Raw genomic sequence first — 137,482 nt, 5'->3', positions numbered from 1 at the left:
GGCAGCCAGGCGTCGTGGTACATGCTTGCAGTCCCAGCTACTTGGGAGGCTGAGGCAGGAGAATTGCTTGAACCCAGGAGGCGGAGGTTGCAGTGAGCTAAGATAAAGCCAGTGCCCTCCAGTCTGGGTGACAGAGCAAGACTCCATCTTAAAAAAAAAAAAAAAAAAAAAGAAAAAAAAAAAGAAAATTAAGAAAAACACACACACAGTAGTATAGCCTATAGAATTTAAATACCTAGTAAAGAGTTTATTTATTTATTTTTTTTTTGAGATGGAGTTTCGCTGTTGTTACCCAGACTGGAGTGCAATGGCACGATCTCGGCTCACCGCAACCTCCGCCTTCTGGGTTCAAGCAATTCTCCTGCCTCAGCCTCCCGAGGAGCTGGGACTACAGGCATGCGCCACCATGCCCAGCTAATTTTTGTATTTTTAGCAGAGACGGGGTTTCACCATGTTGACCAGGATGGTCTCGATTTCTTGACCTCGTGATCCACCCGCCTCGGCCTCCCAAAGTGCTGGGATTATAGGCGTGAGCCACCACGCCCGGCCAAGAGTTTTAAAAAGAGTTAAAATAAGGCTGGGCATGGTGGCTCATGCCTGTAATTCTAGCACTTTGGGAGGCCAAGGAGGGTGGATCATCTGAGGTCAGGAGTTCAAGACCAGCCTGGCCAACATGGTGAAACCCTGTCTCTACTAAAATACAAAAATTAGCTGGGCATAATGGGGGGCACCTGTAGTCTCAGCTACTCGAGAGGCTGAGGCAGGAGAATCACTTGAACCCGGGAAGCAGAGGTTGCGGTGAGCCGACATCATGCCACTGCACTCCAGCCTGGGCGACAGAGCAAAACTCCATCTCAAAAAAAAAAAAAAAAGGAAAATGTTAAATGGACAGAAAGAGACTTTATAAAAACAGTGTTTATTCACAAGAATCATTTGTTTAATTGTTCCACTACTAATTAGTACTAATTGCCTCTTTTAACTAGTCCTCTTGCTGTTTTGTTTAAATAACAATATTTATGGACCAGAAAAGTAAATAATAGAGAAAAACATAGAATTTCAAATAAGCACCTATGTTCATATTTTTACATTAAAGTAATAAAATGTGTATATATGACATACAATATTATTATGTTTCTTTTTTCTTTTCTTTTTTTTTCTTTTTTTGAGATGGAATTTTACTCTTGTTGCCCAGGCTGGAGTGCAATGGCACGATCTCAGCTCACTCCAACCTCTGCCTCCCGGATTCAGGTGATTCTCCTGCCTCAGTCTCCCAAGTAGCTGGGACTACAGGCATGCGCCACCACATCCAGCCAGTTTTTTTTTTTTTTTTTGTACTTTTAGTAGAGATGGGGTTTCGCCATGTTGGCCAGGCTGGTCTTGAACTCCTGACCTCAGGTGAACCTCCCCCCTCGGCCTCCCAAAGTGCTGGGATTATAGTTGTGAGCCATCGGGCCCAGATATTATTTTGCTTTTCATGTTGTGTTTGGTATAGCTGTGTCCCACATTGGCATTCCAAAAAGTTGGTCGCCAGATGGTGAAGGGACTCACTGCCTCTGCCAGCCTGGGCCAGGGTAGAGCTCACTTTGAAGAGCTCAAACAGTGTCACCACGTCCACACTGTCTCTACGGGCCCTTGGATCCCCCTCCCAGCCTGTGTTTGTATTATCCTCACCCACCAAGCCTAGTGATGAAAGCACTTCTGTCCCCGGTATAGCCTTGAGATAGTCTCACTGGGTGCCTTTGGGTCACACACCTGTCTCCAAACTACTTGGTGTCTTCAAAGGGAGTGGCAGAGTCTGGACCGTATGGGATCATTGCTCCCAGTGTGGGAGGAAGGCTGGGAGGAGCCAGCCTCCTCATACCCATTCAGAGAGTGGAGAAGTGGTTCTCTGCTGGGAAACCGAGATGCCCTTCTCAGAAGAGGGAAGACAGGCTGGGCAGGCACCAGCATCATGGCTGGCCATTTCGCCTTTGGCAGGGAGACAAAATGCTTTCTGCTAAATCATTTTTGGCCAAATTCCAGGAGCCACACAAGCATGCCTCCACTTTCTCACTTGCTGTATTCTGTGGAAATGATTTCTTGACGTGCCTCACTTGCCGACCGGACTTGCCGACCGGACAGTAAGCTCTGAAGGACAGGGACAGCATCTGGCTCCTGCTCTGTCCTCAGCCAGGCTCCTAACAGGTGCCCCAAGATATCCTTGGGTTCCCCTTCTGTCTCTGTCTCAGCTCTCAGTTCACATGTTCCTTGCACAATCTCTCCACTCTGACGCCTTCACATCTGTAGCTCAGCCTTTCCGATGAGTCCCGAGCTGAGCGTCCTGCTGTCTTCAGGACTCTAACTTGACATCCCACACGTGGAGTATGAGGAAATTGTACTTGCTGTCTTCACCCTATTCCCCTCCTCCACTGCCCCCCTTCTCAGTGACAGCCCTATTGTTTATTCAACCAACTAGGCTCTCATCCTCCACAGTTGGTCAATGCCCAGGTATCATTGGTCCTGCCTCTCATATATCTTTCAAATCTTCCCTCCATCCCCATCCTCTGCATTCCACTGCCCTGCCCTGCCCTGCCCTAGGCCTCAGCCTCTCTCCCCTGATGGCACGCAGGCATCCTGTGCCAGAATCTGCTCCCCTAGAGCAGTGATACAAGGCCCCAGCCTGAAGCCCCTTGGTGCCTCCCGTTAACTTCATGCTCAAACCAGCAGCACGTCAGCCCTGCAGCCTCCAGCCCCACAGTTCTGCCCTGTTCTGGGGGTCCAGTCCTGCCAGGACCCTTGAATTTCCCTGGGAGTGCATGCCTCCCTGTCTGGTCCCTTTCTTCAGGTGGCTAACTCCCTTTCGTCCTGGGAGACCAGCCTTACTACCAAGAAGCCCCATAATACATCTCCTAGCCCCTCACACTGAGAGCCCTGCCTCAGGGCTCCTGTAGCCCTCTGTGCTTTTCTCTTCCCTGCCTTTAACACATTGCATTCATTCATTCATCTTTTCAGTGGTGCATTGGATTGTGTGGCCACTGTTATACTCAACAACAATTTGACTTACGTGATAAAGCCCCTGTGGTTAGACAGATACCGCGTACTTACCAGTCTCTCCCTCTGGAGTGTAAGGACCAAGAGGGCAGGGGTGACATCCCTTATCTCCATGACTCCAGCCAGGGTTACCCTGGACCTGGCACCTAGTAGGTGCCATCAATTGTTCAATGAATGAATCACCAGAACAGCTACAGCAGAGATGAGCAAACTTTGTAAAAGGCCAGAGAGAAATTATTTTAGACTTTGCAGGCCATGTGATCTGTCTCAACAAGAAAGCCACCATAGATAGTACATAAATACAATTTTGTCTACAAAAGCTGGATTTCACTTGTGGATTGTAGTTTGCTGATCTTTGAACTACAGGAATGAACTTCCAGCAGCACTTGGGAGCAACTCCCCATCCTCCTCCCAGTGAGACCTGCTCCTGCTTTCTCCCCTTCTCAGCCCAGCCCCCATGGCCCTTCCTCCCACCCTCCTATCTTACTTCTGGCCCTGCCCCCCATTCCCAGAGCACTGTCCTTTGAGTGTCTCCTTTTCAGACTCACAGCTCCTTGTGGACAAGAATGTAGTGGCTTTTCCCTGACCTCCTCCAACCCAGCCACCTGGACTCTCTCCATCACTCCCACACTCCCACGATGACCAGCCCTATGGACAAAGCAACAACCAGGAGATATTTACCATGAATAGTACTTCCTTAGCTGAACAGTTGGAAAGCACATTTTTCTGCGTTATTTCACTCCTTTGTCAGCCCCTTTCTCTCCTGCCTTTCCCTGGGATCCCTGAGGCCTTTCCCCTCGAGGCTCGGCCCTCCTCCCTACTTCCCCGGTTAATGCATGGGGCATCTATCACAGCCTTGTTCCCTGGATGATGGTGGGTACTTGCTGGAGTTAGTTGCTGTGATGAACTATATATGTATTGTTCTCCTGCCTCGGCCTCCCTAAGTGCTGGGATTACAGGTGCATGCCACCACTCCCAGCTAATTTTTGTATTTTTAGTAGAAACAGTTTTAGCATGTTGGCCAAACTGGTCTCCCCAACTCCTGACCTCAGGTGATTCACCTGCCTTAGCCTCCCAAAGTGCTGGGATTATGTGGGTGCCACCATACCCAGCTGTGATGCTTATATTTTATGTGTCAACCAGACTGGGCCACACGGTCTCCAGATAGAGCAGGGGAGAAAGAGTTACGTGGAGATGGGTCTGTAATCATTCATGGGCTTCCCCTTTGAGGACCTGGAGGCTCCCGCTGCCCCACATGAAAGTGGGGTTCTAGAACAAGGAAAGGGAATGGATGTCAGGGATAGGCAACCAGCGAAATCACCACACCTGGGATGCTCCCTTATAGGGACAGAAAGCACAGGGACACCTGAAAGCCACCATATGTTCTGCAGCTGGCCCTCAGGCTATAGAGCAGGACAAGGGGACGTGAAGACACCTGTGAAACCCGGACCTGTGGAAAGGAGGGAAGGAACGCTATGGATATCAGCCAGACATGGAAAGGCAGAGCCATGGAATGCCAGAGCCAGAGTCATCCCCAGTTACACAGATGGGGAAACTGTGGCCCAGAGGGGGCGTGCGACCTGCTCAAAGCCACACAGTACCATCTCCCGTCTCCAGGTCAGGGTATTTCCCTGTATGGGAGCTGCTGCCTTCACTGCCTGCCATGGTGGGTGCTCACTGCTGTCCTGCTCTGAATGGCAGAGTGTGGCTCTGAGCCCTGGGCGCCCAAGGGGACTGTCTGGAGACAGCAGGCCAAGTGTCTTCACATGAATTGAGAGGCAGGAGTGAATGAGCCACCCTGGGACAACCAACCGACTTAACATATTTAGAAGTTGGGGGAGAGACAGGGAGGGACAGACAGAATTCCTGCTGGTTGGGTCCATGGTCTAACTCCTCCCCAGCTGACCTTCCTGTCCAGGTGAGGGGAGGAAGCCTCTCATGCTCTTTCTGCCTGGAGGGCAAGAGAGAACCAGAGGAAAACAAAGGTCAGAGCATAGGTAGGACTTTCCAAGGGGCACAGGTGAGGCAGGAATCTCTTATCTAGGAGAGTTTTCAGACATAACAGAAAATTGCCCGAGTGTGCTGGGAAATAAGGCAGCATGGATGGGAGGCAGAAGGAGAAGCAGGGTGACCGGGGGATCCGCCTCGGTGGCAGCCCAGGCTGCTTTTGCAGCTTGGGGACCGGTGACACTGGCCCTGACCGTGGCTGCAGTTAGCTCAGTCACCACCAGGTGGCAGGCACACCCATTTCTAAAGGCCCGGCTGCTGGAACTCGGATACCTGGTTGGTTGATGGATTTGTTTATCCATCCATCATTTATTTATTCACTCGTTATTCAGTCATAATTTTGATTCCCCAAGCATCTTTGAATCATATGTGCCAGTGGGCATTGTGCTAGGTGTGAGTAGGAACCAAAATTGGCCCAGAAGAGGTGGCTGTTGTGGGCACCTCATAGGGCTTTCCCTGCTCAGCAGCCCCGCGGGGGTGCCGGGACCACTGTGGGTCATGGCCGCCAGATGTCTGAATCAGGCCTGCAGCTGGCAGAGCCTGCTGCCTGGATTGGATCCCACGGCAGCCATGAGGGATGGCGCCCCTTGCTCTCCGTTCTGCAGCGGAGCCAGCGGGCAGTGGGGCCTGAGAGATCTGGCTGGCCTCCCGCGCTGGGCTCAGGCCGCCCGCAGTGAGGCTCAGGTGCAGCCGCACAGTGGTCCCTGGGGCTGAGGCTTTCTCCATCTCTGTTCTTCCTCCAACCAGGCTCAACCTCAAACCACGAGTCCACCCCTCTGCCCCCCTTCCTCCCTTCCCTATGATATGTTCTGCAGCGTTTCTCAGACACGCACAGCTTCAGGGCAGAAAGTGGATCCCAGGGACAGGACTGGGTCCCGGGCCTCAGGGTCACTGGACCCCTTCTGCTTTCCTCAAGGCTTGCTCCTGCCCCTTCCCTCCTTCCTGCTCCCAGGCCAGCATTCAGCCAGAAGTACCCATGTCTTGGCTATTGGCTCAGTCCCCACCTGACACATGGCCCCAGGAGGGCAGGGACCTCAGCTGATTGACTGTTCAAGCCCCAGGACCTTGCACAGTGCCTGCCACAGCCTCAGCAAAGGTGGGCTGCATCACTCAAGGAAGGGGAGTGAATGCAGCTGTGGAAAGAGGAGGGCCACACGCGTCTGCGGGAGGGAGGGGCAAGCGTGGATGCCACAGGACGCATAACAGCGTCCCCATTAGCCCTGAGACTTCTCTGCATTGAATCAGAGGAGCCCCGGGGCCCGCTGCAGTGAGGACCACAGGAGCCCTAGTCTGCTCTGTGGGACTTTAAATCCAGCAGGGGCTGAGTCATTCTTTGGGGCCCCCAGAGGACTTCCTTGCCCAGCAACCGCAGTGCCCAGTCCTCCAGGAGAGTGCCAGCTGCCACTCTGTATTGCTTCCCTCTTCTCCTCCTGCTGCCCCAGCTTCCCTGGCAACTGGGAACACGACCCCCACCCCCCACAACTACCAACCCAGGCCCCGTGCCTTCTGACTCACAGCAGCTCAGCAAGAAAGCATCTGGCCATGCCCACAGCCCTGGCATCTGGCCCACATCATGGGCACCCCTCCCCTGATCCTCCACACAGTTTCTATATTAGGGTTATATCCATTGAAATCTTCCCCACCCCACCCCCAAGAAAACCCCCTGTGATACGTGGGGGTGGTATAGCGTTCCACCGTGCACCACCGTGCCAGGTGGAGTGGGAGTCAGGATCCTACCAGCTCATCACATTCCACACATTCCCAGTGGGCAGGGTGGGGGAGGGGCTGGCCAGGGAGGAAGAATGCTGCTTGCCTCTGACATCCTGGATCTGGGTTTGTTCCCACCCTTCCCACCCTCCCCACCCTGGGCTCAGCTCCCCTCCATGTCCCTCCTGGGCCCTCACACCTCCGATCCCCTGTCTAGCTCCCACTGCCCAGGACTGTCTTCCCTTTCCTGACCTGTCCTTCCTCTCTATTTCCTCCTCCCTGCCTCAGCACTTTCCTCTCTGTCATCCTGGAGTTTGTGGTGAGAAGTGGGGAGACCAGGCTGGGTTCTACACAAGGCCACTGTCCCTGTCCTTCTGGACAGCCAAGCATGCTGGGTTTGGTGTGGGAGCAGCTCTGCGCCATCTCCTTATGTGTCCAGGACTTGCCCTCTCTGGCCATGGGCTCCTCCTGGGTGCACTGGGCTCTCTATAGTCCTCTCAAGGGCCTTAGTCGGGACAGAGCAAACCCTGATGCTCTAGGTCTCCATGCTGCCCTGGGGAGATGTCTCCCCAAATCCTCCTTTCAAATGGCACAGGACTAGATTTGAGGGCCAGCTGCTCACCTGCCTCCCACCCACCTGGACCCTGCTTCTCTCCTGCTGAAGGAGGGGCTGTCCACTTACCCTTTTTTTTTGAGACCGAGTCTCACTTTGTTACCCAGGCTGGAGTGCAGTGTCGTGATCTCAGCTCGTTGCAACCTCCATCTCCCAGGATAAAGTGATTCTCCTCTCTCAGCCTCCCAAGTAGCTGGGACTACAGGCATGTGACACCACACCCAGCTAATTTTTTGTGTTTTTAGTAGAGACAGCGTTTCACCATGTTGTCAGGATGGTCTTGATCTCCTGACCTTGTGATCTGCCTGCCTTGGCCTCCCAAAGTGCTGGGATCACAGGATGAACCACCATGCCCGGCCCCACCTACCTTGTTTATGCACATTTGTGGGCCCTGGGTCCAGTACCTGGACAGAGTTGTCCCATTCCTGAAATACTCACATGCCTCTGCCTCTGCCCTCTGGCCACCTCCCAGCTCTTGACCTCAGTGCAGTGGCTAAAGTGGAGCTGGGCTCCAGGAGCCTCAAGTTCCATGGCTCTGCCACTCACTTGCTGTGGGACCCAAGCTAGTCACCACCCTGCTCAGAGCCTCAGCTCTTGGAGGAGTCGCAGGAATGGACTGGCGCAGCCTTGTGCTCCAGAGCCAAAGGGGACACCCAGCAGCCCCAGACCAGACAGACGTCCTTAGCAGGTTTTGTTGGAGGACATAGAGGGAGTCGTCAGAGAGGTGTTCCCCTTTGGAGACAACTCCATTTTGTTTTTTTCTTTCTTTATTTTTGAGATGGAGTCTCGCTCTGTCACTCAGGCTGGAATGCAGTGGTGCCATCATAGCTGACTGTAGCCCTGAACTACTGGGCTCCAGTGATCCTCCCACTTCGGCCTCCCAAAGTGCTGGGATTACAGGCAGCATCCAGTTCCTGCTTTGCTTTTTTTTTTTTTTAAAATAGAGTCTTGTTCTGTTGCCCAGGCTAGAGTGCAGTCACGTGATCTCACTGCAACCTCCGCCTCCCAGGCTCAAGTGATTCTCCTGCCTCAGCCTCTGGAGTAGCTGGGACTACAAAAATACACAATTAGCAAGGCATGGTGGCACAAGCTTGTAATCCCAGCTACTTGGGAAGCTGAGGCAGGAGAATCATTTGAACCCAGGAGGCGGAGCTTGCAGTGAGCCGAGATTTTCCATTACACTCCAACCTGGGCAACAAGGGCGAAACTCCATCTGCGACAAAACAAAAAAAAAGAAACCAATCAAATATTTTTCTACCAATATACAATTAGGGAAAGGAATTAAAAGGACATCATTTATACACCATAAAAATATCAAATACCGAAAAATAAATCTAACCCAAACAGTGAAAGCTCCCTCGCTACACAGAAAACTACAAAACATCTTTGATAAATACTTTATAATATCTAGCCAGGCATGGTCGCTCATGCCTGTAATCCTAATACTTTGGGAGGCCGAGGCAGACAGATCACTTGAGCCCAGGAGTTTGAGACCAGCCTGCACAACATATCTAAATCCCGTCTCTACAAGAAATACAAAATTTAGTCTGGTGTGGTGTTGTGTGCCTGTAGGAGGCTGAGGTGGGAGGATCAGTTGAGTGCAGGAGGGGAGGCTGCAGTGAGCCATGATTGTGCCACTATAGTCCAGCCTGGGTGACAGAGTAAGACCATGCCTCAAAAAAAATAAATACATTTCAAGGTAATCTAAATCAATGTTCATCGATTGGAAGGCTCCATCTTGTAAATCCTCCCCAAATCAATCTATAGATTCAACGCAATGCCAATCAGAATCCTGGCAGGAATGTGCGTGCGTGTGTGCGTACACGTGCAGAAATCGGTAACTTGATTCTAAAATTGGTATGGCAATGGAAAGCACCAAAAATAGCCAAGACGTTCTTCCAGAAGAGCACAGCTGTGAGACTTCCAGTACTAGATAGTAAGACAACGTGATATTGGTGCAAGGATAGACCAGAGAGCCTGCGGGACAGAATAGAGGGTCCTAAAGTGAATCCCCGCAGGTGATTTGATTTCTGACAAAGGCGATACTGCTAAGCTATACGGGGAAAGAATAGTCTTTTTTTTTTTTTTGAGATGGAGTTTTGCTCTTGTTGCCCAGGCTGGAGTGCAATGGTGTGATCTCGGCTCACCACAACCTCCACCTCCTGGGTTCAAGCAATTCTCCTGCCTCAGCCTCCCAAGTAGCTGGGATTACAGGCATGCTCCATTACACCCAGCTAATTTTGTATTTTCAGTAAAGATGGGGTTTCTCCATGTTGGTCAGTCTGGTCTCGAACTCCCAACTTCAGTTGATCTGCCTGCCTCAGCCTCCCAAAGTGCTGAGATTATAGCGAGAGCCACCGCGCCCAGCCCACAATGCTCTTTTCAATAAATGGTGCTGGACAATTGGATATTCACGTGGAAAAAAGGTATCTTGTTCCTTATGTCACATCATAAATAAATATAAAATTCTAGATGGATTATAGCTCTAAATGTAAAAAGTAAAACAACTAGAAAAAACAGCATGTCTTCATGACCTTGGGTGGGCAAAGTTCTGTTACTGTCGTTGTCATTTGTTTGTCTTTTGAGACAGGGTCTCGCTCTGTCACCCAGGCTGGAGTGCAGTAGTGTTACCCTAGCTCACTGCACCGTCAACCTCCCGGGCTCAAGCAATCCATCTACCTCCACCTCAGCCTCCTGAGTAAGCTGAGACTAAGCCACATGCCACCATGCCGGGCTAATTTTTGTATTTTTTTGTAGAGACTGTGTTTCACCACATTATCCAGGTTTGTCTCAAACTCCTGGGCTCAAGTGATCCTCCTGCCTCAGCCTCCTGGGTAGCTGGGACCATAGCCACATGCTACCATGCCAGGCTAATTTTTGTAGAGACTGGGTTTCACCATGTTGCCCAGGCTGGCCTCGAACTCCTGGGCTCAAGTGATCCTTCTGCTTCAGCCTCCTGGGGAGCTAAATTTCCTAAACAGGACACAAAAAGTTCTAGCCATAAAGAAAAAAAACTTGATAAATTGTTCTCCATGAAAATTAGAACTTCGGCTGGGTGTGGTGGCTCACGCCTGTAATCCCAACACTTTGGGAGGCCAAGGTGGGTGGATCACGAGGTCAGGAGTTCAAGATCAGACTGATCAACATGGTGAAACCTCATCTCTACTAAAAATACAAAATTAGCTGGGCATGGTGGCACATGCCTGTAATCCCAGCTGCTTGGGAGGCTGAGGCAGGACTTCCTTGAACCCAGGAGGCAGAGGTTTTAGTGAGCCGAGATCATGCCATTGCACTCCAGCCTGGGCAACAGAGCGAAACTCTGTTTCAAAAAAATAAAAAGAAAGTAAAAAGGAAAGCTTCAGAGTTGGAGAAGAAATTTGTAACACAAAAGGCTTGTATCTCAAGCATATAAAGAACACTAAGAGATCAATAGGAAAGAGACAGATAACTCAGTAGAAATGGGCACTGCCCCCACAAGCCTTTCCAAATGCCCTGGAATCATATGGAAAGATGCTCAATACCATAAGTCACGAGGGAAATGCAAAACGTACAGTGAGCTAAAAGAAAAACGACTGATTCTGAAGATTGGCCGGGGTGGGTAGCAAGTAACACTCTTGTACCAGCCAGTGGGAGTGTGGCTTGGCACCACCCCTCTGAAAAACTTCACAACAGCATCAACTAAAGCTGAGCATATGCAGCCTCTATGACCAGCAATTCCATATCTGGGCATGGATCCAACAGAAAAGTATTCATTGTGCCCCAAAAAAACATGCACAAGAATGTTCAACACAGCACTATCGTCAACAGCCCTAAACTGAAAAACTCCAGATGTCCATCAGCAGTAGGATGAATAAATAAACGGCGGCGTGTTCATATGAGGGCATGCGGCAATGTGAAGGAAGAAACTGTAACTACAGGAAACAAGATGTTGAGCCAAAACCGCCAGACACAAGAGAACGCAGATTCTGTGGTTCTGCTGATCAAAAGTTCAAGAACCAGCAAAACTACCTCTACGGTGGTACAGGTCAAGATGATTGCTGCCTTCTAGGAAGGAAGAAACTGGGAGGAGGTACAAAAGGGCTTGGGGGATGCTGGAAAGATTATATTTCTCAACCTACACAGGGTTCGGACTACACAGGTGTGTCCATTTGGTGAAAATTTATCTGCTTTTCTATCTGCATTACACTTCAATAAAACATTTCCATTAAAATCAAATCAAATCAAATCGTGGCCCAGAGTCACGCAGTTCTTACACAGGAAGTTAAAAGTCTTTGATTCTTATTCCTTCTTCATTCCTCACTCTGTAAGGTCCTGGGCAAGTGACCTCTTCTGGGTTCACTTTCCCTAACTGTGTGGAATAGAAACACACACACACACACACACACACACACACACACACAATTGCAAAAGCTGGCAGCAGAACTAGGAAATACCATGCTGGGCTCTCTTGGGATGTGAGAGAGAGAGAGATAGAGACAGAGACAGAGAGACAGAGAGAGAGGATCTAGCTAATAACCTGGGAGAACTCTGGGTTTCAGGAGAGAATTCCTGAGGATAGATGTGGAGAAAGAGACAGAGAGATGGACAGAGACACAGAGAGACTGAAAACCAAGAAAATAAGGTGGAAGGTAATCAGAGCAAGGTGGAAACACGGCCTTGGAGTTGAGTATTCGGTGATGGGTGGAAAGCAGGTCCCTTCCTCCTTCATCCCCCTCTCCCTCAGGAATCATCCCCCACCCTCACTGCCTTGGGTGATGAATATTTAGGGAGGAATTAAAGGAAAGGGGGGCTGCATTCCACACCTGGGCTGACTGTTCAGAGTGAACAGCCCACAGGTGAGAGGCAGAGGGCAGATCAGGGAGGCCGGGGTGAAGGCAACACTCAAGCCGCGCGCACGCAAGAAAAAGAGAGAGACTCTGTGTGTGTGTGTGTGTGTGTGTGTGTGTGTGTTTGAGACGGGGTCACTCTGTCACCCAGTCTGGAGTGCTGTGGTGTGATCTTGGCTCACTGAAAACTCTGCCTCCCTTGTTTAAGCGATTCTCCTGCCTCAGCCTCCTGAGTAGCTGGGACTACCAGTGTGCGCCACCACACCTGGCTAATTTTTGTATTTTTAGTAGAGATGGGGTTTCACCATGTTGGCCAGGCTGGTCTTGAACTCCTGACCTCAAGTGATCCACCCACCTCTGCCTCCCAAAGTGCTGAGGTTACAGGTGAGAGCTCCTGCGCCTGGCCTGGGTATGTCTTCTAAATGTGAGAACTGAAGGAGAGCCTGAGGCTTGGTGGACTCAGGTACCCAGGTGATGGAGCCTTGGTTTTCACATAAAAGTGGCAGGGGAAATTTAGATGTGGTTTAGGGCCAATCCAGCCTAGCCACTTTTCTACAAGCTCCTGCCCACACTAGCTAAGGCTGTAGAAGGTCAGTCTCGCTGGCCAGACATGAATGCATACCTGGTGATGGCGATTCTCCTCACTGACATCTGGAGGCTTGAAGGAGAGCTCTCCCCACCCCACCCATTCCCCTCCTGGACCTGTCCTTGGATGGAAGGATTCCAGGCAGGTCCCAGTCCCCAAGGAAAGAATCAACTGGCCCTGATCAGCTAGAAACAAGTGGCCTGCTGATTGCAACCAGTCAAGGGGCAGCTGATACCACAGGCCAGGGAGGTGAGGGGGGAGAAAGAGGTTAACCCATAATATCATCTGCCTCTCACTATTCGGAGGCTACAAAGATTCTGAAGCCTTTGATCAGGCTGGGGCTCACCCCTGACTGAGCTGTCACCGGCATGACCACAGTCCACCAGCAGGAAAACCGCAGGAGGTGGCGCTTTAGTGTCTGCAGTGCACAGAATAGGCCTGGAGAGGCCCCACCACATACCCACAGGTGCATAGCTGGGAGATCATGGTGGGGGAGAGGCCAGCACCCTGGGGAGTTGGCAGGAGTGCTAGGAGCTGCTTTGCTCCTGGTGGTGGAGGAGGCTCCAGGTTGGTGTGGGGTTGGGGAGTGAACAGTGGTGAACTGAGCCCCTAAGAGAGATGGGAGACTGCTTTGATGGAACCCTCCTCATCAAGGCTTATCTCCAAATGCCACCTCCTCCAGGCAGCCTTCCCAGATGTCCTCATCAAAGAGGCTATCTCCTTACTCATCCCCATCCCAACCCCTCAGCGCACAGACCATACCGAATCCTGTCTCCCAACTTGAGTTGGGCCCTGCCCTGCCTGTCTCCCCCAGCACTGACTGGCATCTGAGTGGCAGGGGTGGATGGGCTTCTCGGGCTCTCCTCCAGGGAGCCCCACGTGGACTTTGTGCAGGGTAGCTGCTCACCAGCACCCTGGCCAACTAGAGAGGAGCTCCATGCACCCCTGGCCAGCCCAAGCTCCCTTTGGGAAAGCTCCATGACAGGTGAGGTCTGGCCCTAGCCAAGGTTTTAGAGTCTCTGCAGTCTCCAAATGGTGAGAGGCAAATGAGAGCTGTGGGTAAACTTCTCCCCGGCCCACAGTATCAGCTCCCCAGCCTGCTGCCTCCTAGACTTCCTGAGGGAGGGAGGGTGGCAGAGAGTAGGAGCCAGGGAGAGACAGAGGATCTTTGGAAGTTGGGGGAGGAAAAGGAGAGCTGGGGCTGGGCAGGGGTGTTTAGAGCTCCCATGAAGGCTGCACTGGCCCCCAAAGACCTGAAGCCAGGGTGGATCTGTCCTTGCTGCCCCGGCTTAGTATTTGCAAAAGGTGTGGAAGAACCAGCCAGTTTCCCCATCCTGGATGGGCAGGAATTGGGGACCCCTCCCACCTCCCCGCTCCCACCTCTCCCCTGTGGTCCAGTCCTGGCCTGGAAAGTCCTGTCTGGGAGGAGAGGTGGTGGATGGGTAGATCCCGTCCTTTGCCCCAGGCGACTAGAGTCTCTGGGGCTGACAGCCCCTCCTGGACTGACCAGGAGACAGAATGAGGGCTCCCCAGGGGGCAAATGAGACAGCTCCCCCATTGTCCTTAGGTGCTGATGGGGCCAGGGAGCAGGTGATTACCCACTCAGGAGAGGCCTGGTTGAAATCCAGCTTTATCTCCTTAAACCTCATCCAGTGTGAGAGGGAGACTGTTTGTTCCTATGTTTCCACCCCAAACCTCCCAGGGCAGGGGTGGGCGCCTGAAAAGGACAGGGAAGGCTGAGGGTCTAGGCCCTTGACACGCCCAGGACATTGGCCACTGCTTCGCCTGGCCTGGTTCCCCTCCTCCCACCAAACCTCTTTTGAGCAAGCGGCACCTGGATTCCTGTCCCAGCCTGTCTGTGCAGACAGGACAGATGAAGAGAGAGGGGGACAGAGAGAGGGAGAGGGAGACAGGAATAGGAGCAGGAGGTGGGTCACAGAGGCAGAGCATGTGGAGCAGGAGAGACTCCCAGAGGGGCATGGGCAGGGCCTGGAGTGGGGCCCGGCTGTGCAGCTTGGGAGGGGTGGCACAGGGCTGATTTTCGGGGGCCTACTGCAGCCTCCCCAGACCCTTCAGTAGTTTGGGTGTGGGATGTGGCCATGTGCCCTAGGAAGTAGCCGGTGGGCCCAGGGCCATGTCCCCACTCTTGTCAAGCTCCTTGAGTATTTTTTCCTGTCGGCTCTGCCTCTAGGGACCGCTTTCCACCCAGGATGTAAGGCAGGCAGCAGCTTGTCTGACCCAGCCTGGCCCTGGGGGAGCCCCCATTCTTGGGGGCTGGATCATCTGAGCCAGGGAGATGAGAGAGACTGCTCCCACCCCTATCTTGGGAGCCTGGAAGAACAAGACAAGAGAGACTACTCCTGGCGCTCACTTCTCTACCTCTCCTTGGGGAGCAGGCCATGAGCATCTAGGGTGCAGCCAGAATTCCCGACAGGCGGGTGGGCTGGGGGAGGGATCGAGGCAGGCAGTGGGCTACTGTACTCCTGTGCCACCTCCCCCAGGCAGGACGAGCCAGGCGCCTGCCTCCTCTGGCCTCCCCTCCCTGTGTCCAAGGCCTGCTTGCCTGAGTGAGACATGAGTAATGGACACAGCACAGGGCCTGACCAAGGACCTTGGCTGCAGGCCCAGCACTAGGAACACTGTAAATATTTGGGAGAATTAATGATGCTCCTTCTCCCCAGCCAACTCTCTCCTGCAACCCAGAAGGCTTGCGGGAGGGGCCACAGTGTCCAGCCCTCTGCCTCTGAGCTGAGACAACATCAAGGACCTGGGGGTCCAGACTGCAGGGTCCTTGACTGGGTTTGGCCACAGACAGGAGAACCGTCTTCGTCTCGAAGGGGCTACACCCTCTCGGCCATCCCCCTACCTCCAGCCCAGCCAGCATCTCCTCCAGCCTGGACACCCCAAGCCTTCCCTCTCAGGCACAGAACCCCTTGTTAATGAATGTTCTTTCTGAAATGTAGCTTCTGCCCTTCCAGGACCCCCTTCCATGGTTCTGGGATGGCAATGAATGGGTCTGCCCTTTGGGACATTAACGGTGCTCCTCACCCCACTCTGCTGCACCCTCTCCTGGAGAGCGTCTGCCTGCTGTCACCCTGTCCAAGGGCTCAATCCTGGTGGATTTCCCTAAACTCCTTGGGGTCCCCTTCCCTGTCCTAGTAGAAGCCTGGAGCGGGCCCAGCCTCTCGACCTTTCCTGACATTTACTCTCCTGTGGCCTCGATCAAGAGAAGGATGTCTTTTGGAAGAAGTCTCTGACCACTTACCATACCAGGCAGCTGGGAACGTTGAGGTCGTCTCAGGGTGTTCCCGGGCTCCACTCCGAGGGCCCTGGGAGAGGCTGTGGATGTGGGGCTGCGCTGGGCTGGGCTGTGGATCAGGAGAGCTGGAAGAAGGCAGCCGTATGTGCTTTTCCAATCTTCCTCCCTTGTCCAGACCTCGATTTCTAATCTAGTTTCATGAGGCTCCTTTGGCCCACTTCCTTGGATAATACTGAGCAAGCTATTGAAATCCTCTAAGGCTCATTTTCCTCCTCTGTCAAATGGGGAAACGAGGATTTTTTTAAGCATAGGATGAGATATGCATGCAAAGCACTTAGCACAAGGTAGTGTATGTAGTAAGTACTCAATAAATGATAACCAGGATGACTAAGACTTTTTTTTTCTTTTTTGAGACGGAGTTTCACTCTCATTACCCAGGCTGGAGTGCAATGGCGTGATCTCAGCTCACCACAGCCTCCACCTCCTGGGTTCAAGCAATTCTCCTGCCTCAGCCTCCCGAGTAGCTGGTATTACAGGCTACTCAGGATTTTGTATTTTTAGTAGAGACGGGGTTTCACCATGTTTACCAGGATGGTCTCAATCTCTTGACCTCGTGATCCACCCACCTCAGCCTCCCAAAGTGCTGGGATTATAGGCGTGAGCCACCGTGCCTGGCTGACTAAGACTTTTAAGACTTAAAGGCTAGGCTGGGCACAGTGGCTCACAGCTGTAATCCCAGCACTTTGAGAGGTCGAGGTGGGTAGATCATAAGGTCAGGAGATCGAGATCATCCTGGCCAATATGGTGGAACTCCACCTCTACTAAAATACAAAAACTTAGCCGGGTGTGGTGGCGAGCATCTGTAATCCCAGCTACTCAAGAGGCTGAAGCTGGAGAATCGCTTGAACTCAGGAGGCAGAGATTGCACTGAGCCGAGATTGCACCACTGCACTCCAGCCTGATGACAGAATGAGACTCTGTCTCAAAAAAAAAAAAAAAAAAGAGACTTAAAGGCCAATTTTCCTTCTCCAAGTTCCCTCAGCTCCACTGAGGGCATGTTTCTCATGGCCTGAGAGAAAGAAAGCTGTTCTAGAAGAAGGCACCTTGGGACAGGACAAGACACTGCTCCAGCCCGACTGGCCTCGATGGGGCCAACCTGCCTCACCCACTGTTGCCCCCACTGCCAGGATTATCATAGGCCCCCAGATCCGATGCCTTCCTACCACACCCACTAGCCTGACCAGTCTGGTGCCCATCCCACTTCCAGGAAGAGGGAGATAAACACAGCTGGAGTGGACAAGGGCCCCCAGCATCCTCTCCGGAAGCAATGAAGCAGTCAGGGGCTCCAGGATGGATCAGGGAATTCCTAAGACTCGGGTCAGGGAGTGCAGGGAGAGAAAAAGCCCCCCTTCCTAGAGCTGAGATGAGAAGTGGCAGGGTAGTCCCCTCTGAACACCATGTTCGAAGCCCTACCACCCCTGCCTCCACACCTGGTGGGTGTGAAGTGGTATCTCAGTATGGTTTGAATCACATTTCCTTGATGACTAATGATATTGAGCATCTTTTTGTATGCCTCTTGGCCATCTGTATATCTTCTTTGGAGAAATGTCTATTCAGATCCTTTTTAACCACCTCACTGGCACAAAGCCACTAGGCTGTCCTCCTGCTTTTGTGTCCCTACCACAGCCTGGTTTCCCTCTCGGTGCAGCTCTACCAGGCCCTTTCCCTGCTTGAACCTTCAATGGCTCCCCCCTGCTTGCAGCCAAACTTGCTGAATTGTGCTCTGTGAAAAGCATTTTGTGAGAGGTTAGGAGGGGTTCCTCAGTTGAACCAGGGTCAAAGTTTTGGAAAATGATGTATACCTAACCTGCTCCAGGACTTTGCCAATGCACATTAGCACATACAAGGCTCAGAGAAATCCCAAAGCAAACAATACCCTCTTTGTTTTCTTGTTTATAGACAGGGTCTTGCTATATCGCTAACATGATGCTGGATTCAAACTCCAGGGCTCAAGGGATCCTCCTGCCACGGCCTCCTGAGCGGCTGGGACTACAGTCACGTGGGAATGCCTAGCAACAACCTCTTCTTAGCATTTCCCAAGGAGTTTGATGATAGATGCATACCCCTTGCTTGTGTTTATTTTGACAGCCTTATGGAAATACAATTCACATATTATACAAGTCACTCATTTAAAGTGTACAGTTTGGCTAGGCATGGTGGCTCACGCCTGTAAGCCTAGCACTTTGAGAGGCCAAGGCAGAAGAATCACTTGTGACCAGGAGTTCAAGACCAGCCTGGGCAAAATAATGAGATGCTGTCTCTATAAAAAAAAAAAGTATTTAGTTTTATTTTAAGCTCTGAGGTACGTGTGCAGGATGTGCAGGTTTGTTACACAGGTGAACATGTGCCCATGGTGCTTTGCTGCACCTATCAACCCATCACCTAAGTATTAAGCCCAGCATGCATTAGTTACCTTTCCTCATGCTCTCCCTCCCCTGTCAAGCCCCAGTATGTGTCGTCTTCCTTCTTGTGTCCGTGTGTTCTCGTCGTTCAGCTCCCACTTATGAGTGAGAACATGCAGTGTTTGGTTTCCTGTTCCAGTGTTAGTTTGCTGAGAATAATGGCTTCCAGCTCCATCCGTGTCCCTGCAAAGGACATGATCTCATTCCTTTTCATGGCTGCATAATATTCTGTGGTGTATATGTACCACATTTTCTTTATCCATTCCATCATCGATGGGCATTTGGGTTGATTCCATGTATTTGCTATTGTGAATAGTGCTGCGGTGAACATACGTGTGCATGTATCTTTATAATAGAATGATTTGTATTCCTTTGGGTATATACCCAGTAATGGGATTACTGGGTCAAATGATATTTCTGGTTCTAGGTCTTCGAGGAATCGCCCCACTATCTTCCACAATGGTTGAACTAATTTACATTCCCACCCACAGTGTAAAAGTTCATATCTCTCTGCGGCCTCACCAGCATCTGTTGTTTCTCGACGTTTTATTAATTGCCATTCTGCCTAGCATGAGATAGTATCTCACTGTGGTCTTGTTTTGCATTTCTCTAATGATCAGTGGTGTCGGGCTTTTTTTGTTTGTTGGCTGCATAAATGACTTCTTTTGAGAAGTGTCTGTTTGTATGCTTTGTCCGCTTTTTAATGAGGTTGTTTGTTTTTTTCCTGTAAATTTGTTTAAGTTCCTTGCAGACTCTGGATGTTAGACCTCTCTCTGTTGGACAGATTGCAAAACTTTTCTCCCATTCTGTAGGTTGTCGGTTCGGTCTGATGATAGTTTCTTTTGCTGTGCAGAAGCTCTTAAGTTCAATTCCCATTTGCCAATATTTGCTTTTGCTGCAATTGCTTTTGATGTTTTTGTCATGAAATCTTCACCCATGTTTGTGTCCTAAATGGCACTGTCTAGATTTTCTCCTAGGGATTTTTTTTTTTTTGAGTCTATAAGTTTATTGAGTAAAAACAAAATCAATGTCAGACACATATTGATTGGGTTCAAATTTGGCTTATGTCCAAATGCAACAGAGAAGAACAGAGGGGAGGAGGGGACATGGTGTTGCTGGCAAGAGGACACTGAACGAAACAGCTTTCCTTTCATTGTAAAAGCCGACATCACACAGCCGATGTGAGTCAATTAACCAAGGCAGGGGACTCCGCATTTCACGAGCAGGGGGAAAACCAAAGTAAGCAGAGAACCTTCCATAGAGGAGAGGGACAGAACGCCGAGAGAAAAAGCTGCAGCAGAGGCCTGCTGGGGAACAGTGGTCCGATCTGCTGGGTCACTTGGGGAACACGGTGACCACTTCCTAGTCCTGGGGTGGTGTGACTTGCTCCCAGGCATGCTTCTCAGGGTAGATTTGATCCTCCACAAAGAAATGGCCCTTCTGTTTCAGCTCAGTGCCACAGTCCGTGCATACGTAACACTCGGGGTAGCAGTACCGGTCCCGCAGCTTCACAAACACACAACAATCCCATCGCCCACATCTGTCACACGTAGGCATTTCCAATCGACCCAGCCACTTTAGTGACAGGAGCTCTAACCTTTCCGAATCCTGACGCTTCTTGGGATCCCCTTTTTACTCAGATTCCAGGATTTCCTGCAAAACCAAGGAAGACGTGGACTGTTTCAGAGGCTCATTCAACTGCCGTTTCTCCTGAAGCATCTTGTAAACTTCAGATTCTTTGTCGATGACAAAGCTGCTTGGAGGCTGGGCATGGTCTAAGGGTCTGGCTGTTCACCTCCACCTCGCTGGCAGCAACAGTCTTTGACTCCAGGGCCTTGTTGAAGTTGGAGATACTTTCGGAAGAGTAGAGGCCAGCTGGGTTGTTGTACTGGTTTGTGATGCCCTTGGAGGTAGTGTTGGAGGTGGGCGAGGCGGTAAAGGGCATAGCACTTGGGTTGTGGGCGCTTCCTGTGTGCAGGACCTCCGGGGTTCAGAGGCTAAATTCATTTTGCATGGATGCACTTCCTGTCCCCCGTCACCAGAGAAGACCAGACTTTATGTTTGGATCTGGCTAAATGACAGTCATGTCGTCTGTGCAGCCTTTGATTCTGTTCTGAGCTTCCAAGCGCGTCATATTGCTGGTATTTTCCAAATCAATGGCTGTGATTACATTTCTGATACAGAAATTAGCTAGAGCCACCTTGCTTCCAGGAGTGACCCAGGAAACGGCAAGAGGCCGTTCAAAGGGCTTGCCGCCCACGAGGTGGAAGCCCCATGGGCCCAGGCCCTAGAGGACGATCTGCTGGGTGGTCATGGCATGGCTGTGGCTGGCGATGACTCTCGGGGACAGACGGGCAGGATGTGGCATGAGCTCCCCTGGCAGCTGTCGGAAAAAGGAGCCCCTCTAGGGTTTTTATAGTTTTGGGTTTTACATTTAAGTCTTTAACCCAAGTGGTTGGGCGAAGTGGCTCATGCCTGTAATCTCAGCACTTTGGGAGGCTGAGGCAGGTGGATCACTTGAGGTTAGGAGTTCGAGGCCAGCCTGGCCAACGTGGTGAAACCCTGTCTCTACTAAAAATACAAAAATTAACGGGGTGTGGTGGTGGGCACCTGTAATCCCAGCTACAGAAGAGGCTGACGCAGGAGAACCGTTTGAACCCAGGAGGCGGAGATTACAGTGAGCCAAGATCTTGCTACTGTACTCCAGCCTGGGTGACAGAGCAAGACTCCATCTCAAGAAGAAAAAAAAAAGAAGGAAAAGAAAAGAAAAACCTTTTGAGTTATTTTTGTATAAGGTGTAAGGAAGGGGTCCAGTTTTAATTTTCTGCATGTGGCTAGCCAGTTCTCCCAGCACCATTTCTTAAATAGAGAACACTTCCTCATTGGTTGTTTTTGTCAGGTTTGTTGAAGGTCAGATGGTTGTAAATGTGTGGTCTTATTTCTGAGTTCTCTATTCTGTTCCATTGTTCTATGTGTCTGTTTTTGTACCATTACCATGCTGTTTTGGTTACTGTAGCCTTGTAGTATAGTTTGATGTAGGGTAGCATGATACCTCCAGCTTTGTTCTTTTTTGCTTAGGATTGTCTTGGCTCTATAAGCTCTTTTTTGGTTCCATATGAATTTTAAAATCCTTTTTTCTAATTCTGTGAAGAATGTCAATGGTAGTTTGATGGGAATAGGATTAAACCTATAAAGTACTTTTGTCAGTATGGCCATTTTTATGATATTGATTTTTCCTATCCATAACCTGGAATGTTTTTCCATTTGTTTCTGTCCTCTCTGATTTCCTAGAGCGAGTTTGGTGGCACAGAACTGTAGTCCCAGCTACTCAGGAGGCAGGAGGATTGCTTGAGCCTGGGAGTTGGAGGCTGCGATCACACACATGGAGCTATGATCACACCATTGCACTCCAGCCTGGGTGACAGAGTGAGAACCTGTCTCGAAAAAAAAAATAAAGTGCACAACTTGATAGTTTTTAGAATATTCACAGATATGTGCAACTATCATTACAATCAATTTTAGAACATTTTCATTACCCTGAAAAGAAACCCTACGCACTTTAGCTGTCACCCAGAATCAACACCCTCTTTTCCCTGCTGTCAACCCTAGGCAACTACTAAGCTGCTTTCTTGTCTCTGTATTTGCCTGTTCTGAAGAGTTTACATAAATGAAGTCATACTATATGTGGCCTTTTGGACCTGGCTTCTCAAACTCAGCATCATGTTTTCAAGATTCATTCATACTGTAGCGTGTGTCAATGTGCTGTGCCACATGCTGCTTCTCCGTCCTTCAGTTGATAGGTACTTAGGTTGTTTTCTCTTGGGGGCTATTATAAACAATGTGCTGTATTCATTCACGTACAGGATTTCTGTCGTTGTTTTATGACATGCAGTCTCACTCTGTCACCCAGGCTGGAGTGCAGCGGCACAATCTCAGCTCACGGTAACCACTGCCTCCTGGGTTCCAGGTTCCAGTGTCTCCTGTCAGCCTCCTGAGTAACTGGAATTACAGGTGTGTGCCACCACATTCAGTTAATTTTTATATTTTTAGTAGAGACAGGGCTCTGACTGTGTTGGTCAGGCTGGTTTCGAACTCCTGATCTCAGGTAATCCACCTGTCTAGGCCTCCCAAAGTGCTGGGATTACAGGCATGAGCCACCGCACCCAGCCCGCATGTACTGGTTTTAGTGTAGACACGTTTTCATTTTTCTTGTGTATATCCTATGAGTGAAATTGCTGGGTCAGATGATCACTCTATTTGAGGAAATGCCAGACTATGTTCTGAAGGAATTGCGCCATTCTACGAGGGTTCCAATTTCTCCACATCTTCACTAACACTTTTTTTTTCTTTTTTTTTTTTGAGATGGAGTGTTGCTCTGTCACCCAGGCTGGAATGCAACCTTCTGAGTAGCCGGGACTATGGGCAAGCGCCACCACACCTGGCTAATTTTTGTATTTTCAGTCAAGACAGGGTTTTGCCATGTTAGCCAGGCTGGTCTTGAACTCCTGGCCTCAGGTGATCTGCCCACCTCAGCCTCACTAATTGCTGGGATTACAGGCAGGAGTCACCACACCTGGCCATTGCTAACACCCTTTATCTAACTTTTTGGTTCTAGCCATCCTTGCAAGTATGAGGTTGTATCTTATTATAGTTTTGTTTTGCATTTCCCTGATGACTAATGGTGTTGAACATTTTTTTAATGTGCCTATTGGCAATTTCTGTATTTTCTCTGGAGAAAGATTGGTCTATTCAGATCCTTTGCCCATTTTTAAATTGGGTCATCTTTCTATTACTGAGTTATAGGAGTTCTTTATATATGCTAGATACAAATCCCTGATCAGATATTCATCTTACAAATATTTTACTCCATCTCTGGGTATCTATTTTGATAGAGTTCAGTTTATCTATCTTTTTCCTTTGTTTCTTGTACTTTTGCCTCTATTATAGCTAAGAAGCCATTACCAAATCCAAAATCACAAAGATTTACTCCAATTTTTTTTTTTTAAGAATTTTATAGGTTTAGGGCCTGGCATGGTGGCTCATGCCTGAAATCTCAGCACTTTGGGAGGCTGAAGTGGGCGGATCACTTGAGGTCAGTAGTTCAAGACCAGCCTGGCCAACTTGGGGAAACCCCTACTAAAAATACACAAACGAGCTGGGTATGGTGGTGTGTGCCTGTAATCCCAGCTACATAGGAGGCTGAGGCAAGAGAATTGCATGAAACCGGGAGGAGGTTGTGGTTAGCTGAGATGGTGCCACCACACTCCAGACTGGGCAACAGAGCAAGACTCCGTCTCAAAAAAAAAAAACAAAAGAATTTTATAGATTGAGCACTTTTATTTGGGGCTTTGATCCATTTTGAGTTAACTTTTGTATGTGGCCTGAGGTTGTGATCCACCTCATTCTCTTGCTTGTTGATACCCTCCTTGTATCTTTACAAAACATCCAACAGGATCTTATGGGACTCTGGTGCTCCAGGAAACGCTAACTGGAAAATGTTGATGAGGTCCAAGCTTCTTAGTCTGGCACAAGGCATCTCACCGTCTGCTCCCAACGTGCCTTTTCCCAGTTTCTCTGGACTGGCCTCGTACTGTTCTCTAGACTTGTACTGGGTTTTCCTGTCTCCGTGCCTTAGTGTGTGCTGTTCTGGCGGTCACCCCCACCTCATGCACACATCTTTGCCTGCTGAAATTCCTTCATCCCGGTTCCTCCCCATGCAGGGCCATCCCTGGGGCCTCAGCCTAGCTTTCTCCATTCCCTTGGAGGGAGCATTGGAAATGAGAGGCAGCAGGCAGCCAGGGGCACAGGGTGGGCCGGGCGGAAGGGCTCCAGGTCAGTTCATTTAATAATAGCCAACATTTATTGAGTGCTCAACATGCACCTGAGATTTTTCTAAGAATATTATTTGTGTTATCTTATTTAATTCTTGCAGTGACCCTATGAGGAATATTCTCCTTTATACCCATTTTACAGATGAGGAAATCGGTACCCAAGGTGGTCAGGTTACTTGCTTGTGGTTATGCAATTGGCAAGTGATGGGGGAGGAACTTGAACCCAGACCATCTGACTTGAGAGTCCCTGCTTTTAATGAGTCACTACCGTCCTATCAGTCTTTGCTTACCACTGCAAGTCTGTCCACTTTATTTGTACTAAAGTCTGTTTACTGAGCTTCACCCTGTATTCCACTGAAATAACGAGTGAGTGAGTGAAAGAATGAATAGAACTGCATTGTCAGAGTTGGAGGGGACCCGAGTAGTGGTATCCATTCTACAATGACCCGACGTGGTGGGTGGGGAGGTTTCTGCAACTCCTCCAGGGTCACAAGGTAGGGACAGAGGCTGAATCAGGATCCAGGTCTCTGCCCCTTCTACCAGGCAGTTTTGACACCGTGCTGGTGCCCCCATGCAATACATCACTCGAGTATCTCCTCTGATTCAGGCTCCAATCTGAGCTCAGACGGAGGCAAACAGGACAAGACCCCTGGGACCCTAGCCTGTCTCCCTCCTCCAGGGAGGCGGGGTTAGGCCTGGCAGAGTTGCTCCTGGGCAACTCTGGTTCCTGGTTCCTGAAGGCCCCATGCAGGGCCATCCCTGGGGCCTCAGCCTAGCTTTCTCCGTTCCCTTGGAGGGAGCATTGGGAATGAGAGGCGGCAGGCAGCCAGGGGCGCAGGGCGGGCCAGGCGGAAGGGCCCGGGTCAGTTCATTTCCTGGCAGCGTTGTTTGCTGCGTGCCCCTGGTTTCTGGTGGCTGTTTCCGCCACTCCCACAGTGTCCCTCCCTGGCTGAGTGGGCAGCTGGCCTGGGCTGGAATTCTCCCACATCCTCGGCCTCCGTTGTCTCTTTGCTGGGCCCACTCTCGGAACCCAGGAGATCTCGGGGAAAGTTCTGCTCCTCACACTGTGGGTGACCTTGGGCATGTCACTTTGCCAGTCTGGTCCTTTGTTTCCTCTTCTGGAAAAGGGGAAAACGTGACTGATCTCACAGGCTTGTCATAAAGAATCAAGTATAATATACATGAAGGGGCAGCACAGTGACATTCCCAAGAAAAACAACTATCCCAGCCGGGCCCAGTGGCTCACACCTGTAGTCCCAGCACTTTGGGAGGCCGAGGCAGGCAGATCACGATGTCAAGAGATCGAGACCATCCCAACCAACATGGAGAAATCACGTCTCTACTAAAAAAATACAAAAATTAGCTGGGCGTGGTGGTGGGTGCCTGCAGTCCCAGCTACTTGGGAGACCGAGGCAGGAGAATTGCTTGAACCCGGGAGGCGGAGGTTGCGGTGAGCCGAGATTGTGCCACTGCACTCCAGCCTGGGGACAGAGCGAGACTCCATCGCAATAAACAAACAAACAAACAACAAAGAAACCCGCCTATCCCTTTTTCTCTGCCTACCTCTCCCCATTTCCCCCAGTCTTCCAGGATGCCCCCTCCCCCATAGTCCCCATCCCTGTGTTGCAGTCTCAGTCTGAGCCCTGGGTAGAGCCTTTTTTGGGGTCCTCTGTGATAAGGACACCTTCCTCAGGTACTGATGCCTCTGTTAGCTCCTGGGTGTCCATAGAAACACCCATGCCCCCAGCGATGGGATCTGAGGGGACCTATGTGGACATTGCAAATGTTTCAATGGACCAGAGGAGGTTCAACTTGACCACACCATAATCTCTGTCCAGGCAGAGCACTGTCGTAGCAGCCATTGGCAGGATGGAGAAAGAGGGTCTGAGCTGGTTTTCCTAGAGGTCTGGGCTCTTGGCAGAGAGACAGCCACTGCCATCCCCTGCCACCATGGCCGCCATCATCCCAGTAGAAAATAACATTTATTTTCTATTTATTTTACTATGTGATGGGCACTATGTGAGTCTTCATTTACTCTCCACACGGGTTCTATGATTGGGGTGTAATGATTAACTCCATTTTACAGGTAGAGAAACTGAGGCACAGAGAGCTGAAGCAACTTCACCCAAGCTAATAGGTGACCCAATGTGGTGCATGCTCTATCAGAGGGAGACACAGAGCTATGCTGCACTGGAAAGCATCTGTCAAGACTTGGGAAGCCTGGAAGATGGTGAATTTCAGTTGGCCTTGAAGGAGGGGAGCTGTCAGCAAGCGAGAAGAAGCTAGAATGTGGTAGGCACAGAGCCAGCCAAGCGAAGGCCGGGAGAAAGCAGCAAGCAGGTGTTTGGGGCATGAAGACCTGCCTCACAGGCTGGGGCTGTGTGGAGAGTGGAGGACAAGGGCCGAAGGTGAGCAGGGTGATTTGCAAAGGACCTCAAACTCCGGGCTGGGGAGCTGGGCTTTGGGCTTGGTTCCGCAAGCTATCCAGGGTTGGGTTTTGAGTGGGGTCAGATCAGAGAATAAGATGGCCTCCTGGAGCCAGGTGACGATTGACTTTAAGGGAAAGGAAGGGAAGGGCACTGTGTGCTGGGCCCAATGCCAGGTGCTTCCCACGGATGGCTCAGTTAACCCTCTCCTCAGCCCTGAGAGTTGGGCGTGGCTATTTTTACCTCTTTGCAAAAAAAAAAAAAAAAACCAAAAAAAACCTGAGGCTCAGAGATGACCAGAGGCCAATTAGAGGTCACCTCAACGTGCGTTGTTGGGGGGCACCCCACAGCCCGGGGTGGGGCCAGGATGCAGGCCACGATTGCACACTGGCAGGGACGGTGGGTGTGCAGTGCCATGAAGCCTTCTCAGGGCATCTGCAGGTGCAGAGAGGAGGGAGGGGCTCTCAGGGATTGAATGAAGTAGAGACCCATGGAGCTGCAGCCAGTGTCACCAAGAAGCTAGAGTGAAAAGAGGGTTGGAAGGGAGAGCAGAGCTGAGGAGCTAGAGCCCAGGGTGCAGGTGGTGAGAGGCCTATAGAAACTGGGGATTAGGGCCAGGTGCGGTGGCTTACGCCTGTTATCCCAGCACTTTGGGAGGTTGAGGTCAGCAGTTTGAGACCAGTCTGGCCAATATGGTTAAACCCCGTCTCTACTAAAAAAATACAAAAATTAACCAGTTGTGGTGGTGGGCACCTATAATCCCAGCTACTCAGGAGGCCAAAGCAGGAGAATCACTTGAACCCAGGAGGTGGAGGTTGCAGGGAGCCAAGATTGCACCACTGCACTCCAGCCTAGGGGACACAGTGTCTGTCAAAAAAAAAAAAAAAAGAAAGAAAAGGAATTGGGGATTAGGAGGGTTATCTTGGGTGAGCTTTCTGTGGGCTCAGCCTGACCACACAAAGCCAGGCTGGCACAGTCAACATGAAAGCCAAGGCCCCAGGGAAAGGCCTCTAAGAATTGTCCTCTGTTTATGGGTTTGGGGTGGACCACCTTGTGGTCCCTCTGGGCTCTGGTCCCTTGTCTAGCTCCAACCCTACCCTACGGGCTTTGGCAAATTGCCAGCTCCACCTAGCAGGCACTAGAGGTGCTGTTGACTTACTGGCTGTCCTTGTTGCTACCTTCTTCCCATGTCCCCTATATCCCAGCTGCCACCAGCTCCTGCTCAGCCCATCCCCTAAACGTCCCTCAAGCCTATGTATATCTCCACAGCCCTTTGCCTCTTACCATTTTCACCCCCACATTAGCCCCCAGATGGATCTCCTTGACTCCCGATCAGAGGGAGCTTTGGACCCACAAAGGCTGTCGGCTCATTCTGTCATGTGAATCCATCAGCTCTCCTTCAGTTCCAAGGCCAGCAAGCTGAAGGCTAAACTCGGGCAGACAGCAGTGTTTCCCTGAGCACATTTCTATGTCCCTCATGTGGCTGAGCCGTGGTTTCTGCCCCGCTGCCCTGCTCCTGTTGCATCTGGCTCCCCTCCGTTCTCTTTGTCGTGCAGTGAGCTGGGCTCTCACTCTGCCTCTGGGCCACACCTGCCAGAGACGCTGCCCAGGGCGGTTCTGCCATTGAAGATGTGGCCCTGACATCCCCCAAGCCCCATCTAACTCCTCCACTCAGAGGGGTCCCTGACGTGTATGACAAGGTGGGGAAGGGGTCCTCCACAGGGAGAAGGCCAAGGCCCTGGGGGATTGTTTTCTGAGGACATGAAAGCTCCTTCATGATTGCCCCCATCCTGCTAACAGTTATCCAGAGAAGCAGGTGCCACAGGCCCAGCTGGAACCCCTGCCCACCCCACTTGCCCCCACTAAATCATTCCTTATCCCAGCTCTTCCTCGTGCTCTGGCCTTCCTGACCCCTGACCACCTTCATAATTGCCTGACTCATTTGTATCCTGGAGCCATAGTCTCTGTGGGCAATGCCATCACATCCTGCCCCTCCCTGCCAGGGAGCAGCCAGGGGTACTCTGCCAGGTAGGGCTCCTGTATTTAAACAGGAGCTTTCGGGAGGCAAGAGGCCCAAACCCATAGGAGGGCCGCCTAATAGTGAGCATGTCTGTGAACCTGGCAGGAAAGGAGAGAGCCACTGTGAGGATGGGGAACGTTTGCTGCCTCCTAGATCAAACTCCCTAAGGGCGCCTTGCCCGGACATCAGACTTGGGGTCCCAAGAACAGGGCATGTGTCTCCCCTCAGTCTGCCCTAGGGAAGCTAATTCCGTAGCTTGCCTGACACTTGCAGGCAGGTTTCAAACCAGCAGTAACTGGTCCCACAGGGGTGAGGTCAGCAGTGAGGGGCTTGCGGGAGCTGCGATGAGGGGTGAGAGCTGCGAGGTTTCAGGGCCTGACTTACTCAGGGCCTCGGTCAGTCCAGAGCAGGCAGGGAGGAGGAAGTGAGTCAGTGGGCACAGCCATTCATGCCTCAGAATTCTGACTTTCCTTTTCAACCCACTGAGCCAAGATGTTTGTCCTAACAGGATCCTAGGGTCGGGGAGGGGACAGGAGCCAAGGGAGGGGTGTGTGTGTGTGTGTGTGTGTGTGTGTGTGTGTGTACATATATATATATATATATATATATTATTTTTTTTTTTTTGGTGAGATGGAGTCTTGCTCTGTCACCCAGGCTGGAGTGCAGTGGCATAATCTCAGCTCACTGTAGCCTCTGCCTCCCAGGTTCCAGCGATCCAGCGATTTTCCCACCTCAACCTCCTGGGTAGCTGGAATTACAGGCATGTGCCACCATGCCCAGGTAATTTTTGTATTTTTAGTAGAGACGATTTTTCGCCATTTTGGCCAGGTTGATCTCAAACTCCTGACCTCAGGTGATCTGCCCACCTCGGCCTCCCGAAGTGCTGGGATTACAGGCATGAGCCACCGTGCCTGGCTGAGCCAATGGACATTAAAGAGACAGGGCTGACCTTTTATTCTCCTGCACTGGGCTCCTGTTTCAGTGCCACAGAGAACGTGGTGATTTATCTCAGCTGTACACACCGTGGCTGAAGACCTTCCATGTGATGATGAAGCTGCCATGGGGGCTGGGAAATGCAGCTGCCAACACTGAGCTTAACCACCATGACTTAGGAGCAAGTGGCTGACTTCTGGTCCCCAGTTCTGTTTCAACAAACTCGTAAATGTGTATCTTTATGTCCAATGTATAGATGAGGAAGCAGGTGGAGGGACCAGTCCGAGGCCGCAGTCCCATCGGTCTGTCATCATGCCACAAGCCCGAGCAAGAAGCCAGAGCAAGTCCTGGACAACTCAAGAGGGACTGTGGGTGGGCAAAGGCTTTCCTGAGAAAGTAGAGGCGCATGAAAGATTCTGAAGAACAAGTGGGTATTTTCCAACTGAACAAGTGGGTAAAGGGCATTCCAACCAGAGGCACTGGCATGAGCAAAGGATGGTGGCATGGACTGGCTTGGTGCTGGTGTGCCGGACCTCTACTGACTTTGGCGGCAATGGCACCAGGTTCAAGAAGCCGAAGAAGAGACCCAGAGTCAGGGAATGAGATATAGGATTTATGGGGAACTTTCACGCTGAGACAGTCCAGTGGCAGTGGGCCAGACAGGAAAACCGCAACCACTTGAAAAACACATGCCGTTTATAGAGCATTTTCACTTAGTCTCCTGCCCCAGCAACCTCTACATGGCAACCTACCTTTAACCCAAAAGGCCTCAATCCCCCATCCCCTCCATGGCTCGAATTCCATGAGAGATGTTCCTCATAGATAAGGCATGAGCCTCTGAGTTGGCCATCCCCAGATGCCTTCGCTCCAAATTCTGAATGCAGATTCTTCTTAAGTTATTGCTGTCAGGTGCATCTGCCATGCAGGTGTGTTTGTGGAATCCTGTGGGGGGTGGGGACCAGGCACCCAGACAGAGGCTGTTACAGGAGGAGTCCCTTGTGGGGGAAGACGGAAGATGCTAAGTCCTTCTGGATACACGGAGTCCAAGGAGCCTGTAGCAGCTGGCTGGAGGTGTTGACAAGAATTACACATCGAGGCTGGAGCCTGGCAGGTGTCATCAGCATGGAGGAGAATTTTTTTTTTTTTTGAGACGGAGTTTCACTCTTGTTACCCAGGCTGGAGTATAATGGTGCGATCTCGGCTCACCGCAACCTCCGCCTCCTGGGTTCAGGCAATTCTCTTGCCTCAGCCTCTTGAGTAGCTGGGATTACAGGCACGCGCCACCATGCCCAGCTAATTTTTTGTATTTTTAGTAGAGACGGGGTTTCACCATGTTGACCAGGATGGTCTTGATCTCTTGACCTCATGATCCACCCGTCTTGGCCTCCCAAAGTGCTGGGATTACAGGTGTGAGCCACCGCCCCGGTCGAATTTTTTTTTTTTTTTTTGAGATGGAGTCTCACTTTGTCACCCTGGATGGAGTGCAGTGGCATGATCTTGGCTCACTGTAACCTCCACCTCCCAGGTTCAAGCGATTCTCCTGCCTCAGCCTCCCAAGTAGCTGGGATTACAGGTGCGCACTACCATCCCTGGCTAATTTTTTGTATTTTTAGTAGAGATGGGGTTTCACCGTCTTGGCCAGGCTGGTCTCAAACTCCTGACCTCATGATCTATCTGCCTGCCTTGGCCTCCCAAGTGCTGGGATTACTGGCATGAGCCACCGTGCCCAGCCTTTCATGGAGGAGAATGTTAACGCACAAGGGGTCGGCTGGGAGAGAAAAGAGATGAAGACACAAACAGAGGCCTAGAGTGGGCTGAGGAGTCCTGCAAGGGGGAGAGAATTCTAGGAAGGAGAGGAGAGAGACGAGTTTAAATAAAGTACAGATGGAGAGGGCAGCAGGTCGCTGCTGCCACCCTAGAGAGGTCAGAGGGCAAGGGGCCAAAGACGACCATAGGATTTGCCCATCAGAAGAGCCTGGCACCTGAGGAGCGAAGGAGGCTCCACTGAGATGGAGGGAGCTGAAGGCAGATGCGGGAGGTGGAAAAGGGTCACGATAAACCCAAGGGCAGGATCCCTACTGCAGGGGAGGGCAGACAGGTGACTCCACTCAGAGGATGTGACTTCAAGGTTGCTACCTTCTGGAAGAATAGAGGGTAGCCCAGATGACTGGGGGTAGAGGAACAGAAAAATGCTGGAGGCAAGAGGAAGGTCAACTCCATCGAGGAACTGCAAGGTGCTCTGTGGCCTGGGTGAGCAATTAGAAGAGGCAAGGGGCAGTGGGGGATGGAAAGATGAGCCGTCTTAGGGCTGTCTCAGGGATAGTGTCCTATCCTGAGGACAGCAGGGAACCATCAGTCATACCAACTAGGAAAGAGACTAGGGTAGATTTGTAGGGACCCTGCTCTACATGGCCGCCATGCAGGTGGTATGGAGAGTAGAGGCAGGGAGGGCAGCAGGAAGCACTGGCAGTCATCCAGGGAGAAGAGACAGAAGAGCAGACACTGGCAAGACAGCAAGGAGGCAGAATCGGGGGACACAGTGATTGGCTGAGCTGGGTGACAACAAGGAGGAGCAGACATTCAAGCTTCTAGCGGGGATGAGCCCCAGAGCAGAGCAGACCCGGGAATTGAACAGCTGTGTGTCACTTTGGGGTGCCCCAAGTGATGGTGCTTGAGGAACTTCCAATCAGAAACTTGGATTCAGCAACTGGACCCACGGGGCCAGAACTTGGGAGGGTGCTGATTTGGGAGTTATCACCCTGTGGTCTGAGTTATTAAAAACTAGTAAGATGGGCCAGGCATAGTGGTTCACGCCTGTAATCCCAGCACTTTGGGAGGCTGAGGAGGGAGTTCCAGACAAGCCTGGCCAACATGGTGAAACCCCATCTCCACTAAAAATGCAAAAAGCAGTCGGGTGTGATGGCACATGCCTGTAATCCCAGCTACTCAGGAGGCTGACACAGGACAATTGCCTGAATCTGGGCGGCAGAGTTTGCAGTGAGCCAAGATTGTGCCACTGTACTCCAACCTGGGTGACAGAGTAACATTCCATCTCAAAGAAAAAAAAGTCGATAATTTTTACCCAAATATCAGTAAGACACAATGGAGAGGATTTCCCACTTTGGTATGTTAGTCTTCATTTCTACCTGAGCAAATAACCACACTTCATCTAGTGTATGGGAGATACATTCCTACGTCCATTAGTATTGCATTATGAAGAGGGCAACAAAACTCAACGTTGATGAGCCCTAAGGACGATGGCCCCTAATAGGGCAGGTCTGGATTGGCCAGCCACATGGATTGACCCAACCAGAAGTATGCGCCATGTGCAAGGTGGACACTACTGTCGTCCGTTCACCCAGCTACTCCCAAGGGCCTTACTGACCCTGTTTCCAATCACAGCCACTGGTGGAAGGATAAATACAGACACACACACTTCTCACTCCCGCCCCTGAGGAGCCCGCTCTGGAGAAAGCCCATCATTGTGGAGTGAGAGAACTCTGGGGGTGTTACCAGCCACACTGGGGAGGTATTCATACCTCTTACACCTTGGGCATGTCAGGATTTTCAACCATAGCCTGGGAGGCATCTATACTTCCTAGGTTATTAGAAAGTAACATACATAAAAGGCTGAGCACATAGTATGTGCTCAATAAATATTCATTCCCTTTCTATATTCAATATACATGAAACATTCGGACACGCAGTTGCGTAGGCAAACACCTGTGAATGCATAAGGGCCCATGTGCACAGACACATTTTGATCAGCATACATGTAGGAACCCTCTACCCCCAGTGGAGTGTCTAGGGAATTGGTGGGTGAAAGTAGATAAAGCCCCACCCCCAACCTCCCCAGATTTCCCACCTGAGCACAGAACCCTGCCAGTAAAAAGGCTTCTCCACAGGAAATGGCAAGGCCCCTGGGGGATGGTGACTCAGCCCTGACTCAGCCATGTGGCCTCCTGGCCTCCAAAGGGTCACTTTGACTTGAGGTTGAGAAAGCTGCAGGCACAGCAGTCCTAATCTCACAGCCAGGAGAGAAGGGGACTCTGGGAGCCAGGGCAGGGCAGTGCAGCAGGGCCAGGCCTTGAGCAGTAAGAGAGGAAGAGAGGAACAGAGAGGGCTGGCAGGCAGGGAAGTCCCCGATGTTTGGGGCCTACATACCACGCCCCCATGGGGGTCATTGCCTACGCATCCCCAGAAAGCCTCTGTGCTTTCCCTCCTCCACTCCCAGCATCCCTCTCACCCCACACCTGTCCCTGAAGTTCCCGTCAAATCAGTGCCCTGGGCCTTTCTTACTCACTCCCTCTCTCTACCTCAGCCCCTTCCCCTGCTCAGCCCACCCCTTGGTCAAATTATTACAGCAGCTGCCTTCTACCCCAAACCAGTCTCTCCCAGCAAATTCAGCTTCATGTGGCAGCCAGAATGTTCTGACAGCCTCCCCTTTTTTTCTTGAGACAGAATTTTGTTCTTGTCGCCCAGGCTGGAGTGCAGTGGCACGATCTCCGCTCATTGCAACCTTTGCCTCCCAGGTTCAAGCAATTCTCCTGCCTCAGCCTACCAAGTAGCTGGGACTACAGGCAACTGCCACCACGCCAGGCTAACTCTGTGTGTGTGTGTGTGTGTGTGTGTGTGTGTCTGTGTGTGTGTGTAGTAGAGGCAGGGCCAGGCTGGTCTCGAACTCCTGACCTCAGGTGATCCGCCGAGGCCTCCCAAAGTGCTGGGCCTCTGACAGCTCTCTTTGTCCCGCAAATACCACCAGTAAAATACAATGCAAAGTGGGTTTAGCCTGTTTAAATTTGAGAGTGTCCAGAACCTGAGGCCACACCCTGGTCTCCTCTAAGACACCCCCCGGGGTGGGACTCAGCCCAGGGCTGGTACACAGTAGGCTGTCAATGATTGCTTGAGCCTGACAGATTCTGAGCCAGAGGAATCACCTGGACGAGACCTGCATCTGGGCCACAGGAGAAGGAAATCTGATAAGCCCATTCAGGCTTCAGCACTCCTACCTCCCTCCCCTCCTCTTCAGTAATTTGCATTTTCAAGTTTGAGACAGAGGCCTGAGTCTCGGTCCAATAGCTGAGATTTGGTACACTTTGTTGAACAGACATTAGAAGGCTTGGGACACAATGAAGGCAGATTTGGGAGTAGTGAGGGATTTCTCTCCAGCCCTTTCATTTCACACATGGGGAAACTGAGGCCTGGAACAGGAAGGTAACTTGCCCAAGGTGAGGAGGCAGAAGAGAGTTTGCACTCAACTGAGGGGCACATCATTGCAGTTCCTTGTTACCTTTCCAGTAACTGCCCGTGTGCATCACCCTCCGCGCTGATCTGCCCCTGAGAGGTGAGTGTGTCAACCGGTGTGCTCTGAAGCTCTAGGAGGGTGAGATGAGGGCTGGGAAGAGGGCAGGTAGAGGAAGACTCATGGGAACACAGCTAGGGCTAAATAAACAGGTCACCTTTATAGAATATTGACATTGTCATTGTTCCAGCTGGGAAAACTTCACCTGAACCAGGACCCAATTTGTCTGCCTTTCTTCTCCCGCTCCTTTCTTTCCCTGTTGTCCAGATACTCCTCCTCCATGAAGCTTCCTTGACCCTCCAGCAGAACCCACCATTTGCAGGCTATGATCGCCTGCAGAGGCAGATGGACCCTATCCAAGGTTTGGTTTGAATGTTAAGACTGATGACACCACCCAAACACCAAGAGAGTATGGTTTATTATTTATATAATGGAGGTGTCCACGGGGAGCAGGGTTGGCCTTTCAAGGAGGTCCCAAATGCCTTGGGAAAGCCAGGAAGGAGACTGGCTGGGGTTTTTGTTTGTTTGTTTGTTTTTTGAGACAGAATTTAGCTCTTGTTGCCCAGGCTGAAGTGCAATGGTGCCATCTCGGCTCACCACAACCTCCGACTCCCGGGTTCAAGCGATTCTCCTGCCTCAGCCTCCCAAGTAGCTGGGATCAGAGGCATGCGCCACCATGCCCAGCTAATTATGTATTTTTTTTTTTTTTTTAGTAGAGATGAGGTTTCTCCATGTTGGTCAGGCTGGTCTCAAAGTCCCGACCTCAGGTGATCCACCCACCTCGGCCTCCCAAAGTGCTGGGATTACAGGCCGTGAGCCCCCAGCTGGCCTGAGTTTTTATTGTGGTTAAGGAGTGAGGGTTCCCTCGGGAAGGGGCTTGTGACTATTCCCCCCTCAAACACCAAAAAAGGGTGCATCCAGGCTTTCTTATCAACTTGTCCAGGTGTGGGGCACAGGGAAGATGGAAGGGTGAGGTTTAAAAGCTGTCAGCGAACATCATAGAATGGACTTAGACTCCCCATTATGCGTATTATTCCTGGGGCCTTGTTTCTCTGTTTCTAGGTGGGTCTTTTCTCCATGGGGAAGGTTGACAAAGAGTTGACATGATAAAATCAGTTGAGGGATGAGATGATGCTACAGATGGCGGTGCCACTGAAACTAAAGGACCTGGAGATTTCTTTCTCCATCTCCCCAGCTGAGATCCTTCTAGTCTCCATCTCCCCAGACTGGTCTGACACTCCCCCACATTCTTTAGCTCAGGCCCTCCCCCTACCAGTCACCCCTGCTCTGCTCCACATTCCCTCTGGACACTCCCCTGGAGTGGAAAAGCCATCCCTCATCCCTTTCCGGCTCCCAGTCCCAGGATCGGACATGCTGGTAATTCCTGTTTGGGATGTCCGAAGAGATAAGGCCTGGCATGGGGCCGATCTGTCATTGCAGAACTCTGTTCCAGGCAGGATCCTCACCCACACCGAGTGTCCACCCTAAGCCCCTGCCTTCTTGCCCTGGCTGGCTCCCCTTATCCAGGAACATGGTGGAGGACTCAGGAGCCAGCCAGAGAGCAAAGATCACTGTTCAACTTCCATCCAGGTCAGCTTCCTGTTCCTTGACACCATACGTCTTCTAATCCCTGGAGGTTCTGGGCCACAAGGCAGACCATGAGAGAGGGTGGGTGGTTCTGGAAGTCACAGGTCAAGAACAAATCCTGTTCTAAGGGCTGTCACAGACAAGTGTCTTCTCCCCAAACTTTATTTATTCCCATGGCCTTGTTTCTCTGTCTATGTTTCTAGGTGGGTATTTCCCACAGAGAAAGCTGTTATCGCAGCTGATTTGTTTAGGCATGTCTAGCTGTCTGACCACCATCTGCCTGGAGTTTGTCTCTTAAAGACACAGCTGTGGTCAGAGGCTTCCAGTCCTGGCTCTGCCTCCCATAAGCTTCAGATCTTGGACATGCAGGTAACCTCCTGAGGCTCTGCTTTCTCCTAAGTCAAATGAAGATGACAATCCTCACCTCACAGGGAGGCTGGGAGGGTAAAATGAGCTTTCCTGCGAAATGAGTCGTAAACTGTAAAGCTAGGCTGGGACCCTTTCCTAGGCTCTGAATCTAATTTTGTACTCATAATTCTTTTCTGTGTGTGTGAGACGGAATCTCTCTCTGTTGCCCAGGCTGGAGTGCAGTGGCGCGGTCTCGGTTCACTGCAACCTCTGCCTCCCAAGTTCAAGTGATTCTCCTGCCTCAGGCTCCCAGGTGGCTGGGACTACAGGCATGTGCCACCACACCCAGCTGATTTTTGTATTTTAGTAGAGACAAAGTTTCGTCATGTTGGCCTGGCTGATCTCAAACTCCTGACGTCAGATGCCGCCTGCCTTGGCCTCCCAAAGTGCTGGGATTACAGGCGTGAGCCACTGCGCCCGGCCCTGTACTCATAATTCTTACGGGTACATAAAAATTTTATTCTTAAAGAGAGCCCCAAATTGCACAAGCTTCAGACCCCACCAAACTTAAAGGTGCCAGAAGTAGTGTACAAATGTTAATTATTAGCAGAAGTAGTTAAGGGCTCCAGGGTCAGATAACACAGGATGAAAATCCTAGTTATGTGACCTCTGCCAAATTGCCTAACCTCCCAGAGCTCACTTGTCTTATTTTAAAACAGAGATAACACTCCAAAGATTGTTGTGAGGATTTAACATTTGTGAAGCATTTAGCATAGTTCCTGCTGCATATATGCCTAATACATGGTGTTTTTTTCTTTTTTTGAGACCGAGTCTTGCTCTGTAGCCAGGCTGGAGTGCAGTGGCACAATCTCGGTTCACTGCAGCCTCCGCCTCCTGGGTTCAAGTGATTCTTCTGCCTCAGCCTCCCGAGTAGCTAATTTTTTTGTATTTTTAATAGAGACAGGGTTTCACCTTGTTGGCCAGGATGGTCTCGATCTCTTGACCTCGTGATCCGCCCACCTCGGCCTCCCAAAGTGCTGGGATTACAGGCGTGAGCCACCGAGCCTGGCCCACATGGTGTTTTTTTCTTATGATTTTAAGAATAGATGGAGAAAAAAATGCTCAGGGGAAATAGGTCTTTGAGCTTCAATAAGAGAAATGTGAGTTAGACCCCCCAAAATCCGTAGTAACCTCTTGAAGTTCCCTTTCAATTTGATTCCTTGGCGGAGATCTTTAGGCCCCGCCCACCTACCGCCAACTGGCGCTAGCCACAAAAACACCTGGTGGGGACTGACCTCCCCCAAGCCCAGTCTCCAAACACTGTTCGAACCTGGGTGGGAAGAGGGAGCCTTTGGGATTCTGCTGGGCTGGGCCCTGAAGGCAGGAGTGGATGAGAAATGGGTACAGTCTAGGCCCAGCTCCCTGGCTACACAGTGCGTTCTAGGAAGAAGGAACTCTTTGCCACATTGACAGTCTTTTCGTATTTTTAGTAGAGACGGGTTTTGGTCATGTTGGCCTGGCTGATCTCAAACTCCTGACGTCAGATGCCGCCTGCCTTGGCCTCCCAAAGTGCTGGGATTAAGGTGCAGCCCTTAGCGGGGGAAAATGCTTTTTGCTAATTACAATGAGCAACATTTGGTTGTGACCACTGCTAAATATGGTCTGGCTTTGCTGAGGCGCCAATCTCAGCTCGGATCAGGGTGAGTGGGCAGGAGAACTAAATCTCGACAAAGACAGCGAGGGGCCTGGGTGAGACGAAGAACGCCCAGAGAACGCCAGCCACCTCTTGGGGGCTCACAGCGCTGCCGCCAAGTGAGTCCAGCATTCCAGCCAGCCGCGCGGACCGCAGTTTCCAGATGTGCCAACGCCAGGTCTCTCCAGCCGCGCTGGCCTTTCCAGCAGCAGCAGCCGCCGCAGCAAAGCGACAAATCCCACCCCCGGCCCCGCCCGTCCGATCCATCTTGCTCCCGAGGCTGTGCTTTCCCGGAGAAGCGAGGGGCGGGGAGGGGAAATCCAAGTCTTTGGGGGCTGCCGACAGGTGTTTGGGGGAGAAGGCGGGGCTGGGATAGGCAGGATGAGGAGGGAGGGGCGGTGCTGCCCCTTTAAGAGGCGGTGGCCAGCCGGGACCTTTTTCTCTTTCCCCGGAAGGAAAGCGCAGCCCGGGCGGTGCGCGCAAGGTGGGGAGGTGCGGGACTGGGCGTGGGGAGGCGGGGCGCGCGCTGAGGGACCCCTCCCTCCTGTCCTCCTTGCGGTCGACCGGTGAGCTTGCCAGATCCGCCGCGGAGCCGGGATCAGAGGCGACACTGGGGCCAAGGGGGCGCGGCCGGGACCAGCTGGGGGCCGGTTGCCCGGGTCAGGGGCGGCGGTGACCCGGACTCTGGGGAGGCGGGAAGATAGACCCACGGACCTTACTTAGGAGGGCATCCGAGAGCGCAGACCCTGGGCAGCTGTGAAACTGGCTGGGGCTGGGGGTACGAAACCGATCGGCACTACGGAGCGCAGTGGCCGGCGGGTTCCAGCGTCCTCCGGCGGCGCGGGGAGCAGGTGAACAGGTCCTCACGCCCAGCGCCGCGCCCTCACGCGCTCTAGCCCGGACCCCGCGCCTGCTCCTAGCCATGGGCCCCCGCCCCAGCCGCGCGCCTCGCGCCCCACGCCTGATGCTCTGCGTGCTCGCCTTGATGGTGGCCGCCGGCGGCCGCGTCGTCTCCGCCTTCAACCTGGATACCCGATTCCTGGTAGTGAAGGAGGCCGAGAACCCGGGCAGCCTCTTCGGCTACTCGGTCGCCCTCCATCGGCAGACTGAGCGGCAGCAGCGCTACCTGTAAGTGAAGCTGGCGGGGTAGGGTGGGAGCGAGAGTGTGCGTGCGAGGGGTGCGGGTTCAGAGCCGAGTCGGAGCCCCGGGCGGCTGGCCCTTGAGAACCAGGGTTAAGGGGGCGAGTACCCAGGCGGCCCTCAGGCTGCTGTGGCTTGGCGGGAAGTGGAGGATTGGGCGTGGGGTCGGGCAGTAATCATTGGCAAGTGCTGACGGGGCCAGAACCTGTCTAGACCCCACCCCTCCGCCCTTTAGATCTCTCCTGCGAGCGGAAGTGGGGTCCCGGTGACTGAGTCCTCTCCCACTCTGTGAACTGAGTACCCTGCGCTAGCCTCTTCTCTGCAGGACTGGGAGCTGGGGTAAACTGCCAGATAAACACCCAGCAGACCCCCCTTCCCCTACGCTTGGGGGGAAAATGAGCATATGCATTTAAGCACCTCGCTGTGTGCTTAAATGTGTCTGCGGCCACGCCAGCCACACCCTCTGCAGAGCCAGTCTGGATGGCCTTCTCAATCGCTGGCTTGGCCGATGGAGGGTGAGGTGATGGGTGAGTCTTGGCGTTTGGAGCTGTCCAGACGCTCTACGCCTTGAGGATAGGGGCAGTGGAAGAGAGAGGAGGAGTTGTCCCAACTCTGGCTGCGTCTCCTCTTGCCCACCCCCAAGCAGTGGCACTCTCCCCCCAGACATCTTCCCTGCATTCCACAGATTCATATTGGATCTTCAACCCTGAGTGTGTTTGTTTTGGTTTGAAGAGGGAAACTGTTTTTCTCTTTCTTCTGTTCTCCTTCCCCAGCAGCTGCAAGGAGGAGGGGAAGAGCTGTGCACAGGGAGGAAGGAGGAGGAGGTTGCACCCAGCTGCCTGGGTCCTCCTCACTCCAGCAGACTCACTCATGCCCAGGAGCATGTCCAGGCTTCAGAGATCTCTCCGCCATGGCCTCAGAGCGGGCTGAGGTCTGCGGTTGGGGGAGGTGAGGCTGCCCATAGAGGGACCGGGGTTAGGACAGGTTAGACAGGTCCCATCCACCTCTTTGGGCTGGGCGATCTTCCAGGCATCTGCCCCCACCTGGTCTCTGATCCCACCTGGCCTCTGACCCCACTGAACAAGAAGATGTGATCACATTTAGGGTACACTGAAATCTCTTCCTGCTCTGGCTAGGGCCTGCAGAGCTTGAGGAAGTTTAGAATGTCCAAAGTCCAAACTCTGCCCTGGCCTTGGTTCTGCCCTCCTGGCCCAGCCTACCTACCGGGACTTGACCTCAACTTTGTCTCGCTCTTGTGGAGGCTAGAGCTACCACACCTTTCCCAGCTGGCCCCAGAAGCTGCCACCTGGCCTTAGCCAACCCTCTATCTTTTGGAGATCCTGAGTCACCATTAGCACAAGTTTATCAGCACTCTTTCAGCCCTAACCTAGAAAAAGATTTTCAGACTTTCTTTCTTTCCTTTTCTTTTTTTCAGTGAGAGTCTCGCGCTCTCACCCAGGCAGGAGTGCAGTGGTGCAATCTCAGCTCACTGCAGCCTCCACCTCCCAGATTCAAGTGATTCTCCTGCCTCAGCCTCCTGAGTAGCTGGGATTACAGGCACCCACCACCACACCCAGCTACTTTTTGGTATTTTTAGTAGAGATGGGGTTTAACTGTTAGCTAGGCTGATCTTGAACTCCTGACCTCGTAATCCACCCACCTCGGCCTCCGAAAGTACTGGGATTACAGGTGTGAGCCACCTTGCCCAGTGATCTTCAGATTTTCAATGTCAAATCTGCATAATATAAAGTAACATAGGCAAGAGATCAGACTGGAAGGAGAGTCAATAGTGATTCTATAGCCCCTCTCCCTTTTGCTTGGTGAGTTTGAGCAAGATATTTCCCCTCCCTGGACCAGGTTTCCCCCAAAAGGGGTTGGACCTGGATCTAGATGCTCTTTCCCACCGTTGCTGGTCTGTGAGAAGCAACTTGATATGGTAGAGGGGGAAGCGGCCTGGAGGTCCCATTGCCAGGGTCCTGTCTCAGATCTGTTACCAAAACCTGAACCTGAATTTCCTTACATGTTGGAGGGAGGGGAACAGCATGCCTCCTTCTGGGACATTAGCGGGGCTGTAACGAGATAAAGTTTGTAAAATGCTCTGCACACATGCCTTTCTCCAAGGAGCACCTGAAGGCTCTTGTGCTGACGCTAGAACCTAGATGCAGCCTCATTTTCTGTGGGCCTCGCCCAAGGTGGCTGAGCAAAGGGGTTCTACTTTTCTATCTGGGAAACTAGACCTGGCATTCAGCCTGCCAAGAGCCCAGAAGGTTCTAAAGCTAATGAACCTCGGAGGGGCAGGAGTTCTCTCCCTTGAGTATCCTCAGTCTTTCCTAAGGGTGGTTCTGTGTCTTTGCCCTTTTCTTCATCTCACTGAATTCGACCCCTTGGCCCTTTGAGAGAGCCAGCTGGGCTTAGCTGCAGCCAGCTGTGTAGCCAGATGCAAACAGCTGCCTGAGTGCACAGCTCGGAGGAACTAACTAGTCAGACAAGCTGCAGCCTCATATTCTGTTAGCCTGAAAGTCTCTTTGGAAAAGCGGGACGGTTCATGGTCCTAGACAGCCTCTTAAACTGGGGTTTATAGAAGGTTTTCAGGAGATGCAGGGACTCCCTGAAAATGTACCCCAAATCTGCTGGGTGTGGTGGCTCACATTTGTAATCCCAGAACTTTGGAAGGCTGAGGTGGGCGGATCACGAGGTTAGGAGTTCGAGACCAGCCTGACCAACAGGGTGAAACCCCGTTGCTACTAAAAATACAAAAATTAGTTGGGTGTGGTGCTGTGCACCTGTAATCCCAGCTGTTTGGGAGGCTGAAGCAGGAGAATTGCTTGAACCCAGGAGGCGGAGGTTGCAGTGAGCTGAGAGTGCACCGTTGCACTCCAGCCTGGGCGATAGAGCAAGACTGTGTCTCAAAGGAAGAAAGGAAGGAAGGAAGGAAGGAAGGAAGGAAGGAAGGAAGGAAGGAAGGAGGGAGGGAGGGAGGGAGGGAGGGAGGGAGGGAGGGAGGGAGGGAGGGGAGGGGAGGGGAGGGGAGGGGAGGGGAGGGGAGGGGAGGGGAGGGGAGGGGAGGGAGGGAGGAAGGGAAGGGAAGGGAAGGGAAGGGAGGGTATCCAAAATTGTGCTATTTCTTCACTGTCCTGACGGTGAGAGGAGGGGAGAGCTCAGCTTTCATGTTCTCCAAGAAGGTCTCAGAGATGGTTAGAAACCCAGGGGTGGGATCCTCTTTGCTCCCCCATCACCTTCACTGGAAGGTGAAGTTCTCTGGATTCGGGTTTGTGGCCCACATCATAGGGGGCTAACTCCAACCCAAGGCCCAATCTCCTAGTCTGTGGAAATGAGGGTCGAGGAGCAGGCAGAGGACCAAGGTGCTCTGGGTTTCTTGGCAAGATGCACGAGGGGTCCCATGGATGGAGAGGGACTGTCCTCTGGGAGGTGTTACTGACACCCTCCCTGCTCCAGTACCTGCACTGACCTTCCTTCCTGGGAATCCAGGGATCCTGGTCTGGCCTGACCCTGTGGGCCATGGGGGATACCTCCAGTCCTTCTCTGTCTTTCACATTTGCTTGGAAATGATGGTATCTGGGAAGCCCAGGGCGGGGTAGCTCCTAGGAATGAGGTCATGCCTGAGGTAGGCAGGAGCCAGGCTCACCTGCTATGCCCTCTACCAACATCATGTTCCCCTGGGCAGGGCGGGTGCCTGGCAGCCTCCAAGGCTCGTGCCAGCAGAAATGGGCACAGCAGCTGTGGCTGGAGGCAGGAGACCTGCACACGAAGTACCTTTTTCCTCTGGCTCTCCCCAGTGAGCAGTCTAGGCCAAGAGGCTTTCAACTGGGTGGCGGTGGAGCTGGAGGAGGCTGATTTGTAGAAAAAGAAGCAGCGAAAGGGGCTTGGTCAGAACTAAACCAAAGAGGAAGAGGATCCCCTTTGCAGTAAGAGGGATTGAGGTTAGATGACACGGAGAATGCCCTTGGGGGTCAAATATAGGAAAAATACTGAAGAGCCAGGGAAAGGGAGAAGAACTGAGCAAAGCAGCCTTGTTCTTTTTTATCTGAGGCATCGCCAAGCTTCTTGTTCCTGTCCCCTCTCATTCTCTCTCTCCCTCCAGCTTGTTGCCCTTGTTCTAGGGCTGAGTCACCAGTTGAGAGAGGGGGCTGGATGGGCAGCAAAGGAAGAGTAGGGAAGGACAGGGAGGGCTGCAGTTTCAGCTACCATAGGAGCAGCCCCTGGGGAGATGGCTAATTCGGGCAGCAAGGCTGGCACAGAGCTGGGATCCAGGCATCCCAGAGCTCCCCCCGCCCCTACTCTGGGACTCAGGGGTAGAGCGGGCGCCCTCCCCACCTGCCTCCTGGCCTGGGGTGGGAGGAGAACACAGGAGGCTAGGTACCCAAGGAGTGAGGCCCTGCCATGTTGGCCTGATACCTGATCCTCTGGCTCCCTCTGAAATCCCCCCACGGAGCCACCAAGTGCCTCCCCGAGGTGAGGGAATCTGGGAAGGTGAATCTTCCAGGCTGCTTCTCTGAGCATGACCCCACTCCAGTGACCTGAGGGCCTTCTCCTCTTTAGGGTGAGCCAACCTGGTACCCTGAATTCTCCTGGGTATTGTGCCCCGCCCTTCTTTGATTTTCCTGGTTTCTCCTTGGCTGTTCCATTAGCTTTGCACTACCCCAAGGGGAGTGATAGGGCAGGGGTAAGGAAGGGCTTTTTCGGAACTTGGAGCTCAAGGGATTCCGCAGAGGCCAAGAGGGCTGTTTGCCTGGAGCCAATGGGAAGGTGAGGAGGCAGCTGTGGAAAGCCCGTGAGTAGTCATCCCACTCCATCTGGGGGGCTGGGGCTCTCTGCTCTCCCCAGTCCAGCTTGACTCCAGGAGAGGGGCAGTCGCATCTCCTATCTTCCTTGCTCTAAGAGCTCCATCTAGGCATCCCTCCACTTAGTCTCCCTCCTGGCTGCAGCTGAGAGGATGGGCTCCGTACTGTTCTGGAAGGGGTCAGCTTTTAGATTTGGTGATCTGGACCAGACCCCAAAATAGGTGACTAGCAGAAGCACTCATTTGCATAATATTTTACATTTCATTTGCATACCAGTAAGGTCCCTCCCACTTTCCAGATTCTCCAACCCCCACCGCACACACCTGGCTGTGTGTGGCTGGAGGAAGCTGGAACCACCCTCTGCACACCTACCTTCCCCCTCCATGCACAGGCCTCTGGCTGTAGACCCATTGGAGCCTGGGCTGGGAGCCAGAGGGCCTTAAAGGGCCTCTGAGTGGGCCAAGTGGAAGCTAAAAATACTCTGGGGGGGTGAAGGGGGGGCTCCCTCTGGAATCTCTGAGGAGGGAGGGAGGGGCCTGGGATGTGGGGCTGAGATTAGGGCACTGGCCCTCCCCCGCCCTCTATCAGTAGGCATAAGGCTGGTTCCAGGCCATGGGCAAAACGGTATAGGTGGTAAGGGGAAGTATTTCAATCTAATTGACATGTGTACCCAGCTCTGCCTGCTCAGTACTTCAGGAAGTTCAGAGGAGGGGGTCCTTTTGCCCCTTCCTGGCTGAGTTGAAGGGGCTGGAAGGGCATGGAGACCCTTCTGCTTAGCCACCTCCTGTATGAGAATGTGCACAGGGCAGCAGCAATAAGGGGGCAACACTTCCGTTGCAGGCATGCCCAAGGCCCGCCACCTACTGAGGCCTGGACCCCTTCAATGTCACTGTAGAAAATCCCCCACTTCCACCTCCAGCCAGATCTGAGCTCCCACCACAGACTGACTCTAGCAGCCACTACTCCCACCCCCACCCCAGTGATCACCTGGTATCCTCAAGCCATGGAAGTCTTCCTGTGTCTGTCCCCTGCTCTCTCTAAACCACCAAAGGAGTCTCTTCTTTTCCCTCTGCTCCAGGTTCCCTAACATGCCAAGGCAGAAATTCCTGGGTCCAGCTGGGCACAGTGGCTCTTGCTTGCAATCCCAGTATTTTGGGAGGCCAAAGCAAGTGGATCACCTGAGGTCAGGAATTCGAGACTAGCCTGGCCAACATGGCAAAACCCTATCTCTACTAAAATTACAAAAATTAACTGGGTGTGGCGGCGCACACCTGTAATCCCAGCTACTTGGGAGGCTGAGTCAGGAGAATCACTTGAACCCGGGAGATGGAGGTTGCAGTGAGCTGAGATAGTCCCACTGCACTCTAGCCTGGGTGACAGAGCAAGACCCTGTCTCAAAAAAAAAAAAAAAAAAAAATCCTGGGTCCCTGGTCCCTGGAGGAAGGGCTGGCATCATGCTAGGGCCAGTCCTGATGTCACAACAAATCAGAACCACAGTGCTCACGTTAGCCATGGCTTCATATCAGAATACCCTTTTGCAGAATAGACCCATTTATTCCTCCAGCAATCCTGGAGGTCAGCAGGAGAAGGGCTGTCCGCATTCTACAGACAAGGCACTCAGGGCTCAGAGAAGGAAAGGACATTGCCCCTTCAGGCAGAACAAACCCTAGACCCAGGTCCCTGGGCTCTCAGGCTGAGATGCTCCCTTCCCACAGGCTACAGCTTCCTTCTCTCATCTGTCAGGCACGCCAGAGAGCGGATGTCCATGGGTGGTCAGGCAGTGGACTCATCGAGGCCTTCCCAGCCCAGACAGAAGTGACTCTCCAAGCCTGGCTGCCAGCCTGGCCCCCTGCCAGCCTCCCTGGCCAGGAAGCATCACCCCTTCTCCCAGGAACACTCCCCAGGGTGAGGTCTGAGCTGTAGTCTTGAGGTACAGGCAAGGTCCACCCCCCTTCCCAGCACCCGCAGGCAGTACATTCCTGACTTCCAGTGGGTGGAGACGTCCTAGGCCCCAGCACGCCCAGGCCCTGCCCTGCCCCCTCCCTGCAGCCCACACTCACAGGTTCCAGGCAGGAGCTACAGGCGTGGCTGTTGCTTGGCACTTCCAGGCTGGCAGGAGGCCCAGAGCCCAGGTTCTGAGCTTCGAGCTATGAATCGATAGAATTGCTGGGGCCAAATGCTGGGGCACCTGGGAGGTGCCTGCCACCCGAGAAGGCCGGGGCCATCAGCATTGAGGAGGGGCTCCTGGCAGAACATTTAGCAGCTGTTCTGCTAAATTAGTGGTGATGTGGGGAGAAGAAAGTCAGATAAAATGTTCTCAAACTGGGGTGCCCAGATTCCACCAGATGGTATGGTGTGGGCAGGGGAATCTACCTATTTAATAAAGATTCCCAGGGTTTCTGATGGTCCAAGGCCTGTCCTCTGAGATGCTATTTCAGGGCCAGTCCCTGCCTTTCTCTGCTCCAGCCACCCTTCTGCTATGGGACAGTCTGCCAGGGTCCTAAGCATCCTTGTAGGAACTTGCTGTCGATACCCCCAAAGATGGATTCTGGGCAGGCTAGGGGCAAGGCAAGAGTTTTTCTACACCCCACGTGCCGACTGCCCACCGGGAACTCTGTTCTGGGGCCACATTGTCCATAGTGTCAGGTGCTTATCCCACCCCCTTCCTGTGTGTCTGTCTTAAGGTCACTGGGGAAGGATGTTGGATATCACCCAGGTCACTTAGGGGCCCAGGTATCCAAAATCTGAGTCCCCAAATGGCTTCAGGAGGAAGAACCCAGGTTCTGACAACCCAACCCCCTAAGTCCTCCCTGCTGACCCCCAGAATTTGAACTGTCCGCCCGGATTCCTCCAATCTTGCTCTTTTCTGGTCTGCCTTCATCTCAAAGGCCAAAGCATTCCTTCCAAAACTCATATCTGACCATGTGGTTCCCCAAGGCCCTTCCCAGCCTCCCTGGAGGCTCCTGGACTCCAGCTATGCTGAGGGTCTCGCAGGTCTCTGAATCACCCGCTGGCTCTTGCTTCCTGGCCCTGCACATGTGTGCCTTTGCCCAAGTGCCCTTCCTCCCCTTATCACCTGGGGAACCCTGGTCATGGTCCTCAGACTCAGATTAGGTCACCTCTTCTGCTGGCCTCCATGATGGACCCCTCAGCCCTGAGCCTGGGCTGCTGTGCTCCTGCTTCTCACTCCGAGGGCACTTCCTTCTGGTGTCCTTGTCTGGCGTCCCCTATGCTGAGCACTTCTGGAAGGCAGGAGCTGGGGGGGGGTCTCCTGACCTCCAACCTGTATGTTGAATAAATAGCAAGTGGTTTAAAGTGGGGCTTGGGGAGTCTGAACCTGGACCCACCTCCCTCCCTATCCCCAGGCTGCTGGCTGGTGCCCCCCGGGAGCTCGCTGTGCCTGACGGCTACACCAACCGGACTGGTGCTGTGTACCTGTGTCCACTCACTGCCCACAAGGACGACTGTGAGCGGATGGACATCACAGTGAAAAGTGAGGTGAAGGGGCTGGGGAGGGGTGCTGGGTCAGAGGTCTGGCAGAGGGGTAGTGCAGAGAGAATGGCCTGGAGGAGATAGAAGGTTTGCTCACACAGTTTCTAGTCGCTTCTTGTCCAGCTGGGAAGAGGGTGCCCTAGAGGGGAGTGGGGCTGAATGGGACCGGTGGAGCTCAGAATAATGACGAGCTGGAGAAGGGGAGTGGGGAGGGCGGCCCTGTGGGTGGAGGGCCCAAGAGGGACCCATCTCTGGTCTCTGGAGGCTTTGGGCACTGAAGTCTGGGTGAGGCGCTCTGGTTCATGATCCCTCCTGTGCCCACAGGTGACCCTGGCCATCACATTATTGAGGACATGTGGCTTGGAGTGACTGTGGCCAGCCAGGGTCCTGCAGGCAGAGTCCTGGTAAGTGGGTGCTCAGCGTCAGCGCCTCCACCCCTCCCTGGCTCTCCCCTTCATCTCCCAGAGCTGGAGGAAAGCAGAGGGCAGCAGGGGGGTCCTCTGCACGTGTGTGCTGGCGCCAGCACGTGTGTCCCTTCCTGCGGCTGTGTGTCCCTCGCTCCCTGCAATCCTGGGGAGGGGACGAGTATCCTGTGCTCTGCCAAAGCCAAGCACGGCCGGAGTCCTCTGACTCATCTGCTTCCTCCCCATACCCATGCTGGGTGCTCAGCCTTCGTGGGAACAAGTCGAGGGAGCTGAGGGAACTACGAGGAAGAGAAAGGGCAGAGAGGGCCCCAGGCGGCTCAGTGCTGGCTGGCACTCCTTCCCGGGAGGCTGACTGCCGGAAGAGGCCCAGCCCTGCTGACCCCAGCTCACCCAGCTCTGGTCTGGGGGCTAATCAAATGTGTCACTTCCTGTCCACATTCTATAGTGCCAGCCCCTGAGTTCTCAATTTCTGAGTCCCAGGTAGACATTTTCCCCCCATTTTTTTTTCTCTTTTCTTTTGTTTGTTTGTTTCTTTGAGACAGAGCCTTGCTCTGTAGCCCAGGCTGGAGTGCAGTGGTGCGATCTCAGCTCACTGCAACCTCCGCCTCTCGGGTCACAATTCAAGCAATTCTCCTGCCTCAGCCTCCCTCCCAAGTAGCTAGGATTACAGGCACACACCACCATGTCCAGCTAATTTTTGTATTTTTAGTAGAGACAGGGTTTCACCATGTTGGCCAGGCTGGTCTTTAACTCCTGACCTCGTGATCCACCCACCTTGGCCTCCTAAAGTGCTGGGATTACAGGTGTGAGCCACTGTGCCAGGCCTCCTTTTCTTTTCCTTTTCTTTCTTTCAAGATGGAAGACTCACAGCCAGGCACCGAGGCTCATACCTGTAATCCAAGCATTCTGGGAGGCCTATGCAGGTGGATCACGAGGTCAGGAGTTTGAGACCAGTCTGGACAATATGGTGAAACCTCGTCTTCAACTAAAAACATAAAAAATTAGCTAGGAGCAGTGGCCCATGCCTGTTGTCCCAGTTACTCAGGAGGCTGAGGCAGGAGAATTGCTTGAACCCGGGAGGTCGAGGTTTCAGTGAGCTGAGATCATGCTACTATGCTCCAGCCTGGGCAAGAGCAAGAGTCCATCTCAAAAGAAAAAAAAAGAAAAGAAGACTCCCTCTGTCAACCAGGCTGGAGTGTAGTGGTGCCATCTCAGCAGCCTTGACTTCCCAGACTCAAGCAGCCACCAGCCTTAGTCTCCCAAGCTAATTTAAAAAGTTTTTATAGAGACAGTGTCCGACTATGTTGCTCAGGCTGGTCTCAAACTCCTGGGCTCAGGTGATCCTCCTGCCTTGGCCTCCCAAAGTGCTATGCTTTCAGGTGTGAGCCACCATACCTGGCCCCATTTCTTTCTCCCTCCCTCCCTCCCTCCCTCCCTCCCTCCCTCCCTCCCTCCCTTCCTTCCTTTTTGCCTTTCTTTTAGAGATGAGGTCTCTTGCTCTGTAACCTAGGCTGGAGTACAGCCCCATGATCATAGCTCATTGTAGCCTTGAACTCCTGGGCTCAAGTGATCCTTCTGCCTCAGCCTCCCAAGTAGCTGGGATTGTAGGCAAGAGCCCCTATGTCTAGCTTTTTTCTCATTTTAAAAATTGATGTGGCCAGGCTCAGTGGGTCACTCCTGTAATCCCAACACTTTGGGAGACTGAGGCAGGAGGATCACTTGAGCCCAGGAGTTTGTGACCAACCTGGGCAGCATGGCATAATTCTGTCTCTCCAAAAAATAGAAAAATTATCCCAGCATGGTGGCGTGCACCTGTAATCCCAACTACCTGGGAGGCTGAGGTGGGAGGATTGCTTGAACCCCGGAGAGAGAGGTTGCAGTGAACCCAGGTCATGCCACTGAACTCCAGCCTGGGCGACAGAGTGAGACCCTGTCTCAAAAAAAAAATTGATGTAATATTTATATACAGTGAAATGTACAGGTTTTAAACTTCAGTGAATTTTTACAAATGTATGTAACTGTGTAACCAAAGATATATCTTAAAATCACTCCAGAAGGTGCCCTTGTAACTCCTTCTAATCATTTGCCACCCGGAAGCCATCACTGCTGTGGTTTCTGTCACCTTTGAACACTGTTTTAAGCTCCAGGTTGGCTTCAGTCACTGAAATGCCTTTTTGAGACCCCTGTTACAGACGGCTGTGGTCTAGGAGCCCATTTAAAGTGATTCTACACCCTGAATCCTGTAGCAGTTATTTACTCACCGTCCATTCAGCAAATATTTAGTGAGCCCCTACTGTGTACCAAACACTGTGCTATTCCGAGAAGCTTGGCAGTGATTAAGACAGGCTCGCTCACAGCTAGAAGGGGCCAAAGAGAGCAAGTAAACAAGAACCAGGGTCTACTTCTGGATTTTGCCTGCCTCCAGGCTATTTTAAATCACCCTAGCCAGGCGTGGTGGCTCACTCCTGTAATCCCAGCACTTTGGGAAGCTGAGGCCGGCAGATCATGAGGTCAGGAGTTCCAGACCAGCCTGGCCAGCATGGTGAAACCCCATCTCTACTAAAAATACAAAAATTAGCTGGGCGTGGTGGCATGTGCCTGTAGTCCCAGCTACTCAGGAGGCTGAGGCAGGAGAATCGCTTGAACTCAGGAGGCAGAAGTTGTAGTGAGCCAAGATGGTGCCACTGCACTCTACCTTGGTGACAGAGCAAGACTTCATCTAAAGAAAAAAGTCACCCTATTCTGGTCCATCAATTTCCCCAATAAATATATACTGAACACCTAAAGTGCACCCAGAGAAGCTGTCATAGATTCTCCCCACTGTGAGGCAGCCCAGCACGTGCTAAAGAGCTCAGATTTTAGAAGCAGACAGCCTTGGTTTGAATATTCTCTGCCTCTCTCTAGATATGAGATCTTAAGCAGGTAACTGAGCTCTCCATGCCTCAGTTTATCTAAAGTGGGAAAAATAATCATTCCTATGCCATAGGGTCAGTAGCAGGCTTAACACAACATGGGAGGAGCTTAAATTGTGCCTGACATGTAGGAAGCACTCAGGAAGTGTTAGCTGCTGCTATTACTATTACTGTCATTGTAATTATCACTTTAATAGTGGTCCTTTCATTAAGAGGACGGGTCATCTGGAGATGGCAGAGAAGCAAGTTCCTTAATCTCTCTGTTACTAACTCCTTCTAGACCAAGAGCCTGAACCCCACAGTCTCTCATCCTGCCCTGCTTTCCCTTTGCTGAGGTCTTGAAGCCACTCTCAAATCCACACTTTACAGCTTTCCAAAAAGTGTTCCTGACCCTCAGAGCAGATATCTGAATTCTGGAAAGGAGATGCAGGTTTAAGTATCACTGGGAGAAGAAGGAGGAGCCAGGGGATCTCCTTTGACTCCCGTTCGGCAAAGCCAGAGGCTTACAGGGTAAAAGAGACAGCTGACCTGGGTCCCCAGGCCTGACTAAGGCTGCATGTGTTGGGGGGGGTCCCCAGGTCTGTGCCCACCGCTACACACAGGTGCTGTGGTCAGGGTCAGAAGACCAGCGGCGCATGGTGGGCAAGTGCTTCGTGCGAGGCAATGACCTACAGCTGGACCCCAGCGATGACTGGCAGACCTACCACAACGAGATGTGCAACAGCAACACTGACTACCTGGAGACGGGCATGTGCCAGCTGGGCACCAGCGGTGGCTTCACCCAGAACACCGTGTACTTCGGTGCCCCTGGTGCCTACAACTGGAAAGGTAGGGACCATGGGGCTCTGTGGGAAGGAAGGAAGAGTAGAGACCACCCACCCCTAGTTAGCGACTGGGACAGCCGGCCTAGGCCGTCCACACTAGAGACAGGACCTCATGCCAGTATCAGCAACCACCATGACTCCTACTGTTTTAAAGCACTTACTATGTGCCAGGGGCCTTCCACATATTATGTCAGTCAATCTTTTTTTCTTTCTTTCTTTTTTTGAAACAGAGTCTCGTTCTGTCACCCAGGCTGGAGTGCAGTGGCACTACCTCGGCTAACTGCAACCTCAGTCTCCCGAGTAGCTGGGACTAAAGGTGCCCACCACCACACCTGGCTAAATTTCGTATTTTTAGTAGAGATGGGGTTTCACTATATTGGCCAGTATGGTCTTGTACTCCTGACCTCATGATCCACCTGCACTGGCTCCCAAAGTGCTGGGATTACAGGCATGAGCCACCACGCCCGGCCTTTTTATCTTTTTTCAACATAGGGTCTCACTTCGCCCAGGCTGGAGTGCAGTGACATACTCATGGCTCACTGCAGCCTCGACCTCCCCAGGCTCAGGTGATCCTTCCACCTCAGCTTCTTGAGTAGCTAGGACTACAGGCGTGTGCCACTACGTCCAGCTAATTTCTGTATTTTTTGTAGAGATGGGTTTCACCAAGTTGCTCAGGCTAGTCTCGAACTCCTGGGCTCAAGCAACAAACTTATGAAACCTGGACTAGAATACAGGTCCACATGACTTCAGTTTAACCATTTACAAACTAATTTAAAAAATAAAACATGTTCGTGGTATAAATACTACATAGACCCCTCTTCCCTTACTGAACCTTTATTGTTACAGAATCAGCAGGCAGAGGAGCCTTGAATCTCCGCCTCTTGACCAACCTGTAGCTGCAGGCATAGTTCCAGCTCTGGGCTCACCGAAGGCTGAGGCCTTCACCCCCTCTTCTGGTCCTGCCTCCCACCCCCGGTCATGTGGCACCTTGGCAGGGTCACAGATACCCTCCAGCAGCAGCCCTGGGTGCAGGGGCCAGCTAGGTAGCCCAAGTTTGGGATCAGGACCAGAAGGAGATAATAATGTGGAGTCTGACCTCAGTGTCTAGAGAGTGGGGAAAGCCATCTAGCATTTAATATCCAGGAGCTTGGGTGATTAGGTTCTAGCCATGGCTCTACATCCGCTCCCCATGGGACTATGAGCAAGTCAGCTTCCCTCCTGAGCCTCACCTTTCTCATCTGCAAAATGGGTGTCATAATTCCACCTCAAAGAATTGTTAAAATAGGCTGGGTGCAGTGGCTCATGCCTGTAATCCCAGCACTTTGGGAGGCCAAGGAAGATGGATCACTTGAGGCCAGGAGTTCGAGACCAGCCTGACCCACATGGTGAAACCCTGTCTCTACTAAAAATACAAAAATTAGTCAGATGTGGTGGCAGATGCTTGTAATCCCAGCTACTTGGGAGGCTGAGGCAGGAGATTCGCTTGAATCCAATGGGTGGAGGTTGCAGTGAGCCAAGATGGCACCATTGTACTCCAGCCTGGGTTACAAGAGCGAAACTCCATTTCAAGAAAAAGAAAAAAGAATTGTTAAAGAAGATGTGATTTACAAATGGCAAAGTGCTCACAAATATAAGGGGCTATTATTCTTATTTGGGGATGGGGGTGGGCTGGACACGGCAGAGGAAAGCAGTGGTGACTTATACTCCCCTACTCTCCCTCCCTGAATCCCTGTGAAGGAAACAGCTACATGATTCAGCGTAAGGACTGGGACTTATCTGAATATAGTTACAAGGACCCAGAGGACCAAGGAAATCTCTATATTGGTGAGTACAGTAGTGGTAGCCCATTGGGTGATAGAGGGGATGGGGGCTTAGTCCCTGGCGGAAAGGTGAGGCCAGAGTGTTGTTATGACTAATGGCATTTAGTTAAAGTAGCACACATGGATTAACCAGCACCTGTATGCCAGGCCCTGTTCCAAGCTCTCAAGATGCGAAGTTCTTGCCTTCAGGGCACTCACAGTCCAGTGTCCAGGCAGGAACGGGGCTGGGATGGGGCAAGGCTACTGGCCATCTGGAGTCTACCTACTTGCCCTACTTAGAAGAGTAGGATAGAACATCATGGTGGGGGTCAGTGGAGGGGATAGGGTGCTGGTCCAGAGTAGAAAGGGACAAAATTGACTGGGACCTTGGTTCAGTATCTTCCCTCTATCCCAGGGTACACGGTGCAGGTAGGCAGCGCCATCCTGCACCCCACAGACATCACCATTGTGACAGGTGCCCCACGGCACCGACATATGGGCGCAGTCTTCTTGCTGAGCCGGGAAGCTGGCGGAGACCTGCGGAGGAGGCAGCTGCTGGAGGGCTCACAGGTGGGCGCCTACTTTGGCAGCGCCATTGCCCTAGCAGACCTGAACAATGATGGGTAAGAATCCAGGGACATCCTCTGGGGCCAGGGAGAGCGACGGGTGGGGAAGGCTTACCTAAGCCAGGCCAGGGGAGTGGAGGATTTGCCATTGTGTGTCTGTTCACATGTTGTTTGCAGGGGTTTGCATCAGCCTGTATGGGAGTCTGGGCGTTTGCATATGGCGTTTGTGTGACCCATGCGTTTGCTTGTTTCTGCTTGTCATTTGTATGGCTCCAGGGGTGTGGGTTGTTTGGGTGTGATCTGTGCCTGCATGGCTTCTCCATGACATATGTCTCCTATTTGGTGGGTCATGTTGGCATTTCCATCTCCTTCTCACCCATGACCTATGGCTAGAAGAGCCATTTGCAGAGCGCTGTGCCCTGGCACAGTCACGCCTGTCAAACAAGAACTACGCTGCATATTGGAGGCCGACCTCACACTCCCATTTCCCTCTCCTTCTCTCCTGTGCAGGTGGCAGGACCTTCTGGTGGGTGCCCCCCACTACTTTGAGAGGAAAGAGGAGGTAGGGGGTGCTATCTATGTCTTCATGAACCAGGCGGGAACCTCCTTCCCTGCTCACCCCTCCCTCCTTCTTCATGGCCCCAGTGGCTCTGCCTTCGGCTTCTCCGTGGCCAGTATTGGTGACATCAACCAGGATGGATTTCAGGGTATGAGCCAGCACCCCTCCCCCAGCCCCCCTACTGACCGAGTGCCAGCTGCATACCAGGCTTGACAGGGCCCGCAAATGAGGCAAGATGGGACCACACCTGGGGAGCTTGCAGCAGCCCTAGAGACAGGATGTGCAGATGTGCAGAGGGAGCAACAGAGGCAAGCTCGGTGGGCCTCCAGGAGGAGCTCACATGCTGCTGTGCAGCCAAGGCTGGGCTGAGAGTGCACAGTAGAGTACTGATGAGGCACAACATGGGCACGGAAACTGGCCTGGTGTGCCCAGATCTAGCGGGTGTGGAGTGTTCCCACCAGAGGGTAGGCTGGAGAGGGAGTGGGGTGGATGCTTTGAAAGCCAGGCGGAGTAGCTTAGGGATTTATATTTGGGTAATGGTGGCGGTGGGGTGGTGGGGCATCCAGAGAAAGTTTTAGAGCAGGGAAGTGGTAAAATAACTTCGTACCTTGATGGATGATTCTGGAAGAAGTATGGGATGAGCGAGTGCAAGGGTGGAGCGAGGCCAGGGGAGTTAAGATCGAGAATGTAGTGTCAGGTGGGAGCCCTGGACATAGGGGTCCTCATAAGTATTCTGCAGGACGTGGGGACCAATCAGACCTGGGATATCAGGGACAGCGGCAGATCCAGGGCTGGAGTCAGTGCCATAAGGGCACCTGGCTTATCTGAAAGTCACTTCTCTGACAACCTGAGTTTCCCAGGACATAGCTGAGAACCAAGAGGAAGGCAAAGGAGCCTCTGCAGACCCAAAATAGGTGCCAGAAAGTTCAGTCATCAGAGGCCAACCGTGCACTGTGGAAGTCATTGGGTTTCTGCCCAGGACCTGCTTCCGCTTCCTTTACAGGCCTTACTAACAAGCTTGGCTTGCTAATTCCTTGGGCCTTATCCGATCAAAAGCTGCAAACTGGAAAGAGTTCAGCTTTAGAAGATAACCATACTTGGGGTTTATTTGTGGAGATAATGATTAGGATTTTAAAAGCCTTGACGCTTTCAGTAAAGTCCACTGTAGTTCAAGTCCCAGCCCCCGGAGTGAGACAGACGGGCTCGTTTCCTCTTCTCAACACTGATTAGTTGTGAAACTCTCGGTTATTGGAGTGTATCCTCATCTATAAAGTGGGGAACAATAGTAGCCACCCCACAGCTCTCTCATGAGAATTAAATGAAATGAATAGCTGGGCATCATGGTGTACGCTGTCCCAGCTACTTGGGAGGCTGAGGTGGGAGGATCGCTTGAGTCCAGAAGGTTGAGGCTGCAGTGAGCTGTGACCATGCCACTGCACTCCAGCCTGGGTGACAGAGCAAGACACTGACACACACACACACACACACACACACACTCTAAATGCTTGACAAGGACCTGGTAGAGACACCAAGTCACCTCCATCTCCTGAAGCTACTTTCCCACCCCTGCTAGGAGGAAGCTGGGCTCCAGATGGTCCCAGTCTTCATCCTGAGCTGCAGAGCTCTGCTCTGTCCCTGGTACTCTGAGCGCTGCCCATCAGGGTAAGATCAATTCTGTGCTGGGCTCTATGGCCTGGAGCACAGAGTTAGGGAGATGTGGGGCCCAGAGTAGCTGGGTGACCTTGTCCTGCCTGTCTTCTGCAGATATTGCCGTGGGAGCCCCGTTTGAAGGCTTGGGCAAAGTGTACATCTACCACAGTAGCTCCTGGGGACTCCTCAGACAGCCCCAGCAGGTACAGAGACAGAGATGGGTCTGCTGCCCCCACCAGCCGAGATGGGCCTTCCTTGCTTTCCTTCACCTACCCCTTCCCTGTAGCCCCTTGGGCCCTGCTCCCCAGAGCCCGTCCCCACCACTTTCCCCTGCCCCCAGGTAATCCACGGAGAGAAACTGGGACTGCCTGGCTTGGCCACCTTCGGCTACTCCCTCAGTGGGCAGATGGATGTGGATGAGAACTCCTACCCAGACCTTCTAGTGGGAAGCCTGTCAGACCGTATTGTGCTGCTGCGGTGAGCTAGGAGGCCAGTGAACAGGGGTCGTTGTCTTCTTCATCTCTGTCCATGTTTGCTTCAGCTCCTTGGAAGCCTGGGCCCCAACTCTGGCCTGATCAGGCAGGAGGCACTGACATCTGTCTGGCTCTGTTGTCTCTGCAGGGCCCGGCCCGTCATCAACATCGTCTACAAGACCTTAGTGGCCAGGCCAGCTGTGCTGGACCCTGCAGTTTGCACACCCACCTCCTGGTGAGATTGCTCTGCCTACCTACTCCTCATTCCAGCAGTCCAGGAGGGGCCCCAGCTCCCAAACCCCTCCCCTGGCCTCCTGTCATCCCACCTTTAGAAATTTGATTCTTGGGACCAGCATTTGCCCTCCCTACCCAACCTCATTAAAAAGCAAAATTCCTTGCAAGAAGTAATGGATGAATTAGGGGTCAGTAGAGTATAGTGGTTCAAAGTGGGAGCTCTGGACTGCCTGGTTCAAATCCCAGCTATGCCAGTGCAGGGGTAGGCTCTGGGGAGTGAAGTCCCAGAGGAAGAGGAAAAGGGACGCATTTAAGTGGATGGATATGGAGGAGAGTCTCCTCGGGCAAATTATTAATCCCTCTGAGGCTCAGATTTCTTGCTTGTAAAACAGAATTGATAATAACCAATTCACAGGGTTGTGATAATTAAATGAGATAATAGACAAAAAGTCCTTAGCACAGCACTGTGTATACCCTAAGTGCTCAAAACATGTTAGTTGCTAAGAAAGTGACAGTACTGATGGTGATAACTTCAAGGTCTTTATGTGAATGAGGATTTTGGATCAGAAGGCAAAGGCAGACAGAGCAGGGAAACGGGGTGAGTGATGCAGGGAGATCTGGACTGGGGATTGCTGCCTGGGGTCAGGACTGGGCTGGGCCACCAACTGACTGAGGACTTCAGACAAGTCCTTCTGGGCCCTGGGCCTCAGTTTCCGCATTGGTGACCTCTAACCCTATTTTCTTTGACTCTAAGGGGAGTGGAAGGGAAGGGGCCAGGGGCACCACAGACCCACTTTGTGGACTCCCCAGTTTTGTCCCTGCCTCTCTCCAGAAGGGCTTCGGTTTCCTTTTGCCCAGTACGGAGGCGAGAGCTAGGGCCTGGATGTGTGTGTCCCCCTGTGACCCGGCCCTCCCGTACATCCCTCCAACAGTGTGCAAGTGGAGCTGTGCTTTGCCTATAACCAGAGTGCTGGGAACCCCAACTACAGGCGAAACATCAGTGAGTGCTGGGGTGCAGGGTGAAAGGGGTATGCTTCCCTGGCCCCTTGCTGACCACCCTGTCTACCTGTAGCCCTGGCGTACACTCTGGAGGCCGACAGGGACCGCCGCCCACCCCGCCTCCGTTTTGCCGGCAGTGAGTCTGCTGTCTTCCATGGCTTCTTCTCCATGCCAGAGATGCGCTGCCAGAAGCTGGAGCTGCTCCTGATGGTGAGGGAGGAGCAAGGGGCAGAATGAGGGCTCCTGGGCTCCTGGAGGAGGTGACCAGTGTCCCCCTAGATCAAGGGTGAGGGACAGGGGTCTCCCCAGAGACACGTTGGGGGCATTGGTTTGGAAAGCTATCGGTCTTTAGGGGTACAGTGCACAGTGCCCACACATGAGGAAAGATGGAGACCCTTGGGGTGGATGGCACCAAAGGGCTTATTACCTCCAAGAAGAGTGAGGGGTATGGGAGCTCATGGCTCAGCCCATCTCTGGGAAAAGGGGTCCCTGAGTGGAGGTAAGCTCAGTCCCTCTCTGGGACATCAGGGTAGAAGGAGCTCAGCCTGGGGACCCTGTGGATGAGGAGGTGAAGGGTCCTTTGAGGAGGAGAAGCCCTTTCTTTCCTCTTGAAGGGTCAGGAGGGTAGGAAGTTGCAATATGGCGATTGGACTAGAGGGAGTTCAGCCTGTCAGGTTTTCAGGGTGGAGGGGGCCCCAGCTCTTCTCTGGGGTTCAGGGTGGTGTGAAGACTCAGCTGGGGCAGGGAGCAGTGCAGGGCGGGGCTTAGCTCACCCTCTCTCCCCAGGACAACCTCCGTGACAAACTCCGGCCCATCATCATCTCCATGAACTACTCTTTACCTTTGCGGATGCCCGATCGTCCTCGACTGGGGCTGCGGTCCCTGGACGCCTATCCCATCCTCAACGAGGCACAGTCTCTGGAGAACCACACTGAGGTGGGTGGGGCCTGGAAGACCAGGGACCAGGAGGGCGGTGGGGCAAGAGGGCACTGGGTGTGGTGTGACCCTCACACCTCCGGCCACCCCCAGATCCAGTTCCAGAAGGAGTGCGGGCCTGACAACAAGTGTGAGAGTAATTTGCAAATGCGGGCAGCCTTCGTGTCGGAGCAGCTGCAGAAGCTGAGCAGGTAGCCAAGGATGGGGCGGGGCTTCCTTGACTGGCAGGGTGTGGGCGGAGCTTCATGCCAAGGCAGGCCTGAGGGGCGGGGCTTTAGCGGGACAGATGGGATGGTCAGAAAAGGGGCTTTCTTCTCCAGGTTAGACTAGGGGGCGGGGTCTGGCTGTCCTGAGAACGGGCTTTTCTCACCTAGGAGACCCCAGGGGCGGGACCTAGTTGATCCTGGAGGGCCCTGGGGCCGGGGCTTTTGGCTGAGTCCTGGGCTCCTGCTCTCAGGCTCCAGTATAGCAGAGACGTCCGGAAACTGCTCCTGAGCATCAACGTGACGAACCCCCGGACCTCGGATCGCATCGGGGAGGATGCCCACGAGGCGCTGCTCACCCTGGTGGTGCCTCCCGCCCTGCTGCTGTCCTCAGTGCGCCCTGTGAGTGCCCGCCGGCCGGCTCAGAGCCCAAGCAGGGCTCCACCGCGGCTTTGCATCCCCATATGCATGTCCTCTGCAGGTGTTATCATCTGCCACCTGTCCCCCTCCTCTGGTCTGGGCCTCCTCGGGGGCCTTAGCGTCTTTACTGCTTGGAGAACCCGGTTCTCAAGCTCTAGGGCTTCTGACCCTGCACCACAGAGGAGGGAGGACAAGCCCTACTTTGACCCCACCCTGACCTAATTATTCTCCTTCTTTCCTCAGTCCGGGGCCTGCCAAGATAATGAGACCATCTTTTGTGAGCTGGGGAACCCTTTCAAACGGAACCAGAGGGTGAGCACTGGCCACATCTTCCCAGCCCTCCTGGGTCCCCTCTGATGAGCTCCTTGTCCTTCTAGCTTCTGCCTGCCTGCTTCCCGGGCTCCCTCGAAGTGGAGAGCCGCAGTGAGGGAGGGGAGACCCACTAGAGGGTGAGAAGAGGCCCAGAAACTAAGACAAATGGGGCTGCTAGGGGGCTGTGTGCAAAGCTAGAGCAGGTGAGTGGGAGGAAACCAGTTTTACCAAGCATCAACTGTGCGCCAGCCCCTGAGCCCAGCACGGCACTTCTTTGATACCATTCTCACAGCCTTCTGCGGAGGCAGATGCTCTTTTACCGAAGAGGAAACACACACTTAGAAAGTTTCAGTGACCTGCTCAAGGCTGTGTAGCTCAAAAGTAGCAGAGCTGTGACCCCCCATGGAGGAAAAGGGGAAAGGGAGACAGAGGTGAGATAGGGAGGTGGAGACCCCTCACCCAGAACAGGAGGAGAAGGCCAGAAAGCCAACTAGAATAGTGTGCAGGATCCCTCCTTTCCCATGATATCACCCCCACCGGGCCCCAAATGCCACTCTCTGCCTCCCCTACTCTTTTGGCAGATGGAGCTGCTCATCGCCTTTGAGGTCACTGGGGTGACCCTGCACACAAGGGACCTTCAGGTGCAGCTGCAGCTCTCCACGTGAGTGATCTCGAGAAGCCAGTCTGGGTCAGGGCTGAGGTATCCTGGATCACCTTCCTACTCCCTGCATTTCCTTCCAAGGTCAAGTCACCAGGACAACCTGCAGCCCATGACCCTGACTCTGCTGGTGGACTATACACTCCAGACCTCGCTCAGCATGTGGGTACCACTCTCCACACCACCCCCCCCACCCCAGCCTGCTGTGCCTGAGCTAGGGGTTCCCTATCCCCAAGGTACTTTCCAAGCTCCTCTGACACCTCTCTTGGCCCAGTGTCCTCAGGCCTCTACCTTCCCTGGGTCATCCTTTCCTTAACACCACCAGTCACTATTATTATTGTTACTATGATTATCCCCCCTCTAAGCGGACAGAAGTGGAGGAATCAGCAACCTGGGGGCTGAGGTGTTGTCCCTCCCATTTTATAAGAGCTTATTGCGTTAAGGGTTTTATATACATCGTCTCAATGACTTCTCACAGCAGCCCTATGGTACAACAGCTATAATTAAGTCCATTTTACAGATGAGGAGACTGAGGCTCAGGGAGGATAAATAGCTTGCTCGAGTCCATACAGCTGGTAAATGGCAGAGCTGGGGTTTCTAATGAGGTGTCTGATGTCAGAGGGGCCGTAGTTAACCAGCTTTCATGCCCACCCCTTCTGCCAGGGCCCTGGTCTCCTGTCCCCCATGACTCTAGCATTCTTCTTACCCTTAGGGTAAATCACCGGCTACAAAGCTTCTTTGGGGGGACAGTGATGGGCGAGTCTGGCATGAAAACTGTGGAGGATGTGGGAAGCCCCCTCAAGTATGAATTCCAGGTAAGGGGCTCTCTGAGGTCCTGGGCTGGGGACTCATAGGAAGGATAGTTTTTATTTTTTCTGAGGTCTGAAGGTGGGAGGGTTGGGTTGGTAAGATGGAGATGGTTTTCCAGGGGAGAATGACCATGACACATCTTGTACCCACAGGTGGGCCCAATGGGGGAGGGGCTGGTGGGCCTGGGGACCCTGGTCCTAGGTCTGGAGTGGCCCTATGAAGTCAGCAATGGCAAGTGGCTGCTGTACCCCACGGAGATCACTGTGCATGGCAATGGGTCCTGGCCCTGCCAACCACCTGGAGACCTTGTCAACCCTCTCAACCTCACCCTTTCTGTAAGGACACCATCAGGGATATTTCATTTGCATCTCATTTGCATGCTGCAGGGCAGAAGGGGCCAGTGTCTTTCCCCTCCCTCCCCTCATACCCCTTTGGCAACCTGTCTCTCCCCCACTTTCCCCTCTGGCAACCCTTCTCCCGATTCGTCCTCTGCCCTGCCAGCAAATCTCCTCTTTCCTCTCCAGGACCCTGGGGATAGGCCATCATCCCCACAGCGCAGGCGGCGACAGCTGGATCCAGGGGGAGGCCAGGGCCCCCCACCTGTCACTCTGGCTGCTGCCAAAAAAGCCAAGTCTGAGACTGTGCTGGTGAGTGGCCAGGGTGGGGTTGGAAGGGATTGCACCCATCACATCACAGGCTGCCTGGGCACCAGGGGCACACAAAGCAAGGGAGACCTCAGTGTGATGAGGCCCCTGCCCTTGGGAGCCTCCACACACAGCAGGGAGCCTCACCTCCTGTCCTCGGAGGGTGCTTCACTCTGATGGAGAAGCATCGAAGACAAGGAACCAAAGGAGGAGACCCTGGCTAAGGAGCCCCAGCCTGTTGGGGACGATAGAGCTGCTCAGAGCCTTGGTGGCAGGAGGCAGTGTGGGGCAGGGCTTGTGGGTGGTGTGCACGCCCTCTGCGGGTAGGGAGAGGAGAGCTGGCCTGGCAAGGAGGTTGGAGCCCAGCTGGGTAGAGAGTGGGGAGTGGGGTCCCAGGGACAGGGACTGGCAGGGAAGTGGGTGTAGGAGGTTGGGCCCTGTTTACATGAGCAGAGGCCAGATTTCATGTTATCCATCTGCCTGGCATTGTATGAGCTTTGCCCAAAGAATGTGTCTGAAAAGCATAACTGTGAGGTGGGGGGTATGTGTGTGAGTGAAAGGATGTCAGGCCCCTTCAAGTCACCCAGGGGTGAGGCAAAGCCTGGGAGGGCGGAAGGTAAGGAGCACAGCATGAGGAATCTGGAGGCCCAGACTGTGTCACATCTTGTGTTCCCTGCCCTCCTCAGACCTGTGCCACTGGCCGCGCCCGCTGTGTGTGGCTGGAGTGCCCCATCCCTGACGCCCCTATTGTCACCAATGTGACCGTGAAGGCACGAGTGTGGAACAGCACCTTCATCGAGGTCAGTGCCTGGGTCTGAAGGTCTCCCCACCACCCATCCCGGTGGAGAGGACCAGGGTCATAGCAGAGTTGTGTGTGAGAGCAGGGCTGCATGGATGTGTACGTGTTTGTCTCCAGCCAAAATGACCTCTCTTGTGTCCATTTTGTATCCATTACTTCCTACCTCTGTGCCTTTCCCCAGGCTATTCCTTCACCCTGGAATGCCTGTTTCCCCTCTGTCATCTCTGCATGTAAACTCCTACTTAGTTTTCAAGGTCTCTATCAGATGCTTCCCATCAGTGAGGTCTCTGTCAGATGCTTCCCATTACTGAGGTCTTTTCTGGCTCTTCCAGCTGAAAATGACCTCTCTTCCAGAGGACACCCACCTAACTTTCTCAGAAGCCACATGTGCCTTTATCACACTCGACTCTGGGTTGCAATGACTCACGTGCCAACTTTCTCATGCCATCTACACCAAACTTTTTCTCTGCGTGACTAGATTAGAAATCTTCAGCTTTGCAGGCCATAGAGTTTCTGTTGCCACTACTCAGTTCTGCCATTGCAGCACAAAAACAGCCATTCAAATGAATGGGCATGGCTGTGTGCCAAAAACACTTCATTCACAAAAGCAGGTGCCGGGCCAGATTCAGCCCTCGGGCCTGACCTAGACCATGACCTTCATTGTCTCGGCTGTCCCCAGCATCCAGCACAGGACCTGACGCACAAATAAATGAATAATGTGCATTTGTATGTGGAGGGAAGGCCTGGCTGACAGATCCTTTGCAATGCTGTTTAAGGATGCCGCATGGTGGGAGGGTGAGGGGGAAGGGGTGCTTAGGGTTGGAGGGAGGCTCAGAGTAGTGTCAAATGTTCACCTTGACCCACCCCCTCCCCATCCAGGATTACAGAGACTTTGACCGAGTCCGAGTAAATGGCGGAGCTACCCTGTTCCTCCGAACCAGCGTCCCCACCATCAACATGGAGAACAAGACCACGTGGGTGAGTGACATGTTCACTAGGACAGCAGTCTCCAGCCAGAGCTTGGGAGAGCCAGGCATCTTTTAAGAGCACATTGACACACTTCAGCCCTGCGGTTCTCAATCTTGGCAGCACGATAAGAATCATCTGGAGGAGTTCTGCTGTCTGGACCGCACCCAGAGCAATTAAACCCAAGTCCCTGGGAGTGGATTCCGGTATTGCTGTGTTTAAAGTCCCCCAAGTGATGCTAATGTGCAACGAGGGCTGAGAACCACTGTATTCACTTCTGTGATCTGCGCAGTGTCTTGGTGAAGAGTAGGACGGGATCACCTCTCTATTTTATGGCTGAGAAACTGAGGCCTAGAGAGATGCGAGTGGCCTCCCCAAAGTGGCACAGCTTGTCTGGGGCTGGAACGTGGGCCTCCTGATTATCTCACCATTGTCACATCCACCATGGACATGTGAGCTTCTGGCCACAGGCAATATATATATAGAGAGAAAGGCAGGATAACAAGGCAGAACGGAGGTTCAGCTGTGAGAACCTGTTCAGTATTGGCAGACGATGTCCTCGTCTACGTGACAGAAAAGAGAAGCCATGGAAAAGCTATTATTTTATTTTATTTTGCTTCAGAGACAGGGTGTCACTCTGTTGCCCCAGCTGGAATGCAGTGGTGTGATCATGGGTCACTGCAGCCCTGAGCTCCTGGGCTCAAGAAAGCTCCCACCTCAGCCTCCTGAGTGGCTAAGACCACAGCCATGTGCCACGATGCCCAGCTAATTTTTTATTTTTAGTAGAAATGAAGTCTCACTGTGTTGGTCAGGCTGGTCTTAAACTCCTGGTCTCAAGTAGTCCTCCCACCTCAGCCTCCCAAAGCACTGAGATTACAGGTATTAGCTACCACACCTGGCCCAAAAAGCTACTAGACCCAATAAGAGAATTCAGGAAGTCCAAGAGGTCAAAACAAGATCAAAATGCCCAACCCCCTCGATTTCCTACATGCTAGCAATAACCAGTCATATAGTTGCAAAGATCCCCTGCGAATTCGCCAGAAAAGTGATAGAGCATCCAGTAATCAATATAACAAGAAATGTGCAACAAAACCTTGAGTAATGGTTAGAAAAAAGTCAATATTATCAAGTTGTCAGATCTTCCCACCCACATTATGAGTCTCAGTAGGATTCAGGAAGCTTGAAAAAGAAGTTCCCAGACTTGATTCTCAGTTGCCTCTAGAAGAATGCATATGATAAAATTGCTAATAATTTCTTGTGAAAGGAGGTGAGTGAAGCTATGTGGGAGATACGTATAGGGGGCCGAATGCAGGGTTGGTTATATATGTTATTGTACATTTCCTAAGACAAATTAATGTAGTGTAGAAGAGGTAAAAGGGCCAGAAAGATCGGTGGAACGAAATGGAATTTTATGAAACAGATGACCTTTTTAATCCGTGGAGAAAGGTAGATTATTAAGTAGTGTTGGGAGAACACATTTGGAAAATAAAGACAAACCTCTACCTCACACGGTAAACAGAAATAGAGCTAGATTAAACATTTAAATGTAGCAATTCAAATGAATATGCCAGAATATAATATAAGATTTTTAACAGTCATTTTTAATTATGGGAAGAGTGAGTTATAAAGCCAGAAGTCACAAAGAAAAAAATAGATAAATTAGACTCTGTGAAAATTTAAATCTGTACATAGCAAAAGAGTAAAGAAACTAAACGAGGCTGAGCCTCGTGGCTACTGCTTGAAATCCCTGAACTTTGGAGACTGAGGCAGGCAGATTGCTTGAGCCCAGCCTTATCTCTGCAAATAAATACAAAAATTAGCTGGGTGTGGTGGTGCACACCTATAGTCCCAGCTACTTGGGAGGCTAAGGCAGAATAATCGCTTGAGCTCAGGAGGCTGAGGCTGCAGTGAGCTGTGATTGTGCCACTGCACTCCAGCCTGGGTGACAGAGCGAGACCTTGCTACAAAACAAAAACAAAAACTAAAGGGGCAAATGATATACTGCATTTTAAAAATGTTGACAGCATATATGACAAAATAGTGATATGTATTTTTAATATATAAAGGATATTAATAGGCAATAGGGTGAAATATAAATGTTCATCTTGCTCATAAAAAAATAGAAATCATAGCAACAAGATTTTTCTTGCCATCACTATTATAAAAATAATAATGCTGGCCAGGTGCAGTGGCTCACATCTGTAATCCCAGCACTTTGGGAGGCCAAGGCGGGCGGATGATATGAGGTCAGTTTGAGACTAAGCCTGGGCAATGTAGCAAAACATCCTTCTATTACAAACACAAAAATTAGCTGGACATGGTGGTAAATGCCTATAATCCTAGCTACTGAGGAGACCGAGGCAGGAGAATTGCTAGAACCTAGGAGACGGATATTGTAGTGAGCCTAGATCGTGCCACTGCACTCCAGCCTGGGCAATAGAGTACAACTCTGTCTCAAAAAAACCAAAAATTATAATGCTGTCTAATGCTGATGAGGCAGAGAGAAATGCTATTGATTTGGATGATAAATTGGTAGATTCTTTTAGGAGATGAAGTTTTCAATATGTATTAAATTTTAGAGTGCCCATTTCCTCAGATCCAGCACATGAGAATATATTGTAAGGAGCTAACAGGACAAGTGTACAAAGACAAATGTACGGGGATTTCAAGAATTATTTATAAGGGCAGAAAATTGGAAACAATCTAAAAGCCCTTCAGTAGGAGATCAGGTCAATAAATTATGGTACATTTCCTTCAATGCCTGTGCAGTCCTCAGGAGAAATTAAGTTGATCTTTATCAATTGACATGGAAAGGTTGCTGCCTGAGCATGGTGGCTCATGCCTATAACCCTAATACTTTGGGAGGCCGGGGTAGGAGGATCGATTGAGCTTAGGAGTTTGAGGCTATCCCGGGCAAAAAATGAGACCCATCTTTAAAAAAAAAAAAAAATCAAGAAATTATCTGGATGTAGTGGCACATGGTCCCAGCTACACTGGAGGCTGAGGCAGGAGAATCGCTTGAGCCCAGGAGGTGGGGTCTCCAGGGACATGTTTGTGTCACTGCACTCAAGGCTGAGCAACAGAGTGAGACCCTGTCTTGAAAAGAAACAGGTTGCTGAAGGGTGTATGTGGCATGATCCCATTTATATAGACCATATTAATATTCCATATTAAAAAATATGGAAAGAGACTTACCAGAGATTACAGAGATAGTAATTTCTAGAGATTAAAATTACTGGGAACCAGCTGGGAGTGGTGGCTCACGACTGTAATCCTAGCACTTTGGAAGGCCAGGGTGGGTAGATGACTTGAGGTTGGGAGTTCAAGACCAGCCTGGTCAACATGCAGAAACCCCCATCTCTAGTAAAAATACAAAAATTAGCCGGGTGTGGTGCTGAGCACCTGTAATCTTAGCTACTCAGGAGGCTGAGGCAGGAAAATTGCTTGAGCCCAGGAGGTGGAGGTTGCAGTGAGCCAAAATTGTGCCACTGCACTCCAACCTGGGCAACAGAATGGAACTCCATCTCAAAAATATACGTATATATATTACTGGGAATGTTTAGTTTTCTTTATATCATCTGTATTTTTTAAAAAATCATCAAAATAATTTTAAAAGAAGTGAAAATCATGTATAGTCAGAAAAAACACGGCTGGGCACAGTGGCTCCCACCTGTAATCCCAGCACTTTGGAAGGCCAAGACAAGTGGATCACCTGAGGTTAGCAGTTCAAGACCAGCCTGGCCAATATGGTGAAATCCCATCTCTACTAAAAATACAAAAATTAGCCGGGCATGGTGGTGCATCCCTGTAATTCTAGCTACTTAGAAGGCTGTGGTAGGAGAATTGCTTGAACCCAGGAGGCAGTGGTTGCAGTAAGCTGAGATCTCGCCACTGCACTCCAGCCTGGGTGACAGAGCAAAACTCTGTTTCAAAAAAAGAACCCAAAAAACAAAACTCAACACACACACATCCATATTTATCTCTACTGTAGGGGAAGAAAAAGAGTGGGACTATTGGCCAGGCACGGTGGCTCACACCTGTAGTCCCAGCATTTTGGGAGGCTGAGGTCGGGAGTTCAAGACCAGCCTGGCCGGCATGGAGAACCCCGTCTACTAAAAAATAGAAAATTAGCTGGGCATGGTAGTACATGCCTGTAATCCTAGCTACTCGGGAGGCTGAGGCAGGAGAATCACTTGGGCCCATGAGGTGGAGGTTGTAGTGAACCGAGATCATGCCATTGCATTCCAACCTGGGTGACAGAGTGAGACTCCATCTCAAAAAAAAAAAAGGGACTATATACCATAAATTCTTTGTGGTTTTTTTTGTGTGAATATTTATGGAGTGCTTGCTGTGTGGCAGGTGTTGCTCTAAGCAGTTTTCTTATATTAAACACACTTAATTCTCCCCAGCAACCTATGAGACAGGTATTATTCTCATTTTACAGATGAACAACAGAGAGGTTAAGTAACTTGCCAAGGCCACACAGCTAGTGAATAGCAAAGCTGGGTTGGAACCCAGGTAGTCCGGCTCCAGAACCCCTGCTTTTGGCTGTTGTGCTATTCTGTGAGGTAGGGCCCCATTGGAAAGCAGAAAGCATGAGATTCAGAGGGGTGCAATTACTTGTCCATGGTCACACAGCTCGTCAAGGATGGAGCTGGTACCCAGGCCCAGATGCGTCGGTCACAGACCCAGACTCCAGGCCACCTCCCGGATCTGAGGCTGCTCCTCTGGAGCCAGGTCTTTGCCTAGGAGAAGCAGGAAGGACCCCTGGACTCAGTGGGGCCGGCAGGGGCTTTTTCCAGTCCCAGACTGCCCCCTCCTGGCAGCAGGACAAACGGCAGGTGCCCTGGCCTAGCTGGCGATAGGAAGTGTGAGGAAGGGCCGAAGTGGGCAGACACAGGGCTGAGTCCTCCTCTCCCCGCTCCAGTTCTCCGTGGACATTGACTCAGAGCTGGTGGAGGAGCTGCCGGCTGAGATCGAGCTGTGGCTGGTGCTGGTGGCCGTGGGTGCGGGGCTGCTGCTGCTGGGGCTGATTATCCTCCTGCTGTGGAAGGTTAGGAGCCCAGCCCCTCAACTCCCACTCCCAGACCTCTACCAGCACACTCACCAGCCCTTCCTCCAGCCCACGCCTCCCCATCCTGGTCCTCCCTTCCATCGCACTGCAGCCCTTCCTCCCTTTCCTCTCCACCTTCTCCCCCAGCTTTTCAGGCTCACCCCTGAGCCAGGGTTAGTGGGGGGAGCTGCAAGCTGGAAAGGGGGACCCAGGAGCTCTGGCCTCTGACCACATCACCAAGCTGGGACTGAGCTCCAGCCCCAGGCTCCCCAGCCCTCAGCCCTGGTCCACGCATGCTGGTGAGGACAGCCCAGCGCCCCCTGATGGCCCGTCCCCACCTCCTCCCCTCCTCAGTGCGGCTTCTTCAAGCGAGCCCGCACTCGCGCCCTGTATGAAGCTAAGAGGCAGAAAGCGGAGATGAAGAGCCAACCGTCAGAGACAGAGAGGCTGACCGACGACTACTGAGGGGGCAGCCCCTGCCCCCAGCCCACCCGGGTAACGGCCTCCGGGCCCCTTCCCCGAGCCCCACAGCTGGCCAGGCCTCTGACTCTGTCCTATCTGCTCCTCTTCCTTTATGGGGCTGCTCTGACCTCATTCTGTCCACACCACCACCTCAAAGATCAGGCCACTCTGACTCCCATCCAGCCCTCTGGTCTGGCTTTTATCAGCCTCCCCCTGAGCCTCTCGGTGACTTGGGACCCCATGAGGGAGCCATAAAACCCTCTCCGTGATGACTTTGCTTTCTGGGGATTGGAACAAGGTCAAGAACAAGGCCAGGCCCATCTCTGTAAACCACAGGCATGTCCAGAATAATTCTTCCCTCCATTTCTATCCCTAGGGAAGGAGGGGAGCAGTAGAGACCCTCCTCCTGGGAACTAGCACATTTCCTCCTGAGCAGCCCTTCCAGGATAGCAGTGGACCCACTCCCAACGGTGTGGTCAGGGTAGACTGCCCTGTCTTCCTGGCCATTCTGCCCACTGTCTCTGCAGCTGCCCTTGGTCTCCATCTGCCTCTTCCTCTTCTCTCTGCCTCCCTCAGCTCCTCCTTCCTCTTGGGCCTGGGGTGGGGAAACTCATCCTCCATCTCTCAGTGCAGGGAGATGGGATGTGTTTCAGTGAAGAGTTCTGGCTTTGAGGACCTCTGTGGGGAAGAGGGAGAGGCCAGGCACTCCCACCCGGCGGCCTCAAACTCTGGATGCTGATGTTCTTTCTCTTCTCCCTCCAACTCCAGTGTGACTTCTTTAAGCGGACCCGCTATTACCAGATCATGCCCAAGTACTACGCGGTGCGGATCCGTGAGGAGGAGCGCTACCCGCCTCCAGGGAGCACCCTGCCCACCAAGAAGCACTGGGTGACCAGCTGGCAGACTCGGGACCTTTACTACTGATGTCTTCCCTGATCCCAGCCCCTCCCACCTCAGTGTCTTTTTTTTTTTTTTTTTTTTTGAGACAGTCTCACCCTGTCACCCAGGCAGGAGTGCAATGGCACTATCTCAGCTCACTGCAATCTCTGCCTCCTGGGTTCAAGCGATTCTCCTGCCTCAGCCTCCCAAGTAGCTGGGATTACAGATGCTCGCCACCACACCCAGCTAACTTTTTTGTATCTTGAGCAGAGACAAGATTTCACCATTTTGACCAGGCTGATCTTGAACTCCTGACCTCGTGATCCGCCCATCTCAGCCTCCCAAAGTGCTGGGATTACAGGTGTGAGCCACCGCGCCCAGCCCCAGTGTCTGCTTTCTTCCTATTTATCCTAAGTTGTGCCTCTGACAGTCCACAGGGGCCACCGCTGCCTTTGGCTGGCACCAGCAGGCTCAGGCATATCCACCTCGTCAGCGCAGGCACATGCTGTCTGGCCACGGGCATCTCCCCGAAGCGGGGCCAGCACTATGGACCTTACAACGCCAAGCACGCTGCAGTCCTGTGCCCTAGACGCACATGGGCCCCACTGCTCATGGACCGTGCTGGTGCATCACTGATGGTGCATGGGCTCACCATGTCCCAGCCTCTGCCTGCTCCAAAACCGAGCCAAAACCAAGCCAAAGGGCCTCAGCCAGAGCCGGGAGGAAAAGGCCCCCCAGCATGGTGACACCTCCCCTTTCACACTGGATCCATCTTGAGACACAGTCACCAGATTGACTTTGCTGTCAAAACCACTGACAGGGTGGAGCCCCCTGGACCCCCAGTTGGTGGCTCCCCGAACACCCAGGCCAGAGAGCTGGGGTCCTGCCTAAGGTTGCCCATGGGGGCATTTGTAGGACCTGGCATGCTCAGACCTAAGAGCAAGGAACTACAAAGGAGTTGTAGAACAGCTTTCTTTCCTGCATCTCCGTGAAGTCTCTGTCCTCGGCCACAGACTGAACTCGCAGGGAATGCAGCCGGAAGGAACAAAGACAGGCAAACTGCAAGGCAGCCTGGACCTCGCGCCCTGGGGAGCATGGTGGGAACCTCCACAGAGAGGAGGGGACGGATTCTGGGCTAACAGATGTTGGAAGGCGACAGAGGAGATGCCACTTCTGACTCACCACTACCAGCCAGCCTCTGAAGGGCCCAGAGAGACCCTACAAGACCACGGAGGGAATGATACTTGAATGTAGAACAGGCAGGGGGCCCTACTGTGCCCAGCCAGCCAGACCCCATGCTGCCCCCACTGACCATGCGTTGGGGGCCTAGAGGTGGACTTCTCAGCTGTCCTTGGCTTTCAGAGCCAGCCTGGCTCTGCTCCCTCCCCCATGGGCCGTGTCCTAATGCCCATTCCAGAAGCTGAGGCTAGTTCCAGAAAACCTCTCCTGACCCCTGCCTGTTGGCAGCACGCTCCTCAGCCCCAGCCCCTTCCATGGTACTGTAGCAGGGGATGTCCTCCCCGCCTCGTGCCTTCTTTGTATATTGGCTTCTCACGGCAACCAATAAACAGTTCCCAGTTTGTATGCATCTGCCTCCACCCACCCCCCAGCCCTGGTCAATGAATGATACATCATCCAGCCAACACCTCGGTAGATGAAGCCAGGGCTAGGGGCTTGTAGGTTTGAGGGTAAAGATTGATGAAGGCAGCCAGGTACAGTGGCTTCCACCTTTAATCCCAGCACTTTGGGAGACTGAGGCAGGCAGATCACCTGAGGTCAGGACAAGCCTGGCCAATGTGGAGAAACTCCATCTCTACTAAAAATACAAAAATTAGCTGGGTGCAGTGGTGCACACCTGTAATCTCAGCTACTTGGGAGGCTGAAGCAGGAGAATCATTTGAACCTGGGAGGCAGAGGTTGCACCACTGCACTCCAGCCTGGGCGACAGAGCGAGACTGTCTCAAAGAAAAAAAAAGAGACTGATGAAGGTGACTGCTCCCAGGAATCCTCCCATCTAAGAGTCGGACATAGAGTTCCAGAACAGAAGATGAGGATTGAGTCCTGGGGGGCCTGGGTGAAATCCAGAACACCTTCCTGGAGGACAGTGTGCTGACCCTGGGGAGGGACAGGCAGGCTGAGGCGGCAGCGTGCAGGGTCAGGAAGAGACAGAGGCTTCTTAGCTGTAGGAACAGGCGGTCCTGGCAGGCTGTGGAGGGAGGCTGGGTGCAAGGGTGGAGAGAGGAGAGCCCCCGCGGTCGGGCTGAATTCAGATAAGCGCCTGCTGGTTTCCCCACAACCCCCAGCAGAGGCCATAAAGAGATCAGAAGGTAAACTACTGATCCGAGGCTGCAGAGACTCAAAGGTCACAGTGTCCAGCCTCGAGGAGCTGAGTGGGAGTGTTTGAGTGCCTGGCTTATGCGGCCACAGCGCGTGGATCAAGCCAGAGCTTTGCTTCCTGCCTTGTCCTGGGCTCCCAGAGCAGCTTCCTCCTCTGCCCTCGGTGCGTCCCCTCCACACAGGCCTGGGGAAGGGAGCAAGGCTGTTCCCCCTGTGACCTCTGTGACCTGGAGTGTGACCTAGGTCCTTCTGTTAATTTTCCTCATAGTGGTGAACTTTGGCAAGACTTCACTGAAGGCTGGAAATTGCTACCCAGAGAAGCCCAGAGGTGGAAGCCAGTCTGATATGCTCAGAGCTCACAGACCTGGCTGTTCTGGCAGACCCACCTGCTGCCTGGGTGCCTCCCAGCCTCCTCGTGATGGCAGCTGTCTGCCCCACCTCCCTCCACTGGGGCTCAGCTCACAACGGGGTTCTGGGCCCAATGCATGCCCCTTTCCCCCCTCCTCATTTTCTGTGCGGCGATTTGTCCCTTCCCAGGGTAACTGACAATGGAATGCCCGCTTTCCCCAGGAAAACCCTAACCCCTACCCGGAGCTGCCAAGCTCTCAGAACCCGGTGCGTGGAGACCACACTTTGTTTTCTAGAATCTGGGATCCACTTCTTTGGAAGTCACACATGTGAGTTGTCAAAGCTCCGCCCAGTCTTGTCCTTTCAGCTACTTCCTGCTTAAGGCAGGGGCGTTGACACATCCCTCTCTGGCCAGTTTCATAGACACCCCCCTCCAAGTCTCCCGTGAGCCACCGCTCGAAGAACATACACACACACATACACATACACACACACACATACACATACACCCACATACACATATACACACACATACAAACACATGCGCATATATATACACACATACACACGAGGATAAGTCATTTTCAGAATTAGTGTAAGCTACATATCATGAAAGAAACAACTGGCAGAGATGTAGCATACCCACTGCAAAAGAACCCTTGGCAAAAGTTCCGTGGAGAGTCCCCCCACCAACCACATATAGCAGGAGATTTGGGAATTGGGGGGTTAATCTCGGCATCACCTAACCAAACTTGACTACGATGTACCGATGTACCGTGTCACAGCACTGCTGTTAGCACCCTGCGGCAGGCTCTGCAGAAGGAATTCTCCAAGCACAGAGCCCACATTATGGAATTCCAGCCTAAGGCGAAGGTCGTGGGAAATCTTTCCCTCCCCTCCACCTAGCCTTAGAGACCACGGCCTTTTCAGGGTTACTTCAGTTTTGACAATAACAGCAATAGCTACCATTTATTGCTAGGCACAGAGCTAGACCTTTTTTTTTTTTTTTTTTTTTTGAGACAGGGTCTTACTCTGTCACCCAGATTGGAGTGTCATGGCACAATCACGGTTTTGGCTCACTGGAGCCTTGACCTCCAGGGCTCAAGCAGTCCTCCTACTTCAGCCTCCCAAGTAGCTGGGACTATAGGTACATGCCACTGTGCTTGGCTAATTTTATATTTTTTGTAAAGACAAGATCTTGCTATGCTGCCCAGGCTGGTCTCAAACTCCTGGGCTCAAGCAATTCTCCCACCTCAGCCTCTGAAAGTGAGGACCAGGCTTTTTGTACTTAATATGCTATATATTCTTCTGTGAACTTGAGAACTGCAGTCACCAGCATCATCATTCACGTCCTAATTGCCAGCCCCGTAGGTATTTGGTGGTTCTCTGTAATATCTCTCTGGCATGCTCCCCAACTCGCCCTGTCTTCTTTTTCACCCTGTCCTCCCTACCACGTGCTGAGCACTGCCTGATGCTGAAGATAGAGCAGTGAATAAGACAGATACAATCCCTGCTCTGCCTTCATGGAGCTTAAAGTCTAGCAGGAAAACAGATCAGGTGGCAAACAATTATCACTCAATTGATAAGAGCTACTACCAGCTCCTTTTAACCCCTCCTTCCTGGATTTGTCCAGGTAGCTTTCAGCCAATCCCTTTCCTCCCAAAGGTACCTGTTTTCACATGTCCTGATCTTTCCCTGTCCTCCCTTAAAGGGTCTTGTGGGTTCCCAGTCTGGATGACAGTGACCCAGACTGAATATTTGCTAAGATCAGGAGATTTAAGGAGCCCTCGAAGGGAGCCTAGAACTGAGCTTGGTAGGATCAGGGAAGGCTTCCAGGAGGAAGGGATGACTAAGCAGCTGAGACCTGAAGAATGGGCAGAAAGAATGATCCAGACAGAAGAGATGCATTTGCAGCAGCTGGTTCAAGGCAGCAGACAGCTGGGAGCTGTGGGGGGAATGCAGAGAGTCTGGAGAATCAAGTCAGAGTAGATCGTGTGACAACTGGAAAGGCTCCAGGAAAAAGTAGAGAGCCATTGATGGCTGAGCACGGTGGCTCACGCCTATAATCCCAGCACTTTGGGAGGCTGAGGCGGGCAGATCACTTGAAGTCAGGAGTTCAGGCCCAGCCTGGCCAACATGGTGAAACCCATCTCTACTAAAAATACAAAAATTAGCCGGGTGTGGTGCAAGCCTGCAATCCCAACTATGTGGGAAGCTGAGACAGGAGAATTGCTTGAACCTGGGAGGAGGAGGTTGCAGTGAGCCAAGATTGTGCCACTGTACTCCAGCCTGGGCAACAGAGTGAGACTCCATCTCAAAAAAAGAAAAATCGCCATTGGAAGACTGTAAGCAAGGAAGTAATAAGGTCAGATCTGCAGTTGAAAATGATCCCTGAGTCTCAATTTTCTTATCTATAAAATGAGCTAAGAATAGTAAAACCAGGGAATTAAATGATAAAATGTCTGCAAACAGTGCCTGGCATATAGCTTATTACTCATGCAGCTAAGAAGCCCTTCCATTTTCGAGGCCTTGCTCTGTGAGGGCTGTTTGGCAATCACATTCAGTTATAGCTAACTATTTACTTATGTAGCTCTCTCTGAAACTTAGAAATGAAATCATAGAGGAAAAAGGTCGTGTCTTGATCCTGTCTGTGTTCCCTGTTCCCAGCATAAAGCCTAACATATTAGGCTAACGTCACCGAGTAAAGAAAGCATCAAAGTGGCGAGTCGGGCCCCAAGCCCACGATGGGAGATACCATATTTGGCCACAAGAGGGCGCGTCGCGTTTTCTCCAAGAGAAGCGGGGCTGCCGGGGAAGGACGGGCTCCGGGCCCCCCAGGACATTTCACCTCCCGGGACTTTGCTCTAAGGAAGCTCAGTGCGAAGGAGGTGGCTTTCCCAGGTGGTCGCGCTAGGTAGCCAAGGCTTTATGTTCAGTCAGATGAGCTATATAATAAAAGTGTTCACAGGCACGTTGTATAACTGCTGCCTCCACCACTAGTCGTGACGGCTTTACTCTGGATGTTTTTCAATTGGAAAAGCAAACTCCGCCTTTTCCTGAGACTCTTGGATCTTTGTGGAAGCGGGTGGGCTGCACATATATGGGACGGATTTGTATAGGCTTGCACCCTGGTTCCGAATTTTGCAAATATTCGCAGTCTGGGTCACTGTCACCCGGACTGGGAATCCACAAAACCCGTTAAGGGCGGACAGGTAAAGATCATGACAGGTGAAACAGGTACCTTTGGGTTGCAGGAAATAAATCGGTTGAAAGCTACCTAGACAATTCCGGAAAGGAAGGGTTAAGAGGAACCCGCAGGTGAAGGAGATTCGAGGGAGAAGCGAGGGAGAGGCAGCGTGGAAGAGGAAGCGAAAGGGCTATCGGGGCTCTGGGAAGGAAGGGGTTGATTCGGGCTTCGCCCCGGGGAGGAAAGGGAGGAATGAACCCAGCGGAGGTGGGGATCTCGGCGCGGCCTCCCCAAAACAACAGGCCCTCCCGGCAAAGGGTGAGTTAAGGGGGCGGACCCGGAGGGAAGCCACGTGCCGAGACAGAAGACTATTGGCTCTCCCGGAGTTGTTTGTGAGTGGCCATTGGCGACGTCGAGGCGCCGCGACGAGCCGATTGGCTGGGTCTTGGAGTGCCCGCCAGGACAAGGGTAGGGAGGAGGCGGCCGAACCGCGCTGCTGGGCCGGGCCGGGCCGAACGGAGCGCAGACGCAGCCCGCGCGGGGACCACAACCCGAGCCCTTGCCGCGGCCGCCGCAGCCATGCGCTGGGTCTGCGCGCTGCTGAAGAATGCGTCTCTGGCAGGGGCGCCCAAGTACATCGAGCACTTCAGCAAGTTCTCCCCGTCCCCGCTGTCCATGAAGCAGTTTCTGGACTTCGGTACGGCGTGGGCGGGAGGCGGCGGGCAGCGGAGCCCCCCGGGGCGCTGGGAGGGGCAGTCGGGGGCTAGGGGGACGGAGAAGAAGGGAGCCCTCGAGTGACAGAGAAGGGTTGTTTGGAAGGGTACAGGCAGGAAAGCGTTAACGGGGAAGCAGGGACTGGCCGAGACCTCTCGACTGGGCTGTTGATGGGAATGGGGGGCACTCTCAACTTGGGTCCCGAGGTTTCTTCCTGGGCTTCATGAGGGGTCTTGAAGAGTAAGGGGCAGTAAAGCTGTGATGTTACTGCAGGAAGGGAGTAGGGTGTTATCCAGACGCGGAAGGGTTAATGGGAGTTGTCCTTGATGACTGGAGGGGTAGGGGCCCCTCCTCCCACCAGAGGAAACCCGGGGTCTGCCATTGGGAGTGTGGAGGCAGAGTTCAGAGGTGCAGCCATCTGTAAAGAGACCTGAACTGGGCATGAAGGGTCAGGCACCCCTGGGCAGAGGGTGAGATAAAGCCAGGGGCAGTTGGGGAAGGGGGCTCTTTCAGAAGAAGATGCCAGTGAGAGAGAGTGCCCTGACTGGTAGACATCCACACGGAAGGAGCTGGACCCAGCTGCCCCAGTGGACAAGGACACTTGAAGATCAAATCTGTTCCGGCCTGGCAGTCTGTCCCCATTCGGACAAGGGCCCCACACACCGTGACGTGGATTCAAGCCACCTGTACCTCCCTTGGCTGCCCCAGGGCTGCTAGGTCAGGATCGCCCACCACCAGCATTCTGGGGGTGGCCCTGGGGCAAGAGGGAGGCTGTGCCAACCTGGCGGCTGAAATGGGCAATGTGTGGGCCCTGTGTGTCTACGCGGTATTTCCATGGTGCCAGCTGGGGACTGAGGATTGGGGGGGAAGTCTCTAAAGAGTTGAGTCGATAGTGCCTGGCTTGGATTGCAGCTGCGTCAGGGAGAGCAGAGAGGTGGAGCTGAGACATAGGGCACCTGTTCCTCAGGATTCGTCTGCCTGCACCCCTGCCCTGTCTGAGTCTTGAGCCTCCCCCATGTAGGAAAGCCTCTTGGGCCCACTCCTAGCTCCCAACAGCTGTCCCCACAAAGTGCACCCTAATTACAGAAACGTCACAGCTGTGGGGGGCTTACAGTAGAGTTTGGTCAACTTGTAGTACCATGGGGGAAACGGAGACCTTCAAAATGATGATGACATGCCCTGGGTGACAGTCAGAAGCAGAGCCTGGATGGACTGGAACCCTGGTCCCCTGACCCTGGGCCAAGGCCTTATTCTGTCCCTCACCCTCTCCATCTGGATGCCAGACAAGGGCCGAGGCATTTGGACTCCTGTTCTCGGGCCCCATTTGCCTCACAGATGGGCATTAAGACAAAGTGGCCCCACGTGGGCATTCAGACCAGGCTGGGTGAGGTGGGCTGGCCAGAGACAATGTTGGGACCCTGCCGTGGTAGTCCTGCCATAGCTCCCTCAGCCAGAACCCAGCTCTAGGTAGGGATAGGTTTCCCAGGCTCCTCTGCCCACTGGGGTCAGCCCCCAAAGTGAGGGAGGAGAGGAAAGAGAAGTGAGGTGACTGAGGCCAGAGGCAGCTCCTAATGGGCCCAGGAGTGGCCTTGTCCACTGTGGTTAAGGCAAGCAGGGTTCAGCTGGGGGTCAGGAGAACATGCGACCCCTTGCAGTGTCAGGCAGGGGGTTTAGGTGTTTGAGCCCTGCTGTGTGCCTGTGGGCAGGTCACTTCCTCTCTGAACCCCTAGTAATGAAGGGTGTAGCTGAGCTGGCCGAGACATCCTTTGGCTTTCGTGGCTTGTGGCTCTGTGGCTCACCCCTCTTTCTCCTGCCAGGATCCAGCAATGCCTGTGAGAAAACCTCCTTCACCTTCCTCAGGCAGGAGTTGCCTGTGCGCCTGGCTAACATCATGAAAGAGATCAACCTGCTTCCCGACCGGGTGCTCAGCACACCCTCTGTGCAGCTGGTGCAGAGCTGGTGAGACCCCTGCTCAGTCCCTGCACCTCCCTCTCCATCACCAATGTCCCTGGGCTTGGGGGTAGAATCTCCAAGCTTCTGGCAGCCTTGAGGGTGGGGTGGGGACAGGCAGGAGACACCGAAGCCCCAGGAGGTTTGGAGTTGCTTAGGGTCCCATGGGAATCCGAGGCCACAGCAGGGACTGAGGTCAAGCTCCTAGTCTCCTCTGTGTCTAGCCCTCTTCTTACCACCCTTCTTTCTCTGGCAACCCAGGATCCACCTGGGAAAAAAGCATGGTTTTCACAGCCAAAACCCCAAGTCAGGCTGATGTCAGCATTAGCCACCAGCCCAGTCCTGGAACTCCAGCAGCTGCTAGGGAATATTTATTTGGGATAACTTTTTGGGAAACAGAAACAAGAAGCAAGTTTTCAAATAAATTATATAACCCAAGCTGTGAGACAGACTGTTTTGGATGTTGGAAAATACTCAAGATACACACAGGATGGCACAGTACCTTCCCGAAGAGCTTTGGAGGGGCAAAGACCAAAAGTTTATTGCGCATTGCAGCTGGAACAGAGGGAAAGGCTCACCAGAGTTCACTCAAAAACTCAAGTTAAGTAACTGGATAATATTAGCCAAAGGCCAGTCACATGAAAAATAAACAAGGGTGTCCCCTGTCACTGGGCATGTAAGTGGCTAATCCTCACTGACTTTGGTAGCACCTGTATGGAAATTTTCTGCTAGTTCTTCTGGACTTGCAGTATGATATGGCTGAGGTTTCCTTGGAGACTCAGAAGCAGGTGCCCACATGTACTCTGGGCCCAAAGCCATGGGAAATCACAGCACCTGCCCTCAGGGAGCATGTGATCTTGAAGGGCTCGCCTAGGCAGGGTGAACTGAGCACAGCATAGTACTAGAAGCAGGGAGCTGCCCAAGAATTGTTTTATTTAAATTAAGAATCCAAACTGGTTTTTTTTTTTTTTTTTGAGACGAAGTGTCGCTCTGTCGCCAGGCGGGAGTGCAGTGGCACAATCTCGGCTCACTGCAACCTCTACCTCCTGGGTTCAAATAATTCTCCTGCCTCAGCCTCCTGGGTAGCTGGGACTACAGGCACGCACCACCATGCCCAGCTGATTTTTGTATTTTAGTAGAGATGGGGTTTCACCATGTTGGTCAAGGATCATTTCGATCTCTTGACCTCGTGATCTGCTCTCCTCAGCCTCCCAAAGTGCTGGGATTACAGGTGTGAGCCACTGTTCCTGGCCCCAAACATTATTTTAAAAGAACATTGGGTATTTTTCTTCCCTCATTGTGGGAGTATAACAGGTTCATTTGACACTTGGAAAACGCAAAATAGTAGACAGAAGAAAATGCCAACCACTGCCCTCCACCCCTAACCGAACCCAGTTCAGGTTTTATCAGATGTGTTGGTGCCTTTCCAGCATTGCCTTCTTTGCAGAGAACTGTGTATATGGAGCGTATTCTAATTAAATGAGGTACGGTGAGGGGCAGTGTTGTACACACAGGGCCAGGGGTGTACTGGGTACACAATGAATGGTGGTTGAATGACAAGTTGTGGGCCGTTGCCATGGACTTGCAGAGGACGTGACTTGTCACTGGATTTTACAGGGTACCAAGGCAAGCTCAGAACTAGAAGGAAGGGAAGTGCATTCAAGGCTAAAGGAATACTTGGGCAAAGGTGTGGAGACAGGAAGGGACCTGACTAGGGTGGCTGAGAACTTACTTTCTGGAGATTGTGCTGTGAGTGTGGGTTGTGAAAAGGGGTGGAGGAGTGAGTCACAGAGCCCGATATTCATGTAGCCCAACCAGGTCACCCCTTCCTGTGCCCAGCCTCTCAGAGGTCCAGGACCTCTGAGCCAACCAACACTTCTTACCGTGGGTGGTGTGGAGTGGTGGGAAGGAGACAGAAGGCGCCATCTGTTCTCCCTGGCCCTCCTCCGGCTCTTTCCGGCCGCCTGACCTGGCTGCCTCTCCACCTGCTCCCTGACTCCAGGACAGGACTTCTCAGACACCTCCCTGGACACCGTGTTCCTGGGAGAGCTGAGGGATGCAGCAAGAGGGCACAGGGCTACTGAGCTTCCCATGACTCTCACAGGGGTCCCTGCAGAGTCCCTTCCTGAAAATCAGTGACACAGATAAGGGGTTGGCCTGACTTATTCTTCCACAAAGCTTGCAAGTAATGTCAAGTACCAGTGGGAGGGAATGAAGTTAGACAAGAGAGATCACTTCCTCAATGAAAGATTCAGGTTAGAGGAGAGCAGGCCACGGGATTGCTAAAGCATCCCAACACCCTGAAGAGATGGCCTGCCAAGAATGTTTCCAGAGGGAATGGGTATTGGCTGCAGCAAGAGAAACTGAAGTGTGAGGACAAGAAGGACTTCCCAACTGGATTGAGGTGGCTGCCTGTGAGAGAGTGGAGATCTCTTTCTCCAGGAGAAACAGCCTGCCAGCTGGAATGATGGAGGTGGTAGAGGTGGGCAGGATTTAGGTGCATGAGAGGAGGGAGAGATGTTACCAGGGAGCTTGGCAAGAGGGCTTTTAGCCTGAGTCTGATGAGTAAGGAGCAAACCCTCCTTTCTGGAAAACACAAGAGCCCTGGGCAGAAGCAGTTACTAGCAGTCATGGTTCATATGTGGTCATAGAAATGGAGTTTCTACTCAGCTAGGGAGAGGTTGTAGGCAGAGTCACTGTGGGCAAGCTGAGACTGCCTGGTTATAAATAAACCTGATGCATTATTTCACCTGGACAGACTTGCGATGGAGGGCCCTGTTTTGGTGGAGACTGGCCTTGGAGGGAAAGCCCCCGGTTTGGCCTCAGCATGAGTGACTTTGAAGCTTCATCCTGGGCAAGCCACGTGGCATCTCTGAGCCTCAGCTTCCTCATCTGTAAAACGGGGACCCATTGTGTTTGTAAGGGTCAAGCAAGGGCCAGTGCTAGATGTGAAAAGCATGCAGAACTCTACTAACACAAGCCATGTCCCCAAGCCATGTCCCCAGGCCATGTTCCCAAGCTGCGGGCCAGCAGCACCTCCAGCCCACAGATGATGTCATTGTGGTGTGGTTTCTTAGGCAAGGTAGTAATAAATCATGATGGTGATAAAAGCAAACACCCCCAAAGGCTTGCTGTGTCCCAGAAGCTGTCCTGAGCATCTCTGCGCATTAACTCATTCAATCTTTACAACCTTATGAGGTAGTCCTTGCTATCACTCCCATTTTCTAGATGAAAAATTGAGGTTCAGAGAGGTAAAGAAACTTGTCTGAGACCACTCAGGAAGTAGGTGGTGGAGTTGGAATTGGAACCCACCTGTTGGCTTTGGAGACTGGATTCTTGAAGGGAAAGGAGGGAGCCTGCACCCTGGGTAGCCATGTGGAGTCAGAGGTTTAAGTTCACGGTGCAAGTCTGTGGGAGAGCAGAACTCACTTTACAAAATTGTGGACAGCCAGTGTTGTTGTGGACAGAAAGGGACAACCTGGGCTCCTCTCAAAAACACAGGATTAAGCAGGAGCCTCAGAGTAGAATCAGATGACAGTGAGTCACAGTGTCACTAACAGGGTCTTTGTGGGGGCTGCAGGTGGGAGGTGAATGGCCGCACTTTCCCACAAACCTCCCTCGCCTGTCAGCAAGGTATGCGGACCCCAAGCCCTGCCTGTGGGAAATCCTCACCCCCAACCTGTGAGCCAGTCCGTGCCCTTGAGAAGAATAGCAACCACAGAGGGTGTGGCTTGGGTGCTCAGGACCTGCGATGACTCAGTCAGCCGCTCCTTGCATGACCGGTGCAGAACTGAGCACTTACTGCACATGTGCTCGAGGGACCCTCTCCTTTGCTGTGCACCCAGGCCCACAAGGTGCTTACTCCTGTGAACCCCATTTGCAGATGGGGACTTGAGGGACTCGGTGGCCTCTTTAGGGTACAATCAGCAGCAGAGCCCAAGCCTGCCTGGCTCAGAGACTTCGGATGCAGGACACCATCCCCTCTCCGCCAGTTGCAGCAAGCACCCCTCCTCCCCAGCCTTTGCCTTGTTCACACCCTGCTCCCCAGCAGCTGTGGATACCAGCGCATGGTGCACACACACCCACAGGCCTGCACATGCCACATGCACACTTACACACACAGCCCCTGCTGGCTCGGCACCCACTCTGCTCCCACACAGCCCTGCAGGGCCCTCCTCCCACACTCGCTTACCCTCTCCTCCCATTCCCTCTGCCCATTCTCAACCCCACACTCTGAGCAAGCCCCCTCACTTCTGCCTGCCTCCTCGCTTCCTCCCTCCCAAGCCTGGGCTCTGGACTGGCTCCGGAGCCCTGGAAAGCAGGGTTTGGGTGGACTTCCACGTTACCTTGGGCTGGGCTTGGGAGCTCCAGATCTCATCAAGGGAGTCCTGGGGCCTTGATTACTGCAGAGATCAGCACGCCCAGAGATGCCAGCCTCCCCCCAGTTCACTGGGAGGAGTGGGGCAATGCCTGTCCCACCCCTCGGTGCCTGCCTGCCATTGCTCCACTACTTACAGCCTCCCTTCTAAGCCCAGTTCTCTCTCTGGCCTGCAAGGGGTGGGCAGCCCAGAGGCAGTGCCACTCGGCTCCAATCTCTCTTCTTAGGACCAACAACTGACCCAAGGGTGACATTTGGTGCCGGAACCCTGAGGGGCTTCAGGGCAAGGCCAGGGCCCTCTGGGAAAATCCTCCTCCTCTCCCCTCCATTCCAAGTGTACCCTGGGCCCCTGCCCTGGAGGAACCCTAACCCTGTGAGGAAGGCTGGCAGGCACTGCCCACAGTCACTCCATGCCGGTACCCTTTGCTCCACTTCAGTGGCCACGTGACCAGGCCCCACTTCTGCCCTCTAGGGTTGTTGAGCAGCCGCAAAAGGGGTGTTGCCAGCCGCTGGGGCACTCTCCCTACTTGAGACTGGGACTTTGACCCTGCCCACCCCTACCCAGCATAGTCAGGAAGTGGCTGAGCATCCCAGCTCCCACCCACTCCATCCTCACCTGTCCACTGGGTCTTGGAAAGGGGTCCCAGGCCCTACTCTGCAGTGGGTCTCCTTCCCTTCCTCTCCCCACCTGCTGCAGCCCTGCCTGCTTACAGGCTTTCTCTCCTCTAAGAACTGGATAAGCATGAAGGTCTATCCTGGGTCTGTTTAGGGAGCAAGGGATTTGGAGCCACATAGGCTTGGGAGAGAGAATCTCAGCTCTGCGTGTTAACGTCCTCATCTGTAAAATGGGTCCACCAGTAGCACCCACTCGTAGAGTTCTTGTGGAGGTAAAAGTGATGCAGGAGGGAGGCACAGGGTGGAGCCCTGGCCATTGGTACCCAGTAAATGCCACCATCAGCAGCGGCATCACTGTCAGGGCCAGTGTCGGTGGTTTTCCACATGATATAGACTTGAAGTCTGAGAGAAATGGGTTTGAATCCTCGCCTGCTGCTGACTCTGTGGCCTGGGGCATATCACCTGTCCTCTCAGTGCTGATCTCGTTGTCTGCAAAAAGAGGGAGATACCTTATGTTTATCAAGGCTGTTGGCAGATGAGAGACGCTGTGCGGGAGTTGGCACAGGTGAGCGTTAGTGGTCAATACGTTATTCTCCAGGGAGACAGGTGAGGTCTCAGGAGTGCTACCCTGTTGTCTGCTGGGGCAGCAGGGAGAGCGATGGGATCTGAGAGGAAGGCCGATTTTTTCTGCTGTCTGGGCCCCCAGCCCAGTCGGCAGCCACAGCCCCTCCTATCTGGCTCTGTGCAGAGCCCTGGGGTAGGGAGGGTGGTGGGAGGCTCTGGGCCTGAGCAGAATCCCCATTCCTGTGGGAGGGGGCAGTTCCCCAGGGCACAGGGGACACAAACATGCTGTGGTTCAGAGCCTACAAGCAGTGGGCGAGTGTCAGATGCCACCTGGCGGCTCAGAGGATGCACTCAGCTGTTAATGATGTTTGAGCCACCAGCTATAATAAGAGCAAGCATTTAGAGAGAGCTCGCTACCTGCTAGGCACTGTGCTGATCATCACATGGAATCTTGCCACAGAGCAGTAATAGGTAAGTATAACACTCCCCATTTTACCCAATGAGCAAACTCGGGTGCAGAGAGGTTCCGCGACTTACCCAGGGCCACACAGCTCCAAGTCCTTGAAGAGCCAGATCTGGATCCAGAGCTCATTCTTTCACTTTCTCTGTCAGGCAAAAGAGGGAAGAGCAGCTTCACTAGGTGTAAGGGGAAGGGCATTCCTGGCAGAGGGCACTGTGAACAGAAGCGTGGAGGTGAGAGTCAAGCAGAATCAACACCCTGGAGTGGCAAGAGCTCTGGAGACTCGGAGGGCTTCATCATCCCACTTACCAGCTGTGGAGCTGTTCTCGCCTCCCTGGGGAGGCTGTGCGTGTGGCGGATTCCTGCCTGTCGTACCTGTTACAGGTTACAGCGAAGATCAGAGTACTGTGGACGTGGGAATGAGTCCTTGTGTGGTGGGGCTTTTTCTAAAAACACTGTTGGGCCCCAGGGCCCTTACCACTGCCAGGCTCTAGGCAGCCCCCACTGCCTCCTGGTTATAAGTGTTTCTGCCAGAGAGAGGCTCAGCTCTTCCTGCCTTCCCCAGAGGAACAAGCCACAGACTGGGCATGTTAGCAGGGAAACAGGTCATGCCTCCCCAGGGTGTGGGGCACAGTAGCTCCAGCTTGGTACCATCTGCCACCACAGGTGGGCCTTTCTTGCAGAAGCTGGCCTGCTCCTGTCCCTGAGTTCAGGGCTGCTGCTGCTTTTTTTTTTTTTTTTTTTTGAGACAGTCTGGCTCTGTCCCTAGGCTGGAGTGCAGTAGAGCGATCTCAGCTCACTGCAACCTTTGCCTCCGGAGTTCAAGCGATTCTCCTGCCTCAGCCTCCAGAGTAGCTGGGATTACAGGTGTGCACCATCACACCCGACTAATTTTTGTATTTTTATTAGAGACAGAGTTCCACCATATTGACCAGGCTGGTCTTGAACTCTTGACCTTAGGTGATCCACCCGCCTTGGCCTCCCAAAGTGCTGGGATTACAGGCGTGAACCACCATGCCCAGCCAAGTTCAGGGCTTCTTGATGCTCCTATTAGAGCATCAAGCTCTTCTCGAAGTCCAGGGAAAACTGGCCTCCCCACCAGGCCTGTGGATGGGAGGGGGGCGGGGGGGCACCCACTCCTACCTGGCCTTTCGGAGTGCAGTGAGCATCTCTGGACTCTCCATGGGCCCCAGCCCCACCTGAGGACAGAGCCAGGCATGCCCACCTCACTTTGGGTCCTTCCCACCTGCCATTTTAGAATATAATTGCCTATGCAGGTGCCTGGCCCAGACCACCCCAGCTTGGGAGTCACTCTGGGAGACCCTGTCCCCTCTGTCGGGGTCACTCTGGGAGGCCCTGTGCTGTCCCCTCTGTCGGGGTCACTCTGGGAGGCCCTGTGCTGGCCCCTCTGTCGGGGTCACTCTGGGAGGCCCTGTGCTGGCCCCTCTGTCGGGGTCACTCTGGGAGGCCCTGTGCTGGCCCCTCTGTCGGGGTCACTCTGGGAGGCCCTGTGCTGTCCCCTCTGTCGGGGTCACTCTGGGAGGCCCTGTGCTGGCCCCTCTGTCGGGGTCACTCTGGGAGGCCCTGTGCTGGCCTCTCTGTCGGGGTCACTCTGGGAGGCCCTGTGCTGGCCTCTCTGTCGGGGTCACTCTGAGAGGCCCTGTGCTGGCTTCTCTGTCGGGGTCACTCTGGGAGGCCCTGTGCTGGCCTCTCTGTCGGGGTCACTCTGGGAGGCCCTGTGCTGGCCTCTCTGTTGGGGTCACTCTGGGAAGTGCTGTGCTGGCCCCTCTGGCAGTTGTGCCCTACCGGTTGCAACAGCACCCTTGGGGAAGAAACATCAGCTGTTTCCACGCTGGGGCTCAGAAAAGTTCATACACCTCCCTGCCTTCTCCCACCGCGGGCACTAGGTCCAGTCTCCCCACCCCCCGTTTCAGCCTCCGTCTCCTGATCTGTGAGGCCTCTTGGATGGGAGCATCTCCAAGCCCCTTCCAAGAGGACTATTCTAGGATTCCAAAGCAAAGGTGCTAAACGGGGGACCAGCAATTTGAGTTTTCCTTGCATAACTGACTGGGTTGTCAGGGAGACTTATATACAAATGAAATGGGTGGAGAAAAATAGTGAGGCGGCTTGTCGGCAACTGTGTGGGGCCCGCGTGGGAGCAGGACAAGATCGAGGCCCAGCCGAAGTGGGTGGGGAGGGTCTGGCCACCTGAGCTGAGGCTGTGTCCCTCCCACCCCCCACACAGGTATGTCCAGAGCCTCCTGGACATCATGGAGTTCCTGGACAAGGACCCTGAGGACCATCGCACCCTGAATCAGTAAGTGGGGGCCATGGGTGGGGCAAGAAGGCAGGTGTCTGCCAGGGGCATCTGGGGTTGCAGCCCCTGGGTTAGGAGTACAGCAGGATGGAAGAAAAGACCCCTGCCTTCAGGAACATCCAGTCTGAGGGGGGAGACAGACTGCTTCAGGGAGCCCCAAGTTTGATGGGAGAGACGTGGGCTTTATTCTCACTGTTCCCTAAGCCCGGTGGGCAAGACCCAGGCCCTGCCCTGGGGAGGATGAGAACTCTGGCCTTTCAAGTGGGAAGCCTGCCAGGCAGGCAGCTAGGAGATCAGAGTGGGCTTTGGGAGGAGCAGGGAGGGTATCGATAGTCCATGGGATTGGAAAGGGTAGAGAGGGTGAGGACACCATGGAGAGGGGCATCAGAAGTGGGGGAGAGTCTGGGGGTGTCCCCATGTGAACACCTGCCCTGCCTTACAGGTTCACGGACGCCCTGGTCACCATCCGGAACCGGCACAATGACGTGGTACCCACCATGGCACAAGGTGTGCTTGAGTACAAGGACACTTACGGCGATGACCCCGTCTCCAACCAGAACATCCAGTACTTCCTGGACCGCTTCTACCTCAGCCGTATCTCCATCCGCATGCTCATCAACCAGCACAGTGGGTGCTGGCTGCAGGGGGGTGTGGCGGTGTGGGGGGTACAGGGGGTGTGTGGGGGCTGAGGGGGGTGTGGGGACTGAGGGGGGTGTGGGGGCTGCAGGGGGTACAGGGGTTCAGGGGGTGCAGGGGTTCGGGGGGTGCAGGGGCTGCAGGGGGGGTGCAGGGGGTGTGGGGGCTGCAGGGGGGTGAGGGGGTGTGGGGGCTGCAGGGGGTGCAGGTGGGGTGCAGGGGCTGCGGGGGGGTGCGGGGGCTGCGGTGGGGGCATGGGGGGTGCAGGGGGTGTGGGGGTGCATAGTGCTGGGCCCCATGGCCGGGCTGTTGAGGGGACCTAGGCTGCTATTCAGAACCCCACAAAAGGAGTCTTTGAATAGTTACTCAAGTAACTTTGGAGTTACTGGCTCCAAAATGGAAAAATAGAATGTTTCTTTTTCACTCATTTCCATTTCAAAAACATTTTTGTTTTTAATGTTTGCAAAATGTGAAGTTATGTCACATCTTTTAAAAAATGTTTAATTTAGTTTTCATAAACACTCTCGTTACGTTCAAAAACGGTTTAGAGTGTCTTATTCCAGGAAGATTCACTGATTGTTGAGAAGTCGTAGCCAGTCGTAAATTAAACAAGCTCCTCATGCTCAAATAATTTTGAAAGGAAGGTGGTAGGAGTTATCTTATAATGTTATAGGCAAAGAAAAGAATAAATCTAATGTGGAGATGTGATGTGGGGAGAGGCCTCTGAAAACATGTATGTTTCAGGCTTGCAAGAGTCCAAGCAAAGGTTTAGAAACAGCCTGACCCGGGGTGGAGGGGTCAGGGCCCAGGGAAGAGAGAAGCAGGTGAGTGAGGCAGCTTTAGGACTGGAGCCTACAGAGGCATCCCAGGTGGAAGTAGAGAGAGGAGGAGAGCCCCAGGGAAGAGGGAGCGCTGGGGCAGGCTGCCACCCAGCCAATAGCACCCTCTTTTCCCGCTTGCAGCCCTCATCTTTGATGGCAGCACCAACCCAGCCCACCCCAAACACATCGGCAGCATCGACCCCAACTGCAACGTCTCTGAGGTAATCAAAGGTGAGCCATTCCCATGGTGCCTGGCCCGCAGAGGAGCCCCAGGGACCCCTCCAAGTTTATCTGACCAGAGGGTGACTTGTTCCTCAGTGAGGGGTGCCAGGGTTTAGTGCTAGTGGTGCCCAGTGTCATTGTCAAGAGGACTGCCTGCTGGGTAGGCCACTCATGCCCTGAATGGCCCCATCTTCTCTCAGATGCCTATGACATGGCTAAGCTCCTGTGTGACAAGTATTACATGGCCTCACCTAACCTGGAGATCGAGGAGCTCAATGGTGAGTGACCTGGGCTGTGTGTGTGTGTCTGTCTGGGGGCTGGGGGGATGGCAGGGCAAGGTGAGATGGGGAGTCAGGAGATGACGGTTTTCTAGACTGGGGAGAAGCAGAGTTTTGATTATATTATTAATTCATTTGATAAATATTTGGGCTGGGCACAGTGGCTCACCCCTGTAATTTCAGCACTTTGGGAGGACAAGGCAGGCCAGTCACTTGAGGTCAGGAGTTCGAGACCAGCCTGGCAAACGTGTTGAAACCCTGTCTCTACTAAAAATACAAAAATTAGCTGGTTATGATGGCACGTGCCTATAATCCCAGCTACTTGGGAGGCTGAGACAGGAGAATCACTTGAACCCAGGAAGCTGAGGCTGCATGAGATCATACCACTGCACTCTAGCCTGGGTGACAGAGTGAGACTTCATCTTAAAAAAAAATGAATGAATGAATGAGTAAACAGTAAACAAGGTTCCCGTTCTCATGGAGCTTACATTTTTGGTGCTAGGGAGATTGGGGAATGGAGCCTTTAGCCAATTAACAAGTAAATAAACAAGACCATTTCAGATCATGACAGTGACAGGAAGGAAATAAAATGGGGTAACTCAGCAGGGATGGGGGAGGGGCATATCAGCTTGGCTGCTTTCCTAGAACCCCAATACCAGTGGCTTACTTAAGAGGGAGGTTTCTGGCCAGGCACGGTGGCTCATGCCTGTAATCCCAGCACTTTCGGAGGCCAAGGTGGGTGGATCACGAGGTCAGGAGTTCAAGATTAGCCTGGCCAACTCGGTGAAACCCTCTCTCTAATAAAAATAGAAAAATTAGCCAGGCATGGTGGTATGTGCCTGTCATCCCAGCTACCTGGGAGGCCGAGGCAGAAGAATCGCTTGAACCTGGGAGGTAGAGGTCACAGTGAGCCGAGATCATGCCACTGTACTCCAGCCTGGGTGACAGAGCGAGACTCCATCTCAAAGAAAAAAAAAAAAAAGGAAGGTTTTCCTCTTGCCAGCCTCTGGCTGGGGAGGTCAGGGCTGGCTCCCTACCCCCGTCTCAGTTCTAGCCTGAAGGAAGTGAACAAGGGTATGGAAAGCAGGGCCCAAAATTAGCTGGGCATGGTGGCGGGTGCCTGTAATCCCAGCTACTCCGAAGGCTGAGGCAGGAGAATAGCTTGAACCTCGGAGGCGGAGGTTGCAGTGAGCTGAGATCACACCACTGCACTCCAGCCTGGGCAAAAAGAGTGAAACTCTGTCTCAAAAAAAAAAAAAAAAATGTTAAACACATCACTTCTATGAGTCACCAGCTACCCCAGCTCCAGGGAGGCCTGGGGATTTAGTCTCTCACTGGACAGCCATGTACCCAGTTAGAACTCTGGGGGAGGGTGTGCCTCGTTTGGGTAAGGTGGTTGAGTGGGGACCTCCTGACAGTTTCCTGCCCCTCAGCCTTGACTTTCCCTGCAGCAGCCAACTCCAAACAGCCGATTCACATGGTCTACGTCCCCTCTCACCTCTACCACATGCTCTTTGAGCTCTTCAAGGTGAGGAGGCTGGGAGCCACGCTTGGCGGGGAGCGTGGGTTTGGCTGGCTCCGCCCATGCATCTCTTACCTCTGCTCCTCCACAGAATGCTATGCGGGCGACTGTGGAAAGCCATGAGTCCAGCCTTGTTCTCCCACCCATCAAGGTCATGGTGGCCTTGGGCGAGGAAGATCTGTCCATCAAGGTATGTGGCCCTGGACCTTGGGGACCAGGGAGCAGTAGTGGGGGCTTCCCTCCTGCCAAGAGACAGGCTCTCCTTCTCTCCTACGTGGTGGGCAGATCCTGGGGGCGGGGAAAACCATGAGAAGGTCACGGGTATTGGGCAGGGTGGGGAAACTGAGCTGTAGAGAATCTCTGACACGCCCCATCTCTCCCAGATGAGTGACCGAGGTGGGGGTGTTCCCTTGAGGAAGATCGAGCGACTCTTCAGCTATATGTACTCCACAGCACCCACCCCCCAGCCTGGCACTGGGGGGACCCCGTTGGTGAGATGGCTGTACCCCAACCCCTCCCACCTCCTGAGAGGCCTCACTCACTTCCTTATCTCCAGGCTCACTCAGCCCCAGTGTGGCCGTTTGTGACAGTCACCTGTCTTGAGTCTGGGCCCCACGCCTCCCGCATCTCCCGTCTGCACACATCTCACCTGTCGGATGTCTCTCTATCACCTTTCCCCACTCTTCCCTCTCCCCTGTAGCCCCAACCCCCAATTTCTACCTTTCTCTTGGTGTTGTCCAACTTGTCAGCACCCCCTGCTAGAGAACTTGAGACTCTAAGGAGCTGTTGGGCCTGCACCAACCTCCTGGCCCCGGAGTGGAACTCCTCTCCCTGCTGAAGCCTCCTTCCTGCATTCAAGATTCCCTCATTCATCCCACACCCATTTCTTACCTCAGTGTCCCCTCCTGCATGTCCTCTCTCTTCTCCAGCTCTGAGACTCCCCCCACCCACCCACTATGTGCCCCAGCCCCACACCCTTCCCTCCCTGCATCAGTCCCTGAAGCTCCAGGAGGCCCCTGCCAGCCTCCTCATCCTCTCTGCTTTCCTGCCCCACTGCAGGCTGGCTTTGGCTACGGGCTCCCCATTTCCCGCCTCTACGCCAAGTATTTCCAGGGAGACCTGCAGCTCTTCTCCATGGAAGGCTTTGGGACCGACGCTGTCATCTATCTCAAGGTGAGGGCCCGGCCTGTAGAGCCCAGCTGGAGAAGAGGTTTGCTGATAGGAACTGGGCAGGCTTGGCCGGCTGTGAGCTTTCCTCCCCATCCTTCCGGTCCTTTCCCAGCCGCAGACCCTGGGATTCCAAGCAAAGCTACAGTCCCTCAACCCCCAGACACACACAGCTTTAGGGGAGTCTGTGGTCCATGATTAAGACCCCTGTGCTGGGGACCCTCAACTTGTTAGACCCAGAAGGAAGGGGACACCCTAGGTCTTGTCATTCAGCTCAGAGGAGAAGACTGAGGCCCAGAGTCGGTGACTTTCTCAGGGTCACACAGCCCAGCCTCCTCCCCTTCTCCCTCCCTTCGAGGGAGCTGCTTTCTGGAATGTGCAGGGGTGGGACACAGGAGGGACCACCTTTCATGGATCTTTCCAGGCCCCCAGGTCTGGCAACTGGGCTGCTGCTGAGCTGGGGGCGGGGAGGGTGGTCTGCTGGGGAGGGGGCTGACCCTGGCAATCCCCAGGCCCTGTCCACCGACTCAGTGGAGCGCCTGCCCGTCTACAACAAGTCAGCCTGGCGCCACTACCAGACCATCCAGGAGGCCGGTGACTGGTGTGTGCCCAGCACCGAACCTAAGAACACATCCACATACCGCGTCAGCTAAGGGCCACGTGCATCTGCACCTGAGAGGATGGACCAGCCACCGTGGTGCCCCTCCCCATCTTCCTGGGGTAGCAGGGGGTGGGTTCTCCCTGATGACCAGGCTCTGTCTCTATGGAAGTCACTGTGGTGATATCTGTGATGGTCCCTAAGTGCCAGTCCATCTCCGTGGAGACCCCTCAGTGGCTTCCCCATCTCTGTGGGTGATGCCTGAGGGTTGGGGATGTCTCCACCCTGATGGGGTATCCCAGAGACATTTTCCCATGGCAGTCCTCCTCTCTGAGGTCAGGGCTGTCACTTTCTGCCAGGGGTCCACACCCTCTGCAGCCCAGGCCTTCCAAGTGGATGCCCTGTTGGCCTTACTCCCCCAGCCCACAGAGGCACCGTGGCCTTGGCCTGTTGAAGTGTTAGGAAGAGGCAGGGTGCCCTCCAGACCTGGGGACTGAGTGGGGAATGAGGCTTGTCCTGCAGCCTCTCACTCCACTTGGGGCTTTAAGGTCAAGGTTGGTGGGGGAGGGGTGGTTCTAACAGGGTCCACCCCTAAAGTGGACGGACCTTGTTAGACCCAGAGGTTGCCACCCAGAAGTTGCTCGAGGCCCTGCAGCGGCCTTGGCAATGTTTGTGCCACCTCCCAAGCCCTCCCAGCATGTCCTCACATCCTCCTGCCCACCCACCCTCCGAAAGCCCAGTCCGTCCTGCCTGAGCCCTAGCCGCCAGCCCCCACTGTGCCCAGACACATGTGCTCAGGGTGGCTTTCTCCCTAGGACCTCTGTGTGTATAGCTAGTTTTATAACCCTGAATGCCCCCACCCTTCCCCTTAGCACACGGGGGTTAAAGCTGTGTGTTATGTCCCTCCCAGTGGCTGTGGCAGTGACACCCACACCCCCAGTAAAGAGGAAACTGACTAAGACTGGCCTGGCTACATCCCTGGGGGAGAGGGCCCCACACATGCACACACACACACACACACATGCACTGCAGTGCCCTGTGACCATGACACAATGCACTTGGGATGTCCGGCTCAGCTCAGGACCGTGAGTAAAACACTGGGCAAAGCCATCCATTCAGAACGCCGGATGGTCCAGCACCTGGTGACAGACCTGTTGTCTCACCACACTCAGGGCCTAGCAGTCAGGCCAACCCAACAACTGGAGCAGATAGAAATTCTGGTCACTGGCACATCATAAGTATTTATTGAAGTAAATTGAGAACTGCCTCCCCTTCACATGCAGGTGGGCACCCACTATAGCTGCTGATGGCTTTAAGGACGTGGGTGCCTCCCAACCTCCCATGGCCCCGCCACCAGGCCCAGATGGTGCCAGTGTCCTCGTATCTGTTTCCCTCTGAAGCCCCTCTCCCAGCACAGATCGCAGAGTGGGGATAAGGGCTGAGTCCCAGGTACAGGGCGCTGGCTGTCAGCCTCGGCCCCTGGCAGGAATGAGGGAGCCAGCATGCATTGGTGCCATCTGCTGCTCTGGGCAGATGGGAGGAGCTGGAGGGGGTTCTAACCAGGAGCCCCCTGGCCCCACCGGTAACTCTGACGAGTGTCCTGGAAGCAGGGCTAGCTGCTGACCAGCGCCACACATGGACACTTCCTCCAAGGACATTTCCTAAAAAGGACACATGCTGTCCCCAGCCTGCTGGTAGACTCCACCCCCATCCAGGGAGCTGGCCCCAGCCCTCAGTGTGACCCAGCGAAGCAGAGCTTACATCGCCTGCTGGTTCTGAGCCCACTGATGCCCTGACAATGCCGGGGGCAGATAGGGGAGGGCTGATGAACCTTTCCAATCTGGCAGCTGCCAGGGACCCCCAGGTTTTGCCTCTCTGCCTGGCTGGGGTGAGGGTTGACCAGGTTGGCAGCTCCTAGGCCTTGGCTGGTGGGAGTGGTATCCTCTGTCCCCATCAGCTCCTGTTCACTCAGCTCCCAAAGAGGGCTCAGGTGCCCTCTGAGGAAGCAGCAGGAAGCGAAGGGGGTCCTGGCTTGGAGAATGGGTCAAAGACTGGGTCTTGAGTGGACTCTGAGAGGCAGACCTGTGTGGATATCATCTCACTCCTGGGAGCCATAGGACAGAGGAGGGGAGAGGGAGAAGGGGGTATGCATCCTCCCTCCTTGAGTCCTGGCAAAGACTGCGCTGATCCCAGGCCGCTTTCTCTGCTTTCCTGTTGGAGTTTGGCTGAGGATCTACCCTGAGTGCGACTTGCTGCAGCGCCCACTGGCCTCTCTGAGTTCTCCCACCACACAGCTGCCTGGGAGACTGGAGAGGAGCAGCCCCAATTCCTGCTCCTGCCGAAACGCCCAGCCTAGCTCTGGGCCTTGGGGCCCGGCCATTGTCTCAGGGCCTCTGGCAGGCAAGCAGGCAGGCCGGCCTCCTAGCTCCCCTCCACCCCTGCCCCATGGTGGCCTGAGGGCAGTGGGACAGCCTGACCCAGGCTCCCAGACTTGCCTCAGCCCTGGCCTCTCTGCCCTCTCCCCTTCATCTGCTCCTCCCCCAGGAACTCTGTGCCAAACAAGTCCTCAAAGTGGGATTTATTACTAGCCCCTCTCCCTGTGGTCTCCCTTTCTGGGGGCTCTTGGTCCAGACCAAGTGACAGGGTGAGAGAGGGTGTATCCCCCCGAGAGCATGGGACCAGGCTAGCCCAAGCGCGGCGCCCAGGCCCAGCCTCCCTGGTAAGGCCTGTGCCCGCCGAGCCAGCGGCTGCCCCTGCCGGGCACCAGCGCCTGTGCACTCTCCCCTAGCTCTTTTTGGCCTCCTGCTCTCTGCGCCGTAGCTTCTCCCGCTGCCGCGCAGCCTTCTCCTGGGCCTTGCGCTCCTTCTCAGCAGCCGCTGCCAGCTCCTTCAACTTCCGTTTCACCAGTGCCCGGTCATGCGAGTTGCTGAGCCCCAGGCTCTGGGGAGGAGTCTGGGGTGAGGGAGAGAGTCCCGGAACCCTCCCCTGGTCCTGGCCCCACACCCAGGCTCCTTTTGCCCCAGGTGTACTCTGTGGAGCTCTGAATCCTGAAGTGGAGCCTCCTCCTCCCACACCATGACCTGCCTGTGGATCGGATCCCCCAGAGCAAGAATTTGGAATGAGTGTGCTTGGGAGAGATGAGGGTTGAGGGTATTGGGTGCTTTGCCCTCCCCCAACCATTCCTCCACTCAGGATTTCAGCCTTGGCCTGGCCCTGCCCAACCTCCTGAGTCCCAGAGATGGAAAGTCACTTGCCCAAGGTCACACAGCTAGTCAGTGGCCAAAGACCCTCCTCATTTCCAGAGACTTCCTGGGGGCTTTTCTCACCATCCCTGCCGCAAGCAACTCAATAGAGAGCAGGAGACAGGCCAGGAACCTCCCAGCATAGAGGTCAGAGGCCACCCAGCCACTTCCCGCTTCCTCCCCCTGCCTACCACTACCACTAGCCTCTGAGACAGAATCAGGCCAAGCTGACAGGGAGATGCATGGCTTCCCATGGTACTAGGAAACTCATGTGCATCAAAGGTCATCCTAGAGGGCAAGGTCAGCCCGGAGACCAGGGCTGGAGCTTGAAGGTCACACTCAAGCCATGGGCTTGAGTTTCAAGTCAAACTACAACACAAAGGTTAGACCAAGGACCTTGCCTAGCGGTCAGAGGTCAGGGTAGTGGCCACAGATGGAGTGAAAAGGTCAGCCCAGGAGGCTGGGCTGAGGGTCAGAGGTCAGAAGGAGGGGCTTCCAATCCCTGAAAGTCGCCTCAAGTAACTAACTGGGCTGGGTCATGGCCCTTCGGCTCTTACCCACCTTCAGTTTGCTTCCATCCAGCTGCAGTAGCTGCGGCCCATCTACCTGCCGGGCAGCAAACTCGGTGGCATACTGCTCCAGGTTGAGGCTCTGCAGCCACTGGCCCACCTGCTGGCTGGTCCAATGGTGGACGGGGGGGAGGGGCTCATCCAGGAACTGGGCAGAGACCAAGGAGTGAGGGGGAGGCTTGGCCTGTGACCTGAGTACTTTGCAGAGTCAGAGGTCAGGACTCCATGGGCGCCCTGGGCCAGCCTTGCTCACCTCATCCGAAGACTGAGACAGCGTGTGGTAGGGGTAAGAACATTTGGCCTCCTGCCGGGACCCACTTGGGATCTTGGGGCTGCTGCTGGGGGGCGTGGAGTCATCACTCAGGGTGGATTCCTAGACAGAATCGGGTGCATATGACTGAGGACAGAGTTCACCCCCAACCCACCATACCTATCTGGGTGGAGCTGAAGTCCTGGACTAGGCACCAGGAGTTGCTCAGTGCCCTGTGTGCATGAACCAGGAGCTGGGCCTGCACACATGGTAACTCATGTCAGGTATCAGAACCTGAAGCCTCTGGGAAGGCAGGCAGCCATCTGGAGGACATGGGGCTTGAACCAAGCCAGCTTAGTAGGAATGGAGGTCTCAGGCAAGGTGTCACTTCCTACAGGCAGCCCACTAGGAATCCCCCAGGTTGGGTCAGGCGTCTCTGCTATGTGCCTCCTGCCTGGCCTCTAGCACCCCAGCTAATAAGTGCTTGATTAGAGGTCTTTATCCTCATTGGACTGTGAGCTCTAGGAGGCCCTGGGGTGTATCTTGTTCACCATGGTGTTAGTGCTCAGCATAAGGGAAGGAAGGGAGGGAGGGAGGGAGGGAGGGAGGGAGGGAGGAAAGAAGGAAGTTCCAGGTCCGAAGGGATTCTTTCTCTCCCGAATTCCCAGCTTCTGATTTTCTCCTCTGACCAGCTGTACGTAAGAAACAGAACCACAGAACAAGCACTAGGCTGGGGGTCATAGAGCTTGGCACCTAAATCTGTGCCAGTCTGTGAACAAGCCCCTTCTCTCTGGGCTGTCCTTTGCTCATCTGTGCAATGTTGATGAGTGTGCCTTTCCTCCCTACTTCACTGAGCCTCTGTGAGAGTAAAGCAGAATGGGGCTTTGTAAACTGCAGAGGGCTCTCTGAACATAGGCAGATGCTCATCATTGCTTCTCTCACGTCACACAGGGTTGTAAGCTTTCAGAGTACTAGGTTAGGGTCCTGTTTGTCTCTATATCCCCCAAGCCTCACCCTACCAAGCAGGTGGCCCAGCTCCTCACACAGGAGTGGGCTTAGAGCTGAGCCAGGCAGAAGAGTTAGCAGGAATGAAGGAAGTCTCCGGCTGGGTGAACAGTAGGGAATCATGTGTTCAGTGATTTTTTGAATGCATAAAGCAGTGACTGCATCAAGGAATGAACCACTCAGAATATGAAGGAGTGGATGAGTGAATGAATGCATTCAGAGAATGCGTGAAGTAATGGATCACCTCGTGGCTCCATGGATGGACAAATCGATTCCAGGAATGTCTGAATCCTAGCCTGAGCCAGGGTGAAGTATGCCCTCATGTCACCTGAGACTGGGGGTCAGTCTGGGGACAAGAAAGGCATGGACTTACCTGGGAAGCTGACTTCTTAGGGCTGAAGCCCTCGTGTTTAGGGGAGCAGGCGGGGGAGGTGGTGCTACCCGAGGATGCTGACCCCTTGCCACTGTCTGTGAACCAGGAAAAAGGCAGGAACGGGGAGCCCCCTGATCTGCCGGATCCCTCCACTGATTCCCTGAAGAGAGAGTGTCCAGCATGGGTGTGAGTACAGAGGGGAGGACTGGGGCACACAGGGAGCCAGGGGTGGGAGCTGTGGGTGGGCCACTGTGGGCACCTCTCACCGGCTGCCCATGGACAGGCGGTTGCTGCCTTTCTCCTTCCGGCTCTTGCCCGTGGATGCTCGGCGCAGGGTGACCCTGTGGGGAGGCAGCGAGGAGTGGGGCAGGGCTGCCCACTGTGCCATCCCTTAACGCAGCAGCTCCAAGTCCTGCGATCTAGCCCCGCCTCCACTCACCCCAGGTCCAGGAACTTTCGCCGAGTCTTCTTATCCAGGCCGATGGTGGGGCTGGCAGGCTCGGGAGGACTGGCATCACGGCTGTCATCTTTCCAGGGAGAGAAGAAAGGAAATCGCCTGTTTGGTGGCCTACCTGCCTCCTTCAACTGCCGTTGTGGGGTGGTGGAAATTCTCTTGACTTAGAATCAGGCAGCGTGGCTCTGGTGCCCTTCACTAGTGGGTGTCCTAGGACAGCACACTTTACCTCTCTGGGCTTCCTCCATTTAAATACGGAATAATAACATCTGCCTACTTAACGGGACCTAAAGGGATGCTTACGACAGTCTTTTACAAACTATAAAATGTTCCAAATAGGTAGGGACCACTACTATTTACTCAATTTGATCCTAGCCAACTTCTAGCCAGCCTTCCAGTCTTGGCTCAAATGTCATTTCCAGGATGTTCCCAGCCAGGCCAGGCATCCTGGTGTATGCCCTCCCGCCACACTGCCACACACTTCCCAAATAGCACTTATTACAGTTGTAACTACACATTCAGTTAAAGGATGATTTGATTGGGGTTTTGTTTTGTTTCTGAGGCAAGGAGTGATCATAGTTCACTGGAGCTCAGAACTCCCAGGTTCAAGCTATCCTCCCACCTTAGCCTCTGGTGTAGCTGGTTCTACAGGTGCACACCATGCGGGGTTAATTTTTAATTTTTTTCTGGAGACAGGGTCTTGCCATGTTGCCCAGGCTGGTCTCCAACTCCTGGGCTCAAGCGATCCTCCCACCTCGGCCTCCCAAGGTGCTGGGATTACAGGCGTGAGCTGCAGAGCCAGGCCTGATTTGACATTTGACGGTTTCTCCCCTAAACTATGATGATAAAGACTGCATATGTTTGCTCACCTGGGTGTCTCAGAGCCCACAGGGTCTGGGACTTAGTGGGCGCTGGGTAAAGAACGGCTGAGCCGCGAGGTTTACTTTCCACCTCCCCCAGCCACCCTGCCCAGCTGCTCTACCCGGCTTCCTTGTGCGCTGGAACCAGGAGGGCCACTGCTACCGGGAGCGACCAGCAGGGGGTGCGGCGCCGGCCGCAACTCACCTTCACTGTGCGGCTCTGCGCGCGGGTGGTGGCGCACGAAGCTGGGGGAGCTGTCGGAGGAGGGTGCGGAGCGCGGCGGCGAGCTGGAGGCCGCGGCCAGGCCCTCGTGTGAGGCAGCGTTGTGCAGGGGCCGGTAGCGCGTGAGCGGCGAGGGCGGCGGCTCGTCCTCGTCCAGGCTGCGCCGCAGCCCGGGAGGATCCAGGCAGAAAGAGCCCCCTGCCGGGGACCCCGGGCCTGCGTGCAAAGGCGAGCGCAGCCGGTGCAGGGGGCTCCCGCAGCCGTCGGTCACCTGCAAGAGAGGGCAACCGCTCATCCGAGAATCCTCCTCCTCCATTCCTGGAGGAGCTGGGGGGCTTTCACCCCAGAAACTGAGGGCCCCCGAGGGTCCTTCCGGGGCCTAGAGGGAGGGTTTCCTCAAGCCTTAGGCAGCTGGGTGGCTGGACAGTGAGAGGTGGGAAACAGGAACTCTGAGTCACAGGGATGGGGGTGAATTCCCCCTCCTCCACTTACTGTGACTTTGCTACAGGACCTCTCAGGGCCTCAGTTTCCTCAGCTGTAAGATGGGGCTAATAATCTTCTTTACAAAGGATTAAATGAGCCAGAGGCGAACTGCAGCTAACATTTAGCATGACTAGGTCAGAAGTCTGTGGGTGTGGCTTCCCTAGAACAGCACTTTGAAGAGATTACCCAGGGGCCATCGGAATGGGAGGGTCGCGAGGGTGTAGGCGTATTTTCCTAACTTGCCCCAACCTTGCCTCCAGGCCCATCGGAGCCTTCACCATCCTCCGCGGAGCTGGCACTGTCCCGAAGCCTGGAGCGGGACGGCCGGTGTCTCCGGCCCTTGGCCAACAGCTGGGCCCGGGCCTTGTGTAAACTGCTGTCCAGTCTGGCGGTCTCTGGCACAGCCAAGTCCAGGTCTGCGAACCGGGGGAAGGGAGCAGAGACCAGACACATGAGAGGTGACCACAAGCCCAGAGGCCCACCTCAAGGGGCCACCTGCCCCCACACCCCAGGCATTCAACCAGTGTTCCCAAGTGCTGGGAGTACAGACAGATGAAAAACAGGGTGTCTCCGTCTCAGGTGGGAGTGGGCGGGTGTGCTGGTGAAGCAGAGATGCCAGCACTTAAATACAGTGCCGTGTGATGAACCCTCATGTAGACACAGAGGACCGGGCAGCCCTGTCTGGATACATCAGAGGAGGAAACACCAGAGCTGGGTTTTAAGGTCTGGGTAGGAGTTTGTAAGTGATGAGGTGGGCAAAACAGGTATATGCAATGCTAGCAAGTAGGGAAGCAAGGGTGGTACCTCCTGGGACAGTTGGAGGGTAGCTTTGTGGAGAGAAGGGTTGGGGATGAGGCTGGAGAGATGATGGAAATAATGGCTACCATTTAAGAAGCGCGTACTATGCACCAGGTAATGTACACACATCATCTCTCAAGCCAAGCAACCCAGTGGGGTTAGGACAGTTCCTATGCATACTTGACAGCTGAGCAAACTAAAACTCAAAGAGGTTAAGTCACTTGACTAAAGCCACCAGCTAGCAATGGTCCGGGATTTGGGCCTGGCTAGTCTGGCTCTAGAGACTGGCCCTACTGGGGACACTGGCTGGCTGTGCCATACACAGGGTCTCACTCAGAGATAGCACTGCTGAGCATGAAGAGGGCATGCAGTTGGAGTGGAGCAAAGGCCCCCCCCCCCAAGAATCCAGTGGCAGTGACAGGAAGGAAAGCCCCATAGGCCCCTGAAACCTCTTTCCTGTCCTGGGTCTGTGGCCAGGCTTAGGTCTAGCATGAGGACATGGAGGAAGAGTAGGCAAACCCAATTCGTCAAGCACAAAAATCCTTATTGCCCATAGCGCCACTTTTCAAGTGCTGCACCTCGGGATGAAGCCGTCATGCTGTACTAGTCCTGAGCTTGGCACTGGGGTCTCCAGACAGAAAGGGTCTTCCCAGGCTTCGAGATGGGTCAAGACCTTTTTTCCCACTCCACCCGCCGTGCTCTGCGCCCTCCTCTGACAGCTCCCCCAGCTTCATGCGCCGCCACCCGCATGCAGAGCCGCACAGCGAAGGTGAGTTGCAGCCGGCTCCGCACCGCCTGAGAGCATGATCTCAGGGACCCTGTTCCATCATTCATGCCCACCTGCCTTGCCTGCTCCTCTTTCCCGTCTTCAGACAACCCCTAAGCCACCCCAGTTGCTCTCCTGGCTTAACTACTGCTTATTTGTATTTCCAGCCTTGACCTCCTCCCCTGAATTCTAAGCATGGGCACTCAGGCACCAGGGAAGTTACCACGTCAAAGGCTCCAGGGCATCTCAAGCTCAACTCACCAAAATGAATCTATCATGTGGCTTCAAACCAACTTCTCCACTCTTCCTTGACTCAGTGAAAAGCCCCCTTGTCCACCCAAGTTACCCAAGTCAGACAGCCCTAAGCCTTCTCTCTCAGCCCCAGACCCAGTTGGTAATTCATGTGTCCAACTGTCTAATGACACTTCCACTTTGAATGTCCACCAGGGGTCTTCAACCTGCATGTGCTGCAACCTCCTCATCTCTCCCACCCCAGAGCTCTTCCTCCCAGTCCTGGTGAACAGCAGCTCCATCCTTCTAGTTGCTTGGCTGAACCCCTGGAGTCGTTCTCGACTGCTTCCTCTACCATCCTACAAACAGATTCATTCACAATCCCATTAGCTCTACTTTCAAAAGCTAGCTAGACATACTGAAATATTTATGGTGAAGGGATATGATGTTTTGGACTAGGTTCCATATAATCCAGGGCAATAGGGGTAGGGCATGGATGGGGAGAGATGAAACTAGACTGGCCGTGACTGGGTCACTGCTGAGGCTGCGTGATGAGTTCTTGAGTGCATGATAGAGTACACTGCACTGTTCTAATTTTGAATCTGTTTGAGATTTTCCACAATAAATTATTGTTTGTGTGTTCGAATGTATACGTATACTCCTATACGTGTGTGCATATGGAGAGAAAGGGAGGAGTGCAGAGGAAGGGAGAGGAGAGGAAAGAAAAGGAGGGGAAAGGATGGGAGGGAAAGGACGGAGGGCAAGGAGGGGAGTGAGAGGGAGAACTGCTCACAGCCTCTCTGGTCTAAGCCGCCATCATCTCTTGGCCTGGATTATTACAAAAAGCCTCCTAGCTGTTCTTCCTTCCACCTCCCTTTCCCCTCTACGGTCTATTTTCAACACAGCAGCCGGAGTGATCCTGATCAAACATGTCAGTTTGTAACACTCCCTTGCTCAGAACCCTCTAGTGACTTCCATCTCACGCAGATTAAGAGCCAAAGTTCTCCCAGTGGCCTTCCAGAGTCAACCTGTGCTCCCTTGCCTCTCTGAGCACTACTCTCATCCCTCCTCTCCAGCCATCTTGGCCACCTGGCTCGTCCTCACACAAGCCAGCCTGCACTGCACAGCCTTTGCTCTGCCTCTGCCTTTGCACTGCCCCTGCCTTTGCACTGCCTCTGCCCTTTTTCTGCAAGCTCCTTCTGCAGATTTCTGCATGGCTCTCTCCCTCATTTCCTTCAAGTCTTTGCTTAAATGCTTTCTCTCACTGAGACCTTCCCTGACCACCCAGTTTATAATAGCCTCCCCTCAAAACCCCACTCCTATTTTTTTCCTATAATATTTCTCATTCTCTGGGGTGCTACATATTTTGCTTATATCATTTATTGTCTCTCTCCACCCATTAGAATGTCAGCTCCATGAAGACAGGTTTCTGTTTTGTTCACTGCTCTACCACAGGCAGATAACCGTGCCTGGCACACAGTAGGTGCTTAGCACACTCTTTTAATGAAAGAAAAACGTTCTGGTTGATTGGCCTCCTCACACCCACAGAAGCTGGGCTCTCCTCTCCCTCTGGACCGAACTGCCTTAGCTCAGACCTTCACCTGAGTGGAGGGGAGCTGTCCCCTCTTCCTACCCCCTGCCACCCCAAAACATGCAACCATCCATACTTTGCTCCCTGCCTCGTGGGAGGCTCTGCCTCATGCCTTCCATGTGACTAGAAGAAACTTTCTGATGCACATTTTCTCTCTCTCTCTCTCACTTTCTTTTCTTTTCTTTTTTTTTTTTTTTTTTTGGCAGAATCATGCTGTCACCCAGGCTGGAGTGAGTGACATGATCTTAGCTCACTTCAGCCTCCACCTCCTAGCCTCAAGCGATTCTCCTCCCTCAGCCTCCTGAATAGCTGGGACTACAGGTGTGTGCCACCACCACACCTGTTTAATTTTTGTTTTTTTAGTTGAGATGGGGTTTTGCCACATTGGCCAGGCTGGTCTTGAACTCCTGACCTCAAGTGATCTGCCCACCTCAGCTTCCCAAAGTGCTGGGATTACGGATGTGAGCCACCATGCTCAGCCTGAAGCACATTTCTGACCATGTCCCATACTCTCCTGCTTTGGGAACTGTCGCAGAAAGAGTCCTAAAGCTAACGATATAAAGTCCATGCTACTCAGCCCTCTATTCAAGGCCTGAGGGGTCCAGCCCACCCTTTCTCTGTTCCCCACAGAGTCCTCCTCTTACATGACTATGGCTAAGAGCACTGCCCCGGAGTCCGATGGCCCAGGCTGAAGCCAGTTCTATCACTTGCTGGCTAAGTGACTCTGGGCAAGTTACTTCCTTTTAGATGTCAGCTTTCCCATGCGTAAAACGGGATACACTAGCACTATCTTCCTTATAGAGGGGTTGTGAGCATTAAGTAAAATAATCCGAAGACAGTGCTTCACCATAATGCTGTGACCTAGTCCGAGCTCAATAGGCTCTCACTGGTGATGGCGTCTGCGCGATCAACTGAATTGCTTATACTGATACCTGTATGTGTATCTGCCTCCACCTCACTTCTCACCTCCATCCCTGTGCTCCATCTTTCTCCAGCCCTTCTCTGTCTGGCTAATCAACTCTGACACATCATCCTCTGGCAGCCGCACCCCACTATCATATGGTCACGATACGGTCCGGGTCTGGTCGCTAATGACTGTCTCTGCCTGCTGGCCTGCATGCTGCAGAGGGTGAAGCCCTTCCCTGTCCACTGTATATCATGAGAGCCTGGTGCGGCACCTGGCAGGGAGCAGGTGCTCAGGGAGTGTTGAAGCAAAGTCACACTTCCATGGAGCAGTGCATGTTTTGGCGGAGACAGACTCCAGACACACTTGGGTGCTGATGAAGGTCACCCGCATGCACAAGTCACATCCCATCATGCCCACATTTCAATCCTCTGCCCAGCACTCCCTACCATCTAGTCTGTTCCCTGTTTATTTATGTGTGCTTTGATCATCTGTCCCCCTGCTTGCCCCTGCATGAGAATTTGAGCTCCATGAAGGCAGTGATTTTGTCTGGCTGGTTCATTGCTGTCTCCCCAAAGCCAAGAACAGAGCCTGATGCATATTAGGAGCTCTATAAATATTTGTCAAGGCTGGGCATGGTGACTCATGCCTGTAATCCCAGCACTTTGGGAGGCTGAGGCAGGTGAATCAGCTGAGGTCAGGAGTTCGAGGCCAGCCTGACTAACATGGTGAAACCCTGCTTCTACTAAAAATACAAAATTAGCTGGGTGCATACCTGTCATCCCAGCTACTCTGGAGGCTGAGGCAGGAGAATGGCTAGAACCCAGGAGGCGGAGGTTGCGGTGAGCCAAGATCGTGCCATTGCACTGCAGCCTGGGCAAGAAGAGCAAAACTCCATCTCAAAAATAAATAAATAAATAATTGCCAAATGGATGAAAAGATGGGGGATACTGGGAGGCTACTACTTTAAATGTAGCAGTCAGGCTGAGGTCCGGGAAGCCATAAAGAGCCGAGGTCGCAGAAAGAACAAAAAAGAGTTTTCTAAGGAGAGAGACTGGCACAGCCTTGGACTTGGAGTGCCTAGGGAGCAACAAGGGACCAGCCCAAGCTGCAAGGGGACAGGAAGGGACTGGCTGAAGGGGGAGAGTGGACACAGGGGGCAACCTGCTGGCGTTTCCAGCCCCTGGGCCTGAGCTGGGGGAGGGTGCCCTCTGTTCCCAGCCCCCTCGCATAGAATCTCCAGGCACTGTCTGGAAGCAGCAAGGATTGAAGGTCGATCAGAAAAGTAAGAGCTAATCCTTATTGAGCTCTTGCTGTGCTAGGCACTGTTCTAAGTGCTTCACAATTACTAGCTCATTGAGCCTCCCCACAGCCCTATGAGGAAGGGACTCCAAGAATCCCCAGGGCAGCCTTCATTTGCCCCACAGCATAAAGCTGGTGAGGAGCCGGCCAGGGTTACAGACAGGCGGTCTAGCTCTGTTGGTAAGCATTAAGAATGCTACACCCTCTCTGAAGCAGAGATGGGAAGGAATTTTGAGTCCAACCTCATTGTATGGATGGGAAAACAGGCTCACAGAAGACAGGAGGATACGTTTGGCTGAGGGTACAGAGTGGGTTACGGAGAGTGGCTCCCAGGCCAGTGCTCAGGATCCTAGCTGGTGCCCAACCAACTCAAAACAGGGAGAAGGGCTCCTTGCTCTGGACTCTGGGCACCATGGCCATCTTACCTTGGAGGGGCTGGGGAGCAAGGGGATGCCTAGGGGTCTTGGTGGTTTTCAGGCAAGGTGCGGCCGGCCTGTCCTGGGTCCTCTGCTCTGCGAAGCTCTTCCTCCAGCTTCTTCTATCTCTTCCCTTCGTCTCTGCTCCTGCCCTCCTTCCCTAGTTCCTCCCCCATCTCTCTCCCTCTTCCTCCTCCTCCCAGCCCTGGGCAGTGGGAATTCATAAATATTTAATGGCCTTTCACGCCAGGAAGCTGGGAGGACCCAGCTACCTCTGCAGTGAGGAAAACAGGCCGGAGTTGGGTGGGGAGGCCAGGGTAGGAAGGTGGGGCAGAAAACCCAGGGAAGGGAGAGCTCATCTCCGTCAGGCCTGTGTGGAGACAGACTCAGAGACTGCAGCCCTGAGGCAGTTCAAGGCTAGGGGAGCAGAGGAGACTGGAACGGGAAGCCAAAGCCGCAGTTTCTGGCATGGCTGGGGGAGAAAGGGAAGAAGGGAGAGATGGGGAGAAGGCAGGCAGGAGAGGAGAAACTGGGAGCCCTCTGGCATAGGAGCCCCTCAAGGTGCAGGCAGCTCTCCCCCTCTTGCTCATTCCTCCAAGTTCCTTTGCTCACTGACTCCTCCTGACTCCTCCACCAGAATCCCGCTGGGAAACCCGCTTTCCGCCCCAGTGCATGCTGGGAACGCTGCCCAGCTGGGATGGTCTCTTTCTCCAATCCACACAACAGAAGACTGCAGGGGGTAAATGATGGTACCGTGGGGTGGGCATGCACCCCAGTGTGTACTGAGGATGTGGGCGTGCAGGCCAGAGTGAGGGGGCCAGCCTGGGGGTACGAGGAGACTATGTGTGTCATGCATTTGATTTCAGCACGCAACAAGGCAGGGTGAGGTCCCTTGCACTTATTTACGTGACTTGGAGGTGATGTGTGTCATCTGGGCTGGAATGTACAGGTGGGTGTACAGGATCGTGACTAAGAGCAGGAAGTCAGGCATCCTGGGGTTCTAGTCCCAGCCCTGCCACTAACTTGCTTTGTGATCTTGAAAGCAAGTCAGTTCAGCCCTCTGTACCCTACACTCCTGGTCTGTAAACTGGGCTGACTTCTAAGCATTATTGTAAGGGTTAACTAATACAGTGCATGGGAGATGGGGGGTGCTTAACCTAGTATCTGGCATAAGCACTTAATAAATGAGGACCTTTATTGTTATCACTGATGCGTCCACTAAGACAGTGGTGACAAAGGGTCAGTCCACAATACACACACACACACACTCACACACATACACACGCCACCAAGAACCCCCTTATCCCCTTCAATGCCTAGTGGCCCAGGAAGGAAGTACTCTATGGCTGTGTCTATTGACTAGAGATAGAACCACACAGAACTTACCAAAAACCTCATCCGCGGGTTCTCGGAGCTTTGAAGAAGCCATGACTCAAGACAGCTGGAGAGGACAAGAGGGTAGAGAGAGAAAAAGAGAGCCTGAGTAAGAGATTAAAACTAGCTGAGGCAGGGGAGAAGCCGAAGGCTACCTGCTCCAGGCTTGCTGGCCCTTCCCCTTATCTTAGAACACTTCTTCTGGCCCAGAAGCCACTGGAATCATAACCCAGATTGTGGGCGCAGGGGCAGGAGGCATAGTAGGAGGGTGGGGACAGATGCAAATCCAAGGCACAGACACAGGCTGAGCCCTGTGGTCCTGGTCCACTGATTGGCTGTGTGCCTTCACCGGGGTCACTGAACTTCTCCCCTTCACTGTTTTGGGGCTTTACATCATTAGCACCCCCTAAACACTTTCAATTATCATCAACTGTGCAATCAAATCTGGGAGAAGTCATGGAGATTATTAAATCCAATCCTCTCATGTTACAGATGAAAATACAGAAGGGGGAGTGACTGGCCCAAGATCACATAGCAAGTTAATGGCTAAATCAGGACCAGGACCAGGTTCTCCCATCCATCTACCTACCTATGCACTCATCCATCCATCTACCTGCCTACTCATCATCTGTTCACTCACCCATCTGTCTACCTATCCATTCATCCAACATCTGTCCCCATCCACCCAACATCTGCTGGTATCTCTCCATCCACCCATCTTTGCATCCATCAATTTCCATCTCTTTTCCAATCCTGCCTCCTCACTCCCTATACCCCCATCACTGGTGCCCTCGCCACCTGCCTTTCTGAACATGAGCTGTTCAGGAAGCTGGCACCATCAGCAGGGCCACTGTTCCAGACACAGTTCTCACAGTTCCTGACAGACTCACAGATGTAGGAGGGTATAAGGAGTACACACAGCACACAGTGGACAGCCAAACCTCTATGATGCATCAAGTATGTTCTCGGAAGAAGTGTGAATGGGTAGGGTTTTTTTGTTTTCGTTCAAGGTTTTTTGGTGGGAAGCAAGAAGGGAGGGCAGACAGGGAAAGATACATGCAGCTGAAACCATTTCAATAGGCTTTCAAGCAGCTGTAGGATTCCAATAGCCCTGGGGAGACCACTGGCCAGGGATACTGGATGAGGGGAGAGTGAGGAAGCTCAGGGGCCACTGATGGCTTAGGAAAAGGGGAGGCTGCATGGCTGAGACATGACCTCCAATTACTTCTAACACTCAGGTCCCCCAGAGAATGGCAAGGCACTGGGCTAGATCATATATGTGTCAGATACAGAAAGGCTGGGCCACATGCCTGCTGGGGTCTTTTCCAACTCTTCTTTTCCATTATTATATAGACATCATCTACCTTCACTCTGGCCACACTTGGGAATTTTCATATCCCCACTTTACAGATGTGAAAATGAAGAAACAGGAGATGAGAGGCAGAACTAAAGCCAGGCAAATGCTTATAATCCTGGCTACTCAGGAGGCGGAGCTGGGAGGATCTCTTGAGCCCAGGAGTTCTAGACAAGCCTGCACAACACAGTGAGATCTTCATCTCAGAAATAAGTAAGTAGCTGGGCGTGGTGGCTCACGCCTGGAATCCTAGCACTTTGGGAGACTGAGGTCAGGAGTTCGAGACCAGCCTGGCCAACACGGTGAAACCCAGTTTCTACTAAAAATACAAAAAAATAGCGGGGTGTGGTGGTGCAGGCCTGTAATCCCATCTACTGAGGAGGCTAAATCAGGAGAATCTCTTGAACCTGCAGTGAGCTGAGATGGCGCCATTGCACTCTAGCCTGGGTGAAACTCCATCTCAAAATAAATAAATAAATAAAAGTAACTAAATAAATAAAAGCAAAAAAATAATAAGAAGCAGAACTCCACCTTGAGCCAGGGCTCCTGCCCCTCTGCACTTTCCTAGGTGATGATCTTCAGTTTTGGGGTGAGGGGAAGGGATAAGTGTAGAGGGATGGAAGCTGCTCCACACTGACCAGGACTGGGAAAGCATCAAAACCACCTCCAGATTCCATAAATGCCCGGGGCTGAAAGCAGAAAATGAGGTGTGGGAAGGGGCCATCGGGGAAGTAGATCCTCCAAGAACCCTCCTGCCATTCTTGATCTCCAGGGGCTACCAGCAAAGATCTAAAATGTGTTTCTTCCTGTCCTGACAGGCCAGATGGGAAGGGAGGCTGACCCTAAGAATAAACCACATTTCCTCATTCAACCACAAAGCCTTATCTGGCTAGGACCCAGCTGCCACCTCTTGCAGGAAGCTGTCCTAGGTAGCCCGCCCTCCTCTCATTTGTCTGCATAATTTCTAAATCCATCCTTCTCCAACCACTGGGAAATGGGGAATTCTTCATACTTCTCTGATTCCTTAAATAGGTCTCATCTCCCCCCACCTAATCAGATGAGAACTCAGAGAAGAGAGGGTCCATGTATTCTTCTGTCAAACTAGGGACTCTGAAGACAGGAACTGCCTCTCCCATCAGAAAGGAGGCTCTCTGAGGGCAGCAGTGTTGCCTCTTCTCTGCCTCTGAGAATGAAGATCCTGTGTTCTTTATTCAAGATCCCAGTCCAGGGTGGAGATTCTCCGGTGGCTGCAGTGCTCCTCCTCCAGGAAGCCTCTGGGCCGGTCTGGAGTTTCCTGCTCACAGCCACTCTCAGGCCATCCTGATTCAGCACAAACTGCTCTCTTCAATTCCACAACTTCCCGGGGTGTATACGGGACCCTCCCTGCACTGTCTCTGAAGGGTCACCAGACCCCTCCCACCCAACCCTCTCCTTCCAAAACTAAGCCTTGAAAAATTAGACACCAAACCCCGCCCCCACTCCCACACACACACGTTCAGCCAGGTAACTGCACAAGGGTGAAAGTGAACCAGTTCCTCTGGAGGTGCTTCCCCGAAAGGCTGCCAATCCCGGAGAAGGAGCACCAATGACCTTTGACCCTTCTCTGGGAGTCAGGGAGGCGGGTGAGCTCACAGCCTCTTGGGACCCAAGGGATGGAGAAAGAAAAAGAAAGAAAAGAAAGAAAGAAAGAAAGAAAAGAGAAAGAAAGAAAGAAAGAAAGAAAGAAAGAAAGAAAGAAAGGAAAAGAGAGAGAAGGAAGGAAAGAAAGAAGAAAGAAAGAGAAAGAAAAGAAAGAAAGAAAGAAAGAAAGAAAGAAAAAAGAAAAGGAAAGAAAGAAAGAAAGAAAGAAAGAAAGAAAGAAAGAAAGAAAGAAAGAAAGAAAGAAAAGAAAAGGAAAGAAAGAAAGAAAGCGAGCGCACAATTCCTGGGAAGGAACGGGAGCGGAAGGAAGTGGGGAGTAGGAACCGAGACAGACACACAGACTGGCGGAGAGTCCACGGGGCTGCTGAGAAGAAAGACAACAGACCGAGAGTGGGGTCAGGAAAAGCGGCAAAGGGGACAAGAGCCTCCCGCTACCCAGAGTAACTGCCGAGGGTGGGAGAGAAGGGGGAAACCTTGCGGGCAGGCGAGAGAAAAGGGTCCCTGAAGAGGAGAAAGCGACAGAGAGAAGTGCACCTGGGAGAGGCCGGGAAGAGGTGGATGGGAAAGGAGACGGGTGGTGGTGGGGGGGGGCAGCCGTGGAGCCGGAGAGGTTGTCCCCCTTCCCACATGGCTGCCGTCCGCCGGCCCCAGGCTTGGGGTAGTCCTCAGGAGTCGGGCACCCCCTCAAAGCACTGCTGGAGATGGGGTGAGGTTGGGGACAGGACACCTACTCCACTCCAGAGCCCCTCTCCCCAGGCAAAGCTCGGGGGGCTAGTTTCTCTCCAATCCATCAGCACAACGCCCCGCCGGGCAAGAAAGAGTTAAGCCCTCTCCCCCTCCCCCCACACCAGCTTTTTATTAATTTCTCCGGGCCTCGGGCGGGAGGGAGGGGATTAGGGCCATAAATCCTATCTCCGCCCCCTCCACTGACAGCCTGGCACCCCATCCCCGAACCGTCCCTCTAGGGATAGGGGAAGAAAGGCCCTTGTTGCTTGGCCCCGTCCAACCCTGCTCGGGGTCCAATCGGGGTCCCGCCGCGGGCCCGAGTGGCCCCAGCCCCAGCTCCCGGTCCACCCCAGGGCGCCCGGTCCCTCACCTCCGGCATCGGTCATCTTCAGCGTCTGGCGCCCCGGGAACCCCTCAGGCCCCTGATGCTCGAGGCGGGGACCGGGCAGGAGTGGGGCTGGGGGGGGAATCGTCACCCCGGCCGCGGAGGGCTCCGGGCGGGCTCCAGCCGCTCCATCCCGGGGGTTGGGGTGGGGGCGGGGTCGGCGGGGAGGGTCCCGCAGCCGGAGGGGATTGAGGACGGGGGAGGTGGGGAGAGGGAGCAGGTTCTCTGGAAGCAGGAGGCGCGGGCGGGGCTGGACCGGGAGACCTGACGGGAGGATGCTCCTTGTGTGTGTGCGTGCGTGTGCGTGTGCGCGCGCGTGTGTATGTGTGTGTGTGTGAGAGAGAGAGAGAGAGGAGGGAGAGAGGAGAGCGAAGAGCGAGCGCCACCTCCCTCCCCGCCCCCGCCGCCCGCCAGGCCTGGCCGGACGCGGAGACCCCGCCTGGCAGGGCCGATTCGCGCAGCGTGGCGTTGGCCGGGGTCCGCGGGGGTCCCCGGGGGAAGAGGCGTCGCGGGGGGCGCGTGGCGGGGAAGCCGGGCGCCCAGGAGACAAAGAGCGGGAGGGAGCGAGGGGGCGGAGGCGGGGGAGGGCGGCGGGGAGGAGGCGGCCCGGCCGGGGAAGCGGAGTTGCCGCTACTTCTCTGCCCGCGGGAGACGCGGCGCACCGGAGTCTGCGCGGGTGGGAGCAGCTGCGGGGCGGCTCCGCCGCGGGACCCACGGGACTTCCGCCCGCTCTGCAGGGTCTGTCAGGGCTCAGGATTCGCTCATTCATTCAACCAACGTACGCCGGGGCGCCGACGCTGGAGGGGACAGCGGTGAACAGACCCCCCCCCTCGCCCCCTAGCCCCTCTCAAGGCCAGCGGGGCATTGGGGGGCACAGATGAGTGGGGAGGCCCTCACCAGCCCGAGTGCTGTGGGCCCGGCTCACAGAGGGAAGGGAGAGCGCACCGTTGGCCCGGTCTGGGTCCCGGCGGCGGCGGCTGGTTGAGTGAGGGGGGCGGATTCCCAGAGGAGGTGACTTGTCGGCTACAACTGCTGGCCTGGGCAGGGAAGTGCCAGGAGGTGTTGGGGGTGGGAGGGCAAGAGGGAAGATGAGTTGAGGTTGGGGAGGTGCAGGGGGCTTGCACTTTATTCTACCAACCACACGCGCACACTTAACAGAGGAGGGAGGGTCTCGGGTATGAATTTAAGCACCCTTGGCTCCCAGGGTTGCAGAAGGCAGCCTGAAGGCACAGGGAGACTCTCGGGAGGCTGTTGAGGACCCCTGGCAGTGGGCATAAAGATTACAGATTAAGCTGAGAAGCCTTCAAGATGCAGGCCTGAAGAAACTGACAGGATTTGGGGACCTGGTGGACTAGGAGGGAAGAAGGGTCTAGGATGGCTGTGGACCTTGGCTTGAGACAGAGAGCTCTGGAGCAGGTGGGGGTGGGGACGGATGAGATCAGACTTGGACCCAGTGATCTGGAGGTAGTGGCAGGCTAGCCAGGGGAGGCAGTGTAGGGATCTACAGCCAGCTACCACTGCACAGCACAGCTTGGCAAGTGTCAGGCACTCTCAGATCATCTATTGTCACCCTCACAATAAACCCACAAGGTGGGTGTTTCCATTATCCACTGCAGAGACTTTGAAGAAGGAAAGTGCTTTAAGAGCAAGTGATGAAAGGCCAGCTGCAGTGCCTGTAAAGTGTAATCCCATCACTTTAGAAGGCCAAGGTGAGATCACTTGAGGTCAGGAGTTCGAGACCAGCCTGGCCAACATGGTGAAACCCCATCTCTACTAAAAATACAAAAACTAGTCAGGTGTGGTGGCACGTGCCTGTAGTCTCAGCTACTCCAGAGGCTGAGGCACAAAAATCACTTGAACCCGGGAGGCGGAGGTTGCAGAGAGCTGAGATTGTGCCACTGCACTCCAGCCTGGGCAACAAAGTGAGACTCCATCTCAAAGGAAAAAAAAAAAAGCAAGTGGTGAAGCTGGATTAGGGGTCTAGAGTCAGGGGAGAGGTGTGATCTATTGGACAGACAGAGTTTCCTGATAGCCCACAGGACTCGTCTGAGGCCTCAGGGAAGTGGCCTATTGAACCAGGACAATCTTGTGACTACAAGTGAGGATGAAATTAACAGCCTTTAGGGTCTGAGGGTATCCTAGGGGATCTGTGGGAGTTTGGGGGGGGGGGGTCTCTGGATGTCTTTGGAATCTTCTGGCAGCCATGAGGCTAGATTGTGGAAATCTGGGGAAGGGGTGGTATCTCTGGTGATACCTGTGGGGGCTGCATCTGGGGGTCTTAAAAGGTGATGTGTTTTGTAGGCATCTGGTGAGATCTGGGTGGTGGGCTGGAGTTGGAGGAATTGATTATATAGCCCCTGTATACCCCAAGGGGGTGGAAGATGATGGGTGTGTTTGCTAGACTCTAGGACCCAGGAGGAGCCCCTGTTCTGCTGTTCCTAGTGAGGCCTAAGCTTCTGGGAGTTGGGAAAATACCCCTTATTGGCAAGTGTTAGCAAACCTACTCAAGCAAGCTTCCAAAATTGGGCAAGTGGGTGGGGGGATGGGGGGGTTTAAGGTGACAGGCCCACTCACAGCCACTTGACATAGTCCCAGACATGGACATACTGTGTTATCACGGGCAAGTCACAGCTCAGGCCTGAGAAACTCAAAGCAAAACCACACACAAGACCTCCAGCCACACAACATACTTGGGCTTAAACATGAGGGGCTGCTTGGCTCACTATTTGGAACATTCAATGTACAGGTCCCTCACCTAATGCACAAGACACACAGGGGATGGTACGGGACAGAGGGACCCCACCCTGGATGCTTGGCCCCAACCAGCCCAGCAGAAACCTTTACAACCTTCATGCCTGCCTCCCCACCCATGAAGGGCACACCACTTCACTTCTTGGCTAGGTTTCCTGAGCAGGGCCTTGATGGCTCCAGGATTCAGTGAATTCTAACTCTGGAGCCATGACCTGTGACCCGGTGGTTTGGTGGTCTCTGATCTTGGGGTTCAGACAGCTGAATCTGGCTTCAGCATCATCAGGGCTTCCAGAGTGTTCCACAGATCGTCCACATAGCAAAGATGCCTTGAGAAGAGCAATCACCATCCCCAGGTGTCCAGGGAACACTCAGGTGGAGGCAGGACTGGACTGCGCCTGAGGTGTAGACCTCAGGTTTTTGAGGGGTAGCTACGGGAAGCCAGAATTTGGCTTAGCATGAATGGGACCTGTGTGACACAGCCATCCACAAGGGATGCTTCTGGAGCTGACTGTCCCCATGCTGGCCCCTCATCTGGATGTCAGGGATCCAAGGCGACCTTGAAGGGCTGAGGTTGGGACTTTATTCCTTATGGCAAAGGGAGGGGAAGGTGAGAATCCCCAGGAGCCATGCCACTGAATACAGGTGCCTCCACGCTTCCTGTCTCACATCTACACACCGGCAGCCGGGCAAGTGAAGGCTGGCCCTGGGGCCTGCCACAAGCTCCTGCCCCATTCCCTGCTGGCTCTCCTCCCTCTGGGACTTCACCAAAGATTGTCCCTGGAACCCTGGCACCTAGACTCCCAGACCCATTAGCCTTTGAGCTGATGAGTCAGCAGGCAGGCCTGCTGGTCCAGCGCTGGGGCTGGGGCTATTTCAGGCCACTTGGCCTGCCCCAGAGGGCAAACAGATTCTCTAGGACCCTGGGGACAAACCTGCCAGGCAGTCACCTCCCACCCCCAGCAATCCTTTGATCCTTCACCCACCTCACATGGGGTGTTTCTTGAATATCCCCCCAGTTTATTTTTTTTTCCTTTTTTAACAGATTCCCAAACTAGAGCGTCCTCACAGTTTAGAGGCCTTCTGGGGGAGGGACTTGGGGTTCACCTTGCTGTATTTAGCCGATCCTTTGACCTTCTTGGAGGCCTTGAAAAAGGAATGCAGCCTGAACGAACTCTCTAGAAACCCCCAGCCCTGCCCAGGAGGACTGGACAAAAAGCATGGGTGTTGATGGGTGGAATGAGGGCAGAGAGGCACCCGGGGGACACTGTAGGAAGTTCCTCAGGGTTAGAGGCAGCACTGGTGGGAGGGGACCACTGGGGCAGCCTGGCATTCTTGATCTCTGCCCACTCCCTGCCCCAGTGAACCAAGAAACCAGGCAGCAAGGTTCTGGGGGCTGCTTTTATGGGGACAACCTGACAGAGGGCATGGTCCGTACAAAACCAGGAACAATACATACATATATATATTATATACAGAGACGCGGTCCTCCGGACGGCTGGGCAGGGGTGGCCACTGGCCCAAGCAGCCAGCAGCAGTCCCCCCCACCCAGTTCCGCCCCCTCCATCTGCTGGGGTGAAGTGCATGGGCCCAGGACTGAGACAGCCAGCTCCTTCAGGGGATGGGGGCACATCTGGGTGTAGGAAGGGGTGGGGACAAGAAATACTGATAGAAGTCATGGTCTATTTACAGGGGACAAGAAGCCAAAACAGATGGGATGGGTGGTCTGTTTTTAAAAAATGAACAAAAACCCAGATTTGGGGCAGGGGCATGAAGTGGCAAAATGAGATGGATTCTGAAAGGGGAGGGGACCTGCGGGGGCCTCACCTCCCTTGGTCCAAGCCCCAATTTGGGGTTAAAGTGGGGAAACAAAGTCGACTTCACTTAGAAGGCAGGCTGCCAGCAGGGCAGCCCTGGTCTCCAAAAAGATGAGTAGGAGTAAAATTTTGCCCTCCAGTCAAAACATTGGAAAAACAGTGGGGGGTGGGGTGAGGCTGACTCCCTCTGATATCAGTACAAGGCTTCCAGGCATCGCCCTGGGCTGGGCAGGCAGAGCAGAACGGGATAGGTCCTGGCTCTCCAGCGAGAAATGGTCCCCCTGCCTAAGGCCAGGGTCTCTGTCGCCAGGCCCCCTAAGCTGACCTCCTCTCCTCCCTGGCATTCCCAGCCTTGACCAGGAAACCTGGACCCGAGAGGCCATATAACAGTTCCAGGGGGAGGTTATGGCTATTTGGCACCTGGGAGAGGGGAGGCACAAGGAGAAATTGAGGGCAGCTGCCCCAGGAAACGGGGAGCTGGGGACCAGGTATCCTGAACTCTCCCTTCTTCCTACTCTCACTCCCCTGTTCCCGAAGCACACAGGAGAAATCAGTGCAGGGCCAGGGCCAGCCTCCAGGCTCTGGGGGGGACTCTATCCCTCCCAGGACAGGGAAAGAGGATGGGGGAGGTGTTGAGGCAACCCCCCTCCCCCAAGGCAGGAGGGTCAGAATGCAACAGAGACAGCACAATGATGGGGAAGAGGAAAGGGCGGAGAAGGTAGAATCTCAAGTCAAGAGGCCCAGGGGCCACCCAGGTGCCCCATGGGCAGGGAGCAGCCTCCAGTTGGCGAGATGCTGGGAGAGCCCCAGCCCCGTTCCAGTCCAGAGACAAAAGCTGGAGTGTGAAAAGTCTGGCAGTTTGATCTGCAGGTGCTCGTGTCCTTCTACCACCAGGCCAGCCCTCGGCAGCCCTCAGCCTCTATGCCTCAGCCCCATGGGGCAAGAAAGAGCCGCCCTTGCAGCCACCTCTGTCTGCCCAGGCCATCTTAAGGGGGCCTGTGATATGAGCCCTCTGGTCCCTGAAGCTGGGGGAGGTGGGGTGGAGGGGTGGGGGGAGTCGGGGCACCTGTCCCCAGGCTGGTAGAGGGAGGGGTGGGGGGTGTTGAGGACAGGGGAGGGAGGACAATGGGAGGGGGTTAATTATTGTCCCGTCAAGGAATGATTCCTGTTAAGTAGAATTGGAATTCCTCAGTGTTTGCAAGTTTCCTTCCAGTTCTGAGATCTGAAAACAAAGGCGGGTAGGGAGTCAGGTCGGGACACCAGGCACGACCCCAGCCCCCGCCCCCCGCTCCGCCATGAGGACATGGCATCCCCTCCCTCCAGGACCCACAGGGTAGGGGCTTCGGTGCTGCTCCCTCTACTGGGCCCCGCCCACAGGGCACCCCAGGCCTACCTTGTCCAGGAGCTTGTCCATCTCCTCCTTTCTGGCCAGCTCCGATTCCTCCAGAACCCGACGCTGTGCCGTCTCCTTTTTCAGGAACTCGATCTCCCTGGGCATAGGCAGGGGACAGATGGCAGGTAAGGGGGTGTGGCAGGAGGCCCCAGGTTTTCTCAAAGCCTTTGGGTCCTGGCTCTGATGTCTGGTCATTCTGGGCCCAGTGTCCCCACCATGGGGCCCTCCAACTTCTATGCTCCTTGCCTCCCTACTCAGCTGGAGGGGTGGAGAGGGGCTACTCCCAAAAGCCTCTCAATGCTACCTGGGCCCAGGCCGACCAGCCCCCAGACACGTACTTCTGCTGGTAGTCCTTGATGAGGCGCTTGGCCTTGCTGTACTTGCGCTCCAGGGCCTGGTACTGTGCCTGGGTCTCCCGCAGGTGCTCATCCACAGCCTGGCACAGGCTCTGGGCCTCGCCCCAGTAGCCTTCCAGTTTCTCCATGCGCTCCTTGTTCTCCTCCACACTCTGCTCCAACTGGGCCTTCTCCACCCGCCAGCGTCCCTTCTCCTGTTCCAGGCTCTGCAGCTGAGAGAGGACAGCCCGGCCCTGGGTTGCGGGGGGCAGCAGAAGCCAAAGAGCACCCCCATCCCAGCACTGGGGCCCGAGTCTCCAGCAGACTCCTACAGTTGTGGAGTCCACTGCACCCCAACTATTAACCCTCTTTGGCTGAGCCTGAGAACTGAAACCCAGAGAGGAAAGAAGTAGAGCTTAGCCTCAGAGCTCCCAACAGACTCCCTGTCACTGCACCCCACTCGCAGGGAGGCTGGAGGCTTCGGTTAGTCACTGACTACTCTGGCTTGGGGCAATGCAACTAATGTTCCAAGCCTCAGTTATCCCATCTATAAAATGGTAGTGATATGTGCCTCCCAAGCTCACAAAAGCACGAAAGCTACAGTGATACAGTAGATATGAAGTGAAAGGGCAGGTGGGGGTCACCATTGCTCTCTGTCCCCTCTCTGCAGCCCTGCTCACCAGTCTCTGCTCTTGTGGCTTCCTGAACAATCCTGCTTCCTCTCCCAGCTTCCAGGCAACCCCAGTGCTGACCTCCAGTCCCCCACAGCTCAGTCCTGGATCCTCTGTTCTCTACTCACGGCCCTGGGGCACTGACTCATCTCCCACACCACCTCGGTGCATTCTGAGCAGAAAATCCCAAATCCCAGCCCACCCTTGCTCCCATTCCAGCTTTAGCTCCCAGCTCCTCCCAGGTACCATGCCCCAAACCAGCCCCCCAGCTGCACAAACCTATGCCTCCTTTCCTGACTTGCTCTGTTAAAAGGCACCACAACCTCACAGCCATCCTGGCACTCAGTCTCAGGCCCCTGCCTGCTAATGTTTGCTGCAAATGTCCCTTGCTCTCTGTCCCCCAGCCACACAGACCTTCCTGCAGATCCTCGGACTTGCCACAGGGCCTTTGTGTGTGCTGTCCCCTCTGCCTGGAACCCCCACGTACCCTCCTGCTTGCCTAGTCATTTCCCGCTAGCTTACCCTTCGGCCCTCTGCTCAGTGTGTCACTTCTCCAGAGAAGTCCCCACAGCTCCCTCTAACAGCACAGCCCTACCCCCACTGCCACCCGATTCAGCTTCCTCCTGCTTTAGGAGCTCGGTAAGCCTGTCCTCTCCTACAGAGCCCCATGCCACTGTGACATTAGTCGCTGGTTTACAGATGCACAAGAACCATGATCAACTCTGGCTTTGCCCATCATGGTGACGGGAACAGTACTGGGCATCTAGAAGGTTCCCAGCGGATGTTTATAAGTGGAATGCACAAACGGACCTCTGACGTGCCCCTTCCCTTCATACTCTGTGTACACCCCAGGGGCATGGCCTGTCATTCTGACCCCGGAGATGGAGCGCTAACCCACCCTTCTTCCTTTCCAGGCCTGGCTTACCCCTGCCAGGATACTGTCTAGGCCCCTAACCAGTTTGCCTGCCTCTCAGCCCCGCCCACTCTCATGATTTCAAAACAATCTCAATGGCCACAGAGCCCCATGCTATCTACAGGACCAAAGCTAGAGTCCTTAGAGGGGAGGCGGGACACTGCAAGCCAAGGCCCATCCTGGCAGTCCAGCCCTGCCTCCACCTCTCCCCAGCAGGCATGCTGCCACCTCCTGGCTGGCCTCCTCCCAAAGCCAGCCTCCAAGCTCCATGGAGCTCCTCTCCCTGCCAGGAATGCCCCTGCTTCTGCCCTGCCATCCAAATCCCACCCTTCTCTCCTACATACCCCCTGGAGGGCCTGGAGGGAGGGTACACAGATCCTGCAGATCTGTTTCTCCCCACCATGGCAGAAACCCCATAGATATTGGGACTCCTATAGTCCAGGTCCCAGGCAGACATTTAATATGAAGCCTGGGCTAGGCACAGTGGCTCATACCTGTAATCCCAGCACTTTGAGAAGCCAAGGTGGGATAATCACCTGAGGTCAGAAGCTTGAGACCAGCCCGGCCAACATGGTGAAATCCCATCTCTACTAAAAGTACAAAAATTGGCCAGGTGTGGTGACACACACCTGTGAGCTCAGCTACTTGGGAGGTTGAGGAAGGAGAATTGCTTGAACCAGGGAGGTGGAGGTTGCAGTGAGCTGAGATCATGCCACTGCACTCCAGCCTCAAAAAAAAAAAAAAAATGAAGTCTGTATATCCACATGCCTGTGAGGGTGCTGGTATCTGTGCACGGTACATATGTGTGTGTGTGTCATACGTCTCCATCTGATGGTATCAGCATCAGCATCTCTGTGTTGCTTGCCCAGATGAGAATGTGCATGTCCCGTGACATTCTTCCTAGACCAGGCAGTCTGAGCAATGGCCATACCTGTGTGTTTCAGAGCAGATGGGTGCAGAGTGGGTCTGCGTATCCAGGCTGATAGCCCTAAGTGTAATGTCACGTGAAACATGGGTCTACTGTCTCCGTGACCGTGTCTGTGTAGAGTGGGTGTCTCTGTGTCTGGGTGAGGGGGTCTGTGGGTACTATGTGTCAGTGTATGTATTTCTGGGTAGTCTGTATTTATCAATGGGCCTATATACAGCAGACACATGGGACAGCACAAACATAGAGACATCTAGAGCAGAACTGGCATGCTTCAGCATCACAGCTAGTATGCTGACATTGTTTCTTTTGAGACAGGGTCTCATTCTGTCTCAGGCTGGAGTGGAGTACAGTGACACAATCATGGCTCACTGCAGCCTCAACTTACCCTGGCTCAAGTGATCGTTTCACCTCAGCCATCCGAGTAGCTGGGATCACCGGTGTGCGCTACCACACCTGGCTAATTCTTGGATTGTCTGTAGAGATCGTTTTTTGCCATGTTGCATGCTGGTCTCTAATGCCTAGGCTCAAGCACTCTGCCTTGGCTTCCCAAAGTGCTGAGATTACAGGCATGAGCCACTGAGCCCAGCTCACTTTGACTTTTTACCGACCACCTATTATGTCAGACATTGTGCTAAAGACTTGACATGTATTATCTCATTTAATCCTACAATGACCCTGTGAGGTTGGTTATATTATGATCCCACTTTATGGATGAGGAGGCTGAGGCACAGACACCTGCCAGTGTTTGCTGCAAAGTCTCCAAGTGATGGTGGAGCAAATGGATCCAGAGCTTGAGCCCTTGATAGCATGTCTTCTTGCTTCAGAGCAGCCTGTTCTGTGGGTGCCTGTGCCCAAGTGTCAGCATGTGCAGGTGTGAGGGTGGGGGCCCCTGCTAAACGCACGCACGCACGCAAATGCACATGCACACGCACCCTCACCTTTCTTTTCAGCTGTTGGATCTCTGCCTCCGTGACCGCATGCTTGATCTGGAGCTGTTGGGCAGAGGGGCAGGCACTCAGCTCCAGTGGGGTGGGGCAGGCAGCACCAAGGGCAGGAGACCTGCCTGCCTTTCCCTCCACCACTCCAGGGAGCCCCTCTTCCCACCTCCTTGAACTTGTGCACCAGCTTCTCGGGCTCCATGTCCACAGGGGACAGCGCATCCTCGTTCTCTGCTAGCTCAAACACCTCAATGGCCATCTCGCCACCTGGGAACGTGGGGCTCAGCTCCTCATCCTCGTCAGTGGCGTACTCTCCCGTCTGCGAAGGGAGATCAGAGGCTGTGGGCCCTCTCCACCCAGCTGCCCTCAGCCCTGATGACCAGGGCTGGGACCCGTGTGCCCATGCCAGAGGGCTCCCCAGGGGTGTCGTTCGTGCCTCCTGCTTCAGCCTAGGGCTGCATGAGACACAGTTTATGTGTTCCCAAACAGCCTGTGTGGCCCCTGATGGCAGAGGGAATTCCCCATCAGCCTGTAACTGTCTTTCCCCTTCCGGATCTATCTCCCTCTTCAGTCTCCCAAGGCTAGGAGCTACGCTCTCCCCTCAGACTGGGGGCTCTATGAGGGGACTGTGATTCCTTGTCCGACCTCTGAAGAGTGACTGCAGGAGAGGGAATGGCACTGTGGGCTTTTTACCAGGGCAGAGGAAGCAGTAGAGGCAGATGACTGTAAGCCTTCATCTAGCCACCAGGGGGCGACTACGCGGCCAGCCAGGCAGGGATTCCCTACCTCCTCGTCATCCTCCCCATACTGGGCGTATCTCTGCTCCATCATCTCCCGCTGCCATCGCTCCTGCTCCAAAGTCTGCTGAATTAGCTGGGCCACTTCGCTCTGCTCTCCTGGCCGCTCCCGGCCAATCATAAACCTGCAGGGGCGCTGGTATCATCCACTGTCTCTGTCCTCAGCCGGGTAATGCCATCATCCTCCCTACCGGTGCCCTCCTCTCCAAACTCAGGCCCTCCCAGGGGAGGAGAGATGAGAGGGTTGAGTCTGAAGGCTGCCGTGTTAATAATGAATGGGGGGATGGGGCCCTCATCAGGTTTCCTTCCCAAGGGAGGCAGGAAGGCCCACTCATCCCTCTGGCCAGTATTGCAGGAAGGAGAATGTCAGCCCACCTCTAGGCTGGGTTGCAGGGGACCTGGGCTCAGGAGGCTCTTCCCCAGCCATGTGGGAGAAAATGAGGCAGGGAAAGGTGAAGATGACCCTCCCAGCAGGGATGGGCTGCGGAGGTGTGTCTTGGGTATGCTCCAAGCCCCTGAGCTTCAGGAAGGGGCGGGATGATGGCAACTGGAGATTAGGATGGAGAGGAAACAGTGGAACTTCCAGGCAGCAGCCCCTCCTTCCGGTGGCCACCCACATCCTGTTTCTCTCCACCACCCTTTCCTGGGGGTAGTGCCCCTCTTGCAGAGGGGCAGGGAGTGATCTCTGAATGTTAAGCCAGAGGTGGAGTGGACACAGGGAGCTTCTGATCCAGTCCCTTTGGTTACAGTCCTGGGGAGGAGTCTTCCCAGGATGACACGGGGCTGGTCAGGAGGGAGGGATGAGGTGCCAATGAGGGGACCCTAATGTGGCTGGCATTCACCCTGGACATCCTGATTCTTCAATCAGTGAGTTGGGGCATGGCAGGGGGAAAGAGAATAAGCCCTAGAGGACAGTTTGGAGAGGTGGTGGACGGTGGGCCATGAAGCCTGAGGGCTAGTGGGCAGCACTGGCCAGTGAGAAGGCAAGTGTGAGGCAAGGGACCCAGGCACAGCAGCTCCTGCAGCCAAGGAGTCAGCAGAGCCTCTGTGAGCTGGGCCACCAGAACCTTAGCTGGCCGTAGGCAGGAGACTGGAATTCCTGGATGAGGACCTCCTGCCCACTCCCACGCCCCACCCTCCTGGGCTCTCACCGCACTCGGCCCTTGGTGTTCCGGAGCACGGATGCCGCAAAGCTCTGGGTCACTCCCACAAGACTGGTTCCATCCACCTCCACTAGGAGGTCATTCACCTGGATCCTAGGGGAGTGACACTGGTTAAGGGGTCACAAGGGGAACCATGGAGTCGGGGTACAGGTAGCCTCCTCCCACCAGAAACTCCAGGCTCCCCAGCCTGGGTACATAGTGAGAACTCATCTCTACAAACAATTAAAAAAAAAAAGTTAGGTGGGCATGGTGGCGTGTGCCTGTAGTCCCAGTTAATTGGGTGAATGAGGTGGGAGGATCACTTGAGCCAGGGAGATCAAGGCTACAGTGAGCTGTGTTCCAGCCACTGCACTCCAGCCTAGGCAACAGAGTGAGATCCTGTCTCCAAAAAAGAAAAGAAAACAACAAAAAACCTCACAGAGACTTTGTCCCCACAGGGACCTAGTACTTCGTCTACTTGCACAAAATTCATGAGGCCAGAGGATTAGGTATCAGACAGGCCCCCCTGTGTGGGCAGTGAGAGCCAGGCAAGCAAAGCAGATACAGGCGTCCGGGACCAGGAGAGGCAGCAGGCACACTTCCTGTGACAATCACACTCTTGTCTCCTCCTCCATCATACTCCATCAAGCGGTGTGACATTCTCGGAGTTCGTCTGTCATGCACACTGGCCAGGAGTCCCATAGCACACAAGTGACATGCCACCCTCTTACGTGTACATTTCTGCACAGAACCAAGTGCACAGATGTCCTCCCAAGTGCCCGAGACCGAACGGCACACTCTCAAGTTCACACACTGTCCCACACACCTGATGCAGGCACACCTCCCAACACACACCAGCTGTGTCCCCTGAAGCCCTTGTTCTTCACACAAGGAGAGGTTCAGGCCGGCCTGCTGAGGCAGATGGAGGAGGGTGGGCCCCTCAGCCACCTCCCTGCTCCACTTCAACTCCCTAGGAGCACCAGGAATTCTCTCAGGACTCCCACTCCGAAATACAGAGATGGAGGAAATGGCCTATTGTCCACAGATCGCGCCAACACACCCTACTCCCAGGTGGGCACGAGTGAGTGGACACGGCCACACTCCTTAGATAACCCCAGGTGAATATGGGAAAGGCTCTGGAAGTTCACTTCAGGAGGCGAAGGGGTAAATTAAAGGGTAGGGATTGCCAACCATCCTGTTCCCTGCCCCTCTCCAGGCTACCCAGGCTACAACAGGTAGAAGCCCCTTGACAGGGCAGCCCCAACTCTTGTGACAAGATCCCAAAGTCACCCAGCTGCACAAGGACACCTACTCACCTCTGTCACACAGAGGGGGTCTGGGTTTGGAGGTACATCCACAAGGGATCCCTAATGTCAACCTCTAACTTACAGCCACCCTAGGGGGATGCCCTACAGCCCTTCCTGCTGCCCCTCCCCACACCCTGCCATACACAGCTAACAGAGGGGTCCTTGGCTGGCACACAGCTCCAGGATGCCCTCCCCAAATCTTCTGTCCACAGAACAGCCCCTGCAAGCACAGATGCTCAACCTAGGCACGCACACTCACTATGCTCCAGCCACACCTGCCTGCTCTTGGCTCCACTGCCTGGAACCTCTGCACTCACTCCCTCAGCATAGATAACTCCTGCTCAGCTTTACCTCTCAGCTCCAGCATCACTTTCTCCAGGAAGCCTTCCCTGATGCCCAGAGAGGTCAAGCCCTCCTGTTGTATTCCTTCATAGCAGCCTGCATTTCCCTCCAATTTACCACTGTTTTGGTGTGTGTCCGCTATGTCTACCTCACACTACACTATACAGTTCTCCAGGCCAGGCCCTTACCAGTGACTCCCCAGGGCCCAGCACCAGCCCAGCATTGTCAGAGACTCAATGTTTGTTAAGTCAAAAAAAACCCAAAAAAACCTCAAATATACTCCAGGCATACAGGCTCCATGCCTCTGTTCTCCCTACCAAGGTCCAAATCATACTCCAGACGAGGACGCACAATACCTGCCTACAGCTCCCACCGTCACCAGCCCCTCCTGAAGAATGCACGTTCCCTGAGGGCGTGGGGGCTGACCGTGGTGCTCTCAGGGGTTGTACTTCTGGGGCCTGGAACAGCACCTGGCACGGCAGTGCTCCTGAACATCTCAGCTGCACACACAGCACAGAAGACTCCCAGGGAATGCCCGCCCCACCCCCTGCTCAGTGGACCACCCCACCGAGGATGGCCGGTCGGGGAACGTGGGTAGGATGGGGTGGTACCTGCCATCCCGATGAGCCGCACCACCCTCCGTCACTGTCTTGACGAAGATGCCCAGCTTCTCCAGGCCCATGTCCGCCCCGGCCCCCATGCCGATGATACTGATGCCCAGGCCCTCGGAGTCTGTGGAACAGAGTGGTGAGATGGGAGCGCTTACAGAGGACAGGCGAGAGGCTCTCCACCCCAAATTCCAGGGCACAGACCCCCACTAGGAAGCAGTCACTATTAGGGGCTGTCCCACAACTGAAGAAGGGGAATGGTCTGTCCACCTTCTTTGCCAAGCCCACTAGGATGGTTCCTGAGCCACTTCCTGCCCTTGTCCCTTCCAGAGAACAGTGGGCAGCGGTGTTTGCCAAGGGTGGCACAGGCCGGTAAGACTGTTGTATACGCAGATGAGGGGGTGTGGCTGGCCATGGGCAGCGGTGTTTGCCAAGGGTGACACAGGCAGGTAAGACTTGTATATGCAGATGAGGGGGTGTGGCTGGGATGGGGATGGCCAGCCATACCCCCTCATCTGCATATACAACAGTCTTACCTGCCTGTGCCACCCTTGGAAAACACCGCTGCCCACTGGGAAACAGGGAGAAGACCAAAGGCTCAGGGCTGAGTCTGGTCTTCTCCCTCTTAACCTGTCTCATCTGTACTCACAGCAAAGACCTCCAGATTTTCTCTCCCCTGAGGTCCGATCCCCTATCCATACCTGCCCCCTGCCTACAAATGGGCCTCTGATGTCCAAACTCATGACCTTCCCCCACAAACACGCCCTCATGGGGGATGGCACCACCACCTGCCGCCTGCCAGGCCTGGGAGGCACCTGGACTCCTCCCTCCCCCTCACAGCCTCTGCCTGAGCCAAACAACCCCCAGATCCTGTAGATTCTCCCCAGCCCCCGGGATCTTTCCAGTCCACCCACACCTGCTCTGCCATCTTCCTGTCCATGCCACAGTTGTCTTTCTCCATCCAATTGTGACCCCTTCCCTACATCAGAGCCTGGCATGGTCTCTCTGGACCTTTCCTGTGACTCGAAATGGCTCCCATCCATCTTAGCAACAAGACCACGTGGTCTACAAGGCCTCATTTGCATGCCCTTCTTCCCGTCCCAGTGAAAATACAGCCAAGCCCCTTTCCTGCCTACTCCCCTCATTCCTCCTCACCAGAGTGCCACTCAAGCCTCACTTCCCTGGGGAATGCCCCCAAACCCAGACAGGATAGGTCACCTGTGAAATGATTTATAGCAGCCCCTCTCTTCCCTCTCCAGCCCCTATTCCAGCACCTAAGGGTGAGGTTAGATGTGACTGCCTTCCATATCTGCCTCCCCCATCCCTCTCCCCAGGAGCCCATCACTGTGTCCCCAACACAGAGTCCAGGACCCAGCACACAGTACCCTACAGAGACCTGTGTCCCCTGAAGCCCTGTTCTTCACACAAGGGAAGATTCAGGCCGGCCTGCTGAGGGAGATGGAGGAGGGTGGGCCCCTCAGCCACCTCCCTCCTCCACTTCACCTCCCTGGGAGCACCAGGTCTTCTCTCAGGACCCAGCACACAGTACCCTACAGACACCTGTGTTGACTGAATGTGCAAATGTGGTCCCATGTGGTGGGGTGTGGCTTGGCCTGGGTTGGAGTCCCTGTGTGGTGCTGGGTGCTGACAAGGGAGGAGCAGGGAAGTCGCCAAGGGCCTGAGTCACAGGGAGAGGCCCAGCAAGTCTGTAGGCGCCCCTGAGGGCACAGGGCAGGAGCTAGAACTGGAGATGAAACTGGGGTCAACCCGCTGTGTCCAGGTGGCCTGGCCCCTGGGCCTCTCACCCTTCTCCAGCTCCACAGGGAACAGCTCCAGCCTCTCCACCCGCTTCTCCAGCTCATACTCAGCAGAGGCCGCCATGGGATCCACATCCTCATTGCGACGATCGTAGTCCTCATTAGAGTAGGTGCTGAACACCTGGGGAGGGAGGCAGCTGGTCAGAGAGGCCGCCAAGAGGGCAAGGGCAGAACTGGCCCGGGGATGCCGAGGAGGTAGGCCGAGCTACCACCCAATGTCCCGCTCCCCTCCTTTGGCCCCCACTAGACAGCCCTGAGATGAGGCCTCACCCAGCCCCCAGAAACCCCAGCTCAGAGCAAAGGCTCTTCTAGTTCTGGAGCCTAGGGTCAAGACAGAAAGGGACCCAGCCTTGGCCGACCGGCACTGTTATTCTCTCTGCAGCTTCTACCAGTGTGAGCATGGTCTGCCGTAGGCACACAAGGGGAATCCTGGAGAAACGTCCAACTCAGGAACCCAGAAACCCAGAGAGAGGGAAAGTGACAGATAGGACCTAGAGAGCTAGACAGGCGAGAGGGGACACAAAGACAGACACAGAGAGGAAGGAACAGGCTGAGCAGAAGAGGGGAAGAGGAGGAGGGGAGAGAGGATGGAGAAGATGCTGGAGGATGCCAGATGGGGAGAGAGGGGGGAGCGGGTGTGAGACAGCAGAGGGGGAGGGGAGCAGGAGGGGTGGAAGGGGAGAGGCACCTAGGACTGGCTCTGACTTGCTGCTCAAGTGGATGTTGGGGCAGGGGAGGGAAGCAGGAAGGACCTCTAGCCCTGTGGAGAAAAGGCAGGCCCTCCACCCCTAGGAGTCCCTTGGGTGGCAGGAGTGGGGAAAAGCTGGACCCTGCGGCCTTCCCTGCACACCCAGGCTGGACTCCCTCCACAGCCGAAGCTCTCTGAGTTATGCCCCCTGTCCCCATGTGCTAGGGGGCTCAGGAGAGACCAAGGAGCCAGAGTAGAGGGCAGCCTCTGACACTGACCACAGCGAACCCAGGCGACATGGGGGCTGAGGCCAGCCCTGCCTTGGCATCTCCTGTACCTGTCTGCTGTCTCTCTCCTGTGTCTCAGCAAAAGGGGGAATTCCTCAGCTCTGACCCTCCCAGAAAAACATACGTAGGGCTGGGATCTGTGGGAACATCTAATTCTGGGCCCAGGCATGGGGTGCCTCCCATGGGAGGTTAATGAGCACCATTTGGGGTACCATGACATGCTCGAGCTTCATTGCCTGCAGTGACAGGTTGGCACCACTTGGAGCCAGGCGGGGACAGGGAGGGGTGGGGAACAGCTCTATCAGATGGCTGAGTCTGAGCCCTGAGGAGCCAGACTGGGGTCCCATCTCACTCAAGGGCCTCTGCCAGGGCCCCATCTCTTCCAGGAGCAGGCCCTGTGGGCATCCTGGTGGGCAGCAGCACTCCTGTGTCCTTGCCTTTGTCTGGGCTTGCTCCATGTCGTCCCCACCCCCTACCAGAGAGGCCCACTGCTGCTGTGGGAGAGAGTGGGGGTACTCATAGTACTAAAGGCTTAGGTGGGAGGGACCCCTCACTTAGCTCAGTGCCCTCAATTTCACAGCATCAGAGACTCTGGCTGCAGCCCTTAAAGCTCATCTGTCCATTGCACCCCTTAGAGAAACAGGCTGCCCACCCTGCACACAGTTGAGGGCATCAGGCCCACTGCCCAAGGTCATAAAGGTTAGACTGTGGCCAGGCAGGATGAGACTGCACCCAGCTGGACCCCAGTGGGTGGGTCACCGGTGACTCTGCCCCCACTGCACACATACCCCAGGCTTGGGGACAGGGCTGGGGTGAACCTGGACTCAGCCGTGGGATTTGGCCCACTTTGCATTGGGGTCCCCTGACTCTCACCCTCTGCTTTAGGATGCAGGGTCCCCTCATCCTTCAGTCTCTACAGTCTCCTGGGTCAACCAAACCCCTCCCTGACACACAGGGACATACACACCCACTGTGACCTCCAGAACGCACCCTCACAGCCTGTCCTGGGCTGCACCCTCCCCTCTTCTCAGCCTATCAGATCCTGTTCCCTTTCTGGCCCTGCCCCCTGCAGGAATCCCAGGACTGGGCTCAGAGCAGGACCACCCCTACCACTCCTAGTAGAGGGTCCTAAGTGCAGTCCCACCTCCCCAGGGCCACCAATCTGGAATTGGGTTCTCTGCCCTCAGCAGATGCCTCCACCTTCAGAAGGGCAACAATTGGGTCATCCTTGGGGCCCAGGACCCTGAACTTGGCATCAAGGCAGGGGCAAGAAGAAGAAAAAGTGGGGCCCCCGTGCCAGGGTAGGGAAGAGAAAATCCCCAGTGAGGCTGAAAGTCAGCCTCGCTGGGCCCGCCACACACCCTGGCTCTCACACAGGGCGGGCCGGCTCCAGAGTCATCAGGGAGCCGGGAAGCACTGCTCCAAATCATGTGCTATTTTTTACCAAAAAATCAGGGTAAGGCGTCAAATATAGACAGTCAGAGGCCCAGACCAAACTCCATCTCTGAGGGCACCAGGCTGCTCGCAGAAATAGTTGGGGGGGGGGCATCCAGACTCCTTCAGAGTCCCAAGGAACACTACAGTCCCCCATTCCCTTCAGAATCCCACTGCCTTCAGGAGGGGAGAGGGGTGGGGAGAGGACCCCCCAGGTCCCAGCCCAGGGGAAGGGCTGGCTTGGGAGGGGAAGAGCAGCCACTCACTTTAAATCTTCCCAGCCCGGCCTCTTGCTGGGGTGGGGAGGTGGGAGAGGGGCAGAGGCTGATATTCTGGACTAGTGAGAGGAAACTTGGGCAGCTTCAGAGTCCAGGAGTTGTTATGGAAACGACAAGCAAATAGATGGTGGTTTGGCTGGGGAAGGGTAAAGGCCAGGCAGGGTCCAGGCCAAGGAGAGTCCAGGGGCCTGGACACTTCCATGGGCGGACCTGGGGCTCGGCGCAGCTGTGCCTGGGGCGGTGAGAAAGAACCATGCAGGCTGAATGTGTCAGCCAAGAGTGGAGGGTGGTGGGAAGTGGGGGGAGGGGTGGCATGGGGTTTTTTATTTCCCCCAGATGTCCCCTCACCATCAGCACTGTTCTGAGGATCTCAAAGCTCTGGCACAACCCACAAACCAACCACCAATAGTGACAGTAGGATGAGACCCCCCCAAAAGGGACAGCTCCCACCCCTCTTTCAGGGCTCCCAGAGAATGTGGCAAGAACACTTGGGGCCTGCCAAGGCCATGGGAGTCTGTCCTATTGAGCAGCCAAGAGCAAAGGCATGTCCACTACTGCCAGGCACCCAGGGGCATCCCAGCCCCACCCCTTCCTCCATGCCTGCAGAAGGCCTCTCCCTATCTAGGGCCACAAAAAGTGCCCCTCCCTGTGCAATCAGGACTGGGCATCCGGCCCGCAGGGACCCCCAGGGAGCACGGCGCCAGCCAGTCACATGGCCACAGACCAGCTCACCCTCACGATCTGCTTCCCTCTTTCACTTCTGCAAAGTTGGGGTGGGGGTACAAACAGAATGGAGGAAGGGCTGCCGTCCCGGCAGCTTTGTTTTGAGAAGTTCCTGGCTTTCCCCTTTCTCACCCCATCCAGCTCCCATACAGGGGGAAAGCACCCTTGACCCCTCTCTCCGCAGTGGAGAGCAAATGCCTCTCCTGAAGACACACACACCCTTTCACACTAGGAACCTCTGGACGAGGAAGGGAAAGCAGGTGTCCCAGGACCTGCGTGGGGCAGGGCGGGTTCCGCGGAACATGGGGCGGGGCAGCAGGCGGAGGAACCTGAGGGCAGGTCAGGGCAGGCCACCCCCCTCGCACACCTGAAAATCCCTCTCTGACAAACAGCTGGAACTCCCCCACGCCCCCCCCCCCAGGGTGGGAACTTCTGGTAAGGGGGCTGGGTGGCAGGGGCTGACTCAGCCTGCCAAACCCGGCTGGCTGGCGAACCGGGGGCGGCCGCGTGCACGTGGCAGGGGCGGTGCGGGGGCGGGGTTGGGGGGCTCACTTACTTGGATGGGAGCCGTGCTGAAATGGATCTTCCGGCTCGGTGCCGGGTCCTCCTCCTCTGAGAGCCCCGGGATCTCCACGCACCCCGACTCGGGCTCGTAGGGGGGCTCCCCATCCTCCTCGTCGTCTTCGTCGTCCTCCTCCAGGGCACTGCCCCCAGAGTCCTCCCCGAGCCCACTGTAGGCGCTCACGTCCACCAAGTCCGCCTCCGAGAAGTCCTCCTTCTTGGATTCATCTACCTCCTCGGGGGCTACGTCCGGGGCCCGGCCATTGCCCACCCCCCTCTCTGGCGGCGCTACCACCGCCGCCACCTCCTTCTCCGGGGCCGCTTGGGCCTTTGGCTCTTCGGGCGCGGGGCTGGCTGCGGTTGCCACGGTGCTGCCATTCTCCAGGGCCGCGTGAACCGTCACCTCGGCCTGGATCACCTCCCCGGGCGCCGACTCGGCCTCCGACTCCCCGCTCTCCTCCACCTCCACCGGCTTAATCTTGCGCACCTCCCGGGGCTTGGGGGGCGGCCGGGCGGGGGCCACTCGGTGCTGCGGGGGCTGCTGCCCTACAGGACAACGCTCCTTCTCGGCTGGGACATCCCCCGACGGGGCGGGCGGCGGCGGCTGGAACACCCGGGACCGCTTGCTGACCAGCTTCGAGTTGACCTGGGGCGCCCCTACGGCCCTAGGGAGCCCGGGCCCGCGGTGGAGGCCGGTCCTCGAGTCGGCCTTCTCGAAGACGGCGCTGAGCTGGCTGACCGTCGGGGACACGGCGTCGGCGTCCAGCTTGTCCAGCGCCTCGGTGCTGCCGTTGAATCGCACCACCACGTCCAGCTTCCGGTCCTGCAGGCCGGCGCGCTCCTGTCTCAGCAGCCGCCGCGCCGCGGCCTCCTTGTCGCCGCCTGCGGCCGCCGGGGCGCTCCGTTCGAACAGCTTCCGCGTCTCCTGCAGCCGGGACGGCGGGTGCGGCGGCGGCGCGGGCTGCGCGGAGGGCGCGGGCTTGGAGTCGAAGCGGCTCACGCGCTCCGACACGCTGGTGCCCAGCTTCAGCAGGGCGCTGTGGTCCACGTTCTCGTTCAGGCTGCTGGCCCGCGGCAGCGACAGGCGCACGCCGCGCTCGGACGCCCGCGGGGCCTCGGCCAGGCCCGCGCCGCCGCCCGCCTCGCCCGAGGGCCCCGCCGTCGTGCCCATCTGCAGGAACATACTTTTGATGCGGTGGACGTTGGAGCCATATTTCTTGTGGTGGGCCCCCTTGGGTGCCTCGTCGGACCCGGGCGCGTCGGGCGGCTTCAGTGCCTGGATGCCCGCCTCGTAGGCGCTTCGGTGCGGGGAGGCGCTCCGGAGGGGACCCCCGGGCCCCCGCGGCTCCGTCTTCATCATGGTGGGGGGAGCCGGGTTCGCATACCCCCGCTCCCCGCTCCCCCCCTTCAACAGGCGGCTGGCCAAGTCGGGACCACCGCCCCCTCCCCCCGATAAAAGAAACCCCAGGAGGCCTTTTTAAGGGTCCCCCAAAACCAAGCTGCCAAAAACAGTTAATCCCGCTTTTTTAAAAAAAGGAAAAAAAAAAAAATCTCCAAGCGCCCTGTGTGTGGGTCGCCTCCCCCAATCAAGCTGCCGAAGACAGCCAGCCCCGCTTCGAAAGCCTGAGCGGCCTGGTACGGTCGCCCCCACCCAAATTAGCAAAGCGGTGGCTGGGGCCGGTGGGAGCGCGCGCCCTGCCCGCGAAGCAGCCGCGGCGTCGCCGGCTCACATCGTCCGAGGCGGTGTCAGCGGGGCTGGCAGCCCGGGCGTTCCCCAGTCCGGCCGGAGGCCTCGGCTCTCGGGGAACCCGGCACCCGGGCGCCCATTGCTGTTCCGCCGGCCCGGGCCGCTCCGCCGCCGCGCCTCCCTCCCTCCCTCCCTCCCCCCCTTGCCCCGAGCCTCGGTCTTTCTCTGGCTCTGCCCGAGCGGCTGCTGCCGGAGACCGAGCGGCTGCCCTTCTCGCCGCCGCCGCTGGGGGACTGGCACCTCTGGGTCCTAAAGGGATCGGATTTCCGGGGCCGGAGCCTGTGAGCCCTCCCCTTCCCCTCCACCCGAACGGATCCCCTCCCCTCTCCAGCCCTCGCCGAGAGCCTTTCGCTGCCCCCGGACCTTGGCCAGCCCTCCTCAACCCTTCCATCACAACCTCTGACTGCGGCTTATCACAGCCCACAGAACCGCACCCCCAGTGAAATATTGGGGGGAAGGCAGTACAACCACGATGGTACCAGTGTGAGGGGAGGAGGTTTGTGGGGAGGAGCAGCGGTGGGTCCTCGGAGCTGGCTCTTCGGTGTACTTCAAGGCTTTAGCATCAGAATCGCTGGGCACTCGGTAGAAATGCAGATTTCTGGGATCTCCCTCGAACCTTGTGAAGGAGAATCTCAGAGGCTGAACCCAGGAATCTGCATTTTAACACTTCACTATCGGGAATCTTGGGCACTCCTGGAGATGTGAAACCTTGGCCCAGCGCGGCGGACCTTTCGATGCAGGGGGGAGGAGTGGTGAAGAAAGGAGGTGGACCCCGTCACCCAAGTAGCAGGGGATCCCCAAAACTGTCCTTTAGAAGTCTGCAGCGGATGTCCTGTCGCCTGTCTGCTCTGCACCTCAGGTTGGAAGAGAGCGGGTAGAACCCCAGTCTTCAGGCCCCTACCCTGGCACTCCTGCCCCTCAAACCGGAAGGAAGGGTTTTGGAGCAGGAATTCTAGAGGCCTGGGGCCAAAGTTTCCCCAGTGAGAACTCTAACTTGGGTCTCTGATTTAAAGGATCCTGGCCACTGGGTTGGGCGGGGGTGGGGTGTGGGGAGGGTGACAGTGACGTACACATCCCCTGTCCTGGCAGCCCAGAAAGCTGTTTGATGATCTCTGCACCCCCCGCCTACACAGCTAGGGAGCTGGGGCTGCCTGGGCCCTGGTGTGAGGGTCCACCCTCTGGACAGGTCCAGGTGCGTTGCTTCAGTCCACGCGTCCCGGCAACTGGCGAACACAGTGGGCCCTAGGACCCAGAGAACAACTCAGGCACAAAGCCTCCCCCCACTCCCAGCTGCTTCCTGCATCTCAGGCCTTTCTGCGGCCTCTGCCTCCTCCCCCGCCCTCTTCCCCTCCATCCTCTTCCTCCTTTTCCCAATCTCCCACTCTCTCCCCTCTGGCCTGGAAGGACTGGCAAAGGGAGCCCTCCTACCAGTCCACTGCAGGGGTGTGTGTGGGTTTTGTGGGATATTAACGGGTTACCATGTGCAAGAGAGCTTAGAGTACAGCGTGGGGGGTGGGGTGTGGGGAAGCTGCCTGGGAACCCTGATATTGGGAGGAGGAGGGGCCAGGAACCGCAGGACTGATCCTGAGGCTGGTGCTAAAGAGGAGGGAAGATCTGGGTTCTGAGCTGGAGCCAGAAATGACCCCAAACCTCAGGCTTTCCAAATGGCACCTGCATCATTACCCAGCTGCCCAGGAAACTTACCCCTCTTCAGTTTTGCACTTTGGGATGGGACAGGGTGAAGAAGCCTCCCCTCTAACCCTTCTTAGAAGGCCTCTGTCAGGAGCAAGCTTTGGGACTCAGATTTCCAAGCTCAAGATTGGGTCTTGAAACTTCCTTACCACAGGCCCTCCAACCCCGATATAGAAGTCCAGAGAAGACAGAATTCTCACCCCATTGGGGTTTGGAAGTTTGGGCAATGTCCTCAGAAGCTTTTGTGTGGATTGGAGGAGGGTGCACATCCCTGTGTTCTGCCCAGAATCTCCCACACCCATGGTGGTGTCATCTTAACTGGTCCCAGCCCAAGGGGTCTGTGCCCATGCTTCTGGCCAGGTGGGAAGACCCCCAGTTTCTGAGGGTGGGAGGAGGAGCTGAGACCCTGAGACCCCCAATATCTCTGGTAGCAGCTTGGAGCGAACTGGAATTATGGGGATGCTCTTGAGTTTCCCTTGTCCAAAGATTTCTGAATCTCTGGACAAACCCCTTTAACAAACCCCCTTAGGGGTTTTGGACTGCAAGAGGGTAGACCAAGCCAGAGCTTGGACAACTGAGGCTAATGAGTGGGATTATTATTTCATGGCCTGGTTAGCAGAGCGAATTCCCGAAGACGCTGTTATGGAGCAATAAGTGCTTGAGCATCACTTGTTCTCTGGTGTCAGGCACCAAGCTGGCTGGCCTGTGAGATAGGTGAGGAATGGGATATCATTCCCTCCATCCCCTCTTTGCCTGCCTGGAGCAGTCATCGCACCTGATAGGAACAAGGAGGGTTTGGGAGTTACCATCCAGACTGACGGCTTTAAACCTAATTTTCGTTCATAGGGCTGTCATCTTCACCTAATTCCTCCGGTTGAGCACCCCAGGATAATTTAACCACTCTTTCTCTTTCCTTTGTCCTAGGGGAAGAGACTTAGATGGCCAAGTTGCCTGGTGGACTTTGGATGGACATTCCTTCCTTACCTTTGCCTTGGCATAGAGTGGTTGGCCTAGGAGCCAGGCTGCTAGGGTTCAAATCTTGGCTCCACTGCTTACTGGCTGTATGACCTTGGACAAGTAGCTTATCCTTCTCTGTGCTCTGGGAGGATAAAAGAAGTCCCAGAAAGAGATGAGAGTGGCTCAGATACAGAAGATAGGGTCCGGGGAAGGAGATGCCTTTCCCAGCCCTTGCTAAAAGGGCTGGAGGCTGCAATAGGCAGAAATAATCCACCCCCAACTCTCCTCCTGGTAACCCCCGCCGCCCCACAGCTTTCCCATACACCCCCAAATCTGATGAGGGCCCTTGGGAAGATGCTGTGTTAGGACTCTTCCCTGAGGCTTGCTAGTTTTAAACACCAGGTGTAACTGCAAAGATGGTGATGAAGGCTGGGAGAAGCCTGATGAGAGATAAGTCCCAAGCCCTCAGCGCCGCTCAGGCCCAGGCTGGGTGCCAAGGCTGGCTTTTCTTTCCAGCCCTGGGGCCTTGAGACTCAGCTTCTAAAAGCAGTTTTTCCTTGGCCATGGTCATCTAAGCAGAGGCTGGCCTAGACCCTGCACTTGGATCCTTTTGTGGTGAGCCAGTGGTCCCCACCCAGCTGCTCTCCTTCATGGGTTATCCTCTGCCAGGGATTTGGGCTGGTTCTAGGATGCTGGAAAGGTATGCTCGTGTGTGTACACCTCAAATCCAGGATCTCACTGTTGGAGGGGCCTTTACTGGCCCTTGGCTGACCTCTTCACAAGGAGAATGAAGAAAGCTGAGAAGTGACATACTTAGTTTGAGAGGAAACAGACCGGCTAGGGTTCATGAGGCTTGAATTGAGTCCTAGCTGCACTCATTTGCTGGATGACCATGGGCTAGTCATGTCCCCTCCCAAAGCCTCAGTTTCCTCCAAAAGCTCCGCTTGACTGTCTGAGTGTCTCCTGAGCATGGATGACCCTAGGCATCCCTGACTTTGTCCGTGAAGCTCGGCAGAACACAGGCCTTGCAGCCAGACCACCTTTGTTAGAATCTCCAACTCACCACTCCCTAGCTAAGGGACTTCAACAAATTCCTTCCTCTGTAAGATGCAGATAATATACCAACTTCATAGAGTTGTGAGGAATAAATGAGTTCTCAATGCCTAAGGCACAGAAAGGGGGCTCAGAGTGTTGGCTGTTACCGATTGCAGGGTATCCATGCACGTATGGGTGTGTGTATATATGAATGCTCACGCCTGGGTAGGTATGGCTGGGAATGAACATCAGTCTTTGCATCTCACTCTCCACACTTGCTCCAGTGGCTTTTGGAAAGTTCAAATACATCTTGGAGACTGGGGAAGGAGACTTAGTAGGAGGAGTCAGGGTGTGTGTGTGTTGGGAGGTGGGGGAAGGGGTGGGACAGAGGAAAGATTTCTCCAAATCATCAGTTGCTTTAAAAGAAAGCCTATATTTAGCTGGTCTTAGAGGGCCTGTAAATATGTATTTTGCAAGGCAGACAGCCATAGCCATGGGAGCTCCAGAGATATGCAGGGAGGTCAAAGAAAAAAAAAAATAATCAGAAAGATTAGGCAATATATTTTGTCATCAGCAGATTCAAAGAACTCTTTCTACTGCCTGCTCCCACTGCTAA

At 54.2% G+C, this 137,482-nt stretch overlaps 4 protein-coding genes, 2 long non-coding RNA genes and 1 pseudogene across 26 annotated transcripts; 3 read left to right on the top strand and 4 right to left on the bottom strand.

Annotated features, from left to right (window-relative positions):
• Window positions 1–19,825: 19,825 nt before the first annotated feature.
• LOC100387115 (PDZ and LIM domain protein 1 pseudogene) lies at window positions 19,826–20,804 on the bottom strand (annotated as a pseudogene).
• A 12,011-nt stretch (window positions 20,805–32,815) lies between these two features.
• Window positions 32,816–38,870, bottom strand: LOC144582671 (uncharacterized). Its single transcript, XR_013535870.1, has 4 exons — window positions 38,736–38,870; window positions 36,507–36,641; window positions 34,437–35,383; window positions 32,816–34,138 (listed from the first exon to the last, which is right to left on the bottom strand). It is a non-coding gene; the product is annotated as an uncharacterized LOC144582671 (long non-coding RNA).
• Window positions 38,871–39,207: 337 nt separating this feature from the next.
• On the top strand, window positions 39,208–72,233 carry ITGA3 (integrin subunit alpha 3). 6 transcript variants are annotated; one of them, XM_078374207.1, is made up of 27 exons: window positions 39,208–39,758; window positions 40,544–40,718; window positions 47,938–48,065; window positions 48,389–48,468; window positions 51,980–52,229; window positions 53,963–54,049; window positions 54,440–54,647; window positions 55,101–55,297; window positions 56,914–57,002; window positions 57,140–57,276; window positions 57,421–57,507; window positions 58,439–58,506; window positions 58,579–58,715; window positions 59,292–59,441; window positions 59,535–59,632; window positions 59,899–60,046; window positions 60,308–60,376; window positions 60,958–61,037; window positions 61,119–61,196; window positions 61,747–61,849; window positions 61,997–62,179; window positions 62,369–62,491; window positions 63,175–63,288; window positions 64,167–64,265; window positions 69,181–69,306; window positions 69,661–69,801; window positions 70,537–72,233. In XM_078374207.1, the coding sequence occupies exons 2-26, from the start codon at window positions 40,681–40,683 to the stop codon at window positions 69,769–69,771; spliced, it is 2,988 nt and encodes a 995-aa protein (XP_078230333.1). In that variant the 5' UTR covers window positions 39,208–39,758; window positions 40,544–40,680; the 3' UTR covers window positions 69,772–69,801; window positions 70,537–72,233. The 6 variants fall into 6 exon arrangements, with proteins under 6 accessions (XP_078230333.1, XP_008995636.1, XP_078230334.1 ...); XM_008997388.6 differs by lacking the exon at window positions 40,544–40,718; XM_078374208.1 differs by lacking the exon at window positions 40,544–40,718 and having other exon boundaries at window positions 47,938–48,070.
• A 4,157-nt stretch (window positions 72,234–76,390) lies between these two features.
• PDK2 (pyruvate dehydrogenase kinase 2) lies at window positions 76,391–93,722 on the top strand. 9 transcript variants are annotated; one of them, XM_078374215.1, is made up of 11 exons: window positions 76,391–76,544; window positions 79,051–79,192; window positions 87,446–87,517; window positions 87,960–88,144; window positions 89,116–89,205; window positions 89,397–89,474; window positions 90,929–91,002; window positions 91,088–91,186; window positions 91,380–91,487; window positions 92,056–92,169; window positions 92,676–93,722. In XM_078374215.1, the coding sequence occupies exons 2-11, from the start codon at window positions 79,125–79,127 to the stop codon at window positions 92,814–92,816; spliced, it is 1,029 nt and encodes a 342-aa protein (XP_078230341.1). In that variant the 5' UTR covers window positions 76,391–76,544; window positions 79,051–79,124; the 3' UTR covers window positions 92,817–93,722. The 9 variants fall into 9 exon arrangements, with proteins under 9 accessions (XP_078230341.1, XP_078230339.1, XP_035157162.1 ...); XM_078374213.1 differs by having other exon boundaries at window positions 90,926–91,002; XM_035301271.3 differs by having other exon boundaries at window positions 90,908–91,002.
• A 260-nt stretch (window positions 93,723–93,982) lies between these two features.
• Window positions 93,983–112,368, bottom strand: SAMD14 (sterile alpha motif domain containing 14). 7 transcript variants are annotated; one of them, XM_078374210.1, is made up of 12 exons: window positions 111,694–112,012; window positions 109,488–109,645; window positions 107,615–107,669; window positions 105,286–105,383; window positions 100,470–100,636; window positions 99,720–100,008; window positions 98,640–98,727; window positions 98,467–98,541; window positions 98,201–98,360; window positions 96,826–96,945; window positions 96,565–96,720; window positions 93,983–95,701 (listed from the first exon to the last, which is right to left on the bottom strand). In XM_078374210.1, the coding sequence occupies exons 4-12, from the start codon at window positions 105,290–105,292 to the stop codon at window positions 95,546–95,548; spliced, it is 1,218 nt and encodes a 405-aa protein (XP_078230336.1). In that variant the 5' UTR covers window positions 105,293–105,383; window positions 107,615–107,669; window positions 109,488–109,645; window positions 111,694–112,012; the 3' UTR covers window positions 93,983–95,545. The 7 variants fall into 7 exon arrangements, with proteins under 7 accessions (XP_078230336.1, XP_035157153.1, XP_035157155.1 ...); XM_035301262.3 differs by lacking the exon at window positions 105,286–105,383 and having other exon boundaries at window positions 111,694–112,368; XM_035301264.3 differs by lacking the exon at window positions 105,286–105,383 and having other exon boundaries at window positions 100,475–100,636; window positions 111,694–112,368.
• LOC103793273 (uncharacterized) lies at window positions 100,481–102,665 on the top strand. Its single transcript, XR_620267.5, has 3 exons — window positions 100,481–100,634; window positions 101,575–101,787; window positions 101,952–102,665. It is a non-coding gene; the product is annotated as an uncharacterized LOC103793273 (long non-coding RNA).
• Window positions 112,369–115,843: 3,475 nt separating the features above from the next.
• On the bottom strand, window positions 115,844–133,420 carry PPP1R9B (protein phosphatase 1 regulatory subunit 9B). Of its 2 annotated transcripts, XM_008997386.5 has the most exons (10): window positions 131,431–133,420; window positions 127,453–127,585; window positions 125,651–125,771; window positions 123,400–123,504; window positions 122,238–122,373; window positions 121,618–121,770; window positions 121,452–121,505; window positions 118,005–118,234; window positions 117,667–117,763; window positions 115,844–117,495 (listed from the first exon to the last, which is right to left on the bottom strand). In XM_008997386.5, exons 1-10 carry the CDS (start codon window positions 132,793–132,795, stop codon window positions 117,442–117,444), a joined length of 2,448 nt encoding a protein of 815 aa, XP_008995634.2. In that variant the 5' UTR covers window positions 132,796–133,420; the 3' UTR covers window positions 115,844–117,441. The 2 variants fall into 2 exon arrangements, with proteins under 2 accessions (XP_008995634.2, XP_054112256.1); XM_054256281.2 differs by lacking the exon at window positions 123,400–123,504.
• Between the last annotated feature and the right edge of the window lie 4,062 nt (window positions 133,421–137,482).

The sequence above is a fragment of the Callithrix jacchus genome, chromosome 5 (assembly GCF_049354715.1).
Source record: "Callithrix jacchus isolate 240 chromosome 5, calJac240_pri, whole genome shotgun sequence".
NCBI classification, from domain to species: domain Eukaryota; kingdom Metazoa; phylum Chordata; class Mammalia; order Primates; family Cebidae; genus Callithrix; species Callithrix jacchus.
Note: the sequence above shows the minus strand (reverse complement) of the source record. Positions and strands in the feature narration are given on the sequence as shown.

What these genes read in the sequence shown, in the direction of transcription:
- ITGA3 (XM_002748439.6), top strand. Translation starts at nt 39,553, where the DNA reads ATGGGCCCCCGCCCCAGCCGCGCGCCTCGCGCCCCACGCCTGATGCTC. An exon ending in CTCTGGAGAACCACACTGAG is followed by an intron (nt 59,442 to 59,534) that starts GTGGGTGGGGCC and finishes GGCCACCCCCAG; the next exon opens with ATCCAGTTCCAGAAGGAGTG. An exon ending in GTGCAGCTGCAGCTCTCCAC is followed by an intron (nt 61,038 to 61,118) that starts GTGAGTGATCTC and finishes TTTCCTTCCAAG; the next exon opens with GTCAAGTCACCAGGACAACC.
- PDK2 (XM_035301267.3), top strand. Translation starts at nt 77,099, where the DNA reads ATGCGCTGGGTCTGCGCGCTGCTGAAGAATGCGTCTCTGGCAGGGGCG. An exon ending in CATGCTCATCAACCAGCACA is followed by an intron (nt 88,145 to 89,115) that starts GTGGGTGCTGGC and finishes TCCCGCTTGCAG; the next exon opens with CCCTCATCTTTGATGGCAGC. An exon ending in ACGCTGTCATCTATCTCAAG is followed by an intron (nt 92,170 to 92,675) that starts GTGAGGGCCCGG and finishes GGCAATCCCCAG; the next exon opens with GCCCTGTCCACCGACTCAGT.
- SAMD14 (XM_035301266.3), bottom strand. Translation starts at nt 107,657, where the DNA reads ATGGCTTCTTCAAAGCTCCGAGAACCCGCGGATGAGGTTTTTG. An exon ending in CGCCTGTCCATGGGCAGCCG is followed by an intron (nt 98,361 to 98,466) that starts GTGAGAGGTGCC and finishes CTCTCTCTTCAG; the next exon opens with GGAATCAGTGGAGGGATCCG. An exon ending in TGGATGGAAGCAAACTGAAG is followed by an intron (nt 95,702 to 96,564) that starts GTGGGTAAGAGC and finishes ACTCCTCCCCAG; the next exon opens with AGCCTGGGGCTCAGCAACTC.
- PPP1R9B (XM_008997386.5), bottom strand. Translation starts at nt 132,795, where the DNA reads ATGATGAAGACGGAGCCGCGGGGGCCCGGGGGTCCCCTCCGGAGCGCC. An exon ending in GCGGCTCATCGGGATGGCAG is followed by an intron (nt 123,505 to 125,650) that starts GTACCACCCCAT and finishes TCACTCCCCTAG; the next exon opens with GATCCAGGTGAATGACCTCC. An exon ending in TGGTGCACAAGTTCAAGGAG is followed by an intron (nt 121,506 to 121,617) that starts GTGGGAAGAGGG and finishes TCTGCCCAACAG; the next exon opens with CTCCAGATCAAGCATGCGGT.